General features: G+C 38.9%; 8 protein-coding genes and 6 non-coding genes across 16 annotated transcripts in view; 12 read left to right on the top strand and 2 right to left on the bottom strand.

Moving 5' to 3' along the window:
- Positions 1 to 7,110, top strand: part of LOC141909942 (RNA-binding protein 38-like) — a 38,283-nt gene extending 31,173 nt beyond the window's left edge. Inside the window, exon 5 of the mRNA XM_074800627.1 lies at positions 6,732 to 7,110. Coding sequence (XP_074656728.1) covers positions 6,732 to 7,110 — 379 coding nt within the window. The remainder of the gene's footprint in view (positions 1 to 6,731) is intronic.
- Positions 1 to 25,372, top strand: part of LOC141910134 (uncharacterized) — a 239,496-nt gene extending 214,124 nt beyond the window's left edge. Inside the window, exons 6-8 of the mRNA XM_074800854.1 lie at positions 23,172 to 23,315; positions 24,178 to 24,420; positions 25,265 to 25,372. Coding sequence (XP_074656955.1) covers positions 23,172 to 23,315; positions 24,178 to 24,420; positions 25,265 to 25,290 — 413 coding nt within the window. The 3' untranslated portion in view covers positions 25,291 to 25,372. The remainder of the gene's footprint in view (positions 1 to 23,171; positions 23,316 to 24,177; positions 24,421 to 25,264) is intronic.
- Positions 13,482 to 36,488, bottom strand: LOC141910131 (transmembrane 9 superfamily member 1-like). Its single transcript, XM_074800851.1, has 14 exons — positions 36,394 to 36,488; positions 35,375 to 35,464; positions 34,761 to 34,947; positions 34,468 to 34,586; positions 34,275 to 34,384; positions 33,808 to 33,871; positions 33,360 to 33,431; positions 31,342 to 31,489; positions 28,468 to 28,593; positions 28,178 to 28,270; positions 27,732 to 27,842; positions 27,101 to 27,263; positions 26,083 to 26,274; positions 13,482 to 15,088 (listed from the first exon to the last, which is right to left on the bottom strand). Exons 1-14 carry the CDS (start codon positions 36,484 to 36,486, stop codon positions 14,887 to 14,889), a joined length of 1,770 nt encoding a protein of 589 aa, XP_074656952.1. The 5' UTR covers positions 36,487 to 36,488; the 3' UTR covers positions 13,482 to 14,886.
- Positions 36,489 to 72,219: 35,731 nt separating this feature from the next.
- Positions 72,220 to 79,881, top strand: LOC141910132 (DDB1- and CUL4-associated factor 13-like). Its single transcript, XM_074800852.1, has 11 exons — positions 72,220 to 72,411; positions 72,970 to 73,169; positions 73,525 to 73,632; positions 74,043 to 74,135; positions 74,230 to 74,385; positions 75,252 to 75,412; positions 76,362 to 76,429; positions 77,104 to 77,200; positions 78,181 to 78,316; positions 78,826 to 78,989; positions 79,733 to 79,881. Exons 1-11 carry the CDS (start codon positions 72,333 to 72,335, stop codon positions 79,818 to 79,820), a joined length of 1,350 nt encoding a protein of 449 aa, XP_074656953.1. The 5' UTR covers positions 72,220 to 72,332; the 3' UTR covers positions 79,821 to 79,881.
- A 2,579-nt stretch (positions 79,882 to 82,460) lies between these two features.
- On the top strand, positions 82,461 to 83,403 carry LOC141910138 (calmodulin). The gene is made up of 3 exons (XM_074800858.1): positions 82,461 to 82,530; positions 82,926 to 83,168; positions 83,375 to 83,403. The coding sequence occupies exons 1-3, from the start codon at positions 82,461 to 82,463 to the stop codon at positions 83,401 to 83,403; spliced, it is 342 nt and encodes a 113-aa protein (XP_074656959.1).
- Positions 83,404 to 86,293: 2,890 nt separating this feature from the next.
- Positions 86,294 to 94,016, top strand: LOC141910137 (uncharacterized). 2 transcript variants are annotated; one of them, XM_074800856.1, is made up of 6 exons: positions 86,294 to 86,497; positions 88,816 to 88,846; positions 89,761 to 89,904; positions 90,665 to 90,777; positions 92,006 to 92,141; positions 93,372 to 94,016. In XM_074800856.1, exons 1-6 carry the CDS (start codon positions 86,363 to 86,365, stop codon positions 93,512 to 93,514), a joined length of 702 nt encoding a protein of 233 aa, XP_074656957.1. In that variant the 5' UTR covers positions 86,294 to 86,362; the 3' UTR covers positions 93,515 to 94,016. The 2 variants fall into 2 exon arrangements, with proteins under 2 accessions (XP_074656957.1, XP_074656958.1); XM_074800857.1 differs by lacking the exon at positions 86,294 to 86,497 and adding an exon at positions 87,915 to 88,004.
- On the top strand, positions 89,079 to 89,150 carry Trnac-gca (transfer RNA cysteine (anticodon GCA)). The gene has a single exon. It is a non-coding gene; the product is annotated as a tRNA-Cys (tRNA).
- Positions 93,014 to 93,206, top strand: LOC141910424 (U2 spliceosomal RNA). The gene has a single exon (XR_012619895.1). It is a non-coding gene; the product is annotated as a U2 spliceosomal RNA (small nuclear RNA).
- Positions 94,017 to 98,551: 4,535 nt separating the features above from the next.
- On the top strand, positions 98,552 to 104,549 carry LOC141909766 (uncharacterized). 2 transcript variants are annotated; one of them, XM_074800370.1, is made up of 8 exons: positions 98,552 to 98,663; positions 99,578 to 99,840; positions 100,790 to 100,907; positions 101,072 to 101,137; positions 101,304 to 101,360; positions 102,220 to 102,384; positions 102,973 to 103,457; positions 103,687 to 104,549. In XM_074800370.1, the coding sequence occupies exons 1-8, from the start codon at positions 98,594 to 98,596 to the stop codon at positions 103,858 to 103,860; spliced, it is 1,398 nt and encodes a 465-aa protein (XP_074656471.1). In that variant the 5' UTR covers positions 98,552 to 98,593; the 3' UTR covers positions 103,861 to 104,549. The 2 variants fall into 2 exon arrangements, with proteins under 2 accessions (XP_074656471.1, XP_074656472.1); XM_074800371.1 differs by lacking the exon at positions 101,304 to 101,360 and having other exon boundaries at positions 103,687 to 104,547.
- A 55-nt stretch (positions 104,550 to 104,604) lies between these two features.
- Positions 104,605 to 141,144, bottom strand: LOC141909765 (uncharacterized). Its single transcript, XM_074800369.1, has 4 exons — positions 141,035 to 141,144; positions 121,254 to 121,319; positions 108,232 to 109,465; positions 104,605 to 107,799 (listed from the first exon to the last, which is right to left on the bottom strand). Exons 3-4 carry the CDS (start codon positions 109,416 to 109,418, stop codon positions 106,842 to 106,844), a joined length of 2,145 nt encoding a protein of 714 aa, XP_074656470.1. The 5' UTR covers positions 109,419 to 109,465; positions 121,254 to 121,319; positions 141,035 to 141,144; the 3' UTR covers positions 104,605 to 106,841.
- Positions 113,253 to 113,326, top strand: Trnag-gcc (transfer RNA glycine (anticodon GCC)). Its single transcript has one exon. It is a non-coding gene; the product is annotated as a tRNA-Gly (tRNA).
- Positions 113,577 to 113,647, top strand: Trnag-gcc (transfer RNA glycine (anticodon GCC)). Its single transcript has one exon. It is a non-coding gene; the product is annotated as a tRNA-Gly (tRNA).
- Trnag-gcc (transfer RNA glycine (anticodon GCC)) lies at positions 119,919 to 119,988 on the top strand. Its single transcript has one exon. It is a non-coding gene; the product is annotated as a tRNA-Gly (tRNA).
- A 2,634-nt stretch (positions 141,145 to 143,778) lies between the features above and the next one.
- Positions 143,779 to 143,852, top strand: Trnam-cau (transfer RNA methionine (anticodon CAU)). The gene has a single exon. It is a non-coding gene; the product is annotated as a tRNA-Met (tRNA).
- The last annotated feature ends 327 nt before the right edge of the window (positions 143,853 to 144,179 follow it).

The raw sequence follows: 144,179 nt of genomic DNA, 5'->3' as shown, positions 1-144,179 counted from the left end.
CGGGGTAGAATTTTACCAGTCTCAACTTTACCGCAGTAAGAGACAGAGTCTACTGTATTTCACAAACTCTGACTCAGTATTTAACACCAACTCAGGGTAGAATTTTACCAGTCTCAACTTTACCCCAGTAAGAGACAGAGTCTACTGTATTTCACAAACTCTTACTCAGTATTTGACACCAACTCGGGGTAGAATTTTACCAGTCTCAACTTTACCCCAGTAAGAGACAGAGTCTACTGTATTTCACAAACTCTTACTCAGTATTTAACACCAACTCGGGGTAGAATTTTACCGGTCTCAACTTTACCCCAGTAAGAGACAGAGTCCACTGTATTTCACAAACTCTTACTCAGTATTTAACACCAACTCGGGGTAGAATTTTACCGGTCTCAACTTTACCGCAGTAACAGACAGAGTCTACTGTATTTCACAAACTCTTACTCAGTATTTGACACCAACTCGGGGTAGAATTTTACCAGTCTCAACTTTACCCCAGTAAGAGACAGAGTCTACTGTATTTCACAAACTCTTACTCAGTATTTAACACCAACTCGGGGTAGAATTTTACCAGTCTCAATTTTACCGCAGTAAGAGACAGAGTCTACTGTATTTCATTAACTCTTACTCCATATTTTGAACAAACTATTGTATTCCCTCCTGATAAAACCAGAGAAACCTCTGAAACAAGATCTCTTATTGTTTTTACGATGTTTTGTTTTCTTATATATTTCACCGTCGAAATTCAGAAACTTATCTCTCACAATGGAATGAATACAACTATTCACCGCCAAGGTCACACGTACACTCACTGTTTCATAAACCGTGAATTCGTTTTCGCCCAGCTCAAAGAGTCTTGATGAATTTGCGTTACAAAAAATCGTATCGCGTATATAGGTACTGTAATGGTTTATGAATTCGTTGCTAGTCTGGGTATGTTCCGTTATGTTTTGTCTTCTAATGATTACGCATTGTTTCTCTTCCCCACATCGTCTGTCGTGTCGTGGATGAAATTTTTTTTGGGGGGGGGGGATAATTGGGTAGTAGTTAATTTATCATATATCATATCACGGTCCGATCTAAGGATTGAAATCCACTTGCCCGAGGGACAAGCATATCTGAAATTTCGCTTGCCCCCTCCAAAATCTACTTGCCCTACACAGGCAGTCCGATTGGTGGTACTATCATCCGTTGTGTCGAGTGGGAAAAAAGCTTTGATACATGAAATTGCACTAGCCCGGGGGACAAGTGATAATGATAACCTACTTGCCCTGATGAGAATAAATTTGTCCCGTGCAATCGGACAAGTGTTTAGATCGGACCCTGCATATACACCTATCAGCATCGTCTGTCGTGTCTTGGATGAAATTGGGGAAGATTTTGTGGCCGACTGGACCGGTGGTAAAATCGGCTGGGCGGGAAACAGAGAGTCGATGTTATGTAATTCTGAGAATATTCTCACCGGCTCTGAAGTTGATTATGACTGATGGTTTAGATTGTACACACAACTGAATCTTATCAATTTGTTTAAGTCGTTCATCATCTCGATATCTTCTTATCCTTATCGTCGTAATATTTCTGTTATAACTTATACACTAATCGCAGACTCGCATGGAGCTTTCATAATACGGGTCTGCGATACCGGTGTGGGGGCGGAGTGAGGCGGGTTGTTCTACTAACCTGTGGAGTTATGACGGGCGATAGATTTGAGAAATTGATTTTTTTGTGATTCCAATACTGAGTCTCTCACGATTTCATCTGGTTCGAATCCCTACCGAGGGAGGAACGTGGCAGAGTCTCACGATGTCATCAGGTTCGAATCTCTGCCGAGGGAGGAATCTGGCAGAGTCTCACGATGTCATCAGGTTCGAATCTCTGCCGAGGGAGGAATCTGGCAGAGTCTCACGATGTCATCAGGTTCGAATCCCTGCCGAGGGAGGAGCGCGGCAGAGTCTCACGATGTCATCAAGTTCGAATCCCTGCTTTAAATGGAAAGTCTACCATCTTCTAGAAATCCCCACCGATCTAAGAGATATCGATGCTACTAAACATTGTAATCAATTTTAATTTACTAGTTAGAGTAATTATGACTAATGATACCCAATCGCTGCGAGAGATACTCGACGGTTTGTATGTAATCTAGACTCGACGATAAGAACTGTGCTTTTGGTTACTCAACACAAGAATGCGCGTGGTAAAGCGGGTGGATTTACAGCAACAGCAGCAGCAGCGGCAGCAGCAGCAGCAGCAGGAGAGTAAAGCACCGCGATCGACAGACGGATTCCTAGGTGTTTACTATCAATCGGAATTATATATGAACCATGAATTGAACTTTGATATACTAATGAACAGAGCTGACTGTCTCTAAGTAGTGTCCATTATCAGCCGTATTATTGCCTACACGAAACTATATCATTAATGTTAGTGTTATAGCCGTATAGCGGCTTCCTGTTCGAAGCCAAGCTATAGAAAGAGGGTTCATTATTACATTTATTTATATTTGGCTGACGTCTGCGCCGCTTTCTGTGACGTTCATTTACATTTTTGTGCATACGTCATAACGATGACGTCGCTCGTAAAAGTCCTCCTACCGAGACTGACTGGTTTGTAATCGAATTTTAGCATCGTTGTTTTACCAGAGAATTCTGACGGGTTTCAAGGGGTTTGGTTGATTGCCAGGGGTTCCTACAACCGACCAAGCCTTTAGACCATGCAAAGTAACAGATTTAAGATAAGTCTAAATCAACTTTAGTTCTATGACAAGTCTAACAACTTAAGACCAGTCTAAACTCATTTTATTTCTATAACCAATCTAACAACTTAAGTCCAGTCTAAGCTCATTTTAGTTCTATAGCCGATCTTACGACTTAAGGCCAGTCTGATCTAATATTGGGTCTATAACCCATCTAACAACTTAAGACCAGACTAAACTCATTTTAGTTCTATAACCCATCTAACAACTTAAGACAAGTCTAGACTCATTTACTAGTGAGCCACCATTTTCATTTTTCATTATGTGTGTACGAGTATATAGTAAGATAGATATCCGTGGATTAAAATCAATTGTTTCTCGGTAACAGATCTTAGAATTATCTCAGAAAGAAATCTATATCTTAACGGTCGGCTTAGGATTACAGTATCGATCGATACGACCAGGTAATAGACGTCTGCGTCACCGGATTCTAACCGAATCATGATTATATAATTCCGTATCGTCTGCACAATTCCCGTGACGATGTTGCTGAGTTATCGATCCCCTCCAAAAGCCCCCCCCCCATCTCCTCATCTCTTCCCGAAACTCTGGCAGAAACAGCGATGGCCTTGATTGTTAATGCGGATGGTGCAAAGGTCACCGATCTGTGACGGGTAGGAACATTTTTACTTTGGTCCAAAATGGTCTTAGACTGGCTGTAGAACGGAGATGGCCTCAGCTTGATCTTAAGTTGTAAGATCGGTTTTAGAAACGAAATGAGTTTAGACTGGTGTTAAGTTGATAGATTGGTTATAGAACTAGAATGAGCTTAGACTGGTCTTAAGTTATTAGATTGGTTATAGAACTAGAATGAACTGAGACTGGTCTTAAGTTGATAGATGGTTTTTAAGTTTTTATATTGGTTATAAAACGCTAAGAAAGCGCTAAGATTGGTCTTAAATGTAGTCTCTTACTATGCAGCCGGCAATTAGTATAGTGCCGAAGAGTTCCGACCGCGGGCTTCCACTTTTCAAAACATTCCTTGAACTGAATTCAAACCTGAACGGTTTATAGAGGCTATATTATCATATGTTTGTAATATGTGTATTTTATAACGTTTGGAATAAATGATTAATTTTACCGACGTGCATGATAATAAATAGCGTACCTTCACAATTCATCGAGAATTTACAAATATTGAGAATAAAAGTCAAATAAACACGCGGAACGGAGATGTTTATCCGAGTAGTGAAACTAGTTTCAGTTTACATCGTAAATTATTTAAAAGACACGCGAACAAATGCTTTACTTGTACCGTTACAGGGGGCGTAGGGGGAGCCACGTGTATCATAGCAGAAAATGGGTTTGACTTAAAAAACGTCTTTTTTTAAAATTGATAATGATAAAAAGTAGAATTGCGCCGATAAACGTTGAGAATAGATATTAAATTCTAGCTTAATCAACAACTATTCGAACACGGGTCAGGATTCATTCTCAATGTTTTTAGATAATTTTATATATTTATATGCTGCATTCTCTACGAGAGATAATTGTGTAGAAAATTGATATTTTTTTGAGACAAAAACCAGCGAATTATTGCTTATATTTTTTCATGTTGATGTCTCATATTTATTATCTGAACTACTTTGTGTGTCGGCGCAGGCGTGAGCTGCCTCCGGCGAGTGTGAATGCATAAATTACTCCACACACCAGATTTTTTTGAATGATTAGTTTTTAACGGCAGCCTTTCCTGCTCCCTCAACTTAATCCCTGTCAGTCTCGGGGCGAGCTGATAAATTTATGTATTTTCAGTACTCAACACTGTGAAGTATAGCCTGTTCGGTTTGATTGTTTCCTAGAAGTGCGATGATTTCAAAAACGTTTCGTTCTCGTTAACGATGGCGACTGTGTTTTGATTCAAAAAGAAACGTCAAATGTAAAAAAAATGATGAACTATTGTGCTCATTGATTTATGATTAAGATATAGTCCCGAGTTAAGATCTCGCGGGGCAAGTCATAACTATCTGCAGCCAATTGAGCAACGCATTTTTGAAAACGGGCACTCTGATTTGGTCCGTTCCAGGTACGGACCTATTAGGACCAGCCTGTGATAGTGTGAACGCTGCTAAGAGATATACTGCTTACGTCGTGATGATTTTTGCATTATATATATATAAATGTTTGAATTTAAAAATCAACGGGTAATTAACCGTCAAAACCGGTCACCAGTTGCGCCTTATTACGATAGGTCGGTCTGGGGGTCCAATTCGACCGGTATATAATTATTTTTTCGATAGCCAATCTAACAACTAAAGACTAGTCTAAAAAGAAATCCATCCAGAAAAATATCCATAAAACAAACGATGACGTCATAATGAATCGTATGCCTGCCATGCATATATATATATATATATATATATATATATATATATATATATATATATATATATATATATATATATATATATATATATATATATATATATATATATATATATATATATATATATATATATATATATATATATATATATATAATACTCGGTCAAGGTCAATTAGATAATCTAGAAGTGCTTCGTTACGGAGAGAGCGCTGCTCGAAAATGTCGACAGTCCATGAAATTCTTCTGCACAGTATAATAAACACACAACATTTCTACATTTCTACAGAGATCTGTGGCAAAACATATTTCAGCCTGGCGTACAAGTTTTACAAGCTCTATAGTCGACTTACGCAATCTGATAAACACACGTAGGGAAAACTGTTCAGTTATGATCGGGGTTTGTTTATTAATTAAACCGATATAAATCAGCCGGAACACGTGTTACGCAGACTCTACAGTACCCCAGTCATAACCAACAACCATCATATTCCGTTTCGACGGTTAATTAACCGTTTTTTGAATTAAAAAAAAAAAAATTATATAATAATCAGCTTTGTCTGGATCCAAATTCGTTGATCAAATTCCTCAGTTGAGTTAACTCTGAACTCAAGATCCAGTTCCACTGTTGTGAGTTAACTCTGAACTCAGGATCCAGTTCCACTGTTGTGAGTTAACTCTGAACTCAGGATCCAGTTCCACTGTTGTGAGTTAACCCTGAACTCAGGATCCAGTTCCACAGTTGTGAGTTAACTCTGAACTCAAGATCCAGTTCCACTGTTGTGAGTTAACTCTGAACTCAGGATCCAGTTCCACAGTTGTTGTGAGTTAGAGTTAACTCCGAACTCAGGATCCAGTTCCACAGTTGTGAGTTAACTCTGAACTCAGGATCCAGTTCCACAGTTGTTGTGAGTTAGAGTTAACTCCGAACTCAGGATCCAGTTCCACAGTTGTGAGTTAACTCCGAACTCAGGATCCAGTTCCCATTTTCAATTAGTTTGAAATGTTGAGTAAAATCTTAACTCGGAACTGTGGAACTAGCTCCTGGATATAGTTGTTGATAAGTCCAAAGACCGCGTTTTCTGACAATGACTAGTAGATCGACGACCTGCCATTCCGGGCTATATAGCTGCTTGGCGGCTATCTTTGTTACCGAATGTATATTATTTCTACGTGAACATGAGCACATGTGATAACAACAGATTTAGTGACTTGTTTTCTTCGCGGTGTGCTAATATTATTTGCTATTTTTATCAGTCTCTAGGTTGTTCCCCTATAGACTGTTCCACGCATGTGCCGGGTGTCTCGTTCGCAAATAATCACCGAGATGTTTGAAGGGGAAAATTTCATCTCAGGCTGAAATAATGAATATGAAATGATACCTTGTTTCTCCTAATCGGCGGGGGGTCATTTTTGTAAACTGCAAAAAAATTGTAATCAGTTCATTTCTATAACTGCCGGTTCTGCACCACGTGGGATTCGGGTTTAAACGGATTTTATGATAGCAACTTTAAACTCAAATCTCAAATCTCGGATTCTCTCGTTCCGAAACCACGTGGTTATGCGGTATGGCCGAATTATAAATTTTCGTCGTTAGATATGTATATGTATTATATGTTATTTGTATCTAACAAACTGTTTTAATTTTGTGTGTATTTACAGATATCCGATGTTAAGTCCGTATACGGCATTTTACTCGCCATTCATGAGCCTACCGCACCAGTCCGCCATTTCGCCGACTAGCGCCGCCACGCAGTATCTAGAATACAGTCCAACTTACGCCGCGACCGTACCCGAAAATACCTTTCAATACCCGTACTCGACAGCCTCGAACGGACTAGGCGCACACCACCATCACGCGACCGCACACCACCATCACGCGACCGCACACCATCATCACGCCGCCGCTGCGGCAGCCGCGCAGCTACCGATGTATACCTACGCCGCCGTCCAAGCTCCGATGACTGCCGCTGAGACGACCGCAGCGACACCTGTGTCGCATTTAGTACAACAGCAACAAATAGCCCCCGAACAGATGTAGAATGTATTAGTAGATGGTGAATCATCTTTTTGGTTTCCTTCCGTTCTTCTGCGAGTGAAACCAAACGAATGGACAAAACGTAACTTCATTAGTAACCGTTTTGAAAAAAACGATTTGTTTCATGAATGTGTTGTAACAATGACGACGGTTATCGATTAATCAGGAATTTATGTATACACGCGCGTCTACATTTTATGTAAATGAAGAAGAAGAACATGTGATCTGTGAGTCAAGGTCGAGGCGTAGTAATGTAACCTTGACCTTCAACGGACGTCTGAATGAAATTTGTGACAGTGCTCGAAAGAGGAGGGGACAATCTTGTGGAAAAGAAAACGGTTTACTCAACAAATCGTTAATTAATAATTAAGAAACCCACGTATTATGATTACCACTATTATTATTATTAGTATTATTATTATTATTATTATTATTATTATTATTATTATTATCATTATTATTATAATCAATATTATAACTATTCCGGTATTTAACCACGCGAATGTGATGAAAGTGCCGAGGGATTAAATTAAGGCGTACCCATTTTGCGAAGTCTTTTCGGGGTAACATTTTGCGCGGCAACAAAGCTTTTTTTATTCACCACGCAAGATAGCGCAAACATCAGAGGACGGATGAGTTAGGGAGGTTGAAGTATCTACCTCATCACCTCTGTGCAAGTCGATGAATTTCGTCCATTCAATATCAGTTCAGGGAGTATATGTGTGCGTGTGCGCGTAGAGTAAATGCTTATTTAAGGGGAATACCCAATTAGCTTTCTTTATAGAATAAATAACATAACTGTTGTTGTATCTTGGCACGCGCGCGCGAAACGATTTCTTTCTGTAGCGAATTAGTCTACTACGCGAAGAATGGCCGGGTAGAGTGGTACCAGATAGTGAGTACATCTACCGGTTTATCTTCAGGAATTGAATCGACGGAGGCTTAATACCAGCTGCTGTAGGGGGCGCTTTTATTCTTTAGAAATTGATATAACTAACTATGCATAATTCGGTGACGGGTCCAAGCTGAATCTATCTTATTTTTTAGAAAAATGAATAGATTTGTTATTTTTACCTATGCATAATTTTTGAAGCCGAGAAACTGTATCGGCCGGTGCGCATGCTCGTATACGTACGCCATTCTGCTTATTTCCGAATCGAGTGCCTTTTCTCGATAGAAAAAAAATCTCCCTCGTTTCTGGGATTCGAACCCGATCGCACCTGAAATATGGGTCAATCGCGTCTCCAATCTATTGGGTTCGAATCCCGCAGAGACGCTCGGGACAAAAAGCATATGCAACTTCTTCAAATCCAAAACTGTAAACCTAAAAATAGAATCTGCTTATCCCCATGACCGTTGCCATGACAATCACTATTTGATACCCGGAAGTCCTACCATCACGTTGACTGGCGCCCGGCCTATCCGGAACCAGTCCAATCAGTTTTCCAAATGAAAAACAAAGCAATAGATTAAAATGAAGATTTGAAATTATCCTTTTTATCCTTTATTATCATCGTTATTATCATCTTCATTACGATTATCATAAATGTATAATAATAACATAATACATAGTTAGCTTTAATATATCGGGTTTAATTATAGCCCTTTCAAAAAAAAAACAAAAACGCTGGTCATTCATTTTATCAATTGTATTTATTTATTTATTTATTTATTCAAATCATTATAATTATAATTATAATCAATCATCATAATAATAGTATAATTGAATTTCGTTGTATATAGAACCAAGTAAAATATGTTATTATTTAAAAGTGATTCATGAACATCAAAAAATTTTTTTTTCTAAATAAGCACTTCAGATTCATACGCAATAGGGGATATAGTATTTGCATAGAAATGGGATGATTATGCAATACAGTCCGGTAGAGGGCGTTTGTATTCAGGATGCGTGGGTTCATCGCTAGGGGTCACTCGGGTAGTTGTGAATTTTATAATGGGATTAATACCTGTTGTTGGAATGAAAACAAGCTAAGACTTGCCGTGGCAAGCGAGTGCCTTGATTTATGAGTGCGATGAACCCTCGTACCCTAACCTTGGTCACATGACCAGGTCGAAATAACCCCTCCATGACCTTGACCTCTCGTCGTTGACGTCTGTTTTACTCTATGCAACACTGGCCCGAGCGCCGCGATTCTGTACATTATTTGTCAGACTCCTTATATATGTCGACAAATATTTAAATGTTTAATTTATGTTAAGATATGTGCTAACCAAAAAATAGTAGTAACGTAAAAGTTCAAAAATGAGACAATTTTAGAAAATAACAGTAGAAATTTAGTCATAAAATATGGACAGATCGTCGGATCAGCTTTAAGCTTTACAGCATCAGCAGTCCACGCTACCGCGTATTCGATACCTTTTAACCGATTGTGAAAAAAGAATCTTCGGGGATTTTAAGATTAAGTCTTAAAGAAGAAATATGAATTTTAATGACATATTCGATGGGCATTTTGTCAAGTGAAAAAAGCTAAAACGTTTTTATTTATTGTCAATTTTTTCAGATTGGTTTTAAAAACATTGAAAATTCATTCTAGGAATTTATCTTAACGTGAAATTTTTGTGATAATGCTCGTTTATGTTGTATATGTACTTTATATTGTAATTCTCTCGAGGGGAGGGCGGGGGAGGGTGGTTGTGAGGGGAATTGAAAGGGAGCATAGTATTTAGGGATTTAGCAAACTCATCATCTAAGTCACCAATTGCCTTGCAAGGAAAATAGAAACTGCAATGATAGCTGTTTTGCATGTTACATGTATGTTATTTTCATTACGCACTACCCTTCTGGTTTGACCTTCACCGTGCGCAAGATACGGTCGCCAAGGCCATCACTGCTGCGAGCTTGGTGTTAAGGAAGGCCAGCAGGGGGCGCTACAGTAGTCGTAGTCACGCTAGTCGTCAAGAAACCACCATGCGGACCCAGTTACACAATCTTAACCGTGTAATCCAAGCTCGAACTTAACTTCTTCCATCTAATAACGTTAGGAACTTAAGCACGAGCTTAACTAGCTCAGTTTTGATTTTAAATTCGCTTTTCAGAAATGATCTATGGGTTGAGTAACTGGGTCCTGGTTCTCTATATTTAATTATATGAAATTACTATTAATTCCATGTCGTTATAATTACTTGCTATTAATATATTTATTGATATATTATATATTATATGATAAACCAACATAATGAATAATATATCGTACCCTTTTATTATTGATTATTTATATAGATTAATCATCGGGTCATCCACTCAGTTAATTATAATAATCATCATGATAATAATTTGATGATAAACAACGATATATTAAATTATCATTATGGTTATTATTACTATTTCATAGTATCATTGTTTATTTATTAAAAGTATTTGAGATATTTTTTACCAAACTACGTGGTACGTCAACGAAACGTCACGGAAATTTGCGTACTACGTCATCTGATCTTGTGTATGTTTCGATGTTACGTCTCAGCAGTATGGAGGACGCTACATACGCGTATTGACCATCAATTGTGACTTTTTTAATTCAGTTGACGGCCAATATTACGTCATCTGTATGTATTGACTACTGCTATTTGTAACTCGGTTCCGTTCCACAATTCGGGATCCAGTTCCCCAGTTATCGTTTGTAGAACTTAGTCGAGAACTGTTGATTCAGAACTGTGGAACTGGATCCACAACACTGTGGAAATCAATTCATACACGTTTATCAAATACAGTGTCAGCATCTTCGTCCTTAAATCATTCAACTTCATTATAATTATAATTATAATTCATTATCGATTATGATTATACTATCATTACTATGATTATAATATCATATGCTCAAAAACAAACAATAAGTCATGACGTCATCGTTCTTTGACGACACTGTTCTAGTGACGTCGTCGTATGTAATTGTCCTAAACTGTTATATTATTATTAATATTATTAATATTATTATTATATATTAAATGTAACTTGTAAAAATTACTCGTCATTATAATGTCATCATTATCCGGTATCAGATAATGAAAAATAAACCAAGTCCATATTACTCAAATCGTTCGCTTTAGTCGATGATATTTTTTTTCGTTGGCAAGAAGTCTAATCATCGGCGTTGCGCATGCGCACGTCCGTCCCTCACTGCTGAGTTTATCGAGCTTTACTTAACACCCAGAGATTTGGAGTATATGATACAGGTTCGTACCCGGGACACCCCTGTACATCCTCTATTCAGCATCAGGACCACTCTGAATCAGTGTCAGTAATTACTGGGTTCGAACCCGGGACACCCCTGTACATCCTCTATTCAGCATCAGGACCACTCTGAATCAGTATCAGTAATTACTTCGTTCGAACCCGGAACACCCCTGTACATCCTCTATTCAGCATCAGGACCACTCTGAATCAGTGTCAGTAATTACTGGGTTCGAACCCGGTACACCACTGTACATCCTCTATTCAGCATCAGGACTACTCTGAATAAGTGTCAGTAATTACTAGGTTTGAACCCGGGACACCCCTGTAATCCTCTATTCAGCATCAGCATCAGCATCACACTGAATCAGTATCAGTAATTACTGGGTTTGAACCCGGGACACGCCTGTACATCCTCTATTCAGCATCAGCATCACACTGAATCAGTATCAGTAATTACTGGATTCGAACCTGGGACATCCTCCTCTATTAAGCAGCCATCAGGACCACTCAGAATCAGGACACCCCTCGCTGTGAAGGAATAAAAACTTTTCTATACTGAAAAAGTTCGTTTATTTTCAATAACATTTTTACGTTTTATATATAATAATAGTATTGTACAAGTTTTCACAGATACAAAGAAATTCAACACGAACAAACGTCACTTGAATTTGACGCCATCCATTATTCAGCTGTACAGATCCATTGTCTCGAGACTTATGTATCAAATCTTAAAACCGATGTCTCGTAAGTCAACTACAGTAGCGTGCACAAGTATTCAGTATTGTGACGACCCATCTAAATGATGACTTCACAAATTACAAATCGGGACTTAAAAATAGAGATGACTTCAGCAATGTTATGACGAAGTGAGTTTGACTCCAGAGTCAATTATAACTAAAAACCGTGGAAACGACTCAAGGACTACAAGAATCAAATCAGTTGATTAGTTTTAATTGTTGTAGTTTAATTTCTATGGAGTCAAATCTCAACTCAACAGTCGTTGAACTAGGTACAAATTTATATAGCAATTTCCAGTTAGAGATTGTTCTACAGACAAAATACGTTTTTCAACATAATCTTTCTAATTTACGACACATAAAATCATTGCGAGGTCTCGGATCCAATCGGTCGGTAGCTGATAGAAGCGAATCATAGCGATAATTTAAACTGCATAGTTACTACGGTATCTATTCGATCGATTTGACTGTAATCAACTTTTGACCGAGCGCGTTCTGTAAATGATATAATAGTTGACCACATCTGACTCATAACTTACACGTTTTGAAACGAGAAAAAGATTTACACAAACACACACAAATATTAGATAACGAAATGTTAAGCCTTGAGTAAGATTAAGAGTCAAATCATTGATCCATAGTAAAACAGGAAAAAAATAAATAATTTATCGTACAGTAGACTGCGATCAAGTCAGATCCGTTTAATTGGGAGATAACTGTTTAAATCAGAGATAATTGTTTAACTCAAAGATAATTGTTTAAATCAAGGATAATATTGTTTAAATCAGAGATAACTGTTTAACTCAAAGATAATTGTTTAAATCAGAGATAATTGTTTAAATCAAGGATAATTGTTTAAATCAGAGATAACTGTTTAACTCAGAGATAACTGTTTAACTCAGAGATAACTGTTTAAATCAAGGGTAATGTTTTAAATCAGAGATAATTGTTTAAATCAGTGATAATTGTTTAAATCATGGATAATTGTTTAAATCAGAGATAATTGTTTAAATCACAGATAATTGTTTAAATCAGTGATAATTGTTTAAATCAAGGATAATTGTTTAAATCATGGATAATTGTTTAAATCAGAGATAATTGTTTAAATCAGAGATAATTGTTTAAATCAGTGATAATTGTTTAAATCAAGGATAATTGTTTAAATCAGAGATAATTGTTTAAATCAGAGATAACTGTTTAACTCAGAGATAACTGTTTAATCAAAAGTAATCTGTTTTAACTAAGAGATAACTGTTTATGTTTAAACAAATATTTTCTGAAGTGCCAAAAAGATCTGATTCAAGCGGAGTCTACTGTACCTAACTTTATATGAATATCATACACTAAACTATAAAGTACATACCATATATAACTAAGTTTGAGAAGTAATCAATAAACCCACCCCCCAATAAGCATCCCCCTCCCTGCATACCATCTCCCCCCAATACCATTCCAGTATACAATATGTTAGCAGGCTCCAGCGAGTGACAACCCACAACATTTCATACTTATACAATGTGAACTATCTATAGGCCTCAAACACTGAAAATGGAAACAGAAACATGTTTATGAGCGTTTCCCCATGTCCTGTGCGTTTCCCGAGAAATGAGAAACATGGTTTCAGGAAACAACGTTTCTGAGATTAAACATGTTTTAATCCTGGTTTCCCTGTTTCCCTGCATCGCGTGAAATGGGGTTAAGGAATTAGAATTCAAAGAATGCAACCACAAATTGTGTTTAAGCTGCACATTAAACATTAAAATAGACAAAACTATTGAATTAAAAAAACCGATAATTATGAAGAGAGACCAAGAGACATAAACTCAATTCTATGAGCCATTTTACAAATGTCTCATAGAATTGAGTCTAAACGTCACTACTCTCTTAGTTTCTGAAAATGTCTCATAGAATTGAGTCTAAACGTCACTACTCTCTTACTTTCTGAAAATGTCTCATAGAATTGAGTCTAAACGTCACTACTCTCTTAGTTTCTGAAAATGTCTCATAGAATCGAGTCTAAACGTCAATACTCTCTTAGTTTCTGAAAATATCTCATAGAATTGAGTTTAAACATCAAATACTCTCTTAGTTTTTCGTCATAATTATCACCATTTTTCTTTTATCCAACAGAAACTTGTTCATCATTTCTACAATAAAATTCTATATATTGAAACATTGATCATTACGCACGTGACAACTCGGTCAGTATCAACTGTTGTCACAACAATTCACATTTACGAGAAAAGGAAAGATAAATCGGGTATGATCACCTCATTCTGATCGTGGACGTATCAACTAAGATATCTAGTAACCTCTCCTTGATACATCCATGTTCAGGATACACTGTATCTATAAACTCATGAATATATATATATATAGATGCTCAAAACAAAATGGCCACCTTTGTAAAATTTAACTATGACGTAACATCTCATTGATGGCGGCCATCGTAAACATGATGGCCACCTATGACATTGTATTCTACACGTGGTCACCATTGTAAAATCCACCTATGACATCATATCCCACTGGTGGTCACCATTGTAACATCCACCTATGACATCATATCCCACTGGTGGTCACCATTGTAACATCCACCTATGACATCATATCTCACAGCGTATTTCGATATGTAGAGGCAGTGACGGCCATCTTTTTTTTGAAACGGCCGGTAGTTTTTATAGTTTGTTTAGTGATCCGACAACAATGACAAGAACGACATTTTCCACGTAACCGTGCAACACCGATTTTATATCATCACCTTTAATACGTCTTTTCGAAATATTCGCCGTTTTTCCGCGTCGCCGCGACGATGTCGACAACAATGATATTATCGAGTTGCCGGGCGACTCAGTCCATCTTGATGTTGACGTAGATGTAACGCACGAATTTCAACGACGCGAAGAATGAAACGGTCCCCAACATGAGAAAGAATACGTAACACACCAGCGCGGTATAGCCGAAAAACTCGACCGTCTGCAGAAACCCGGACATGTTCGATCGCTTGAAATAGTAGAATAATGAATAGAGGAACACAAACAGACCGGTCGACCTGAAATATATACAGAGACACAATACTGGTTAATGATACAACGGGTCATAGAGGAGAAGAGTAGGGAGGGAGGGAGGGAGGGAGGGAGGGAGGGAGGGAGGGGGAGGGGGGAGGGAGGGAGGGAGGGAGGGAGAGAGGGAGAGAGGGAGGGAGGGAGGGAGGGAGGGAGGGAGGGAGGGAGGGAGGGAGGGAGGGAGGGAGAGAGAGAGAGAGAGAGAGAGAGAGAGAGAGAGAGAGAGAGAGAGAGAGAGAGAGAGAGAGAGAGAGAGAGAGAGAGAGAGAGAGAGAGAGAGAGAGAGAGAGAGAGAGAGAGAGAGAGAGAGAGAGAGGGAGAAGGGGAGGGTAGGAGAGAGGGAGAGAGGGAGAGGGGGAGAGGGAGAGAGAAAACAAGGTATCAATTTTTTTAGCTTAATAACAGTTGATTTATAGAATAACAACTTGATTTGATAGTCGGCGATGCCTTTTTATAAACAAATTTCATTAAAACTCATCTAGGAAACTTTTGAAAGTTAAGGGCAGTTTATGATTGACTGCACGGTGTAGTTTCATTCTCTCACGGGAAGAGGGGAAGAGAACGCGATTCAGCAACTGAAAAAACCGTAAAACCGGCTTTAAAAGTCAGAACTTGATGCGGAAATCGGAGCGTTTAGATTCATCAGCGTCTGACGTTTAATACCGGTCGGGAGGTACGCGGTGAGGGATAAGGGTAAGTACACCGTAATTACTGATAAGTCGAACATAGCGATGAACAAAGTCCTTTCATTTAAATCAAAGTTTTATCATCCGTGTTAAAAAACTATAACAGAGGAATTGTGTGTACAGGGAACACTTGTTTAAATCTTATGTCTATTTACTACTTGTAGGAGGTAGGGAGGGGAGTGTGGGGAGGGGAGTGTGGGGAGGGGGAGTGTGGGGGAGGGGGTTACACGGTGTTTTGCGATTTAAACACAGGTTACTGGCAAGAACAGGCAAAGAAATTTTTCGAAAATAAAATAAAACGCCTTAAGTAATTTATCATTGTCATATCGTAATTAACCGTTTGATAAATCTTTAATTATTAATTAACAGCAACAAAACTCAACCAAAATACGATACGACCATTTACAAGAACTCGTTTCTCGACAAAAAAAAAGTATGGCCTCTACAGAGAACAATCCCATTGATCATTAAGAGATCTGGCAGTTGTGCAAAACATTATATATCTTTTTTCGAGGCCATCCATTAATCGTCAGTAAGTGAGAAGAGACTATGAGGATATAATGAAAGCTTTGATGAATGGATGGCCCGGTTTTAAGACAAAAACTTTTCCGACACAGTTTCGAGACGCGTTTAACACCTACAGGGGCGGATCGGGGTCGTGTCCAAAAACCTGCTTAGGTCTATAGTTGATTATTTTTCTGAACATCGACAGTGATTCTAAAAAACAACAGCCATAATAAAATGTTATCTTGGTAAAAAGTGAGGCCCCCAAAAATCCACCACTTCACGTAGGCAGGAATCTTTACAGGCAGTTTTAAATTCAAGCCAGAGCGACTTAAAAACGGAAGCCCAGTTTTACAAAAAAGTCTGAAAAAACATGAAGTAACCAATAGCATTTACACCAAAAGATTTTAGTTTAACTTTTCGCAAACCCTCATAACTCTGGGTCCAAATTCATGAAATAGTTCAAGCTTAAAAAAAAAGGTTTAATTTGAATTGTTTCGCCCTCCTTGAAAGTATGAAGATTTCAGCAATCAAACCATTTGTCACTATATCACATATATCCACTGGTTAACTTTAACCAATTTTTGGACAATAATATTTTCATCATAATAAGCTTTGCCAAATCAGTAATTAAAATTCTTTTTAATCGGGTAAATGAACCAAATCAGTAATTAAAGTTCTTTTTAATTGGGTAAATGAACAAAATCAGTAATTAAAGTTCTTTTTAATTGGGTAAATGAACAAAATCAGTAATTAAAGTTCTTTTTAATTGGGTAAATGAACAAAATCAGTAATTAAAGTTCTTTTTAATTGGGTAAATGAACCAAATCAGTAATTAAAGTTCTTTTTAATTGGGTAAATGAACCAAATCAGTAATTAAAGTTCTTTTTAATTGGGTAAATGAACAAAATCAGTAATTAAAGTTCTTTTTAATTGGGTAAATGAACCAAATCAGTAATTAAAGTTCTTTTTAATTGGGTAAATGAACCAAATCAGTAATTAAAGTTCTTTTTAATTGGGTAAATGAACCAAATCAGTAATTAAAGTTCTTTTTAATTGGGTAAATGAACCAAATCAGTAATTAAAGTTCTTTTTAATTGGGTAAATGAACAAAATCAGTAATTAAAGTTCTTTTTAATTGGGTAAATGAACCAAATCAGTAATTAAAGTTCTTTATCAATCGAGTAAATGAACCAAACCCCGTGACCTAAGAGTCTGCTGACAAAAAAACCTAATGGCATCCTTCCATTTTGGACGAACCTAAACATAACCAGTAATCATATGAAAACACAGCAAGAAAACATAGAAGATTGATCTGTTTCACAGCTGTTTAGTTCGGTTTGTATTGTATTATTGTTTTTTTCTCACCAGCTCTTCATAACTTATAATCAGCAGCTTTTAGTCATAAATTTCAAACAATCCTGCGTCATAGTTGTGTATTTATACAAACAATCGCTTTTTGCCAACTGATGTTTTGCTTCTTTGCCAATCGGTGAATCTCTTTTTAAACAAATGATACTCAAACCTTTTGAACTTTTCTTATTGAATATAGCTATACACAATGCACTGAGTGGCATTACGGGATTCCATAGCAATCGCAGTCTTCAACTATTAATGGCAAAGTTATTTTTCATCATCATGATTGCCACTTTTATCTATTTCATATCGTGTTGTATCTATCGTTTTCATGTCCAACATGAGACATTTTTTTGCCTATTTCGACGTTGAAATATTAGGTTGCCTATTCCATTTTCATTTGAATTAAGGAACTAACGAGCGAGGAGCGAAACCAGGGGTTCGATTTTGAAATCGGAAATCGAAGAACAGTTATAGTTGCGTGATCGCCAGAATTTATAGAAGTTTCTGTTTAGATAGCGGTAGTACATGAACTATCTAATATTTAATGTGTCTCCCACACATTTCGTATCATATCATTTCTATGCCTATTTTTAGGTTGAAAAAAACTAGGTGGCCAATTCGTTTTGATTTGGTATCCGTTACCAACCGGCAGTCACACCTACCCGGAACAAAATGGAGGGTTTGATGTTTTAAATCGAATGGATGTGTGTACAATTATTTAAAAAAAAATGTACCAAATGTCGATTATTGGGCGCCATGTGATGAGGTCTTATCGGAGGTGTTGAGAATATTGAAGATTTGCACTTTGCATTTGAATGATGTTTTCGTAAAGACCATGAAAACTTGCAGGTGGTCTGATAAGGTGGTCAGAAAAGAAAGGGTCAGTGAAGTACCCCCCCCCAAAAAAAACTATGATACCTTAGTTCTCCTAATCGGCCGGGGGTCGTGTTGTAAACTACGATGAAATTAGTAATCAGTTCATTTCTTTAACTGCTGGGTCTGTAGTTATTATTAGTCTGATCATTATTTTTAAAAAGTAATGTACAGAGGCTAGGTAGGAGGCCGGCCGCGTTGACTTTTAAACTCAGCAGAAAAGAAAAACAACTAATCAATTTTTTAGCCTAACGTATTCTCTGCACTGCTGGAAAACTTCGCAAAAAATGGTTTAAAAACGATTCAATTTCCGCTAAAAATAACCTAATATTTCAATTTCAAGGACACGAAAAGGAAAAAGGGCAACTCCATCACTCGGTCGGTGGTAAGACAGCATCGCCAAACAATGGAGTCATTCTTGACGTTCGCTGTTTGGAAAAATAGGTTTGAAATGATTAGATTTCAGCTGAAATATCACCAGAGTGCATCTTTGTGAGAAGGGCAAATATCAGCTGGTAAGAGAGGATCGCTGAGAATATTTCTAGATCTGGCCTAGATTTCAAAACGAATGAAAAAGTCGGAATTGTTCAAATTACTTTGAAGCTGGTCTTATAGAAATATGACCAGAACTTGACCTTACCCTTATACTCAGGGGCCGGGTCCATAGTCATGGCTTAGACTTAAGACCAGGCTAAGACCAACTTAGTTCTATAGCCAATCTAACAACTTAAGACCAGTCTTAAGATTTAAGACCACTTTTTGACTTAAGTCACGACTGTGAAACTGGCCCCTGGAAATAAAACCTCAAACCAGGCAATGAGGCTATACGCTGAAATACACTTTACGTCTATTTCCAAATTCCTCGAGTTCTCCCCCTGATTTTTCTTTGTGATTACGCAAAAATTCCCCGTGAGTGAATCAGAGAAATGTCAATCAAAATCTAACAATTCATTCATTTTTCATCGAATCACGTAATGATAAAGAAACACGCGGTCAATAAGCATTATTACCCGAGATTTCCGTGATTTTTTTCCTAGATTTTTCTGAATCCCTGAGTTTTCCAGGTTTTCCATGACTTTTTTACTAGATTTTTCTGAATCCCTGAGTTTTCCAGGTCAGTGACGCCACCCTGTAGATGATTGTTATAGAGACTTGTGAGGAGCTGCATATTTTCTATTTTAATCAGTACAAATTCACCCCAAACGCTGTCGGTGTCGGTACATGCGAAGGGGTTATAGTGGCCTGAAACTAGGTGCTTTATCATAAACAATCGTAATTTCGATGGCAAGACAACAGTTTTATAGTCTGTTAAGTGTTCGCCGTTAGACGCTGTAGTTGTAATCATATTGAAGGATAAGGTGCTATAACGCAACCTGTTCTTTGTTTTACAACTAATGTCTATTTCAACCTGACTTGAGAGCATTCCTGGTGGCTTAGCTCAGTCAGTTTTGGTAGTACATACCTGATAGAAGTCTTATTAGGACCAGAAAGGACTGGCAGTCGACCTAAATCATCATTTTTTAATCCATTTGAAACTGTATTGAAGGATATCCAAAAAGTCTTCATTGAGAGGGGTTAAATGAAGAGAAGTAACTCCATGCCAACGTATCAAATTTCAGTTGGTAGGCATGGAGACATATTGTTAAACTTTCAAATCATGGAGTCACTTCACTTCAATTAACCCCTTTCAATGAAGACTTTTTGGATATCCTTCAATACAGTTTCAAATGGATTAAAAAATGATGATTTAGGTTGACTGCCCGTCTTTTCTGGTCCTAATAAGACCTTTATCAGGTATGTACTATACCAAAAATGAGCGAGCTAGGCCACCTGATGTGCTCTCAAGTCAGGTTGAAATAGACATTACAAGCGAATACAAGCGGCAGCGCGCAGCATGGGCAGAACCTGTGAGACGTGAGCAGTATGGGCAGAACCTGCGAGACGGCGCGCAGCATGGGCTGTGTCCTGATCGCGCAGAATCTTCATGGGCTGTGTCCTGATCGCGCAGAATCTTCATGGGCTGTGTCCTGATCGCGCAGAATCTTCATGGGCAGAACCTGTGTCCTGATCGCGCAGAATCTTCATGGGCAGAACCTGCCGGTGAATTTGAGTATAATCCTAAAAATCATTGCTCAATTATCTTCCGCCGACGAAGCTCTTTAAAGGGAGGTTCGGGGTCCTCCTCAAGAAAAATTAGAAAAATTCCTCTCTTGCCTTGTATTTAAAGGCATTCTGGACCTATAGTTTAGGTACTTCTAGAAAATATGTCATTCACATTTTTCTGACTATATTCTGCAATCATGAGTGGAATCCGTCCCTGATCTTCACCAAGAACCTTAGTGTCTGATGTACAATCGTAGAGAGTGACAGTGATCACTGCCAGGTCTGGGTGAAGCAAAATAGAGGAATATTAGTAACTAATGATACATCGCACCGCGGTGTAGACGCACTATAGTGGTATGCTACTAAAAGGGGGTAGGGCAGTTAGTAGCGATTGTGAAATCCTCACTAGTTGATTTACAATCAATATTTGATGCAGTAGAACACTTCACACGATACATCGCACCGCGGTGTAGACGCACTAAAGCGGTATGCTACTGAAAGGGGGTAGGCAATTAGTAGTTCAGAAAGTTAAGAAATTTGAGTTTTCTGGACCCAGATACACGGTTTTTGGTGTAAAACTCAACTGCAGCTAAGAGGAGGTGGTGCAGATGAATTAGTTCTCAAGAGCTCATCTCATCATTCTACACACACAAGCACGAGAGCCTTACTAATGACCTTGAGAATAGTGACCCTCGTAATTCAGCCACGCGAGCGAATGGCAGACGTGTGTGTTACATATTCGTAACTCGCTATATTTCATGCCGGGTATATTTATATTAAAAAAGCATAAATATATCTAATCACTTTTAGCCACTCATCCCGGCGCGCGCACGCCTCGCAGAACGCACCTGGTCGGATGCCTCGTTTTTATAAACAGCCGTCAATCAGGCAAAAAATATTGTCAAGCGACAAGCGATATTTCATCTATATTCACCTCTTCTCCCGGCGCAGAGTTCAAGGTTAGCAGACGGGCAAAAAAACAGCGTAGTAACTCATTTTAACGGCTAGGGTTAGATGTAGAGCAAGAGAGCAGAATTTAGAGCAAGGACGTCAGATTCAGACCTGATTCTCTACGACGACGCGTTACGGTCAACATTTCTAGTGAAATGGCACAATTTCAATAAATTATATTCCGTCTATGCTATATATTGTAATTATGTACGCAATTGAATATTTATTGAGAAATAAAATTCATATTCAAATTCAATTTCCACACAGGGCCTCATCTACAGAGCAGTGTAATATCGGGCCCATGTCTCCTATGGCCTTCCTAAAAAGGACTTGATTACTACATTACTCCCCCACATTCTACTGCAGCTGAGGGTAAAACCCAATTAGGCAAAAAAAATTCTTATTTCTGATTCCAGCTGAGCTGAAAAAGTTGACCTGTCAGATGATGGCCTTTTATACTTGAAGTCGGCCTTTAAGTACCGCTAATAGCCGAAAGTCGTTGATTTATGTGAAATTTACATACAGCGCCACCCGTTGGTAGTAAAACTAACCCGAGCAATACGGGTGTTAAAGAGATACGCTAGCAAACCGGCATTCTCATTGGCATCTGATCAGTCCGCGGGATTAGAACCTGTATGGGTTCGAGTCTACCGCGAAACTTATCCTTCTAACAATCCAATCATGCAAAATACTGTACATACATATATATATATATATATATATATATATATATATATATATATATATATATATATATATATATATATATATATATGTTTATACACTAGCCAGTACAGGCCGAATCGAGGCTTTCTTTGCTGCATAATTAACAACAGAGTTTTGGTCTGTGCCTAAGAATAATTGACTGGTAGCATATAATGTACAGACAGGATATATATAGATAATGAATGTACTCAATAGAAGCGTGACCGGCCGGGTTTAACTTGTGGGTGCGACCGGCCGGGTCAACTTGTGGGCACAGATCGAGACGGATATTGTTAATAATGCAGCAAATAAAGCCTCGATTTGGCGTCTGCTGGTCAGCACTGGTGGATATAAGGCGTACACCTGACCTACACGACATAATCCTAACTAACGTTCGACACACGACAACCTATAGACACAGTTCAATCATGGTGAGTCATCGAGAAAAAAAAACTGTTTTTAAAATTTGTTGCGAATGTTTGGTTATAGCGGGGCCACGATCAGTTTCGGGCGAAACAGTTTTTAAACCCTTAAAACGATTCAATGACTTCATTATTCAGAAGATCTTGAAAACTTGATTGAACTTTTTTTTAAATTCGTTTTGGTGAAACTTAGCCTGTGGCTTATATTGCGATAAGCCACAAAACCTGGTCGACGTTCCAGTTTCAAGAAAAAGTTATTGAAATATAATCTATTTTATTTTTTCTAATTTCCTGACAGGCTGACAAATTTACCGAGGAACAAACAACACGTTCGTATCTCAAAGTTTTCATTTTTCCTACTTCAATTTCACATGCGACGCAAGCTAATCAAATTATGTACAAAATCATTATCAAATCGACAGATCGCTAAAACTCGACTTTTAAACACTTTGATAATATCCTTACAGAATTCAAAGAAGCGTTTTTGATGTTTGATAAAGATGGCAGTGGAACGATCACGACTAAAGAATTGGGAACCGTAATGAGGTCACTGGGTCAGAATCCAACTGAACCCGAATTACAGGACATGATTAAAGAAGTTGACACAGAGGGTAAGACAAACGTTATAGTTAACTGATCCATGAAAGTTTTCAAACCTAAAATATTCAATTTCAATAACAATTTATCTAAGTAGTCCTTATTTAATTTGAATTTTACCGGTCTCAACTTTACCGCAGTAAGAGACAGAGTCTACTGTATTTCACAAACTCTTACTCAGTATTTGACACCAACTCGGGGTAGAATTTTACCGGTCTCAACTTAACGCAGTAAGAGACAGAGTCTACTGTATTTCACAAACACTTACTCAGTATTTGACACAAACTCGGGGTAGAATTTTACCGGTCTCAACTTTACCGCAGTAAGAGACAGAGTCTACTGTATTTCACAAACTCTTACTCAGTATTTGACACCAACTCGGTGTAGAATTTTACCGGTCTCAACTTTACCGCAGTAAGAGACAGAGTCTACTGTATTTCGCAAACTCTTACTCAGTATTTGACATCAACTCGGGGTAGAATTTTACCGGTCTCAACTTTACCGCAGTAAGAGACAGAGTCTACAGTATTTCACAAACTCTTACTCAGTATTTGACACCAACTCGGGGTAGAATTTTACCGGTCTCAACTTTACCGCAGTAAGAGACAGAGTCTACTGTATTTCTCAAACTCTTACTCAGTATTTGACACCAACTCTGACATATTTTGGAAGGAATCAGTTTTGAAAACTGGCACATATTTGAGTCAAAAAGTTAAGATGTATATAACAACTGCACTTTTTCTTTATGCTTGTATTTAGAAAAAAAAATCCTTTTTTCCCTGAATCATATCATTTTAAATCGTTACAAAGATCGATGGGATTTTCTTTGGAAAAGAAAAGAAAAATTCTGACAACAGATTTCTTTCTCTAATCTAGGAAACGGTACAATTGATTTCCCCGAATTTTTAACGATGATGGCCCGTAAGATGAAGGACTCCGATAGCGAGGAAGAAATCCGAGAGGCTTTCAGAGTTTTCGACAAGGACGGCAACGGTTTTATCAGCGCCGCCGAATTGAGACATGTAATGACTGGTTTGCAAAGAAATATAACCGATGAAGAAATCAATGAAATGATTCGTGAAGCCGATATTGACGGAGACGGTAAAGTTAATTATGAAGGTAAGAGAGAAGCGCCATCTCCAGGCCCCAACCCTCACCGGGGCCCCAACCCACTGTGCCTCACCTTCACTGAGCCCCAACCCTCACCGGGGCCCCAACCCTCACCGGGGCCCCAACCCACTGGGCCTCACCCTCACCCTCACCGGGGCCCCAACCCTTACCGGGGCCCTAACCCTCACCGGGGCCCCAACCCTTACCGGGGCCCTAACCCTCACCGGGGCCCCAACCCACTGTGCCTCACCTTCACTGAGCCCCAACCCTCACCGGGGCCCCAACCCTCACCGGGGCCCCAACCCACTGGGCCTCACCCTCACCCTCACCGGGGCCCCAACCCTTACCGGGGCCCTAACCCTCACCGGGGCCCCAACCCTTACCGGGGCCCTAACCCTCACCGGGGCCCCAACCCACTGTGCCTCACCTTCACAGAGCCCAAACCTCACCTGGCCCCAACCCACTGGGCCTCACCCTCACCCTCACTGAGCCCCAACCCTCACCGGGGCCCTAACCCTCACCGGGGCCCCAACCCACTGTGCCTCACCTTCACAGAGCCCAAACCTCACCTGGCCCCAACCCACTGGGCCTCACCCTCACCCTCACTGAGCCCCAAACCTCACCGGAACCCAGCTTTACAAAATAGTTCAACCCATAGATTGGGCCCATTTTACTGGTACCCATCGTAGTAGAATCAAAGTTTGCCCATCAACCCAGCGAGCCCCACTCAAGAGTAAATGTATCGTTGATAGTTCCCAACCCAGCAAGCCCGACTCAGGGCATCATCGGGAATCTAATTACTAATGTCTAGTACAGAAATTTATGGATTTCTTTTTTTTATCTTTCATTTCAGAATTTTCGAAAAAGATTTTTGGATAGGCCTGCTGTCAACAAGGCGTCTAATTCGTTTTAACTCTGTTAACAATTTTTCATGTAACTATATTCGAGAATAAAAAATTTACAGACAAAAACCTGAATCGGAATATTGATATTTAAAGTTGCCTAGCACGCGCAACCCCTCCCCTCATAGTTCTAGGTCGTTTTACATAGAAGCCTCTGTTTGCCTCTCACTGGACGGGTCATTATCAAATAAATTTGACAATGGCAACTAGTAATATACATAGGGACAGGGAGACTCGGGGACTCTTTTATATCATCTTTACAACACAGACTCAGAGAGTGTTTCATCAATGGTTATAATGAGGACAACATCAGTATTCCTGAAGATGACTTATTAGGATATATATACAGAGTAGAGAGTTGAGGAGAGGAGAGAGTGGAGAGAGTGGAGGGCTGAGGAGAGTGGAGGGGAGAGAGTTGAGGGGGAGAGAGTGGAGAGTGGAGGAGAGTGGAGAAAAGTTGAGATGGAGAGAGTGGAGAGAGTTGAGGTGGAGAGAGTGGAGGATTGAGGAGAGGGGAGAGATGGGGGAGAGTTGAGGGGGAGAGAGTGGAGAGTGAATGGGAGAGTTGAGAGGGGAGAAAGTGGAGAGGGGAGAGAGTTGTGGAGAGAGTGGAGGATTGAGAGGGGAGAGATGGGGGTGAGTTGAGGGGGAGAGAGTGGAGAGTGAATGGGAGAGTGAATTGGAGAGTTGAGGGGGAAGTTGAAGGGAAAGAGTTGAGGGTGAGGAGTTGAGAGTTTAGTTTAGAGGGGGGGGGGATTTCGAGACTTACCCAGCACTGAATATCGATCTCCACCACCATCGATAATCCTCCGATGATAATTGAAAGTAGGTCAGCGCTATCGAGATACAACCGGTGACGCTGATCAGTATAATAAACACGATCAGTAGGATACCGTACAGAGTGTACTGTTCACGACCCCACAAAGTAGCAAATATATAGTATAACTCGACTGATATCGCGCTGAAATAGACAAATAGATACATATAACCGTTAAAACTAAATACGCCCGATAAGGGTACGAGTTGCTTCGACCGGGTGACCACTTAATCATCATCTACAATTTCGCTGAGTTTTCCCAGGTTTTTCCGTGAAATTTCAGAATGTTATCTGATAATCTTTTATTTATGCGTGAACTGATAAAGAAACATGTGGTCGATAGCATCATCTGAATTCACTGATTTTTTCCAGGTTTTTTTCGTAAAATTTGTCAAATTGCCCGAGTTTTCCTAGACTTTTTCTCGATTTTTCTGATATTCCCTGGGTGCGGTTTAATAGACGGGTATTACCTTTAACTCGGGGGGCTAACTCAATTCATTTTCAATAAAGTTAGTCCCCGGGCTAACCCCTTCAGTGCGTCTACACTGCAGTGCGGTGTACAAATCAGTGATGGATTTTGCTAGTACACCGCAGTGAGGTGTATTGATTTAATTAGTAATTACTAATTATCTCTCTTGAAAGATGGCAGCACCAGTCAAACATAGTGAGATATTGGTAACTAACGATACACCGCGCCGTGGTGTAGACGCACTATAGTGGTATTCCCGTTATTCAACACACTAGGGTGGAATTTTTCAGAATTTTCAAATTATCTTCAGCACTATAGGGTATTAATAAACAAGCAGTGAAAGGGTTAAAGGTAATACCGGTCAATAAAACCGGGCCCTGAGTTTTCCAGGTTTTTGGTAAACAAAATTTGTTAAAATTCCCGGATATTTCACTGATTTGTCAGAGTTTTCCCTGGTATCCCAGGTCAGTGGCGCCACCCTGTGTGAGGTTTATAACCTACCTGAATGGTAAAAATCCTCCGACGACGCAATGAGCCACGCCCGATTTAAACAGCGGAACAGACGGAATCTCGCGTGGAATATTCTTTGTACGACACGGAGAATCGAAACTACTCGCCCAATTCTTACCGAATATACCTCCGATAACGGTCAATGGGTAACCAACTAAAATATAAACAATCAACCATCACAGAGTCTCACGATGTCATCAGGAACGTGGCAGAGTCTCACGATGTCATCAGGAACGTGGCAGAGTCTCACGATGTCATCAGGTTCGAATCCCTGCCGAGGGAGGAACGTGGCCGAGTCTCACGATGTCATCAGGTTTGAATCCCTGTCGAGGGAGGAACGTGGCAGAGTCTCACGATGTTATCAGGTTCCAGTCCCTGCCGAGGGAGGAACGTGGCAGAGTCTCACGATGTCATCAGGAACGTGGCAGAGTCTCACGATGTCATCAGGTTCGAATCCCTGTCGAGGGAGGAATGTGGCAGAGTCTCACGATGTCATCAGGTTCGAATCCCTGTCGAGGGAGGAACGTGGCAGAGTCTCACGATGTCATCAGGTTCAAATCCCTGCGAGGGAGGAACGTGGCAGAGTCTCACGGTTCTACTTTCTGAGAGGTTTGATACTCACTAATTAACCATATACAGATGAGTAATATGATAGTAGTAACAGGTAGAGCTTGCGTGCTTCCATATGATAAAGCTACAGTATTCAACATCGCCCAGATTACAAAGAATGGCACTACAAAATATAACATACAATAATCAGCTAAAAGTTAAAGCCAGGATACAAATGTAGATCAGGGTTCTTAGAACTGTTGAACTGGAATCAGATCTGTGGAACTTGATCCACTGTGGAACTGGACTCAGTTATTACTGTGGAACTAGGTTCTGGAACTGTGGAACTGGCTTCAGTGATTACTGTGGAAGTAGGTTCTAGAACTGTGGAACTGGGTTCAGTAACTGTGGAACTGGGTTCATGTGGAACTAGGTTCTGGAACTGTGGAACTGGGTTCATGTGGAACTAGGTTCTGGAACTGTGGAACTGGGTTCAGTAACATGTAACATTAAACTTACATGCGAATAAACAGGAAGTTAAGTTGATGTTGATGACCCAGTTTTCACCTCCCATTTTCCGATACATGTTTGCAGCGACGTATCCCGATATACCTGTAATAATCATTAATCGTTTAATCATCGAGCCACCAGGTGGCGCCGATATACCTGTTTGAGCAAAACATACAATCATTAATCGTTTAATCATCGAGCCACCAGGTGGCGCCGATATACCTGTGTGAGCCAAACATACACTCATTAATCGTTTAATCACCGAGCCACCAGGTGGCGTCGGTTCAGTTACTACTTACACGATGTAAGAGCGTATAAAACAATGGCCGCCGTATTGATTCCTCCGTGGTGATGAACGTTAAACATACCGAGTAACGCCATTACAATAATACCGGTCGCTATGGCGATGAACTGACTACCGACACCTGAAATAAAGAAAATCAGTGAACGCCTCCGCAGGAGAGGGGAGTGGGGGGCTGGGGAGGGGGAGCGGGGGGCTGGATAACTAGCATTTCAGAGTTGACTTATTCTATTACCATCACGCGCTGCAGGACCCGGTTCAACAGTCGTGAGTTAGAGTTAACTCTGAGTTAAAGTTAGTTCATTTTCAATGAGTTAACTCAGAGTCAAATCTGAACTCAGAACTGTGGAACTGGACCCTGATGATTTGATAACTTCGGAAAACTCCAGGACCCAGTTCCACAGTTGTGAGTTAGAGTTAACTCTGAGTTAAAATCAGTTCATTTTCAGTGAGTCAACTCAGGGTCAAATCTGAACTCAGAGTTGTGGAACTGGACCCAGTTCAAAAGGATGTATAAATCTTCGACTTTAAAATATCTATTAGCTTTGCATAAATTCCGTTGGACATTGAATTAAAAAGTTCGATTCTTTCTCGTAGAAATTTCATAGATTTTTCATCGATATTTCTTTCAACGGCTCAAAACGTAGTCGATAATCAATACCGTTGCCCGGAGCTAGAATTGATTCCGAATTCGATCAATTTAATAATCCCTCTGTCGTCGGGGAGAAATTTTTCTTTTAAAAAACGATCGATTAGAATGAAAAAAAATAATTAACTAAAAAACTAAAAATAAATATTTCATTCTTTAATTATCGATGTACAAGACATAGATCTCGAAGCAGACGAATTCATTGACGATGTCGTCTGTTGCATCGCCGACGGTAACCGCTGCGGAGCAGACGGAGGACGCGTATTATTGGTACAATTATTGGGCGCGACTCGACGCCGTCGTAACACGATCGTCGTCGGCGCGCGCCGCCGCCAACGTCGCCGCCAAAACCGTTCGTTTAATGTTGCGTCCGATCGGCGGCCTCGTTTTCAACGTTTTCACGATCGCGATTCTGTTTCGATGTCGCAGTCGACGATCGGTCCGCGCGACCTTCGTTTACCTGTCGACGCTCGCCGTCTCCGATCAGATCGTCGTTCTCTGCGATCTACGCGACTACGCGTACCATGCGTTTAAATTCGTCGTCAACGACTTACGCTTTTACCGGCGCGATTGTCGCATGCGCCGAAATCCGTACCTCGGTCCGAAACCGGCCTGTCCGCTTTATAGTGTTTACTATTATCTATACATCGTTCCGGTTTTTAGGGTTCCGCCGTTGCATCAATATTTCGAACGTCCGGCTCGTTCGTTCTCGAACTGGATAATCATCGCCGTAGCGATCGAGAGGTTCGCGGCGATTCGCGCGCCATTTTGGCACCGACGGCGCTACACGGCGCGAGTACGCAACGCGATCGCCGGCGCCGCCCTGGTGGCGTCGTACGCCCAGAATTTCCAGAAAATCGTGACTTGGATCGGACGCCGAACGGAACGCGACGCGCCGACCAACGCCAGTTTAACGATCTGGTACGCGATGACCGTGTTCCACGATCGTGCCACCGTCTATTACGCCAACGTCGCGCGTTTAATCACGCAAGACGTAATACCGGTCGTCGCCGTGGTAATACTCTCCGCGCTGACGGCCGCCGCGAGCAGAAATCGAGCGCCGACAGGTGGCGCCGTCGTCGTAGACGCGAAACATTCTAAATCGGCGAGTAAAACCTTGACGTGCGTAGTGATTGTATTCGTAGCGCTGATCGCCCCGGAGACGGTCGCCTCCGCCTCAACACAACTCTCGAAAGCAGTTTTTCAAGCAAGATATCGATTCGATTATAAAAACTGGACGAAATCGTTCGCGTATATGATGTTACTGATGTACACTTATCCGACGGTGATTTTCAAATTCGCGACAATCATTCGACAATTCGTTTATTTCATTAATTTCTTCATCTATATTTACACGCTGCCCGTTTTTCGCGCGGAATTTCTTCACTTATTTCGACCCCGCTGTAGGCCTAGTTGTTGCCATGGTACCATACGATACCTCCGCGGCACGCCGCGATAAAAACTGAAGTCGAGAAATTTTTTGATTTTCTGTAAAACTTTTTCTGTTTTACGCAACGTATTCAAACTTAAAACCGTTTTGTAGTTGGAATTTAAACCCTGATCAATACCTGAACCTCGCCATGCGATGTATAATCCATCAACGTCTACCTCGCGGTGCGGCGTATCCGAGTAATTATCAATTAGTTAAATCATCTACTGAAAGATGGCAGCACGCACCTGTCTCCAACATTGTGATACATTCATAATAATAATACACCGCATGACAGGGTAACAATACATCGAACTGCCGCGTGCGGACGTTGTCCACACTTTAGAGGTATGCCGCCCATTAAACATTGCACTGTGTTAAAATCGTCCAAATTTCAAAAGACCTGTCCAAAGCCAACTTAGTTCTATAGCCAATCTAACAACTCAAGACCAGTCTAAACTCATTTTAGTTCTATAACCAATCTAACAACTTAAGATCAGTCTAAACTCATTTTAGTTCTATAACCAATCTAACAACTTAAGACCAGTCTAAGCTCATTTTGGTTCAATAGCCAATCAAACAACTTAAGACCAGTCTTGAATTTTAAGACCACTTTTGGACTTAAGTCACGACTGTGCATCCGGCCCCAGCATTTTAGGAAACTGTCAACACTGAAGGGTTAATGAAAAATGAAGCTACCAATAACAAAAAGTATAAAAAAACTTCAAACCGTTTTAATTGTTGCACTTTTTGAAAATATGAAGTATCCAATAGCAACGATTGAGGAAACTTACCGAGAATCGCGCAGAATAAACTTTTATACGGCGGGAACCGGAATACATCAGTGTGAATGATCTTCCAACCATTCTCTTCAGGGTCGATATCATCGCTATCCTCTTCATCAGTGTTATAACGCGCGAAATCATTCCTCAGTATTCGAGTCTACAAATAGTGACACCAGATGGCGTGTTTTATTAATACGACTATCAACAGACATTTATCTCATTTTCAATATTATAGATTTCATTTAGATTTTTATTGAATTAAACTGCAGGATTTTAATGGCTTATTCACCAGGTGTCGCTAGTGTGCAGTAGGACATCGACTACTGCGGAAATAGAGGATTACACTTTTGTGGCAAGTGAGGATCCACCAGGTGTCAGTAGTGTGCAACCGCCCAAGTGTGGAACTAAATTCAGATCGTTTGGGCAGAATTTCATTAAACCCGCACATATGCGTACCAGGTCCAGATTTTAAAACCACACAACTGCGGAATTGGATCCACAGTTAAATTTAACCCTAAAAACTGTGGAACTGGATCCACAGTTAAATCAAACCCATACAACTGTGGAACTGGATCCACAGTTAAATCAAACCCATACAACTGTGGAACTGGATCCAGAGTCAAATTGAACCCACACAACTGTGGAACTGGATCCAGAGTCAAATTGAACCCACACAACTGTGGAACTGGATCCACAGTTAAATTAAACCCACACAACTGTGGAACTGGATCCACAGTTAAATTAAACCCACACAACTGTGGAACTGGATCCACAGTCAAATTAAACCCACACAACTATAGAACTGGATCCAGATTAAATTAAACCCACACAACTGCGGAACTGGATCCACAGTTAAATTGAACCCACACAACTGTGGAACTGGATCCACAGTTAAATTGAACCCACACAACTGTGGAACTGGATCCACAGTTAAATTGAACCCACACAACTGTGGAACTGGATCCACAGTTAAATTGAACCCACACAACTGTGGAACTGGATCCACAGTTAAATTAAACCCACACAACTGTGGAACTGGATCCACAGTCAAATTAAACCCACACAACTATAGAACTGGATCCAGATTAAATTTAAGCCACACAACTGTGGAACTGGATCCACAGTTAATTTAAACACACACAACTGTGGAACTGGATACAGATTTAGTAAAGCAGATGACCAGCTGGTGCCGGATATATTGACATATGCTAGTACAAGATCTCATACTGTGACATTTGTGCACATACTCACAATCTGCGACTACTGACTGTGAATCAATATAATTTATATCTATACGAATCACAATTGATTGTTTTAATTATACACAATCGAATACTGACAATTCTGAAAATTGTGTTGCTTTTAACTACATATAAACTGCATACATAGAAAACACAGAATTCAATCTCAGATTGTGAAATACCTCGGTGTACTCAATGTACTTGTGAACAGGTCAGCGCAATATCAAACTTAACCCTGGTGATTAATTCTTAACCCGGGCCCGGCTTCTTTAGACCGGGTACCAAAGTTACCCCTGGTGTAAATCCTTTACCTGGGCCTGGTTTTATGGACTGGGTATCAAAGTTATCCCTAGGGATAAATCCTTTACCTGGGCCTGGTTTTATGGACCGGGTACCAAAGTTACCCCTGGTGTAAATCCTTTACCTGGGCCTGGTTTTATGGACCGGGTATCAAAGTTACCCCTGGTGTAAATCCTTTACCTGGGCCTGGTTTTATGGACCGGGTATCAAAGTTACCCCTGGTGTAAATCCTTTACCTGGGCCTGGTTTTATAGACCGGGTATCAAAGTTACCCCTGGTGTAAATCCTTTACCTGGGCCTGGTTTTATAGACCGGGTATCAAAGTTACCCCTGGTGTAAATCCTTTACCTGGGCCTGGTTTTATGGACCGGGTATCAAAGTTATCCCTAGGGGTAAATCGGTCTTATAGCAGCGACATTGTTGCGCAGAGAAAGCGCTAAATTCAAAAATCTAAAAATCAAATGTTTAAATATTTTCGCTACTTACCAAAATAATGACGACGAAACCGATGAGTAGAAAAACTAGAACCATCGAGTTAAATATCGACAACCAGTGAATCTGAAGTAACAAGGCAAACATATTAGAATCATTGAAACAAGGTTGTACCACTTTTATTTGACTTTCGGCTTTTCCCCTGACTATTCCCCGACATGCGCATTGTTTTCCCTGATTTGATCTGTTCAGAGTCCAATCCATGAACAAAGTCCCTCGAATACATAAACAGAAACTGTTTAATTTCACGCACGATCTCTCAAGACACTGACTCGTCCCAGATCTTAAGCTTTTTAAACGAAATTCCCCGACATCTGAGAGAGATGGTCTGGATATGGACTGCGATGGCCCCTATATGGAGCAAGGCATCCCGGATATGGACCGAGACGGCCTGTGTCCGAAGCGAGACAGCCCGGCCCGGATATGGACCAAGAAAACCTACCTCTAATGTTTTAGGGAAGAAACTGCTGTCTCTAATTCTCTTCCCTCGTTCTTCAAAAGCAACTCTGCAAAATTCATGCGCAAAAAAATCAATCATATTTTCTGCATTTGTTTGCGCTTAAATGTGCTAATTTGATGATGTCATAGGTCTAATTTGATGATGTCATCCTCCATAAATCCTTATGGAGGATTCTGTGAGAATCTTTAGATCAAATCATTATAAGTCGATGGCTTTGATGATGTCATAGGGGGATTTATGGTAGAAGTCATTTTTACTAGAAGTCTATTATAGATCAAATCACTAGTAGACAATTTGATGATGTCATAGGGGGATTAATGGTAGAAGACATCTTTGCTAGAAATCTATCGTAGATCAAATCACTACCGGTAGTAGACAATTTGATGATGTCATAGGGGGAATTCTTAACCCTGACCCCTTAAGGCGAGGCTGAATATGGACTCACTTACTTTGACGGAATCCATTTGACGCTGTACGAGAATATAACATCAAACGGAGTTTTAGCCGCGTCCAGATTCACCGGAGCCTGGTCTCGTGTTGATACATTCGCAAAAATAATCTGACAAATAAAAAATATCATCGAAAATAAAATCAGATCGAGGAATATAGGGGGCGCTGATGTACTACGACGATAACACGTACCTTGTCGCCGTTATATTCGATGTTGAAATGTAAATGAGCCCAAAGATGTATTTTATGTGTGTGCGGCAGGAATCCGCCCTCCTCTAAATGCCCGATGAACCCTCGCACCGGTATATCATCTGAAAAACAAAATCCCCCGATAGAAAATTGAATAAGATCATCATCGAAATTGTTGAGTCCAGTCTTACTGAGTTACTTGTTGAGACCAGAGCCCTTTTTGCAGCTAGACCCTCGTGATTTTGTAGAATTTATTTAAAGCAACGCGGGACGGGTAAATTTCACAGTAAACTTACCGACTACAAACTCAAAATAATAAAGTTCTTCGATTGCTTCGCGGATTTTTTTTAAATCCTGTTCGTTGTACGTGAATTTACAGAGTTCTTTACGCGGAATGTCTTCTTTATATTTCAAATCGTAAAGCGACAGAGCCATTCGATCGCCGTCCAAAACCTCGCCTAGTGTTAATATCTTCGCTTCAATCTATAAATTAAAAATCGAAGTTATCCTACATGTTTGAAAAAAAATTCATTCATTCTACCAGTAAAAAAAAATTTATTCTATATGTTAAAAAAACTTTATTCTACATGTTTATCAAAAATCAATTTATTCTACAAGTAAAAAAAATTTATTCTTTATGTTAAAAAAAAATTTTTTTCTACATGTTTAAAAAGTCAATTCATTCTACATGTCAAAAACTTTTTATTCTAAATGTAAAAAAGAATCAATTTATTCTTAAACGATTTTTCAAAGTCTACAATTGATGAGGGGTTAGAAATCGAGATGAAAGTTAGTCGAAATTGAACTAAATTTTGATCGACACGCCATCTAGTGGCGACTAACTGGAGACACCAACACCTCATTGAATATATCAAATGTTAGAGATATCATCAAATGAAATTGAAATTACCTTCTCCGGGCGACAAACCGGCAGCTGGTAATAGTGGTACGTTTCATGTGGGTTGAAATATGGTCCAACTTTATTCACGTAGACATTTACCTGAAACAGAACACAACAGCAGCAGATAATGAGTACAAGTTCTACAAGATCGTTATTCACCACAGCACGGTTCCATAAACAAGACCAAAAGTGGTCTTAAATCTTAAGTTGTTAGATAGATTAGTTATAGAACCAAAATGAGTTTAGACTGGTCTTAAGTTGTTAGATTGGCTATAGAACTAAAATGAGTTTAGACTGGTCTTAAGTTGTTAGATTGGTTATAGAACCAAAATGAGTTTAGACTGGTCTTAAGTTGTTAGATTGGTTATAAAACTAAAATGAGCTTAGACTGGTCTTAAGTTGTTAGATTGGCTATAGAACTAAAATGAGTTTAGACTGGTCTTAAGTTGTTAGATTGGTTATAAAACTAAAATGAGCTTAGACTGGTCTTAAGTTGTTAGATTGGCTATAGAACTAAAATGAGTTTAGACTGGTCTTAAGTTGTTAGATTGGTTATAGAACTAAAATGAGCTTAGACTGGTTTTAAGTTGTTAGATTGGTCATAGAACTAAAATGAGCTTAGACTGGTCTTAAGTTGTTAGATTGGTTATAGAACTAAAATGAGCTTAGGCTGATCTCAAGTTGTTAGATTGGTTATAGAAATAAAATGAGCTTAGACTGGTCTTAAGTTGTTAGAGATTGTTTATAGAACCAAAATGAGTTTAGACTGGTTATAAATAAGTTTAGACTGGTTTTAAATCTAAGCCATGACTATGGAACCGACTCAAGAACCATCTTTACAAAATTTTTAATCTTTATACATAAACAGCAATAGCTTTCGGTTTAATGTCACTCTTCTATTTTGACAGCACCTGTCACTACCTGCCCAGCAAAATATGTTGCCAGATTATTTGTCTCAGTCATTTGCCCGGGTTTCGAAGACTGCCCGATTAAATTCAGCTGTTGAAATACGAGTCAATATTGAATACCTTGTTGCCGTCTTTATAACTTGACGCAGATGAAACAGTTTTACTCGTAAACAGTAAAAATACCGCAGCAACGAACGCTAAAATCCTCCACATAGCCATAGCCGCCATCTTGAAACAAATCATTTACTTCCGCGTCCACGCGACCTTCGCCGAATAAAAGTACCAGATTCAACATTCACCATTTTATTACTAATGTTACTTCCATAGATCTAATCCTGGTACCGCAATGAGCGTGACATTCGAGACGCATTCAGTCTAATGAATAGTTCAAGTTGTATGAGACCGTATATTTTGTTGCAGCTGAACAGTAGCGAATAGTTTCGAACCCAGTAATTCTGAATACTGTTCGAATCCATATATATTTTAACCGTCAAGTGCTGCCCCTATACATATCGTAGACGGTGAATACATGAACTAACTCATTACTCGCGCGCCGCAGTAGGAAAATTGAACTATCAGTTAGTTCACAAATTTACCGCTAATGATACGCATAGGGGCAGCACCTAACAGTAAAAAAACCGACTGTATGTCAAGACTGAAAAGGAATTGAATAGATTCTTCATTAAGAGAGAGAGCCATCACAGGGTTCACTCACTCACACAACACGTTATTGATGTTTCAAATTACACCCTCTCATATTACATCCATCATCTGCAACATTTCTGTAGGGCCAAATTCCTGTTTTAAACATTGGTCACCAGTGGTGCTCTAATCTTTTTTCCTAAATTCATGATCCACTGAAATTACTTCATCTTCAAATCTATATCACCGAGTAGGCCAACCCCTTATCACAATCTGAAATATTAAAAAAAGAAACAGACTTGGGGCAAATAACCAAGTCTCGTAAAGTAAAAAACCGAGCGCTTGTGCTGGCAGGACTCGAAACTGTGGTCTCCGGTTTACCAGGCGGTCATTCTAACCACTAGACCATAGATCTGTGGCAATTACTAAGGGTGTTTCAGTTTGTCTCATATGTGATTTTGGAATTGTTCAGTTTGCTTAGAATCGATTTTCATTATGTAACTTTAACAGTTTGTCAAACGGATTAAGTTAAACAGTTACTGGGGTAAACTGAGGACACATCATGGTGAATATTAATTGAATTTGCGTGGATTCGAACTAAATGGAACTTTTTGTGGCGTTGATCAGGTTCGAATCCCATCAGAAAATGATTTTCCCATCTTGGCGGGAACGCTAGTACTTTTCATTGGTGAGGATCAATGACGTCACACTGTCAGTATAAAAACCCAGGTCACATGATCCCTCTTTCTTTCCAGTTCGGCCATTTTTCAGGTAAGCAAACATCATCCATTTTATTCACCTTCATTTCTTTCGATCGAATTCATTTATTAATATCTTACTAGTAAATTCTATATATAACCCTTAAGGTTTCGCATACGAACTATATTATATAGGTGTTTAATTATGACATTTCCCTTGTGACGTTCTTTTTGCTTAAAATTATCCAAACTGTGTTTTTAATATTTAGAAGTAAATTACAACATTTGATTTTCAATTTCGCTCTCGTAATAATGAAGACGTTATTGTGATTTTATTGTTGAAATTTTCGGAAGTATTTATCTGGTGTTCAAATCTTGGCTTCGCGCTAAAGCGGCTAGTTGACATGCCTAGGTGTAATACACAGACAGCTCAGTCTATTCAACCATGACTCGAATCCTTAGAAACTTTTCATTCGGGAAGCGTCGCCAACTGACTTTGAAATTGAGATTAACTCCGGTGGCTTCTTGAATATCGAATATTTTAATAATCGTGATAATTCTAATTCTGATTCATTAAATGATTTTTATTTCGATATTTTTGCTGGGTATCTATTGGTTAGGATATAAACAAGAGTTTGATGAAAATTCCTTAAAACTGGTAATTTTCGATTTTAATTCTTGATTTTCATATAATTTCTTTTTTTTACATTTCAGCAGCAGTAGCAGCAGTCATCTTCAGTTAGCAGTCAGCAGTCAGCAGTCATCTTCAGTTAGCAGTCAGCATTCAGCAGTCATCTTCAGTTAGCAGTCAGCATTCAGCAGTCAGCAGTCATCAGTCATCAGCCAGCAGTCAGTAGTCAGCAGTCAGCAGTCAGCAGTCATCAGTCAGCAGTCAGCAGTCGTCAGTCGGCAGTCAGCAGTCATCTGTCAGCATTCAGCAGTCAGCAGTCATTGGTCACCAGTCATCAGTCAGCAGTCAGCAGTCAGCAGTCAGCAGTCATCAGTCATCAGTCATCAGTCATCCGCCAGTAGTCAGCAGTCATCAGTCATCAGTCAGCAGTCAGCAGTCAGCAGTCATCGGTCATCGGTCATCGGTCATCGGTCAGCGGTCAGCGGTCAGCGGTCAGCGGTCAGCGGTCAGCGGTCAGCGGTCAGCGGTCAGCGGTCAGCAGTCAGCGGTCATCAGCCAGCAGTCAGCAGTCAGCAGTCAGCAGTCATCAGCCAGCAGTCAGCAGTCATCAGTCATCAGTCATCAGTCAGCAGTAGGAAAAATATAAAGAAAAACTAAAGATGTCAACTAAAACAGATTGTGGAAGCTGTGTGCACCGAGGTCCTGACCTTACTGCTTTGTGAATTAAGTAAGTTCAAACTCATGGCATTCTCAAATACTTCATATCATTTCTGTTTGATGACTCCTGGCCTTAATAAGGAAAGTTATCATAGAATATGTCTTTTATAGGTAAAAGTGCAGATCCGCACCTCTCCGCGTTAACGGTTCAATCAATTACATTAAATATCAATGTTTCAGATTCAAAATTCAGCAATTCAGTGGTTTGCCATTGGTTAATTTAAGATATTTTCACTGGAAACATTTTAGCCTGGATTTTATCATTCAGCAGATCGCGTCAATCACGAGAGGTGCGGATCTGCACTTTTACCCTATTATACTTTTTAAATTTTCTCGTTTTGAAGAACTTTTTTATTTCGATGAATTCTGCAATTTGCAATCGTTAGCTAAATAAAATAAAATTGAATTGAATTGAATAGTGGGTAAGAGGCTCTGATGGATGAGAAATAACTCGAGGAAGTAAATTCATATCCGGATTCGATATCACGTTTCCGTCATTCAGAGGTCTTTTATATTAAATGCTGTTTCAAGTAAATAGAGAGAAGGTTAGTTTAAAACTGTGTAGCCCTGCGTTGAATAATTCAACACTACAGAAAATTCACATTTTACTATTAATTTTGCAGCGCGCGTCAAAAGCAGAAGAAAAATCATGAATGTGCAAAGAAATTTTGATGATTGGCCAGCCGATAATAGAGCGGGACACTAGACCATGCACCGGGCTCACTGAAATCCAACCGTAAGTAACTACATCACTCAACCTTACCCTCACCCTATCCCTAGGGGTAAAACAGACCCTAAACCTCCCCCTCATCGTAATGAGATGCAAAACACCTAGATGTCGCCGGTGTCCCCTTGTCCGAGGAACAACAAAATGCACTCTATCCGCAGCCCAATTAATCGCGTGACCCGTGAAATTGTATACTGCATCGAATGCACCAAGTGCAACATGCTGTACGTCGGCCAAACCGGAATGTCTCTACGAGAACGCGTCACGCATCACGTCTCACGCATCAGAACGAAGAATTCGACTCCAGTCTCGGACCACTTCAACCAGGTCGACCACACCCGCGAACACTTTCGGGTGTACGGTCTCCAACACCTACCAGGCTCCACGAGACCGATCCGCGAAGCAGCCTAACAAGACTGGATACGACGACTCGACACGAACACGCCCCGAGGCATGAACGTCCCGTAGACCGCCTCACTACAACAATGGGATACCGGCAACACCAGATGGCGCAACAAAACACTGGGTTAAACTCGTGGTGAAAATCAGTTCATTTTCAATGAAATTTCAGCCTCCAAATGCGGAAATTATCAAACGAGTCATCGAATTGATATACGATTCCCATTCTCTCTCAGTATATGGTATTGATTTCACTGAAAATTGATTTACAAATCAGAAAATTTGACTCGAAGTTTATAGAAATGTAGAAGAAAATGAAGCGCGGTAACCCAGTGCCACTAGCGACACCTGGCGGATTATCGCTGAATCCTCGCTTCCCTCAGTAGCCTTGCTGGTATCCCATTAATTCATAATTTTCTTTACAGGGATAACCCGCTACCCATGCACTAGTGGGGTCTCCAAACCTTATCCTTACCCTCTGCACCCCCTAAGCCCTAACCCTATCGAAACCCTTACCCTAAACCCAATATAATGACTTAATCGTTACTTTTATTAGTTTGTATTATAATTTATAGCCGCATTGGTCAAATATCCACTATCTACACATAACAAGATTTTGGAATTTAGAGGCGTGTCATGGTTGCAGCCTCCAGCTTTGCTTTTTATAAGCCAAGTAGGTCTTACAGGACAGCGGTTTAGTCACAAGTTTAGTCAGTAACCGGACTGCGTGGTTTTAGCCAGTAACGGGACTTTGGTTAAGTCATTAACCAGACTGCAAGTTAAGTCAGTAGCCGGAACCCTGCTCTTTTAGTCAGTAACAGGAATTTGGTTTAGTTGGACTGTGGTTTTAGTCCAGTAACCAGATGGATCCAATATTCAAAATGTAAGTACTGACTATTTTGAAATATCTAATGAATAAAAAAAGGCCTATTTGAAAAATGACTAGATTTTAAATATAATACTTCATTGTTAAATGTTTAATGATATTCAGTTTCTATAAATAAAAACGTTTTTATTATTTATAGTAAAATGGTTATTACCCCTGGTGGTTGTTTCTGAAAGTACAGTAGCGGGCAGTGTCGTGTGAAATGGTTATTATCCCTGGTCAGAAAACAAACCCTCTTGGAATTCTGCTGATTGTTATTATTTTTCTCCCTTCCGAGACAGCAAACGTTTAAACAAATGTATATCCTCTCAGATTCGACTACTAACAGTTACAGGATGCATTAGACGTTGTTTCAGTGGTGCCACACATCATGTTCGAATCCCGTCAATCCAATAATTTTGTTTTATATAATTCCCTCAATCGTGATTAGCATGGCGAGGCTGATCAGAAAACCCGTTATCGCTGCCTTGTTGTTATTTATATTGTAAATAGTTAAGTAAATGAAATATACGTTTGTAAGAACATTTATAATATTTTAGTCAGTATTTTTGGTTTGAAATACAATTAAGGAAAATATTCTTAACATATATTGTATTTTTGTGGAAGATATGAGGAAAATTCTGGTTGATTATAACCTATTGTTTTGGTAGGTTTTTTCACAAAACATCCCCGCTCTGCACACAGATGAAAGTTCATAAAGCGTAATCTTGATTCGTTTCAATATCAAATTGACGCATAGTACCCGTCTACGGATGGATTTTCATCAGTGTATTGGATATAGTTATAAAAGTAAAGCCGAGGCTATTGCTGACTTAATGTGTATGTGCCTTTATTCAAGAGATTCTACAACCACCAATGAATTGCAAGAAATAATAGATTATCCGTGTATCACCTAAGCTTGAACTATATATATATATTACGTCATTCTGGAGTGCGGCCGCTGTGCGCCTATAGTCTGCTTTCATAGATTATGTACCACAAGATGTATAAAATAGTGTTTGGGTCCTATCGGATCTCGTTTGTTGCATCCTTGCACCCGCACTTCATTGTAAACATACGTTTGCGAATAAATTTATATACACAAAATCTACACTGAAAGATACCATTATCTGCCTCATTTATGATCTACTATACTGGTGACTGACAATACAGTTATTACAGATAATGAGAGTGGTATAGTTGTATTTACAACAGTGTTAGAGAGTTGCCACCATCTCGTGCAACCAGCGACATGACAAATATGGTTGTTTCCAAACATTCAACTGGCCCTTCGTTCCTTCTTTCCATCACATCACCTTCCATTACCTATCGATGAATATCGTCTCCTACATTATTTTATAGGTTACTTTTGACAGATATGATAATTGTATGCGTAATATTCATGATCCCTAACGTTTTGTTTTTTTCATTCCAGATTTGGATGTTTTATCTGCCATCACAAAAGACAAGTGTGAAGCAGCCCGCGAAGCTCGTATCATCTTCGGAGCCTTCGTTGACAGGTGCGTTGACTCCCGTCCCGGGCCTGAGGAGCGAGCTCCTCCTTATCATGTTATTGTGCCACCTTTTGAGCTTGCTATTCCGCAGGAGGTGGTCTCTGCTCCTGTACACGTGGAGCAGGAGGTCGCCCCTGCCGCTGTGGGGACCCGACAGAGGCCCCACCGCTTCAGACGCCTGCACTGCATCGGTCTCCCTGTCACAGAGAAGGAATAACATGGAGAAGGAACAGCTATGTTTCACATAGTGCGATTCCTTAGGAAACTACAGATTGTTCAATGTTCCATGTTGCCCCCTCCCACAAATACTATGACGTTTATACGTCAAGTGTAAAACCATTATATCGTTATTAACCTATTTTTGTTTTTATAATTACAGAATTAAAGATTAATGTGATATGGCGCGAATTGAAATCTAATGCTCAACAACGGGAGGAAGTCCTTCACATGTGATCGGAGGGATTGAAAATGGTTTACTCATAAGGAATAGAAATATAGATATATCATGTGAGATTGCGTCGGTAAAAAATTGCGCAAGAAAGGAAACCACAGCAAAGACTACGGTAATCAATTTCATTACATTTCTAAGGTGTGAAAGTTCACTGGATCAGTGATCAATCCATGAATTTATGAGTTCTTAATTGAACATGCAAAAATCTGCAAAAATGCAATGATACAGAATCTTGGATAAAAAAAGAATAGAATATCTTGGATTAGAGAATTAGTCGTAATCACTTAATTGATCAGGTTTTATTGATTGATGTTGATCTCTACTGATCCTAACGATCGCCAGGATGAAGATTTGAGTTTAAGACTCTTGTTAGAATAATCTGCATCTCTGGTTGAAATCAATAAGGCATATGAGAGAGGAGTTCTGAGATATGAGAGAGGCAGTTAGGGAGATAAGAGAGTTTATGGAGATATGATAGAGGAGTTTATGGAGATATAAATGATAGAGGATTTTATGGAGATATGAGAGAGGAATTTAAGGAGATATGATAGAGGAGTTTAAGGAGATATGATAGAGGAGTTTAATGAGATATGAGAGAGGAGTTTAAGGAGATGCACAAAACACACGTCAGATTAAGCCTGTTGAGAGTGAATTATCAATAGATTTAAGATATCGAGGATGAAGTTGTTTTCAAGAGGTCGATTATTCATATAGCAGTTAATCAGATCAGGTTCTCAGGTGCTTCCTTGGTCCCCAAAAACGACGTAAGTTGTATCAAAGTATGTGACATACCAGTAACCTACTAATTGATTACATGAAAAGAGGCTACTTGTAGTTTTTCAGCCACTTTGCAATTATTGTTGTTAAGAGGTCACAAAATCCTACCAACATCATTAATAGATTTCTACTGAACAGTTAGTGTTGTAATGTTTGTGGTTCCAGCTTTTTTTTTTCACTTTCCGAGATAGAACAAAATTCCTAAATTTTGAGTCCTTCAGCGCTTAAATTCCAATTTATAACAAATTGTAGGTTTCCTAATCTTAACTTTGCAAAAATTTGAACTCTTCCTATTCTATTTCTTCTCGAAGATTTCATTCCAGTTCTCAAAATTATTTGCGGTTTTTGAATGTCTGCGAAATATCCTTAATTATTTTCTTGGTTTTCGTTTTTACTATTGCCCAAAATCATATCTCATATGAATTATTATTACTATTATTGTATTCTTTCACCGATTGATTACAGGTCTTTTCGGGATTGGTTCGATATTATGATTGATCGAGGTGATCCATCTAAAACTATTTCATCTGTATGAATTTTGAAATATTCATATCTGAACAATTTCATTGATAATTCTAAACTAGTTATTCTAAAAAAATTCTAAAAACAATTTTACACGTATCTTAAGACTATTCTAGAAACGATTTTAGATTATTTCAATTTTAATGTAATTTTTTTTCTAAAACTATTTTATCTGAATTTTAATCAAGTATTTTATATCTGAATTTTAAAATACCTGCGATATCTAAAAAGCATTTTATCTGAATTTTAATCTATTAAAGAAACTATTTTATATCTGAATTTTAAAATACCTGTGACATCTAAAAACTATTTTATCTGAATATTATACTTACTATTCTTTTTTAAACAATTTAATTTGTATATATTTTAAAAACTATTTAATTTGATTATATTTTAAAACTATTTTATTTGTATATATTTTGAAAACTATTTCATTTGTTTATATTCATTTAGAACGATATTTTATTTGTATTTTAATACTAACTAAAAGATCAATTTGATGAAATATTTTATATTCGACTATCACTGTGTATATTCGAACCCCAGTGATTTCATGAGAATGGAATAACTGAAGGTCCAGGTTTTATCACCGAATACTCTTTGACACAATTACGTGGTCCACAACACAGATATAAATAGTGGTTATATAAAAGGCCCATGTTGTATATAGTGCACGCATAAAGAGCTTTTACTCGTAGTTGATATAGGCTTTGTAAATATGAAATGTGATTGAGAACTTTTTCTCATACTTTCTTTACTTTTTTTTCTTATAGTTTTTTTTTCAATTTTCTACCAACAACAGAAAATCCACTCATTTTCAGTCGGTGTTACACTTTCATGGAATGTGATAAATAAAGAAACAACAGTCCAAGTGTATTTTATCCAAGTGTATGATATTTTCAGTGTCCCGACTTATGACATTGACATTATTGAAGCATAGATTCAGAAAATCACTACTAGGTGGCGTGTCAGATTATTAGTTCAATGACATCAGATAGATATGATAATGAAATAACCACTTGTAGTACGAACTTTATTTTCCTGCACAAAATAGTTGTGAAGTCCAATACTATCTTTGAATTAGAACCTCCTCTAGCCTTAATGCTAGCAGTCATGTTATTATTTTTATTCGATGTCATCTCGGCTTTTTCAAAACTAGTCTTTGAACGAGAATTTGAATGATAATCTATAGTTTTTTTGAAAATGAAACAAATCAACACTTATTTGATGCCGTCATAACAAAATATGTCGCTGAAAACATCATATAAAAATACACTCAGATTTTTTTTTTTTAATATATTTCATTCCATACAAAACTGTACTCAGTTCCACAGTTTAATTTGGATACAAGAATTTAAATACATAAAATTGCACAACTGTTGAACTGGGATTTGTTAAATTGTGAGCATGACGTTTATCATTCATTAATCACTAGTGTGTTTCAAGTTAGCCTTAGTTTAGATTAGTCATTTTATTAATTTTCGCTGTTTTAAATTTAATTCCTTCCAATTGATTTAAGTCTAGTTTAAGTTTAAGTTGACTAAGTTGTAACTAATACTGTTAATTTAAGTAAAGTATAAACTTCTGATAAACTGAGGGTCAATTTACTTATGATAAGTTACACTCAGGTACATTAATCAATAATCCCGTTTAAGATCTCATTATTTTATGCAGTTCAGAGATTTTCACTGAATAAAATAGTAACATTTTAGAATGTGATGAACTGAGGGTAAATTCATCATTGTTGAAATTACTCTCAGGATCATCATTAATACAATGAATGAACTGAGGGTAGAGTCATCATTGTTGAAATTACTCTCGGGATCATCATTAAAACAATGAATGAACTGAGGGTAGATTCATCATTGTTGAAATTACTCTCAGGATAATCATTAAAACAATGAATGAACTGAGGGTAGATTCATCATTGTTGAAATTATTCTCAGGATCATCATTAAAACAATGGGGGAACTGAGGGTAAATTTATCATTGTTGAAATTATTCTCAGGATAATCATTAAAACAATGAATGAACTGAGGGTAGATTCATCATTGTTGAAATTATTCTCAGGATCATCATTAAAAACATGAATGAACTGAGGGTAAATTTATCATTGTTGAAATTATTCTCAGGATCATCATTAAAACAATGAATGAACTGAGGGTGAATTCATCATTGTTGAAATTACTCTCAGGATCATCATTAAAACAATGAATGAACTGAGGGTGAATTCATCATTGTTGAAATTACTCTCACTTCATTTAAAATACTTTGGCGTTAACAGCAGTTTTAATTAATCCACTGTTTTCTTGTTATTGATAGTTACATCACAAGTTATAGAATAGATGATTGGGTTTTTTATTGTTGGATAAACTTGCAGTTGATTAGATTAATTAGTAATAAAATTACTCTCAGGACATTGAAACATAATCTTTAATGTTATCTTAATTTTAAGGATCTAGAGTTTACTGAATTATAATTGAATGAAACAATAGAAATTCTAAATCAGTATATTTTACTTTTTCTTAGGTTTACTCTTTCTTAGGTTTACTGTTTACCCCTTGTTTTTATATTTTCTCACTGCTTTCAAGGTTCTCTTACACATTTCATGCAGCTTGTTCATTCAATATCAACATCATCCTCAGTTGCCAGGTTTTAATTGTCGTCTGCCGAAGCTCATGCCGACATAAACCCCGGCTGCCAACTCTTCTTTGGTCTACTAAATTGCTCAAGATTTCTTGGATAGACTGGTTACCACTGAGCGGCCACCAGTCTATGTATTAAGTCAATCAGATGCGTTGTTTTTCGCTGGTAGATTTGCTACGCATCTGATTGAGTAGATATAAAGATTGGTGGCCGCTTAGCAGCAACCTGTCGACCCGAGATATCTTGGACAATGTAGGACACCAATGAAGGGTTTGTAACCAGGGTTTGTGTAAGCGTGAGTGCCGGTGGGCGGCAATAAAACCCTGGTGATTGAGGATGTATCGATGTACATATCAACACACAAAAAGCCAAACATAATAGGCGGCATTATTATTGTGAGGTGCACCTGGCCTAATATACCGCGCGGTAAAAACCACTCTTTCTGTGGTTGTGTAGTACCAGTAATTGATGATCATCGAGTGAGTGATTTGCCTGGCCCAGTTATTCCATTCCGAAATCACTTGGGTTCCCATTATGATTGACATATATATGATATTTCATCAAAATGATCGACACATTTTATCTGTGCTAACACTATACTTACGAATTGTAAATTTTTGAATAGCTTTTTATTTGTATATATATAATATTTCTTTTTAGGTTTTTTTTTTGATTTTCAGTTCTATTTGTTTATATTTTTTAGATATCTTTCAAACTTTGGATTTTAATGATTATTTCAAATATAATCTTTTAAAAACCTTTTAAATTTTCTAAACTTCATAATATCTATACATTAAATCGAACTATTTTAGTGCAAATTTTGATATAGATTTAATTGATAATTAATATTTTTAATTATATCGAATAATTTTAATATTCAAAATAACATAATGAATGCATTCAATCTTAGTTTGATCCTGATATCACTTGCTGCATAAGTTAAGAGCATTGATTTTATTTCATTGCATTAGTTCTGCCTTATCACTTATGGTTGATTTCGGATTTACATCTCCTGATAAAATTAATAACATATAAGTAGTATAGCTAGTGTTCCTCTGTTTACAAGTTGTCCTGTAGTACAACGTTAAGCCGCCTCTTTGAAACAATACGTTTTATCTATACATTTTATCAGTGATTTTTATCTATTTGTCCTGAGGTATGACGTTAAACTGCCTCTTTTTAACCCCTTCTTTTTCTACCTCTATCCTTTCCCTTTCTACCTCTATCCTTTCCCTTTCTGTCTCTATCCTTTCCCTCTCTGTCTCTATCCTTTTCCTCTCTCTATCCTTTCCCTCTCTATGTTCTTTCCCTTTGTCTCTAACCCACTAACTCTCTTCCTCTTACTCTAACCCACTAACTCTCTCCCTCTTTCTCTAACCCACTAACTCTCTCTTCCTCTCTCTCTAACCCACTAACTCTCTCCTCTCCTTTCTTCCTCTCACCGCTCTCCTTCCTCCCTTCTCTCTCCCTTCTCTCTCTCTCTCCACACTCTCCTCTCTCTCTTTCTCTCTCCTCTCTCTCTCTTTTCTCTCTTTCTCTCTGTCTTGTAAATATTGTAAATTTGTAAATAGTAGTTTTTATTTCTCTTGTAAATATTGTAAATTTGTAAATAGTAGTTTTTATTTCTTTCTTGTAAATATTGTAAATTTGTAAATAGCAGTTTTTATTTTTCTTGTAAATATGTAAATAGTAGTTTTTATTTCTTTCTTGTAAATGTTGTAAATATGTAAATAGTAGTTTTTATTTTTCTTGTAGATATTGTAAATTTGTAAATAGTAATCCATTTTTTTTATTAGTGTATATATATATATATTTATGATTTTAATTTTTTCTGTATATATCATTCCGGAATATTTTCTTTTTAAACAATTATTTGTACATTTTAAAGAATACGTTTAAAATTTTCAAACTTAAAATATCTATTTTTTAATGAAACTATTTTAGAGGCGATTTTAATCATTTTTATCGGAACACACTTTATTCAATACAACAAAATGAATGCATTCAATCTTGGTTTAAAACTATTTCTTTTCACTTTTTACATATATCATATGATTGATACCAATACATTAGATTAGTCCCTCCTCCTTTTGATTTAATATTTGAAAGAAGATTCTAGTTAAGCATATATTACTAAGCATTCTACATCGAAAACATTTTGTCACAGGCTAAAGAGCATTTTATATTATATGTCAAGAAATAAGGATTGGATTGATGTTGCTTCCTGTGATCTCTGATCTGTTAGCTTGCAAGTGTATTAAACCATCACTTGTTTGTAAATGACTGTGCAAATTTTCCCCTCACTGGTCGCTGTTCACTTCATTGGTTGCAGCTATGAACAATCATCTCATCGATTGTGCATGCTTTCCCCTCACTGGTTTGCGATAAAATTCCCCCTCACTGGTTGCGGTTCACTCCATTGATTGCAGCTATGAACAATCATCTCATTGATTGTGCATACTTTCCCTTAGTGGTTGCACCTCACGCCATTGGTTGCAGCTATGCACAATCATCTCATTGATTGTGCATACTTTCTCCTGACTGGTTGCAGTTCATTCTATTGGTTGCAGCTATGAACAATCATCTCATTGATTGTGCATACTTTCCTCTCATTGGTTGTAGTTTTCAGCTTTGTTTTGATGATGATAAATGCTGGTTTTATCAACGGCTCTACACGAGCAGCTGTCAAAATGTTCGAAGTCTTTGCCAGACAACTTGTGGGTTCAATCTCAAGAAGCTTAAAGGGTTTCAATTGGAATACAGTTTGTTTACTCCAGCACCAGATGTTCAGATTCTAGAGAAGACTTGATATTTGCATATGACTCCTCGCTCTCCTCTCTCATAAGTAAGACACAAATCAGTTGTTGACTGCTGAATCAATATTGATAGCAGCGAAAGTTTAGTGTTCAGATACAATGAAAGTGTGTGAATTACTGCTAAATCAATTGGTGGTAATGAAAGTGAAGTGTTACAAAACACTGAAAGTGGGCGTCATGAAACATGTACTGAAACATTGATAGATGTATTGAAACATTGATTTTAATGATTATTTAAACATTTCAAATATAATCTTAAAACTTTTTAATTTTCTAAACTTCATAATATCTATTCATCAAATCTATTTTAGTTCAAATTTTGATATAGATTTAATTGATAATTAATATTTTTAATTCTATCAAATAATTTTAATATTCAAAACAACTGAATGAATGCATTCAATCTTAGTTTGATCCGGATATCACTTGTTGCATCTATTGTTTTAACAAGATTTTAACCTATAAGTTTGGAGCATTGATATTATTTCATTGCATTAGTCCCGCCTCCTCATTTATGGCTGATGGTTGATTTCAGATTTACAGCTCCTGATAACATTAATATTAATTCAATGCTACGTTATGTTTTGTTAGTTTATCTCATATAAACGTTTTCAAAGATGACTTGTAGAATTAAAATTGCAGAGGTTGAAATGATTATAGAATTTTATAGAATTGTCTAAAATACCTAGTAACATTTAAGTAGTATAGCTAGTGTTCCTCTGTTTACAAGTTGTCCTGTAGTACAACGTTAAACTGCCTCTTTTTAACAATACGTTTTATCTATACATTTTATCAGTGATTTTTATCTGTTTGTCCTGAGGTATGACGTTAAACTGCCTCTTTTTAACCCCTTCTTTTTCTACCTCTATCCTTTCCCTTTCTACCTCTATCCTTTCCCTTTCTACCTCTATCCTTTCCCTTTCTGTCTCTATCCTTTCCCTTTCTGTCTCTATCCTTTTCCTCTCTCTATCCTTTCCCTCTCTCTATCCTTTCCCTTTGTCTCTAACCCACTAACTCTCTTCCTCTTTCTCTAACCCACTAACTCTCTCCCTCTTTCTCTAACCCACTAACTCTCTCTTCCTCTTTCTCTAACCCACTAACTCTCTCCTCTCCTTTCTTCCTCTCACCGCTCTCCTTCCTCCCTTCTCTCTCCCTTCCTTCTCTCTCCACACTCTCCTCTCTCTCTCTTTCTCTCTCCTCTCTCTCTCTTTTCTCTCTTTCTCTCTGTCTTGTAAATATTGTAAATATGTAGATAGTAGTTTTTATTTCTCTTGTAAATATTGTAAATTTGTAAATAGTATTTTTTATTTCTCTCTTGTAAATATTGTAAATTTGTAAATAGTAGTTTTTATTTTTCTTGTAAATATGTAAATAATAGTTTTTTTTTCTCTTGTAAATATGTAAATAGTAGTTTTTATTTTTTTTGTAGATATTGTAAATTTGTAAATAGTAATCCATTTTTTTTTATTCGTGTATATATATATATATATATATATGATTTTAATTTTTTCTGTATATATCATTTTAATCATTTTCATCAGAACACACTTTATTCAATACAACAAAATGAATGCATTCAATCTTGCTTTCAAACTATTACTTTTCACATTTTACATACATTCGTAGCATTGATACCATTACATTAGATTAGTCCCTCCTCCTTTTGATTTAATATTTGAAAGTTCATTCCATTGGTTGCAGCTATGAACAATCATCTCATTGATTGTGCATACTTTCCCCTCACTGGTTGCAGTTCATTCCATTGGTTGCAGCTATTAACAATCATCTCATTGATTGTGCATACTTTCCCCTCACTGGTTGCAGTTCACTCCATTGGTGGCAGCTATGAACAATCATCTCATTGATTGTGCATACCTTCCTCTCACTGGTTGTAGTTTTCAGCTTTGTTTTGATGATGATAAATGCTGGTTTTATCAACGGCTCTACACGAGCAGCTGTCAAAATGTTCGAAGTCTTTGCCAGACAACTTGTGGGTTCAATCTCAAGAAGCTTAAAGGGTTTCAATTGGAATAAAGTTTGTCTCCTCCAGCAACTGATGTTCAAATTCTAGAAAAGACTTAAAGCTACATAAATATATCAATCTTCGGGTGGTTGTTTCATGTGTACAGATGCTGGCAAATTTTGATACTTAATCACGTTTGCTCAATTGCGGTTTTCCGTTTTAAACATGCTGTTTTGTGATAGCTGTGTAAATATGGTGATCTTCGGGTGGTGGTTCCATGGTTACAAGATGCTGGCAAATTGTGATACCTCATCACGTTTGCTTTATTGCGATTTTCCGTTTTAAACATGCTGTCTTCTGATAGCTACGTAAATATGTCGATCTTCGGGTTGTGGTTCCATGTGTACAGATGCTGGCAAATTGTGATACTTAATCACGATTGTTTAACTGCGGTTTTCCATTTTAACTGTATATAGTCAAAGATACCAATCTTCGGGTGGTGGTTTCATGGTCACAGATGCTGGCAAATTGTGATACCTCATCACGTTTGCTCAATTGCGCTTTTCCATTTTAACTGTATATAGTCAAAGATGCTTATCTTCGGGTGGTGGTTCCATGGTTACAGATGCTGGCAAATTGTGATACCTCATTACGTTTGCTTCATTGCGATTTTCCGTTTTAAACATGCTGTCATGTGACAGCTACGTAAATATGTCGATCTTCGGGTGGTGGTTCCATGGTTACAGATGCTGGCAAATTGTGATACTAAATCATGTTTGCTCAATTGCGATTTTCCATTTTAACTGTGTATAGTCAAAGATGCCAATCTTCGGGTGGTGGTTCCATGTGTACAGATGCTGGCAAATTGTGATACCAAATCATGTTTGCTCAATTGCGATTTTCCATTTTAACTGTATATAGTCAAAGATGCCAATCTTTGGGTGGTGGGTCCATGGTTATAGATGCTGGCAAATGTGATACCTCATCACGTTGGCTTTATTGCGATTTTCCGTTTTAAACATGCTGTCTTCTGATAGCTACGTAAATATGTCGATCTTCGGGTGGTGGTTCCATGGTTACAGATGCTGGCAAATTGTGATACTTAATCACGATTGCTTAACTGGGGTTTTCCATTTTAACTGTATATAGTCAAAGATGCCAATCTTTGGGTGGTGGTTCAATGGTTACAGATGCTGGCAAATTGTGATATTTAATCATTTTTGCTCAATTGCGATTTTCTATTTTAACTGTATATAGTCAAAGATGCCAATCTTTGGGTGGTGGTTCCATGGTTACAGATGCTGGCACATTGTGATACTTAATCATTTTTGCTCAATTGCGATTTTCCATTTTAACTGTATATAGTCAAAGATGCCAATCTTTGGGTGGTGGTTCAATGGTTATAGATGTTGGCAAATTGTGATACCTCATCACGTTTGCTTTATTGCGATTTTCCGTTTTAAACATGCTGTCTTCTGATAGCTACGTAAATATGTCTATCTTCGGGTGGTGGTTCCATGTGTACAGATGCTGGCAAATTGTGGTACCTCATCACGTTTGCTCAATTGCGATTTTCCATTTTAACTTTATATAGTCAAAGATGCCAATCTTCGGGTGGTGGTTCCATGGTTACAGATGCTGGCAAATTGTGATACCTCATTACGTTTGCTTCATTGCGATTTTCCGTTTTAAACATGCTGTCATGTGACAGCTACGTAAATATGTCGATCTTCGGGTGGTGGTTCCATGGTTACAGATACTGGCAAATTGTGATACTAAATCATGTTTGCTCAATTGCGATTTTCCATTTTAACTGTGTATAGTCAAAGATGCCAATCTTTGGGTGGTGGTTCCATGGTCACAGATGCTGGCAAATTGTGATACTAAATCACGTTTGCTCAATTGCGCTTTTCCATTTTAACTGTGTATAGTCAAAGATGCCAATCTTTGGGTGGTGGTTCCATGGTTACTGATGCTGGCAAATTGTGATACCTCATTACGTTTGCTTCATTGCGATTTTCCGTTTTAAACATGCTGTCATGTGACAGCTACGTAAATATGTCGATCTTCGGGTGGTGGTTCCATGGTTACAGATACTGGCAAATTGTGATACTAAATCATGTTTGCTCAATTGCGATTTTCCATTTTAACTGTGTATAGTCAAAGATGCCAATCTTTGGGTGGTGGTTCCATGGTTACTGATGCTGGCAAATTGTGATACCTCATTACTACGTAAATATGTCGATCTTCGGGTGGTGGTTCCATGGTTACAGATGCTGGCAAATTGTGATACTTAATCACGATTGCTTAACTGGGGTTTTCCATTTTAACTGTATATAGTCAAAGATGCCAATCTTTGGGTGGTGGTTCCATGGTTATAGATGTTGGCAAATTGTGATACCTCATCACGTTTGCTTTATTGCGATTTTCCGTTTTAAACATGCTGTCTTCTGATAGCTACGTAAATATGCCAATCTTCCGGTTGTGGTTCCATGGTTACAGATGCTGGCAAATTGTGATACTTAATCATGTTTGCTCAATTGCGATTTTCCATTTTAACTGTATATAGTCAAAGATGCCAATCTTCGGGTGGTGGTTTCATGGTCACAGATGCTGGCAAATTGTGATACCTCATCACGTTTGCTCAATTGCGCTTTTCCATTTTAACTGTATATAGTCAAAGATGCTTATCTTCGGGTGGTAGTTCCATGGTTACAGATGCTGGCAAATTGTGATACCTCATCACGTTTGCTTTATTGCGATTTTCCGTTTTAAACATGCCGTCTTCTGATAGCTACGTAAATATATCGATCTTCGGGTGGTGGTTCCATGGTTACAGATGCTGGCAAATTGTGATACTAAATCATGTTTGCTCAATTGCGGTTTTCCATTTTAACTGTGTATAGTCAAAGATGCCAATCTTTGGGTGGTGGTTCCATGGTTATAGATGTTGGCAAATTGTGATACCTCATCACGTTTGCTTTATTGCGATTTTCCGTTTTAAACATGCTGTCTTCTGATAGCTACGTAAATATGCCAATCTTCGGGTGGTGGTTCCATGGTTACAGATGCTGGCAAATTGTGATACTTAATCATGTTTGCTCAATTGCGGTTTTCCATTTTAACTGTATATAGTCAAAGATGCTTATCTTCGGGTGGTGGTTCCATGGTGACAGATGCTGGCAAATTGTGATACCTCATTACGTTTGCTTCATTGCGATTTTCCGTTTTAAACATGCTGTCATGTGATAGCTACGTAAATATGTCGATCTTTGGGTGGTGGTTCCATGCATACAGATACTGGCAAATTGTGATACTAAATCATGTTTGCTCAATTGCGATTTTCCATTCTAACTGTATATAGTCAAAGATGCCAATCTTTGGGTGGTGGTTCCATGGTCACAGATACTGGCAAATTGTGATACTTAATCATGTTTGCTCAATTGCGATTTTCCATTTTAACTGTATATAGTCAAAGATGCTAATCTTTGGGTGGTGGTTCCATGGTTATAGACACTGGCAAATTGTGATACCTCATCACGTTTGCTTTATTGCGATTTTCCGTTTTAAACATGCTGTCTTCTGATAGCTACGTAAATATGTCGATCTTCGGGTGATGGTTCCATGTGTACATATGCTGGCAAATTGTGATACTAAATCACGTTTGCTCAATTGCGTTTTTCCATTTTAACTGTATATAGTCAAAGATGCCAATCTTTGGGTGGTGGTTCCATGGTCACAGATACTGGCAAATTGTGATACTAAATCATGTTTGCTCAATTGCGATTTTCCATTTTAACTGTGTATAGTCAAAGATGCCAATCTTCGGGCGTTGGTTCCATGGTTACAGATGCTGGCAAATTGTGATACCTCATCACGTTTGCTTTATTGCGATTTTCCGTTTTAAACATGCTGTCTTCTGATAGCTACGAAAATATGTCGATCTTCGGGTGGTGGTTCCATGTGTACAGATGCTGGCAAATTGTGATACTAAATCATGTTTGCGCAATTACGATTTTCCATTTTAACTGTATATAGTCAAAGATGCCAATCTTCAGGTGGTGGTTCCATGGTTACAGATGCTGGCAAATTGTGATACTTAATCACGATTGCTTAACTGCAGTTTTCCATTTTAACTGTATATAGTCAAAGATGCCAATCTTTGGGTGGTGGTTCCATGGTTACAGATACTGGCAAATTGTGATACTAAATCATGTTTGCTCAATTGCGATTTTCGATGTTAACTGTATAGTCAAAGATGCCATTCTTCGGGTGGTGGTTTCATGGTCACAGATGCTGGCAAATTGTGATACCTCATCACATTTGCTCAATTGCGCTTTTCCATTTTAACTGTATATAGTCAAAGATGCTTATCTTCGGGTGGTGGTTCCATGGTTACAGATGCTGGCAAATTGTGATACCTCATTACGTTTGCTCAATTGCGCTTTTCCATTTTAACTGTATATAGTCAAAGATGCTTATCTTCGGGTGGTGGTTCCATGGTTACAGATGCTGGCAAATTGTGATACCTCATTACATTTGCTTCATTGCGATTTTCCGTTTTAAACATGCTGTCATGTGATAGCTACGTAAATATGTCGATCTTTGGGTGGTGGTTCCATGCATACAGATACTGGCAAATTGTGATACTTAATCATGTTTGCTCAATTGCGATTTTCCATTTTAACTGTATATAGTCAAAGATGCTAATCTTTGGGTGGTGGTTCCATGGTTATAGACACTGGCAAATTGTGATACCTCATCACGTTTGCTTTATTGCGATTTTCCGTTTTAAACATGCTGTCTTCTGATAGCTACGTAAATATGTCTATCTTCGGGTGGTGGTTCCATGGTTACAGATACTGGCAAATTGTGATACTAAATCATGTTTGCTCAATTGCGATTTTCCATTTTAACTGTGTATAGTCAAAGATGCCAATCTTCGGGCGGTGGTTCCATGGTTACAGATGCTGGCAAATTGTGATACCTCATCACGTTTGCTTTATTGCGATTTTCCGTTTTAAACATGCTGTCTTCTGATAGCTACGTAAATATGTCGATCTTCGGGTGGTGGTTCCATGTGTACAGATGCTGGCAAATTGTGATACTAAATCACGTTTGCTCAATTGCGTTTTTCCATTTTAACTGTATATAGTCAAAGATGCCAATCTTTGGGTGGTGGTTCCATGGTCACAGATACTGGCAAATTGTGATACTAAATCATGTTTGCGCAATTACGATTTTCCATTTTAACTGTATATAGTCAAAGATGCCAATCTTCAGGTGGTGGTTCCATGGTTACAGATGCTGGCAAATTGTGATACTTAATCACGATTGCTTAACTGCAGTTTTCCATTTTAACTGTATATAGTCAAAGATGCCAATCTTTGGGTGGTGGTTCCATGGTTACAGATGCTGGCAAATTGTGATACTTAATCACGATTGCTTAACTGCAGTTTTCCATTTTAACTGTATATAGTCAAAGATGCCAATCTTTGGGTGGTGGTTCCATGGTTACAGATGCTGGCAAATTGTGATACCTCATCACGTTTGCTTCATTGCGATTTTCCGTTTTAAACATGCTGTCATGTGACAGCTACGTAAATATGTCGATCTTCGGGTGGTGGTTCCATGGTTACAGATACTGGCAAATTGTGATACTAAATCATGTTTGCTCAATTGCGGTTTTCCATTTTAACTGTGTATAGTCAAAGATGCCAATCTTTGGGTGGTGGTTCCATGGTTATAGATGTTGGCAAATTGTGATACCTCATCACGTTTGCTTTATTGCGATTTTCCGTTTTAAACATGCTGTCTTCTGATAGCTACGTAAATATGTCGATCTTCGGGTTGTGGTTCCATGTGTACAGATGCTGGCAAATTGTGATACTTAATCATGTTTGCTCAATTGCGCTTTTCCATTTTAACTGTGTATAGTCAAAGATGCTTATCTTCGGGTGGTAGTTCCATGGTTACAGATGCTGGCAAATTGTGATACCTCATCACGTTTGCTTTATTGCGATTTTCCGTTTTAAACATGCTGTCTTCTGATAGCTACGTAAATATGCCAATCTTCGGGTGGTGGTTCCATGTGTACAGATGCTGGCAAATTGTGATACTAAATCATGTTTGCTCAATTGCGCTTTTCCATTTTAACTGTATATAGTCAAAGATGCTTATCTTCGGGTGGTGGTTCCATGGTTACAGATGCTGGCAAATTGTGATACCTCATCACGTTTGCTTTATTGCGATTTTCCGTTTTAAACATGCTGTCTTCTGATAGCTACGTAAATATGTCGATCTTCGGGTTGTGGTTCCATGTGTACAGATGCTGGCAAATTGTGATACTTAATCATGTTTGCTCAATTGCGCTTTTCCATTTTAACTGTGTATAGTCAAAGATGCTTATCTTCGGGTGGTAGTTCCATGGTTACAGATGCTGGCAAATTGTGATACCTCATCACGTTTGCTTTATTGCGATTTTCCGTTTTAAACATGCTGTCTTCTGATAGCTACGTAAATATGCCAATCTTCGGGTGGTGGTTCCATGTGTACAGATGCTGGCAAATTGTGATACTTAATCATGTTTGCTCAATTGCGGTTTTCCATTTTAACTGTATATAGTCAAAGATGCTTATCTTCGGGTGGTGGTTCCATGGTTACAGATGCTGGCAAATTGTGATACCTCATTACGTTTGCTTCATTGCGATTTTACATTTTAAACATGCTGTCATCTGACAGCTACGTAAATATGTCGATCTTCGGGTGGTGGTTCCATGTGTACAGATGCTTGCAAATTGTGATACTAAATCATGTTTGCTCAATTGCGATTTTCCATTTTAACTGTGTATAGTCAAAGATGCCAATCTTTGGGTGGTGGTTCCATGGTTACAGATGCTGGCAAATTGTGATACCTCATTACGTTTGCTTCATTGCGATTTTCCATTTTAAACATGCTGTCATGTGACAGCTACGTAAATATGTCGATCTTCGGGTGGTGGTTCCATGGTTACAGATGCTTGCAAATTGTGATACTAAATCATGTTTGCTCAATTGCGATTTTCCATTTTAACTGTGTATAGTCAAAGATGCCAATCTTTGGGTGGTGGTTCCATGGTTATAGATGCTGGCAAATTGTGATACCTCATCACGTTTGCTTTATTGCGATTTTCCGTTTTAAACATGCTGTCTTCTGATAGCTACGTAAATATGCCAATCTTCGGGTTGTGGTTCCATGGTTACAGATGCTGGCAAATTGTGATACCTCATCACGTTTGCTCAATTGCGATTTTCGATGTTAACTGTATAGTCAAAGATGCCAATCTTTGGGTGGTGGTTCCATGGTTACAGATACTGGCAAATTGTGATACTAAATCATGTTTGCTCAATTGCGATTTTCCATTTTAACTGTATATAGTCAAAGATGTCAATCTTTGGGTGGTGGTTCCATGGTTATAGATGCTGGCAAATTGTGATACCTCATCACGTTGGCTTTATTGCGATTTTCCGTTTTAAACATGCTGTCTTCTGATAGCTACGTAAATATGTCGATCTTCGGGTGGTGGTTCCATGGTTACAGATGCTGGCAAATTGTGATACTTAATCACAATTGCTTAACTGGGGTTTTCCATTTTAACTGTGTATAGTCAAAGATGCCAATCTTTGGGTGGTGGTTCCATGCATACAGATGCTGGCAAATTGTGATACCTCATCATGTTTGCTCAATTGCAATTTTCCATTTTAACTGTATATAGTCAAAGATGCCAATCTTTGGGTGGTGGTTCCATGGTTACAGATGCTGGCACATTGTGATACTTAATCATTTTTGCTCAATTGCGATTTTCCATTTTAACTGTATATAGTCAAAGATGCCAATCTTTGGGTGGTGGTTCAATGGTTATAGATGTTGGCAAATTGTGATACTAAATCACGTTTGCTTTATTGCGATTTTCCGTTTTAAACATGCTGTCTTCTCATAGCTACGTAAATATGTCTATCTTCGGGTGGTGGTTCCATGTGTACAGATGCTGGCAAATTGTGATACCTCATCACGTTTGCTCAATTGCGATTTTCCATTTTAACTGTATATAGTCAAAGATGCTAATCTTTGGGTGGTGGTTCCATGGTTACATATGCTGGCAAATTGTGATACCTCATCACGTTTGCTTTATTGCGATTTTCCGTTTTAAACATGCTGTCTTCTGATAGCTACGTAAATATGTCTATCTTTGGGTGGTGGTTCCATGGTTACAGATGCTGCCAAATCGTGATACTAAATCACGTTTGCTCAATTGCGATTTTCCATTTTAACTGTATATAGTCAAAGATGCCAATCTTCGGGTGGTGGTTCCATGGTTACAGATGCTGGCAAATTGTGATACTAAATCACGTTTGCTCAATTGCGATTTTCCATTTTAACTGTATATAGTCAAAGATGCCAATCTTCGGGTGGTGGTTCCATGGTTATAGATGCTGGCAAATTGTGATACCTCATTACGTTTGCTTCATTGCGATTTTCCGTTTTAAACATGCTGTCATGTGACAGCTACGTAAATATGTCGATCTTCGGGTGGTGGTTCCATGGTTACAGATACTGGCAAATTGTGATACTAAATCATGTTTGCTCAATTGCGATTTTCCATTTTAACTGTGTATAGTCAAAGATGCCAATCTTCGGGTGTTGGTTCCATGGTTACTGATGCTGGCAAATTGTGATACCTCATTACGTTTGCTTCATTGCGATTTTCCGTTTTAAACATGCTGTCTTCTGATAGCTACGTAAATATGTCGATCTTTGGGTGGTGGTTCCATGGTTACAGATGCTGGCAAATTGTGATACTAAATCATGTTTGCTCAATTGCGGTTTTCCATTTTAATTGTATATAGTCAAAGATGCCAATCTTCGGGTGGTGGTTCCATGGTTACAGATGCTGGCAAATTGTGATACCTCATCACGTTTGCTTCATTGCGATTTTCCGTTTTAAACATGCTGTCTTCTGATAGCTACGTAAATATGTCGATCTTTGGGTGGTGGTTCCATGGTTACAGATGCTGGCAAATTGTGATACTTAATCACGATTGCTTAACTGGGGTTTTCCATTTTAACTGTATATAGTCAAAGATGCCAATCTTTGGGTGGTGGTTCCATGGTTATAGATGTTGGCAAATTGTGATACCTCATCACGTTTGCTTTATTGCGATTTTCCGTTTTAAACATGCTGTCTTCTGATAGCTACGTAAATATGCCAATCTTCGGGTTGTGGTTCCATGGTTACAGATGCTGGCAAATTGTGATACTTAATCATGTTTGCTCAATTGCGATTTTCCATTTTAACTGTATATAGTCAAAGATGCCAATCTTTGGGTGGTGGTTCAATGGTTATAGATGTTGGCAAATTGTGATACTAAATCACGTTTGCTTTATTGCGATTTTCCGTTTTAAACATGCTGTCTTCTCATAGCTACGTAAATATGTCTATCTTCGGGTGGTGGTTCCATGTGTACAGATGCTGGCAAATTGTGATACCTCATCACGTTTGCTCAATTGCGATTTTCCATTTTAACTGTATATAGTCAAAGATGCTAATCTTTGGGTGGTGGTTCCATGGTTACATATGCTGGCAAATTGTGATACCTCATCACGTTTGCTTTATTGCGATTTTCCGTTTTAAACATGCTGTCTTCTGATAGCTACGTAAATATGTCTATCTTTGGGTGGTGGTTCCATGGTTACAGATGCTGCCAAATCGTGATACTAAATCACGTTTGCTCAATTGCGATTTTCCATTTTAACTGTATATAGTCAAAGATGCCAATCTTCGGGTGGTGGTTCCATGGTTACAGATGCTGGCAAATTGTGATACTAAATCACGTTTGCTCAATTGCGGTTTTCCATTTTAACTGTGTATAGTCAAAGATGCCAATCTTTGGGTGGTGGTTCCATGGTTATAGATGTTGGCAAATTGTGATACCTCATCACGTTTGCTTTATTGTGATTTTCCGTTTTAAACATGCTGTCTTCTGATAGCTACGTAAATATGCCAATCTTCGGGTTGTGGTTCCATGGTTACAGATGCTGGCAAATTGTGATACTTAATCATGTTTGCTCAATTGCGATTTTCCATTTTAACTGTGTATAGTCAAAGATGCTTATCTTCGGGTGGTAGTTCCATGGTTACAGATGCTGGCAAATTGTGATACCTCATCACGTTTGCTTTATTGCGATTTTCCGTTTTAAACATGCTGTCTTCTGATAGCTACGTAAATATGTCGATCTTTGGGTGGTGGTTCCATGGTTATAGATGTTGGCAAATTGTGATACCTTATCACGTTTGCTTTATTGCGATTTTCCGTTTTAAACATGCTGTCTTCTGATAGCTACGTAAATATGCCAATCTTCGGGTGGTGGTTCCATGGTTACAGATGCTGGCAAATTGTGATACTTAATCATGTTTGCTCAATTGCGGTTTTCCATTTTAACTGTATATAGTCAAAGATGCTTATCTTCGGGTGGTGGTTCCATGTGTACAGATGCTGGCAAATTGTGATACTTAATCATGTTTGCTCAATTGCGGTTTTCCATTTTAACTGTATATAGTCAAAGATGCTTATCTTCGGGTGGTGGTTCCATGTGTACAGATGCTGGCAAATTGTGATACTTAATCATGTTTGCTCAATTGCGGTTTTCCATTTTAACTGTGTATAGTCAAAGATGCTTATCTTCGGGTGGTGGTTCCATGGTTACAGATGCTGGCAAATTGTGATACCTCATTACGTTTGCTTCATTGCGATTTTCCATTTTAAACATGCTGTCATGTGACAGCTACGTAAATATGTCGATCTTCGGGTGGTGGTTCCATGTGTACAGATGCTTGCAAATTGTGATACTAAATCATGTTTGCTCAATTGCGATTTTCCATTTTAACTGTGTATAGTCAAAGATGCCAATCTTTGGGTGGTGGTTCCATGGTTATAGATGCTGGCAAATTGTGATACCTCATCACGTTTGCTTGATTGCGATTTTCCGTTTTAAACATGCTGTCTTCTGATAGCTACGTAAATATGCCAATCTTCGGGTTGTGGTTCCATGGTTACAGATGCTGGCAAATTGTGATACCTCATCACGTTTGCTCAATTGCGATTTTCGATGTTAACTGTATAGTCAAAGATGCCAATCTTTGGGTGGTGGTTCCATGGTTACAGAAACTGGCAAATTGTGATACTAAATCATGTTTGCTCAATTGCGATTTTCCATTTTAACTGTGTATAGTCAAAGACGTCAATCTTTGGGTGGTGGTTCCATGGTTATAGATGCTGGCAAATTGTGATACCTCATCACGTTGGCTTTATTGCGATTTTCCGTTTTAAACATGCTGTCTTCTGATAGCTACGTAAATATGTCGATCTTCGGGTGGTGGTTCCATGGTTACAGATGCTGGCAAATTGTGATACTTAATCACGATTGCTTAACTGGGGTTTTCCATTTTAACTGTATATAGTCAAAGATGCCAATCTTTGGGTGGTGGTTTCATGGTCACAGATGCTGGCAAATTGTGATACCTCATCACGTTTGCGCAATTGCGATTTTCCATTTTAACTGTATATAGTCAAAGATGCCAATCTTCGGGTGGTGGTTCCATGGTTACAGATGCTGGCAAATTGAGATACCTCATCACGTTTGCGCAATTGCGATTTTCCATTTTAACTGTATATAGTCAAAGATGCCAATCTTCGGGTGGTGGTTCCATGGTTACAGATGCTGGCAAATTGTGATACCTCATCATGTTTGCTCAATTGCGATTTTCCATTTTAACTGTATATAGTCAAAGATGCCAATCTTTGGGTGGTGGTTCCATGGTTACAGATGCTGGCACATTGTGATACTTAATCATTATGCTCAATTGCGATTTTCCATTTTAACTGTATATAGTCAAAGATGCCAATCTTTGGGTGGTGGTTCAATGGTTATAGATGTTGGCAAATTGTGATACCTCATCACGTTTGCTTTATTGCGATTTTCCGTTTTAAACATGCTGTCTTCTCATAGCTACGTAAATATGTCTATCTTCGGGTGGTGGTTCCATGTGTACAGATGCTGGCAAATTGTGATACCTCATCACGTTTGCTCAATTGCGATTTTCCATTTTGTATATAGTCAAAGATGCTAATCTTTGGGTGGTGGTTCCATGTGTACAGATGCTGGCAAATTGTGATACCTCATCACGTTTGCTCAATTGCGATTTTCCATTTTAACTGTATATAGTCAAAGATGCTAATCTTTGGGTGGTGGTTCCATGGTTACATATGCTCGCAAATTGTGATACCTCATCACGTTTGCTTTATTGCGATTTTCCGTTTTAAACATGCTGTCTTCTGATAGCTACGTAAATATGTCTATCTTTGGGTGGTGGTTCCATGGTTACAGATGCTGCCAAATCGTGATACTAAATCACGTTTGCTCAATTGCGATTTTCCATTTTAACTGTATATAGTCAAATATGCCAATCTTCGGGTGGTGGTTCCATGGTTACAGATACTGGCAAATTGTGATACTAAATCATGTTTGCTCAATTGCGGTTTTCCATTTTAACTGTATATAGTCAAAGATGCCAATCTTCGGGTGGTGGTTCCATGGTTACAGATGCTGGCAAATTGTGATACCTCATCACGTTTGCTTCATTGCGATTTTCCGTTTTAAACATGCTGTCATGTGACAGCTACATAAATATGTCGATCTTCGGGTGGTGGTTCCATGTGTACAGATGCTGGCAAATTGTGATACTAAATCATGTTTGCTCAATTGTGGTTTTCCATTTTAACTGTGTATAGTCAAAGATGCCAATCTTTGGGTGGTGGTTCCATGGTTACAGATGCTGGCAAATTGTGATACCTCATCACGTTTGCTTCATTGCGATTTTCCGTTTTAAACATGCTGTCATGTGATAGCTACGTAAATATGTCGATCTTCGGGTGGTGGTTCCATGGTTACAGATACTGGCAAATTGTGATACTAAATCATGTTTGCTCAATTGCGGTTTTCCATTTTAACTGTGTATAGTCAAAGATGCCAATCTTTGGGTGGTGGTTCCATGGTTATAGATGTTGGCAAATTGTGATACCTTATCACGTTTGCTTTATTGCGATTTTCCGTTTTAAACATGATGTCTTCTGATAGCTACGTAAATATGCCAATCTTCGGGTTGTGGTTCCATGGTTACAGATGCTGGCAAATTGTGATACTTAATCATGTTTGCTCAATTGCGGTTTTCCATTTTAACTGTGTATAGTCAAAGATGCCAATCTTTGGGTGGTGGTTCCATGCATACAGATACTGGCAAATTGTGATACTAAATCATGTTTGCTCAATTGCGATTTTCCATTCTAACTGTATATAGTCAAAGATGCCAATCTTTGGGTGGTGGTTCCATGTGTACAGATACTGGCAAATTGTGATACTAAATCATGTTTGCTCAATTGCGATTTTCCATTCTAACTGTATATAGTCAAAGATGCCAATCTTTGGGTGGTGGTTCCATGGTTATAGATGTTGGCAAATTGTGATACCTCATCACGTTTGCTTGATTGCGATTTTCCGTTTTAAACATGCTGTCTTCTGATAGCTACGTAAATATGCCAATCTTCGGGTGGTGGTTCCATGGTTACAGATGCTGGCAAATTGTGATACCTCATCACGTTTGCTTGATTGCGATTTTCCGTTTTAAACATGCTGTCTTCTGATAGCTACGTAAATATGCCAATCTTTGGGTGGTGGTTCCATGGTTACAGATGCTGGCAAATTGTGATACTTAATCATGTTTGCTCAATTGCGATTTTCCATTTTAACTGTATATAGTCAAAGATGCTTATCTTTGGGTGGTAGTTCCATGGTTACAGATGCTGGCAAATTGTGATACCTCATCACGTTTGCTTTATTGCGATTTTCCGTTTTAAACATGCTGTCTTCTGATAGCTACGTAAATATGCCAATCTTCGGGTGGTGGTTCCATGTGTACAGATGCTGGCAAATTGTGATACTTAATCATGTTTGCTCAATTGTGATTTTCCATTTTAACTGTATATAGTCAAAGATGCTTATCTTTGGGTGGTAGTTCCATGGTTACAGATGCTGGCAAATTGTGATACCTCATCACGTTTGCTTTATTGCGATTTTCCGTTTTAAACATGCTGTCTTCTGATAGCTACGTAAATATGTCGATCTTCGGGTGGTGGTTCCATGGTTACAGATGCTGGCAAATTGTGATACTAAATCATGTTTGCTCAATTGCGGTTTTCCATTTTAACTGTGTATAGTCAAAGATGCCAATCTTTGGGTGGTGGTTCCATGGTTATAGATGTTGGCAAATTGTGATACCTCATCACGTTTGCTTTATTGCGATTTTCCGTTTTAAACATGCTGTCTTCTGATAGCTACGTAAATATGCCAATCTTCGGGTTGTGGTTCCATGGTCACAGATACTGGCAAATTGTGATTCTAAATCATGTTTGCTCAATTGCGATTTTCCATTTTAACTGTGTATAGTCAAAGATGCCAATCTTTGGGTGGTGGTTCCATGCATACAGATACTGGCAAATTGTGATACTAAATCATGTTTGCTCAATTGCGATTTTCCATTTTAACTGTGTATAGTCAAAGATGCCAATCTTCGGGTGGTGGTTCCATGCATACAGATACTGGCAAATTGTGATACTAAATCATGTTTGCTCAATTGCGATTTTCCATTTTAACTGTATATAGTCAAAGATGCCAATCTTTGGGTGGTGGTTCCATGGTTACAGATGCTGGCAAATTGTGATACTAAATCACGTTTGCTCAATTGCGATTTTAACTGTATTTAGTCAAACATGCTGTCCTGTAATAGCTGTTCAAATATGTCGATCTTCGGGTGGTGGTTCCATGTATAAGTGTGATGAAAGTTAAGTGTTAGAAAACACTGTGGGTGAATTACTGTTAAATCAAAAGTTGGTGATGAAAGTTAAGTGTTACAAAACACTGTGGGTTGATTACTGCTGAATCAAAAGTTGGTGATGAAAGTTAAGTGTTGCAAAACACTGTGGGTGGATTACTGTTTAATCGAAAGTTGGTGATGAAAGTTAAGTGTTACAAAACACTGTGGGTGAATTACTGTTTAATCAAAAGTTGGTGATGAAAGTTAAGTGTTACAAAACACTGTGGGTGGATTACTGCTGAATCAAAAGTTGGTGATGAAAGTTAAGTGTTACAAAACACTGTGGGTGGATTACTGCTAAATCAAAAGTTGGTGATGAAAGTTAAGTGTTACAAAACACTGTGGGTGAATTACTGTTTAATCAAAAGTTGGTGATGAAAGTTAAGTGTTACAAAACACTGTGGGTGAATTACTGTTTAATCAAAAGTTGGTGATGAAAGTTAAGTAAAACAAAACGCTGTGGTTGAATTACTGCTAAATCAAAAGTTGGTGATGAAAGTTAAGTGTTACAAAACACTGTGGGTGAATTACTGTTTAATCAAAAGTTGGTGATGAAAGTTAAGTGTTACAAAACACTGTGGGTGAATTACTGTTTAATCAAAAGTTGGTGATGAAAGTTAAGTGTTACAAAACACTGTGGGTGGATTACTGCTAAATCAAAAGTTGGTGATGAAAGTTAAGTGTTACAAAACACTGTGGGTGAATTACTGTTTAATCAAAAGTTGGTGATGAAAGTTAAGTGTTACAAAACACTGTGGGTGAATTACTGTTTAATCGAAAGTTGGTGATGAAAGTTAAGTGTTACAAAACACTGTGGGTGAATTACTGTTTAATCGAAAGTTGGTGATGAAAGTTAAGTGTTACAAAACACTGTGGGTGAATTACTGTTTAATCGAAAGTTGGTGATGAAAGTTAAGTGTTACAAAACACTGTGGGTGAATTACTGCTAAATCAAAAGTTGGTGATGAAAGTTAAGTGTTACAAAACACTGTGGGTGGATTACTGCTAAATCAAAAGTTGGTGATGAAATTTAAGTGTTACAAAACACTGTGGGTGAATTACTGTTTAATCAAAAGTTGGTGATGAAAGTTAAGTGTTACAAAACACTGTGGGTGAATTACTGTTTAATCAAAAGTTGGTGATGAAAGTTAAGTGTTACAAAACACTGTGGGTGAATTACTGTTTAATCAAAAGTTGGTGATGAAAGTTAAGTGTTACAAAACACTGTGGGTGAATTACTGCTAAATCAAAAGTTGGTGATGAAAGTTAAGTGTTACAAAACACTGTGTGTGGATTACTGTTTAATCATAAGTTGGTGATGAAAGTTAAGTGTTACAAAACACTGTGGGCAGATTACTGTTAAATCAAAAGTTGGTGATGAATGTTAAGTGTTACAAAACACTGTGGGTGAATTACTGTTTAATCAAAAGTTGGTGATGAAAGTTAAGTGTTACAAAACACTGTGGGTGAATTACTGCAAAACAATCATTAGTGATAAAGGTTAAGTAAAACAAAACGCTGTGGTTGAATTAGTTAGAAGTTTAGTGTTAAAATTTAAGTTTAATGCCTTCTCCTTCCCTTCTTGAATTGACAAGTAAATTCTGACATTAACTGAATTCTCAGTGACTTGTACTCCACCTATGGAGTGATAAAATTGTCAGCGTCTAAACTCTGATGATGAGGTAAACCAGTTTCTTAGTCTGTGAGCTGACAGTGTAAAAAAACTGTTAGAATTCAAATTGTTTTAAACATCTTCAGAAAGATGGTTGATCAATGAAAACACTGGTGAAAACAATTGACGTCTCACTTTGCACTTAGCATCTCACTTTGCACTTGACGTCTCACTTTGCACTTGACGTCCCACTTTGCACTTGACGTCTCACTTTGCACTTGACGTCTCACTTTGCACTTGACGTCCCATTTTGCACTTGACGTCCCACTTTGCACTTGACGTCCAACTTTGCACTTGCACCGATGCATCGCTTGCACTAAACAGCACTGGCACACCCGCGGGTCCATGCGCATAGTAAACAAATTGATCAGCATGCAGCATGCCATCTTTGTGTGTGGAAAGAATTTACAAACAGCTGTTAGATTAAAATTAAAGAACGTTAAGAAACGTATTAGTTGTATAATTCCTTGTACAATCTCAAATAACGATGATGTAAAGTAAAAATGTAATATTAATTTTATGATGATAAAAATATCAAAATGTCAAATTGTTAAATATCAATTTGTAAAACGAGAGGAGAGAGAAAGTTGAAAGTACCAGAAAGAGAAGTGTTGGATTGGTGTCTGTTGTCAGCAGAAATCTGAGGTACTCTGCTGAGGAATCTCCACGCCCCAAACAGAAAGTTCAAGATGATACTGAAAGTTCCTGATGTTCTGAGAAATTTCACTAAGTCAAGACTATAAATCAGGTATAGTATAAATTGCTATAAATTTCTTTGTAGATAAGAATGTTCTCAACTAGGACGGTAGGTTAGTATTACGTGTATTTCATATTTCCCTGTTGTAGCGTGTATTGATTTGGTCATCAAGTACAAAATACCAAACGATCGACAGGAAACATTCAGGATTGTTCCAGTTGTCGTTGAGAAATATTTAAGGTGTCACGAGTGTGAATCAACTATAATTCAGGTATATGTGTACTTGATATAAATTTCTTTGCAGGAACAGTCAACTCAAAGAAGATTGTTACGTTTATTTTATGTATTTGTGTTGTAGCCAGTGGACTGTTGTTGTTAGAGACGCTCAAAACCAGAGGAAAGGAAACATCAGAGTTCAGGAAGTGTTGATCAAATTCCTCAAGGTCCGAGTCATGAGTCTGAATTGACTATAAATCAGGTATAATTGAAATTAGATGAATTTTGTTTTTATGAAGAGTCATGAATGAAAATCATTGTTTATATTTAGTACATTGTTTTTGTAGTTAGTATTGAGTTATTCGTCACACAATACCAGATATCAAGATGGAAACGATACCGATGATGCAGATCAATTTCTTCAAGAAAAACCTAAGAGTCATGTGTCTGAATCGACTAAAAATCAGGTATAATTGAAATCTATTTTCAAGAAGAGCCTCAAAAATGATATCATTATTCATATTTTGTGTTGTGTAATTGTAGTTTTGAGCTTGTGGTTGGCTGTAGAATATCAGCTGACAGGAAAAGATCAAATCAGAGATGCCGACCAATATCTCCATCAATTCGGGACTTTCAGTTATCGTAGATCCAGAGATGCCGACCAATTTCTCCGTCAAATCGGAACTTGCAGCGTTTGTTACCGCGAGTTATCGTAGTTCCAGAGATGCCAACCAATTTCTCCGTCAAATCGGAACTTGCAGCGTTTGTTACCGCGAGTTATCGTAGTTCCAGAGATGCCGACCAATTTCTCCGTCAAATCGGAACTTTCAGTGTTTGTTACCGCGAGTTATCGTAGTTCCAGAGATGCCAACCAATTTCTCCGTCAAATCGGGACTTTCAGTGATTGTTACCGCGAGTTATCGTAGTTCCAGAGATGCCGACCAATTTCTCCGTCAAATCGGAACTTTCAGTGTTTGTTACCGTGAGTTAGCGTAGTTCCAGAGATGCCGACCAATTTCTCCATCAAAATATAGAGATATTTCACTGTTGATGAATTCTCTGTGTTAATAATCATGACTTGTCGTTTTAAGTTTATTTGTCATAAGAGCTGATTGATAGCTTCAGTATAGGTTGAATGTAAATACACATTGTACATCTATTGAAAAATAAATATGAATTGATGGTTTGATTGGCTGGTTTGTTGTTGAATCTGATTGTGGGTTATTAATTACTGATTTGCTACGACTTTGCGTTTTAAATGCATACATTTCAAGGACCTTCTCGTGTTTTTGTTGTGTTGGTTAAATAATTTTGTAAATGATAATTGAGGACGTCAAACTTTGGTTTAGAGTTTTGTTACAGTGATTAATGTGAGCACTGTGAGATTATGTACTTGTGACTTTGCGTTTGTTTTTGTAAATACATTTATTTCTTTAAAATGATTGTTTTTGTGTTGCATCTCATTCTGACGATGTTAAACTCTTAACTCAAGATACACAGTTTGCTCTTGACTTGTTTGATTATTATATTGATGAATACATTGATTTTATGGTGTTTGATTATCTGTTGAACTATTGTTTATAAATACCAATTGAACTACGAACCGCAAGTTGTTTTATCATCAGTATCACTAGTGGTCAGTGGTTCGCTACAAATTGTATGTGTTATTTTTTCTTTATATAATGGACGGTGGACTCTCTTTCTAGAATCATTTCTAGTCTTGTTACTTTTATCCTAGAGTTATTCTCCAAGCTTACACCAACTCGGACTAAACACATTGAAATATTTCATTGAAATTCTTTAATCTGCAGGTGACAATTATCACCTTGTCTTAATTGATTTGAGTTAGTCAAAGTCTATTGTGCACTTTTTCTCTGGAAGTGAATTGAATGAAATGAGACGACAGTTGAACCTCATTGAACCCTCGATTCTGTTCAAGACAAAACCTGTTTATTACGATCAGATTTCCAGCATGCCCCGGCTAATCGATCCTTATTTGGATAATACAACAATTTCACTTCGCCCATAATATTTGTATTTAACTAAGGATCCACTGTAAAATGAGGACTTCAAACCATTCTCACTGTTGTAGAGACTTTCTTTATTAAAGTTATCAGTCTGATTACTCCTAGATTATATGAATGCATGTATCAACCTGCAGCAGCTTGGCACTCTGAGGATACTCCAGTGCCCATCCATAGGGCGGACTCTCATTTAGACTTGTCGCCTTCTAAATAATCTGAAGTGAACTTCAAACACAGCTTGAACCCTCCACCTCCTCAGATAGAATGTCTGGGGTCCAGGCAACAGACCGACACCTTTCACTGCGACTCAGCTAGGAGTTATCAGACCGATCTTGTCCGATTATTCTAAGGTCTCGGAGACTTTCATGTATTTGACTATTTATGCAGCTATCAACCTGCATTTAGGACTCGACCATTAATGGAATAATAATTAATTTGTCTGTTTTCTCAAGTACATTCTGTACTACACTGAAAAATAAAAACTCCACTGATAGTTACTCTAGCTATTTCTGATCGGCCCTGATGCTAAATGGAGGATATACAGGGGTGTCCCGGGTTCGAACCCAGTAATTACTGACACTTATTCAGAGTGGTCTTGGTGCTGAATAGAGGATGTACAGGGTGTCCCGGGATCGAACACAGTAATTACTGACATTGATTCAGAGTGGTGCTGATGCTGAATAGAGGATGTACAGGGTAGTCCGGGTTAGAACCCAGTAATTACTGACACTTATTCAGAGTGGTCCTGGTGGAGGCCGGTGTCCCAAGATTTCCTTATGATTCCTTTAAGAGTAAATACAACAATGTAGTTGTTAAAAGATAACGACAGTTGTAACGGGTTGAATATTAGTTTTTTTCTGAAATTAGAATTATTAAGACACGATTTGAATTGCTGATGTCACGGGTCGCAGACGCCGGATCATCGTGGCGTTATCACCAAACTTCTTTATTCAATATAGTATATTTGTATTGAATTTGAATCCACCGTGCTGCCACCGTTTCTAAAATCCAAAATGGCTGCGCCCATGAACCTGCGAAAAAATAAGCATGGCGAAAGCAGTTAATTGATTAATTCGATGTTTTAATGAACTTAAATTGAGGAATCCAGTGAACAAAATGTCTAAATTAAAAGTGAAAATGTTAAGTAGGAACCCGGATGAATATATTCGTGAAACTAAACGAGATATATTCAAAAGTAAGTGTTACGTGATTCAATACAAATATACTATATTGAACATCTCGGTCAATTGTATTTTCGATCCACATACCACCATGGCAATCGAATAGAATTATCATATTTTATATAGAACAATAAGTCCCCTCCCTACCCTCCCTCTCTCCTCTGAATCTCCCTTCTCCCTCTCACTCAATCTCTCCTCTCCATCTCTCCTCTCTCTCTCTTTTCTCCCTCCCTTCCCCTCCTCACTCTCCCTTTCAATCTCTCTTCTCCATCTCTCCCTCCATCTCGATCTCATTCTCCATGTTGATTCTCTCCTCCCTCTCCATCTCTCCCTCTTTCGTCTCTCTCCTCTCAATCTCCCTTCCCTCTAATTCTCCCTCTCACTCAATCTCTCCTCTCCATCTCTCTCCCTCCCTTCCTCTCCCTCTCTCCTTCCTCTCGATCTCATTCTCCCTCTCTCTCTCTCTCTCTCTCTCCCTTCCTCTCCCTCTCACTCAATCTCTCCTCTCCCTCCCTCTCGATCTCATTCTCCCTCTCTCTCCCTTCCTCTATTCATATGTCTATCTATTTCAGTGCCGAGGAACTACGACCCGAATCTGCACCCGTTAGAGTTACCTCGTGAGTACACGCGAGCGCTGAACGCTACTAAACTAGAACGAGTATTCGCGAAACCGTTTCTCGGTTCTCTCGACGGTCACGGCGACGGTATCAACTGTCTGGCGAAACATCCGAAATCGCTCTCCACGCTGATGTCAGGTGCTTGCGACGGAGAGGTAACCAAAAATATTCAACAACTTTCAAATTGATATGGATTTATTTTCAAGTCGAATTTTTACAAAATTAACGAATAAGAAAATACATTAAAAATGTAATAATATCAAATGAAGTACTGCTTTGAAGCAACGGTTAGATATATATATATATAAATATATATATATATATATATATATATATATATATATATATATATATATATACAAATTAGATTCATTTTCAAAATGAACTCACTCATTCTAGTAAAGTGAATTTTAAGCTATATTTGTCGATTGCTTATTTGAATAAACGCTTCTCATATTTATTTCTAAACTGTATCCTCTAAAATGTAGAATGTGTTTCGTTTCATTTCAGATCCGATTGTGGAACCTGGCGACCCGCGAATGTGTTCGTACGATCACCGCACACGACGGATTCGTGCGTGGAATTTCCGCTCATCCGAGTGGAAAATACTTCTTCTCTGTAAGTCTTTTATTCCACATTCCACTCGTGTTATAGATCCAGTTCCACAGTTGTGAGTTAGAGTGAACTCTGAACTCAGCATCCAGTTCCACAGTTGTGTGAGTTAGAGTTAACTCTGAACTCTGAATCCAGTTCCACAGTTGTGTGAGTTAGAGTTAACTGTGAACTCAGGATCCAGTTCCACAGTTGTGTGAGTTAGAGTTAACTCTGAACTCAGGATCCAAGCCCACAGTTGTGAGTTAGAGTTAGCTCTGAACTCACGATCCAGGGTGAAAGGGTTAACTCTGAGTTAAAACTAGTCCATTTTCAATATTTCAACTCTAATTCTTATCCGTAGAACTGTAGAACTGGGCTTGGACAAATCAAGTAGTTACTGAAACCAGATTCACGATTTCTTTTCATTTCGAAAGTGCGGTGATGACCAAACTATAAAACAATGGAGTCTCGATACAGAGGAGACAAGTGCCTCAAACACAGAACCGATGAATACCATATTAGGAAAGGTAACAAACGTTTATTTTAATATCGTTGTGTGTCTTTACGTTCTCCCCGAGAGATTCAGTTTTATATCATTGTTTCTGTATATTTCTACGACAGCACGGTTTCTATGGTATCGATCACCACCAGAAAAAAGATCTGTTCGTCACGTGCGGAGAAAGCGTGGACGTCTGGGACGAAACACGGTCGCAGCCGATGAGAACGTTTAAATGGGGCGTCGACAGCGTAACTAACGCTAGATTCAATCCTATCGAGGTTCGTTGACGAGAACTAAACACAGATCATGATGTGACAAAGTTCTTTCGCGTCGGAGAATTCCTGATATTTCTCTGACCCTTGACCAGAATTTGCTCGAACCATGGAGCCAGTTGCACAGTCCAAAATTGGTCTTAAATCTTAAGACTTGTCTTGAGTGGCTAACTAAGTTGGTCTTAGACTGGTCTTAAGTCTAAGCTCGTGACTATGCAACCGGCACCTGATTTTTAGGCTGAAAATTAAAGAATCCCAGACGATATTTCTCTGACCCTTGACCAGAATTTCCCCGATCAACCAGAGCTGCCAAACTGTTACTGATTTTCAGTATTCGTAATGAGAAATACTGATTAGATTTTTTTGATGCGTATGTGAAATCTGAAAGATGTTACTGAACGTTTTGAACATTTCCTTTCATATTTCAATGAAATGTTACTGAAAAACATTCAATTTGTTACTGATAGCACTTTTGGGAGGTTGGCAGCCCTGATCTACTGGAACCCTGGCTTTTCGGTTGAAAATTAATACGATTAGAAATTGTCTCTAGAAAACATAGAAAATGAACTAATTTGAGCCCTAAAGCAGCGCTGTTGGTCAGTAGAAAAATAGCGTTTAATCAACTTGGGTAAATTTTGATTAAAAAAAGTTAGAAAGTTTAGATTTTATCCAATTAATAATTGTTTGATTTTGTGTTTTGTAGACGTATTTTCTGAGACCAAGTTGTTGCACAATTTTAACCGTGTAATCTAAGCCTGAACTTTACTTTTACTATGAGATCAAGTTAGAAACTTAAGCACGAGCTTAAACGAGCTCAGTACCGATTTAAAAGTTGCTTTTTAAAAAAACCATTATGTGTTTGTATTCTGTAGACGTATTTGCTTGGCGCTACAGCATCGGATCGTAGCGTGTTGCTGTATGATATGAGAGGCGCCACCCCGCTGCGTAAAGTCGTACTAAGTCTCCGTTCGAATACGATCGCCTGGAATCCGATGGAAGCGTTTATATTTACGGTCGCTAACGAGGATTACAAGTAAGTCAATCGTAATCAAATCTACATAGGAAGGTTTCGATTGAACCTATTCCGGTTTAGGAATCTCGATTCCTGATTACAAACTCTATACCGGTCGCTTCTATCAGGTTTACAGATTACAAACTCTCTACCGGCCGCTTCTATCAGGTTTACAGATTACAAACTCTCTACCGGCCGCTTCTATCAGGTTTACAGATCACAAACTCTCTACCGGTCGCTTCTATCAGGTTTACAGATTACAAACTCTCTACCGGCCGCTTCTATCAGGTTTACAGATTACAAACTCTCTACCGGCCGCTTCTATCGAGTTTACAGATTACAAACTCTCTACCGGCCGCTTCTATCGGGTTTACAGATTACAAACTCTCTACCGGTCGCTTCTATCAGGTTTACAGATTACAAACTCTCTACCGGCCGCTTCTATCGGGTTTACAGATTACAAACTCTCTACCGGCCGCTTCTATCGGGTTTACAGATTACAAACTCTCTACCAGCCGCTTCTATCAGGTTTACAGATTACAAACTCTCTACCGGCCGCTTCTATCAGGTTTACAGATTACAAACTCTCTACCGGCCGCTTCTATCAGGTTTACAGATTACAAACTCTCTACCGGCCGCTTCTTTCAGGTTTACAGATTACAAACTCTCTACCGGCCGCTTCTTTCAGGTTTACAGATTACAAACTCTCTACCGGCCGCTTCTATCAGGTTTACAGATTACAAACTCTCTACCAGGGCCGCTTCTATCAGGTTTACAGATTACAAACTGACCAATTGCAACCAGTCACTACTATCAGGTTCATTGTATTCCGGAATTGGTAGAGAGTATTCTCGTAGAAACGAATGCGCCAGAAGAGAATCCCAGAATCGGTATCGAGACCAATCTTACCTAATTCAAGACCCATCTAGTTTGAATTATTGACTATTACGTTATCGTTTGTTGTTTTCAGTTTATACACGTTTGACATGAGACGTTTGAATTCACCTATTTGTATTCATATGGACCACACATCAGCAGGTAACGTACTATAAGAAATCTACCGACACACTGAACCTGTTTCTGCTGCTTCAGTCATATTTAGTCATCATCGTCATAAAAGTAAAATTACTAAAATCGCCCATATATCTTAGTCCAAATTTAAATTATTTCCAATTCATTTTACGATGCATAAGTCATCATTTGGATAAGCAGTTACATTACTGAAGTCATCTCTATTTTTGAGTCTCAATTTCTATTTCTAATTCAATTTACTGTATAAGTCATCATTTGGATAAGCAGTTACATTACTGAAGTCATCTCTATTTTTGAGTCCCAATTTTGTATTTCTAATTCAATTTACTAAGTGTAAGTCATCATTTGGATAAGTCGTCACATTACTGAAGTCATCTCTATTTTTGAGTCTCAATTTATATTTCCAATTCAATTTATGGAGTGTAAGTCGTCATTTGGATGAATAAGTCGTCACATAAATGAAGTCATCTCTACTTTTTACTCATAATTTGTATTTCTAATTCAATGTATTAATTGTAATTCATCATTTGGAAAAGAGATTAGATATTTTGTCTCTATTTTAAGAGTCAAAAATTTCTATTTACTAAGTTTAAGTTTTAATTTGAAAAAGTCATGAACATAATGATCATCTTGAACAATAATGTGATTAATGTGAATGACCTATTTTTCTCTGTTGATAGTTTTAGATGTTGATTATTCTCCGACTGGTAAAGAATTTGTCAGCGGAAGTTATGATAAAACTATTCGTATATTCCCCGTAGATAAAGGTCACAGTCGGTAAGTGTTAGGACTCCAGAATCACACGGGGAAAACTCCGGGAGATCGAATCGGAGAAATTTGTCTGGATTACGATTTCCGTGATTCAGTAGCCTGGGCCCAGTTTCACGAAAAAGTTTAAGCCTAAAACGGTTTGAATTGTTGTCCTCATTGAAGAAATGAAGTAACCAATAGCAATAATTACACAAAAAATTGGAGTTAAACTGGACCCTGACCTTGTTAAAACGAACTTTGAGATAACGATTTATTGGGTTATTACAGACTTAGAGAATTTCATCTCAAATAGGACTTAAATATTATCATACTGAATATGATGATATCATACTGGATATGGTAGAACGATGACCACACTCAAACGTGGTGAACGGATAATAAGATAAAATCCCACTATTTACAGATTAAAAGAATTTAAAAACCAGAATTTATTTATTCAATCAAAAATATTTAAAAGACACAACGTTTCGATCTCACCCTAGAGATCATCGTCAGGTGTAAATCATACCTGACGATGATCTCTAGGGAGAGATCGAAACGTCGTGTCTTTTAAATATTTTAGATTTAATAATTAAATTCTGGTTTTTAAATTCTTTTAATCTGTAAATAGTGGGATTTTATCTTATTGGATATGGTAATATCACACTGGATATGATAATATCATACTGGATATAACACAGAACTATGAGTTACTTATTTTTTTGGGGCCAGTTGCACAGTCATGACTTAGGTCCAAAAGTGGTCTTAAATCTAAAGACTGGTATTAAGTTGTAGTTAGATCGGCTATAGAAATAAGTTGGTTTTAGACAGGTCTTAAGTCTAAGCCATGACTATGTAACCGGCCTCTGTTGCCCTGAAGTTCGTTGTAACAAGATTCCAAACCATTGTACGTAGAACTATCGGTTACAACTAACAGATTTTTAGGTTTTAACCAAATTTTCAGCAACTGCAGCTCCTGAATTTGATTTGATATTATTATTTTACAGTGAAGTATATCATACAAAACGCATGCAGCGCGTAATGAACGTAAAATGGTCACTAGACGATAAATACATCATGTCCGCCTCGGACGAGATGAACATTCGAGTTTGGAAAGCGCGAGCTTCGGAAAAACTCGGAATTGTAAGTTTAAAACTTGTTCATGAAACGATTTCTGCATGAACAAAAAAACGGTCTCTACGACTCATTGACGAAACGGAAAATGCTTTTAAAGCTGCTTGAAACTCCTATGATTTGAACAAAATGCCCGAAATCCCTTTTAAAAAAGTTTTTTTTAGTTTGTTGTAAATCGGTACAGTTTTACTCGGAGGAGTCTATAGCAATGGAAGAAAGGGATTCCTATTAAATTTAGAATAAGATAAAGTTTAGTGATTGATAGAAAAATATATCTGATAAATAACTGAATTGTAGATTCTTGTCAATTCTAGAATTTGACAATAGACAAAAAGGTACTTGATAATTGCTTAATTGTATGATTTTGATGATTGTTAGTTGTTAGATTTTTGGAGTCATTGGATTTTGGAGTCATTGGATTTTTTTTTCTCGAAGAACATTCGATGAAATACAAATCGACTCTTAATCAACTGATTATGAATTTATTTGTAAACTTTTTTCATCGTCTTTTAAAACAGTTGAAAATTCGCGAAAAAACGGCGTTTAACTACGGCGAAAAGTTGAAAGAGAAATTCAGTCATCATCCGCAAATAAAACGAATCAATCGACATCGTCACGTGCCGAAATCAATCTACGCCGCGCAGAAAGAACATCGTATTATCAAAGACTCCAAACGACGAAAGTACGTGAAAATTATATTATATCTGGAACCAGCTGTTTAAAGCAACTTGCTCCGGGAGTTGCTCGAAACTTGCCCGGGGAAGCCCAAACTATCACGTGACGGATAAATCAGACGCCTCCTGGTGATCCCTGGGTATACCAAGGCTTACTCGGAGAAGTCAGGGAATAGTTGGGGAATTTTCATTTTGTGAAAACAAAGCTAAAAATCATAGAAATGTAAATTTGTTAAGATTGCTAGATCAAGCGTAAAATCAAACTGTTTCTGTCTAGGGGTCATTCATTTATTATGTACGCATTAGGGGAAGGGGGAGGGGTCGGTGCAATTGCGTACTGTAATGCTTAATGTATATGAGAAAATGGCCGATTTTGCGTACAGAGGGGGAGGGGGGGTTGAAAAATTCAAATTTTATGCATACGTAATAAATGAATGATCCCCTATGTTGTGTGTTATTTGGTTGGATTCTCTAAAGCAGGTAAAGTCAGGGAAAATAATGTGCATGTTGAGCAATAGTCAGGGAAGAGGCAGTCGAAATGAAAGTGGCGACCCAGTTTTGAGTTGCTTGAAAGCATAATACTGACGTCTCTTATCAGAAAAATTTGTGTCAGGCGAATTAGTATTTCATTGATTGGAAGGGGGATGGGACGTTGACTGTAATCTGTCTCTGGGACCCCCTACGCCTATTCTGATAATTGCCGATAGAAATTGAATTAATTTTTCTTAATTTCCTTTTTCTTCTTTGCCAGAGAGCAAAACGTTCGAGCTCACAGCAAACCGGGTACAGTGCCGTTCGTATCGGCGAAAAAGAAAACCATCGTCGAAGAAAAGGAATGAGAATTGTTCTGGTCTTTCACGAATTATAAATTGTACTGTATTTTATTCACGAAAAAAAAAAATCTAGAAACAAGAATTTCGTTTTTGTTTGTCATTTATGTTTGCATTACTTGGATAGTATTTTGTATCTGGGCTCTAGTTCGTTGAATTGTCGTATGATGGCGTGTCGATTGAAAAGAAATTTTCGTCCAATCCCGCGCGTTCGATCTGGTCCAGCGCGCCTGGCGTCCACGAGCCGCAAAATTAGCATATGCAAATGAGCGTCTCGGAGTTCTAACCTCGAGTGCCAGGGTAAGTTCGGAGCGTTATAACGGACGTCACCGCTCCAGAATTGGATTGCACAAGTAACCGTGACGTCACAGTGCACCACTAAAGCGCAATGACCATTGCAATGCAGCTATGGATGGCTGCATTCACACTCAGTGAGAAGTGGGTTCGAGTCCTGCTGGCGCTGCTTACAATGTGCGGGCAACACTTCAAAGGCTGAGGTCTCGTCGTGAGGTTAAATAAACAATCCAATTATAGCGGATTCAGTCATTGGGAACCAAGATCCAACGATTTCAATTAAGATACGTTAAGAAGTCGTCAAGTAACTGATGAGTGCCTACAGTTCTAATTGAGTAAACGAAAGTCATATCACTGAAGTCATTTTGAGTCTCAATTTGTATTTCTAATTCAATTTACTAAGTGTAAGTCATCATTTGGATAAGTCGTCACATTACCGAATTCCCTCTATTTTTGAGTCCCAATTTTGTAAATCAATTTACTAATTTAAAGTCGTTGACACGACGGATGATCATCTCGACTAGGGCGATATACGTGGCGACTTGTGTACACCGCACATGCTTTTAACAACTATTCCAACTTGACAACTTCTCTGGATCGCTAGTGTTTAGTGTTAGTATTTAAATATTTTGATAAACAGTAACGAAGCATTGTGTCGTAGTAACTATAACCACTCCACGTGTTAACAACAACATTCCTCGATCACAGTGCGCGTCATTACCATACCACGTGACAAGAGTACTGCCATATACAATAAGACAGTATGTACGATCATCTGACGTCATTCTGGGCGCTGACCGAAACGGTCATTGTTAATAATGCAGCGAAAATAGCCTCGTTTTGGCCTGTATTACACGTACAGTACTGTCCAGGCTTGTTTGAATACAATACCTGCAATTAATAAGTACTGGTGGAGATTACTGTAAACAGACCTACGCCGCATAACCAAACTTACAGTCGACCAGTACGCAACTACCTAGTCGCAGTTTAATCATGGTAAGTCATCGAAAAACAAAATAGTTTTTTCTTAAATCAGCTGCTTCATTATTTGTGTTATAGGGTCATCAACTAGTTTTTTTTGCAAAAAAGTTTTTAAACCTAAACGAATCGATTTTGAAAGTTGATTTTGGTATGAAATAATCGGTTTTGGTGAAACTAGGTCCAATGTTGACCACTAAACCCGAATCCAGTGGTGACAATTCGACTTTTTCTAGGAAAATGAATTACGATTGAAGCTCGTCTTCAGATATAATGAGATTTATCGGATATAACGAATATAGAATTTCGTTCCAAATGAGGAAGATTTCGATAATTTCATACTGGATATTACGAGTTCCGATCGGTTATAACGAACGGATTTTCTGGTGCCCTTAAATTCGTAGCAACGAGGTTACACTGTACAATGTTCAACTCTAAATTATATCGAGTCAAATTTGATCTTGAAATATGACGAATGGAATTATCGATCTCATTGATTTAATTTTAAGATAATATTTCGCATCCCTTACAGACCGGTCGCACCTGCCTGGGAGCGAAACAGGGGGTTTGATTTTGAAATCGGTAATCGAAGTACTGATTTAGTTAGCCCTGGTCGGTGAAACCTACTGAAACTTGGAACTATGAAACAGTTTTCTAATCTCAACAATCCATTTTCTTATTTCACTCCCAACAGGCTGACCAACTAAACGAAGATCAAATCGCAGGTTCGTAAATAGAATAGTTTTTTTTTCATATTAGAATCTTACACGAGGCCCTACATCCTGTCATATACTGGATATCTGTACCTGACTATGATAACAGAGGTCTCACTCCAGATGTTACCAAGTCGATCCCGACAACACCGAGGATTCTTCTTTGCCGTGGAATCAATTTGAGGGGAACGTGTGAATAAATGATTTATTTACTTATAATATGTACAAGATTATAAACAATATTTCTTTGGATATAATTTCATAGATAAATAGGTACATATATAAAAAAGGACAACCCCGCGCCCTAGGGGCTGGCCCTGATAGGGGGATTGCCCTGGGAAAAAAGTATTTTATTTAAAAAAAGTGGATCTGTTATGAAGAAGTCTCCACCCAACCTTACTCCCATATCTTGGCCCTTACAACCGAACTTATACATGTAAACGTTGACAATTATACAAAACCACCATAAGATTACCATAAATTATCATAAATTATCATTATAAATTGTTATTAGTTCTGAGCTCAGTTCGTTGCAATGTAACGTAAAACTCTACTAACTTTTACCAACTTACTTGAAAATCTCCTTACAGAATTTAAAGAAGCGTTTTCCCTGTTCGATAAAGATGGCGACGGTACGATCACGACTAAAGAATTAGGAACCGTAATGAGGTCACTGGGTCAGAATCCAACAGAAGCCGAATTACAGGACATGATTAATGAGGTCGACGCAGACGGTTAGAATTTAATCATTTGGGTACAGTCACTCACCACTTGGCATGGTCCAAAGTTGGGCCACCTTCGGTTTTCTGAGTTAGTCGACTATAGTCGAAATAAACGAAACCGAATGTCCGTTAGTCGGAACTGTAGTCCGGAAATAGTTCGAAAATTAAGCGCATTCGGTTATTATAGTTCCGGCCATTAGTCGACTAGATACGAAAACCGAATTTGACCGAGTGGGCCCTGTGACTGCACCCTCACTTATCGCTGTTAACTCCGCATTTATTTGATCATTTCATTATCATTAAGTGAAAAATAAATTATATCATTTTAAATCGTTACAAAGATCCATGGGATTTTCTTTGGAAAAGAAAAGAAAAATTCTGACAACAGATTTCTTTCTCTAATCTAGGAAACGGTACAATTGATTTCCCCGAATTTTTAACGATGATGGCCCGTAAGATGAAGGACTCCGATAGCGAGGAAGAAATCCGAGAGGCTTTCAGAGTTTTTGACAAGGACGGCAACGGTTTTATCAGCGCTGCCGAATTGAGACATGTAATGACGAATCTAGGAGAAAAATTAACCGACGAAGAAGTCGATGAAATGATTCGTGAAGCCGATATTGACGGAGACGGTCAAGTTAATTATGAAGGTAAGAGCCCTCCCCGGGCCACCACTACCAGGGCCCAGTTCCACAAAAAAAGAATTAAGGCCTAAATTGATTTAAGATAAACTGAATTAATGAAGAAATTAAATCGATTTAAGAGTTAAATATTTTTGTGAAACTGGGCCCAGGATTCGAACCCATAAACCCTCCGATATGGATATGGATTGGATTTCTCTATTTCTTCATTTCAGAATTTTCGAAAATGATGATGAGCAAGTGAATCATCCGTTGAATGTTGAATATTTTTTTTATCTGATTAATTTTTCATATTTATATCTAAAATAAATTGTATTTATTTAACGGTAAAATATCCGAAGCGTTTTAGTTGTCGTCTGGCAATCTGAGTCATCGCTCCACACTCCCAAAAGTTCTAGGTCTTTTTCGCGTGTCTCGGATCTTGTGGGACCAAGAAATTCTCTTAGAGTCTGCTAAATATCGTCGGGCAGGGCACGTGACAATCCGAGGCGATCGTGACATTCAAAACATGAAGTAACAGAAATTACACCAACAATTTTAGTTTTACTTTTTCTTGAAACAATCCCAGACAATCGTGGTAAACTGAGTCCGGGGCACTGGATAATTAGCTCCGCGGTAAACAGAGTCCGGGGCACAATCCCAGGTAATCGACTCTGGGGTAAAATATGATTTGTTGAATGTGGGTGAAATCGATCCCTTACGAGTCGGTTACAAACGAGTTACTCACAAAAAATCACGAAATGCGTTTCATTGATTTGCTGTTTCTCGCTCGGCATCAGATGATCTAATTTAGCTAATTAACACAAACACAGTTCCCCCGTGATTCCGGTACCTTAATTAGCTGCTGATTACAACGTTGTGAGATGGGGAGAGGAAAGAAGAGAGAGATGAGAGAGAGGAAAGAGTAGAGAGAGTATACAGGGAATAGAGACACACCTTCGCAGAGACAGACACGCAACCCAGCAGTGCTGCTGCTGCTGTTGTTGTTGTTGCTTGTTTGTTTGCGACGATGCCAGCTCATGATCACGTGTCTGTATTATACGTATATATATAGTTCACAAACCGGAGATTTAAACAAATAAACCGTTAATATTCAAATTAACCGTTTAACAACAGACGACTCCGAGCCCCGGTTTATACGTAAGGAATTCAGGATTAGATAAATTGGTAATTCAGTATGGTGAGTATTTGATTGGATTTCTATGTGGAGTTGAATGTTTTCTGGGCCGCGATTTATCTTTCTGTCGGGATTTTTCTAGGGCCGTGGGCACAGGGTTTATACTTAATGTTTAGACGTATCTCTTAAATGAAGCCGAACATACCAAATGAGTTCTGTTGAATATTAAATCGCACTTGCGGAAGACTGACTTCACACTAGCTCCACCTAGTGGATACTCAATTGCCACAGCAGCATTAGCAGCTTTTCATTGACCCACTGATTTCACCTAGCGGATCCTCGGTTCCCCCAGTAGCATTACTGGTGAGTATGAGATATTGATTCCACACTAGCGCCACCTAGCGGATCCTCGATCGCCGCAGTTGCATCGGCAGTTATTCATTAACCGACTAATTAGCCCCACCTAGCGAAGGCTTGATTGCCACAGTAACAGATGGTAGTTCATCAATAAATACAATATATGGATCTATGCTGTTACCTATGCAACCGTAAGTGCAGGTTAACAGCTGAAGGTTAGGGCGTGTTGTACACATCATTCCGGTTCTACATCAATATTTACACTCTAGGCAAACAGATAATAAATAACATTATAAAAAAAACTTCTATGTTCATTTTGGAAAGTGATACTTGGTATTAATATGGTGAACAACCCCAGTATCGGTTCATTAACTGATTTGACCCGCAGAATACAAGTGGTTAATCGACTTGACCAGTTTTAGTTAAACGTAATTGACCGATGTGACGGGTTGACCGATTTTGCCTCTGAAAACTTTCTTTGAAAATAAATACATTAATTATTCAAAAGCGATGACGGGCAGCCTACAGCGGATATTCACTGTCATTATAGAATACACGGGTTAATCAATAAATGTATCACGTTAATAATGAAAGCCGTTAACTAAATTCAATCAGGATACGAACTGTACATATCATTATTAGTATGATTGATCGACCTTGACGTCATCGTTGCTTGGAAACGGAAATAAATGGCGAATTTACGTGAAATAGAAAGTCGTCAAAAGCGGATTATTGTCTCCGTAATTATACGCATTGCAACAGAAGTGTCTCTAATGAGGATGTATTGATGATATCGGCGTCGGCAAACTGTTGGGTTCGAATCCCGCATTTATTGCTAATAAGAACGATAGTTACTTTTCTGTTTAATCATCCATCAGGACTGGAAATAAAAAAAGTCCGAGGCGCGGTGGTTTTTCTTCCGAATTATGGTTTTACTTTTCATCTAAAATAGGAAATCTTCAACGAGATGCTAAAAAAACCTTCGATAACCGATCCTCCTTCGCCATCGCTCCTGAACTCTGGAACCATATGAACACACTGTTTTCTGAGATATCGAACCAACGTATTCTGTTTTTTCTTATCGCGTGTTGCGGTACTAATCAGTCTCCAACTGCTCCCCCTCCCGCTCCCTCCCTCCCCCGGTAAATCACAGCATGCCAGGGACACCTTCCAATCCCAATCTCCCAGGAAATTATATTATTATCACATCTTAATTGGACGCGAAATCCTGGCCGTTAATGCGCTACTATGTATAGCACCTCCAATTATCACCAGAGAGTGGACATTCTTCGCAGCAGTAGCAGCAGCAGCAGCAGCAGCAGCAGCAGCAGCAGCAGCAGCAGCAGCAGCAGCAGCAGCAGCAGCAGCAGCAGCAGCAGCAGCAGCAGCAGCAGCAGCAGCAGCAGCAGCAGCAGCAGCAGCAGCAGATACTAACACATTGTCTGATATATACCTTGTTATATATATAGGCCTATTTATTCACTGTCAGCTTCTAAAGAGGATATCATCATTGGTTGTCGAAACTTCCCGTGTCCGGTCACGTGGATCCGGTTGTTTTTGAGATTTGTATTCGAGCGTTCGAGTCTGAATCCTGTTATCAGTGACTTCACTTTGACTCTGGATCCGGTTCCACAGTTGTGCGGGTTTAATCTAATCCAGATTCACGGTTGGGTTTAATTCGAATCTGACTTTATTTAGATCGGACATAATTTGAGACTTATCGGGCGTCATGTTTAAAGGCGGTTTTAAAACACGTTCCTCGCCGAAACCAAAGCAATCGACTTTCAGCATCGACGACGTTAGAGTTAAACGACATCTTTCAGATCTAGGTGCTCGGATTACGCGCATGCGCATGCCTGTTACGGTCAGTGAAAACTAACTTAATGCATATCTTAACCCAGTTTATCAGTAGTTTTGAGTTCAATATCATTTCAGTAAACTAAAATGAAAATGGACACTTTGACATTGGATCTAATAACATCTGTTAAACCAGGGGTCGAATTTACACGTCTCGTTAGATATTACAATCTGCTAGAATTTAGGGCTCGTCTCTGTTAATCGAATTATATCATAATATCATAAGTTTCAGTTATGACTATTAATATATACAGGGCCGGTTCCTCAGTTGAGACTTAAGTCCAAAAATGGTCTTAGATTTTAAGACTGGTCTTAAGTTGTTAGATTGGTTATAGAACTAAGTTGGTCTTAGACTGGTCTTAGGTCTAAGCCATGACATAAGCAACCGAAGAAGATAGGATCAAGTCAAAAAGTCGAACAGTTAAGGAAACATTTCTGACTTCTGATTTTTAATTTTCACTGTGTGACTTTATATCGTATCTTTATATCATGAAACGACGCCGACGTGCAAACTGTAAGGCCACCGTTATCAAACTGTGACACAGCTAACAGACATGTTTATACAGTTGACTTCGTTCGAGTCAGATCTTTTGGGATTGTAAAAATCTGTCCGACGTGATATCCGAGTATTTCATAAATTATGGTATAATATGATTTATTTTCTCCACGAAAATTTTCATAATTAACGAAATATATAAAATAGTCCATTGACAATATAGAGAGGGACACCCAGCAACAGCATTGTACACCAGCTACAAGTGCTGAGGCGAGGAGCCCCAGTGTGTTATTGTATTATAAAATAGTTTTACAAAACATCTGTTATCCGAGTTGGGCGTTGGGCGGTATCTACTGTATTTTGATATGCGTATTTTATAGACAGCACATTATCAGATGAATCAATTGAAGATCACAATATCCGTGATAAAACGATATGAATAAAATCCCACGATTGATTAATTAATGATAACATGTTTATTTTAAAAACATGGGAAATATTTCGGGCGGTTCCTACCACCCTATTTCAGTCTAAAAGAATTTTTTTCAGACTGAAGTAGGGTGGTAGGTACCACCCGAAATATTTCTCATATGTTTAAAAAAAAAACCATTTTATCATTAATTAATCAATCGTGGGATTTTATTCATAACACATTATCAGAGTTGAACAGTTATCCGGGTCGACTCTGCGCATTATGATTAAAGTCAATCTAATTAAAACCTGGCGTCTGTCGGGACTTGTAGGAGTAATATAGGCTGTCCTATAGTGAGCTGTAGGTATTCATACATTGTGTGGTATATTGATCTAACGACACCTCGTAAACATAAGGACTATTACCTACTTAAATAAAGGTTCCATATATTTGTGTTTGAACCTGATTCGTCCTATTTTAAATCTTGCACCGGTTTTTCCTGATATCCCGTCGAGTTATATGTGGACTTACATCGAACGACATCTGTACATATCATCTATATATAGTGTTTAACGGATTAGGTTTTTGGATCTTACAATCGAAATGGTAGGAAAACTAGTTTTATTTTTCGAATATTTTTCCCTTATTTCGGCGCCACGCGTTAACTCAGTACTTTTGTGAAACATTTGGGAACCAATTATTTTGTTTATTTGACGCCGTAAATATTTCACAAAGTTGAAAATCAGGAAACTCAGTGGCCGCGTTTTGGGACTTTTGCAAATATTTCACTGAGTTTAGAATCGCGAAACTCGGTAGCGTGTTGGGACTGATTGGTGGAGAGGGGTGATCAAGGGGGAGGCTAGTCTAGCGTATACAATGTACATTAAAAAAATAAATTTCTTGTTTTTAATTCGGTTTCTTTATCAAAACAAGAAATTCATTTCTCCAGAATTCTCCAAAAATCATCAAATAAAAAAAGATGATTTTTCAGTCCCTCTTTCGTATTTTCATCACAATTTCTGAATTTGTCAACTTTTCAATATTGATTTTTGATCTACTCATATCGAATCGATGTTCTTCAATCTTGTAACTTGTAAATGTTTTTTGTTCATCTCGATTTTCAGTCGCAGTTGGTTTATTTTCATTTCACCCATCATTTGAATCAAATCCATTATTTTCACTCCATTTTTATTTTTTGCGCAGTCCTTCTGAGGTGTGCGAAAAAATGCTCCGGATTTTTCCGGTTTCGTTTTATTTCAAAGAAAAAACTGTTTTTTCCTTCGCCCTTCGACTTTCTGCTCTATACAACCCGTGCTCCAAGTAATATATAAAGGCCTGTTGTCAATAAAGGAGTCTAATTAACCACCCCTTTGCCTGAAAATTAAATTCTCAAAATCTTTTACTCTTTTTTTACCAGGTGGAAAAATTGACGGCCAAAGATCTGGCGGGTGAGTTCCTTGTTGATTTATAATTAAGAATGTAATCTATATCTGTGCGTTGTAATCGTGGCCCATGTAATCTCTATCTGTGTGTAATCGTGGCCCATGAAGACAAGCAAACGTGACCAGAAAACGTAATCTGTGTCTAGCATAGGAAGCGATCAGGTTTGCGGTGACGTCGACAGTGTCACAGCTGTGCTTTATTTTATAGCGTGCATTATCAGCGCAACAGCATGTGAATGGGGGTATAGCTCAGTGGTAGAGCATTCGACTGCAGATCGAGAGGTCCCTGGTTCAAGTCCGGGTGCCCCCTTCAATTTTATTTTCCTTTTTCCTGAACTCAGCATCCAGTTCCAAAGTGTTGTTGTGAGTTAAATGAATTATGTTGGTTCATTTTCAATGAGTTAACTCTGAGGAAAATCTTAACCTGCAAAATATGACACGGCTGGCTCTTAACTCGCTGTGAGTTCAATTTAACACTGTTAATGTGGCGTTGAACCTCACTCGTACTGTGAGATGGAACTCGATCTTAATTGGTCCGATGATGATAACAAATAAAAACCCACAGTCGGAAAGTTTATTTTCTAACAGGTCTCTAACATTTCTAACATACATTTTAGTTTCTTTGATGATCGGGTCTAGAAGTCCCCGAAACTGTGAGAAAATGTCTATATATCTACTGTGGGATAAAAACCCAGGTGTAACGATGACGCTGATCTCTAGTGTGAGATCGAAACGTCATGTTTTTACATTTTAGAAAATAAATTATCGATTTCAAATTATTTTAATCTGTAGATAGTGTGTTCCACCACGTTTGAGTGTGGTTATCGTACTATCTACTGTGGGTTTTTATTTGTTAACTCCGCATAGATATTAATATCAGTTTACTGTAGTCACGGTCGGTCGATCTGTTCTTATTTCAGAAATCCGTGAAAATTTCAGCCTGTTCGATAAGAATAGCGACGGTACAATCACAGCTCACGAGATCGGTACAGTGCTCAGATCTCTGAACATGCATCCCACAGAGAAAGACATCAAAAATATGATACGCGAGGTCGACAAAGACGGTTTGTATTTACTAATATAGGTGGCGCTCGGGTGGATCCAGGGGTCCCATGACGGGCGTTTGACTTCAGTAGTGGCTTCGTAGCTCAGTGAGATTAGGCGTGATGCTGTTGCATACACTTTCAGGGTTCGGGCCCTGCTGTACAAAGCTGAGTGACAAGCGGGTTCGAGTCCTGCTGGCTGCTTACAGTGCTGAGGTTCAGTCGTGAGGTTAAATGAATGATCAAATAGGGTTAGGGTTAGTCTTGGGAAACTGAGATCCAGGCGACGTAAAGCCAAACTGAAACTAAAAACAAAAGGGATCTAGTTTTCACACCCCAAAACGGCACTATTAGGTCATGAACTGCTGGTAAAGAGTAAATCATAATCAACCGCCCCTCCACCACCCACCCTCCTTCAAGCTGTTCTACGGTGATAATTTTGTCTCAGTTCAACAGCACCTCACAAAGGACACCCCCAGTCTATGATGCCATTTTCACTTATAACACGAGCTCAAACTGGGAAACCCCCCACCCCCACCCACCCCCACCCACCCCCAGGTTTTATGGTGATATTATTTCTATCACTTGTAACCTGAACGTGTCCCACATCCAAAAAGTACACTTTGAAAAGGCAATATTAAGCGTATTATGTGTTCTGCGTCGAGATCAATCGTTTGTTTGTGTCCGGGTTTAGGAGAACCAGCATAAATCCCACAGTGCATGCGTACAATCGGGTTGATTGGTGAAAAATACGTTTGTTTGTTTGGTTTTTTTTCTCCAGGAAACGGATCAATAGAGTTCCCAGAATTTCTAGAAATGATGGCAAAACAAAAACAGAATGATATGGGTTTAAACGAGGAAGATATCGTTACTGCTTTCCGCATGTTCGACAAGGTACAGTGAAGCCGGTTCCATTCATGGCTTAGATTTAAAACCAGTCTAAGCTCATGTTAGTTCTATAACCAATCTAACAACTTAAGACCAGTCTAAGCTCATTTTAGTTCTATAACCAATCTAACAATTTAAGACCAGTTTAAGCTCATTCTGGTTCTATAAGCAATCTTACAACTTGAGCCTAGTCTAAGCTCATTCTGGTTCTATAACCAATCTAACAACTTAAGACCAGTCTAAACTCATTTTAGTTCTATAACCAATCTAACAACTTAAGACCAGTCTAAGCTCAATTTAGTTCTATAACCAATCTAACAATTTAAGACCAGTTTAAGCTCATTCTGGTTCTATAACCAATCTAACAACTTAAGGCCAGTCTAAGCTCATTCTGGTTCTATAACCAATCTAACAACTTAAGACCAGTCTAAACTCATGTTAGTTCTATAACCAATCTAACAACTTAGGACCATTCTAAACTCATTCTAGTTCTATAACCAATCTAACAACTTAAGACCATTCTAAACTCATTCTAGTTCTATAACCAATCTAACAATTTAAGACCAGTCTAAGCTCGTTTTGGTTGTATAACCCATCTAACAACTTGAGACCAGTCTAAACTCATTCTAGTTCTATAACCAATCTAACCATTTAAGACCAGTTTAAGCTCATTCTGGTTCTATAACCAATCTAACAACTTAAGGCCAGTCTAAGCTCATTCTGGTTCTATAACCAATCTAACAACTTAAGACCAGTCTAAACTCATGTTAGTTCTATAACCAATCTAACAACTTAGGACCATTCTAAACTCATTCTAGTTCTATAACCAATCTAACAACTTAAGACCATTCTAAACTCATTCTAGTTCTATAACCAATCTAACAATTTAAGACCAGTCTAAGCTCGTTTTGGTTGTATAACCCATCTAACAACTTGAGACCAGTCTAAACTCATTCTAGTTCTATAACCAATCTAACCATTTAAGACCAGTTTAAGCTCATTCTGGTTCTATAACCAATATAACAACTTAAGCCTAGTCTTAGTACTTAAGAGATGTTTTGTAATTAAAGTCTCGACAATAGAACCCTGGGGCCAGTTTAAGCTGGTATCATTTCTAATCTGGGGGTTAACTCAATCGAAAATGAATTGAGTTAATATCAGTCTATAAAAATGAGTTTAGAAATTGTCTTTATCCCAGAAAACCGTAAATTCAATTGCATTGTTTTTTCTTCAGGACAACAACGGTAAAATAAGCGCGCAAGAACTGCGAGAGATAATGTCGAATTTAGGGGAAGCTTTGTCTCAGACGGAGTTGGAAGCGATGCTTCACGAAGCTGATATTAACGGTGACGGTGAAATAGACTATAAAGGTATAAAAAACAGTTGCGAATTCCTCCCTCGGCAGGGATTCGAACCTGATGACATCGTGAGACTCTGCCACGTTCCTCCCTCGGCAGGGATTCGAACCTGATGACATAGTGAGACTCTGCCAGGTTCCTCCCTCGGCAGGGATTCGAACCTGATGACATCATGAGACTCTGCCACGTTCCTCCCTCGGCAAGGATTCGAACCTGATGACATCGTGAGACTCTGTCACGTTCCTCCCTCGAAAGGGATACGGATTTATGGAGTCATCTCTATTTTCAAAATGAGAATTATTCTTAAGGTGTGGCTGCCGACAAGAGGCTACCGACACCAGAATGCTATTCCCGAAAAAAATAAGAATTCGGCCTCATAATAATTGACAATCATTGGAATAGGGGTTTTTGTGATAGAGACAGCAGCTGATCTGATGGACAGCGAGGAGAAACTAGTTACATTGTGTTACACTGTGTGCGTACACCACACATTGTAATAGCTCTCGCCTGCCGCGGCGCTCTGTGTAAAGCGCACTTTGTGATCGTTTGGCCTCAATCGATCGATTATTGTATTCATTCATAACGCATTTATGAATAGCTCGAACACAATGCAATATTTGAATAATGCCAAATTATGCATTTGTCGTTTAGAGAATTTAGACGAAAGGATTAAAAACCCAATTTTCAATACATTCGCTGATTTCGAAAGCGGTAAAAATACCTCAAATATTTCAGGGAATTTTTTGCATTTTAAGACGAATATTTTTACGAAATTAAACACCGCGGATAAAGATATTTAATGTCAGTTTTTATGCGTTAAAGTCGGCACCTAGCCCCACAGAGATCGGGTTTTCGTATATAAGAAATCGCGAAGTCTGAACGGTATCGCTTCTCGGCCTATTGGCTAAGATCAAAGTGTAGTATCTGTTCTTATCAGCTTAATATCTGATACGCTCCCCATCGGGGAGCTTCGATATTAAACTGATTTTTGGCACTAGGTGAAGAGTCAGGGGCTTGCTCCGCCTTCGCCACGAGTTGGCCTGGTATTGCAGTACCTCCAGGATCGGCTCACTCCCACTAGGGGGTTATCATGAAAGTAAAATTCGATAAGATTAATTCCGTCAACGCAGACCAGGTCTCGGACGCGCACTGCGTTAGGCGCCTTAGTTAAGAGTTGAAATTTGAGCATGAAATAAGAGGAACTTATTTTCGTTTGTATCATATTTTTCATGATATTTACAGAATTCACGAAAATAATGTGTTCTCAAATTGGACTGTCTCGACCTGTCAGTAAATCTACCCAGCAGCAAGTAACCCGTCAGACGACAGGAGCGACAGCAGCTATCACCGTGGCAACAGTCAACCAATCGAATAGTAACATTTAAATTCGAAAACTGATTCGTTGATAAAAACGATTTGAATCAAATAAACGCCACCAGGTGGCGTTGAAGTCTAAAGCTCGAGGATAGAATGGGAATACCGGATATGACGTGTATATTGGGAAATCTATGACGTCATCCAGTGGGTAATGACAGACGGATTACGGCTGTGAAGAACAGTTAACGATTAATTGAATTGTTGTTGAATTTGACTCTGAACCCAGTTGTGTGGGTTCAATATATATCTGAATCCGGTTCCATAGTTGTGTGGGTTTAATTTGACTCTGAACCCAGTTCCACAGTTGTGTGGGTTCAATCTATATCTGGACCCAGTTCCACAGTTTTGTGGGTTTAATTTGACTCTGAACCCAGTTCCACAGTTGTGTGGGTTCAATATCGCGTGAAACTGGATCCGGAATCAAATTAAACCTGCACAACTGTGGAACTGGATCCAAATTTCAATGTTACCGTCCTTGTATATAACACCGTATCACTTGTATTGTATAGAGTTCCGTGTCTTGATGTTGCAATAAAGTCAAATAACAATAAAACCTATATTGATCTTTAAAGTTTGTATATTCTATTGTAACAACGCGATTTTGGATTCCTATTCGCGAAGTATGGTCGACATCGGAAACTCCAGAACAGAGGGAAAGAGTAACGATTCAACTAGCAGCTGGAGGAATACCAATATACCAAATACCATAGAGTTCTATGCAAATACCAAATACCAAATACCAAAACACCAAAAATACCAAAACTGGAATGTCTTTATTTTTACACATAACAATTAATGTAGGTACAGTAACAACAAGAAAATTAACTTTAATAAATTATTTGACGCCTGCGAAAAAATGTAGAATTTTTGGGATAAGTTTTAAGAAATTTGGGAAATGATGAGATTTGGCGATTGGGTAGATGATACAGGTCTTCGACTGTACTGATTGGTGGTTTAATTTTTTTATTGAAAAATTGTCAATGCAACTTCATTGCCTCCATGATTGAAGAAAGAGCTCTTCTGATGTCTGCTTCATCGTGACTTTGAGCATATCGTGTGGTCCACCAGCCAGCCGGCCCGTGTCGGCGCTGTTTGGCTGTCACTCGATATCCTATCTTGAGTCTGGGTTGAAGTAGACATCGTCATTAGGCGTCAAAAAACTGCGGAGACATGAAAAATGTTGTAAAACAAAGGTGGCGAATAGGCGTGATACGACGGCGAGACAAACAACAATCAACACATAACGACGCAGAGAAAATTTCTCAGAGAGGGACAAAGATTGGGTTGAAGAACGGATAATAAGATTAAAAAAAAACCCACAGTGTACAAATCAAAAGATTTTTAAAATTTTATATGAATTTTCTATGTTTTTGGTCATAATCTCTTTCACACCTGATGATCTTACATTTGATGAGAAAAGCGTAGCTCATTGTTATTGGTTCTAACACATAAGTGATATAAACATTACCACCCTAAAATTGTATATCATCCAGGGGGCGCTGCTGTTGCTCAAAAGTTTCTTTCTCTCAAAATGCGATATACAATTTGAAATTTACTCTCGTCAGCAAATTGAACAGTGATAATTTATATACGTATGATTAAAAATTTATTATTACTATTGTTATTAACTCTTTATTAGTCATGGAGACAAATAAAGTTATCTTATCTTATCTTGCTAGAGTTAACCAGTTAGTTATCATTTATCCGGCGCCAGTTATCTTCAACCAACTTTTCAGCAACTGCAGCGCCCCCTGGAAGTTCAATTTCTTAGCTGTTTATTTACGAGTATTTAATCTTAAACTGATCCTTAAAGATGATCACATGGTCATCAGTCACGTGTTGCCATTGATCGTCTGCGATCAGATCGGTATTGTATAAACGACATTTTACTGCGTTGTGTTGTTGTCGCTTGATAGCAAACAGATCGCATCCTCGATTCACGAGGCACTTGAAGCTACAGCTGATATCAGATGTTGTTGTTGCGACCGGTTCTAGCGGTTCTATGTCGGATGATGGGAGCAATTTCGAGTCGACGCCCGCGAAATCTAAATCGGTATTGAAAAAGAATAATTTCATGAAAAGAATCTTGAAATTTTAGACACAGAAATATGCACACGTCGCTATATAACTTTGCGACAAAAAATTTGAAAAAAATATATGTAATTAATTTACACTCGTCGCTTATTGATTCGAGTTCTGAAAATGACAACTTTGCCAAAATAAAAAAGTGTTGTGTCGGGCTTGGATTGCAGTAAGCAAGCTTAATCTTCAGCAAATTGAAAAACTGGATCCAGTTCTACAGTGCTATTTCACAGCTATGATTAGAGTTAACTCTGACCTCAGGATCCAGTTCCACAGTTGAGAGTTAGAGTTAACTGTGAACTCAGGATCCAGTTCCACAGTTGTGAGTTAGAGTTAACCCTGAACTCAGGATCAAGTTCCACAGTTTTGAATTAGAGTTAACTCTGAACTCAGGATCAAGTTCCACAGTTGAGAGTTAGAGTTAACTCTGAACTCAGGATCCAGTTCCACAGTTGAGAGTTAGAGTTAACTGTGAACTCAGGATCCAGTTCCACAGTTGTGAGTTAGAGTTAACCCTGAACTCAGGATCAAGTTCCACAGTTTTGAATTAGAGTTAACTCTGAACTCAGGATCAAGTTCCACAGTTGAGAGTTAGAGTTAACTCTGAACTCAGGATCCAGTTCCACAGTTGTGTGAGTTCAAAGTTGATTCCGAGTTGAAATCAATTAATTTTCGATGAGATCGCAGTTACCATCTCATCGAAAATTAATTGATTTCAACTCGGAATCAACTTTGAACTCACAACTGTGGAACTGGATCCTGAGTACGAAGGTTGGCTTTTGAAAACCTACCCAACGATTTCGCTAGTTCACAAGTCCAGTCGATCATTTCATATTCTGACGAGTTACGGAAATTACCGGGTTTAGTGAACCTGCTGTCTGGTTGCATGCGGCACTTTCTAGCTATTGTATAGTACTCGACAGATCGACACAGAAATTCGGTGTAACTTGCGCACATTTTGATACACTGCGGTATTGTTAAATTCTCGTGCAGCGGTGTGGTGTAAGTCGAAACAACGCCTTTAATGACGTTCCATCGAAGTCGCTCCCTCGGTCCGCACCAATCTGGAAATATATGTATCCAAAAATTCATAAAGACGCTCAGGGCTGCAGTTGCTGAAAAGTTGGTTAAAGATAAATACAGTGACAATGAAGTTTTAATTGTTACTATGTCAACTATCCACTGGTTAACTCTAACCAAATTTGACTCTGAACCCAGTTCCGCAGTTGTATGGGTTTGAATCTATTTCTGAATCCAGTTCAACAGATGTGTGAATTTAATTTGTCTCTGCTGGATCCAGTTTTCTCAGTTGCATGAGTTCAATCTAATCTATTTCCAGTTCCACAGTTGTGTGGATTCAATTTAAATCTTGACTCAGTTCCACAGTTGTGTGGGTTTAATTTAACTCAAATTTTCAGCAACTGGTCCTCAGTAGACTTTACGAATTGTTGATGAATCGCATGGTTAAATCTGAAATCTTAACCCCTTCGGAATATTGTCAAAATAATGAAATTGATTTCTTTTGTCTTATTTTGAAATACGGATGATCGTCGATTTTATTCATCTGGTGATTTGATTTGAATTGAATTGATTCGATGGTTAATTGGTGCCAACACGGTGACAGAGTTTTATAGACTGGGTATCAAAGTTATCCCTAGGGGTAAATCCTTAACCTGGGACCGGTTATATAGGCTGAGTATCAAAGTTATCCCTAGGGGTAAATCCTTAACCTGGGACCGGTTATATAGGCTGAGTATCAAAGTTATCCCTAGGGGTAAATCCTCTTTCCGGGTGACAACCATCATAAGTAATAACGAGAAACCATGGTAATAACTGACAAATTTTAAAAAATACTCCCAGGCCTATCACATATCTATGAAAATCAGTTCTGTATTCTAAAAAAGTACATAATTAATGGTAATAAATACAGGTATAAACAGGATAGAGGTGTAACCCTGAATCGATCGCCTGTTAGAATCATACGTCGATAATTGTAGAAATGATTTCGCAAAATAAAGAAATTGTCGTCTCTTACCGATCGGGAAACTGGTTGCGCTTAGCAAACTGCTGTTCGAAAACAACAGAACGACGCAGAAAGCCAACATCAGCCATCTCTCCAAACACATTCCCACACTCATGAACGATCGCTTATATTTTTTACAGAATATTTTTTCGAAAACGTTTACGTGGGAAATATCGAATCCACACCCAGTGATATCATCACAATAATATCACAATGATATTCGTTACACCTGAAGGCGCTGAGTGTTTTCGGCAATAACCTACCAGACCCGATCACTCTATATTCCAAACGGCTCCCATTTTCATTGTGGTTTTTATGACGTACAATTATGATTGCATGTACTCGTAATTTCGGTTCATCACTTATTTATCGTAACAATGAGATGAATCAGTGTTAGACATAGAGAGTAAAAATAGAAAACATCACAATACTGAGAATCTGAGACGGTTTCTTAGTCGGGATTTGAGTACCAAATAGTGTTAAATCTTAAAACTGGTCTTAAGTTGTTAGATTGGTTATAAAACCAAAATGAGTTAGACTGGTCTTAAGTTGTTAGATTGTCTATAGAACCGAAATGAGTTTAGACTGGTCTTAAGTTGTTAGATTGTTTATAGAACTAGAATGAGCTTAGACTGGTCTTAAGGTGTTGAATTATCTATAAAGGACTTCTGTAGTTTAATGTATAGATATTTGTACATAATGCTATAAATAATTCAGTACGAAAAATTTAATGTTCTGAAAAGAAAATTCTGATCAAATTCAAACGATTCTGTTCAATCGAACAATTGTTCGAACAAAAAACCTTTCGTTTGGACAAAAAAAAGTTTGTTCATCCAGGGAAATCGTTCACAATGCGTGGGCTTTACTGATAAACGTGTTTTGAATGTGTGATGAATTACAAGGAAGTAAAATATCGTGAAAAAGCAAACATCAGTTGCAGGTCGTTATGTGTACGTTATTATAACTGGTCGTCTGTGTAGGAATGGATAGGAAGGTTTACGCGGGCCTGCTGATTTGGCTCGTATGTGTTTCAGCTTGTCGAAGTGAACCCGGTAAGTGTTTGTGACGAGTTATGAGACCGAGAGACAAACGTTTTTGAAATTAGTCACTGGTGTCAATGTTGATTTGATATAGGTCCAGCACAGTTTCCGAGCGTTCACTCAGTCCCGGAAGTAGTTGTATCTACGCTGATCTCCGTCACTCTACGATCCTAGTGAACCCAACTCTGGTACATCAGACACTGAGGTTCTTGATGAACCCCTTCAGTTCACCCAGTCCTGGAAGTGTTTGTCTCCACACTGATCTCCGTCACTCTACGATCCTAGTGAACCCAACTCTGGTACATCAGACACTGAGGTTCTTGATGAACCCCTTTAGTTCAGTCAGTCCCGGAAGTGGTTGTATCTACCGTGATCTCCGTCACTCTACGATCCTAGTAACGAATCCACCCACTCAGAGACTAAGGTTCCTGGTGAACGGTTGGCCTAGCTCAGTCAGTTTTAGAACCCGATACAGGTCTCATTAGTACCAGAAAGAATCGGCAGTTGACATGAAACATTGATTTTTAATCCATTATTTACTGTATTGAAGAATTAGCGAAAGGTCTTAATTGAATACTTCAATTAATGCAGTATGAAATGGATATCGATGTTTTCAGAAATCAAATCGAGAAATTCAGAAACAGAATCAGGCTTTTTATCTCGATCTACTATTTAATTAAAGGGAGCTAAAAATAAAATCCTGCCCCCATCACTTTTCCAAAAAGGCTGATGAGAAACAAGGGTATTCTTTACGTGGCCTAACTTTTTCAATTCAACAACAATAGGTTGATTGTTAATTGATTTTCCTAATGAAATAACTAGCCGTAATTGTGCTTACATAAATGATTATTTTTCAGTGAACTGGTTGTTTATTGATTTTCCTTATAACTAACTGTAATTTATGCGTACAACTGATTTTCTTTCAGTAAACTGGACACTGGATGTGTACACTGGAGACTGGAATTTTGCCAGTTTTACTGGCAGTGTTTCTATAAAGATATACGGCAGAAATAAAGAAGACAGAACGATTTACTCTGAACCATTTCGTTTCAAGAGTCATGTCACATTCAAAAGGAACAAATATAACACGGGGTTAATAAGCAACACGAACATACTAAATCCTGAGCGGGTCGTAATAAAAGTCTTATCTTACAACTCTATTTTTGATAAAGCCTGGGCACCGAAAAAGGTAGGGCGCTTCTACTAATTCTTCCTTATCTATTCAAAAGCCTATATCATAGATATGTTAATTAGGGTTTTCTGATCAATCGGCAGAAAACCCTATTATTATTCATTCATTATTAAACAACGAACAGTGTTTTAATGGCAAATATTTGTAAACATTTCCTCAGATCGTTACGAGCCTGGACGGTGGTGAATAGAATACAACGTTGCTGAGATATAATAATAAGATTATATCAAGATTTCTATTTTACGTAATAAGTATAAGATGTATGTATAATACCCATGCGCGGACCAGTGAAGATTAAGAGAAACCATAGATATAAATCAGGGGGCGCTGCAGTTGCTCAAAGGTTGGTTAGAGTTAACCAGTGGATAGTTGACACAGTGACAATTAAAAGTTCATTGTAAAGATGGTATTTATGCGCCAGTAAATTGGAAGAGAAATGAGCCACAAACGCTACGGCCGCGATATAAACTTTCAGTAGCAGGGGCGCTGCAGTTGCTCAGAAGTTGGTTAAAGTAGTTTAATTAACTATGTAACTTAAATCTACCATTTAGTAACTACAGCTATGTACCTTATCTTATATTGTCTCAAAAACCACATTCACATGTAGTTGCTTAAAAGTTGGTTAGAGAAACCACAGTCGATAAACTTGATTTCATCAGTAACCGACCCGGTTTAATTTCCTAATGCCCAGGGGCACCAGCTCAAAAGTACGTTTGAGCTGGGAAGTGTAATTAGTCATTACACTTCCCTGATGACATAGTAACGATTAAAAGTTCATTGTTACTATGGTATTCATCCGCCGGTTCAACCAACCTTTGAGTAACTGCAGCCCTGAATGTGGAATTTGAAACAAAATATTCTTTTAATATTGCAATTGATTAGATTTGAAGAGACGCCAGCTTTTAGCTTATTCATAACCTGTTATATATTTCCCCTTTTCCGATAGGTTGAATTGATGCGAATAGTGAACGGAACCGAGGTCACTTATACATTCAATTGTTATAAAAAATGGATGTACCGCGGTGATGAGCAACCACTATATAATCCGACTATCACGACCCTTGGTAAGTATTTAACATTGAGGCAACCATTTTTGGGTCTCGTGTCATTTGGAATCGCTAGGCAATCCTTGCATATTGCGTCATTCAAGATGGCCGCCTGATCATGAATTATTACTAGAAATACACATTTCAATTGATTCATTTTTACTTTTTACTTATTAACGTAGTTTTAGCCAAACGCGAAGAGGGCAGCACCGTACAGCCGACAGAGAACGCTACTTTATCGACAGATGGTAATATGTTAAATTCGTTTAAAGATCGTCCATTAACTCAACGCTTTCTCCTCTCTTTTCTCCTTTCCTTCTTCTCTTCCTCTTGATCTCCTTTCATCCTTCACTTCTATCCTCGTCAGCATGACCTTCATTATTTCCCTCTTCTTTTTGAATACATCGATTTCAGCGACATCTAGTGTCAGTATGACCAAACAGAGCGTGGTTACTGCATTTAAAATTCCAGGTAGGTGGTGGTAATTAACATATTTAAATTAAACCACGCCCTCTTTTTGATACGCTTGAATAAAAACCACGCCTCTTAAGATCAATAACAGTTTTATAAATCGTAAATCAAACCCTATTAGTTACAATTGCTGGATGAAAGTTAAACCAAATTTTTCGGTTTATTTGCTTTAATGGTTACCTCGAATTGGTTTTTAAAATAATTCAAACCTAGCCGTTAGAACCGTTATAAGTTAATGAAATTATGATATTATTATATTAATTATGATATTAATTGCGAAGAATCATTAATTCATGTTATGAGGACAACAATTCGAACTTCAATTCAAACCGTTTTAAGCTTAAACCTTTCTTTTTGAAGATGCTGTAATACCGGTAACCTACTCGACCAGTAGGGTCTCACAAACGCTATATAGTTTTCGATGAAATCAGACAATTTGGATATCGATGGGATACGACATAACTTTGCCACGTCACGAATCCCACAAATAACTATCACGACGATCAATACATGTATTTAGACATAAGTTCGTAAATTCCATTTTCGCCGAAAAGCCCGCGACAAATGAGTCAGTTTATTTTACGCCGTGGATCTAACAAATAAAACCATTATCTGCTTATATTTATATACATAAACTATCATTCAGTTTAACTTGAAATAAAATAGAAATTACATTTTTCAATTACGAATCGTTTCTATTGTTCGCAGACTTTATTATCCTTTTTATTGTCAGCCAAAAAGAGATTTTTAGTTTCATTACATTCAAAGTATTTTTCCATTATATATTTCAGATGATATGTGCGCATTGTATGTATCGCTATTCCTCGCTTCATTTTTTCCTGGTTGAAATATTTTACAGCTTCGTCCGGTTCTGGCGTTCAGTCGAAACCAAATGGCGCCACCGTCTTCGATATGCCGATGCAGATAATTATACCGATAGGTGGCGTACTGGTCGTGTTGTTGATTATCATTGTTGTCGTATGTTTGGTGTTCCGTCATCGCAGACGAACTCAGCAGACGACAAGTACGTATCGAAAACCTCGATAGGGGAGAAGTTCTTGTAGTGAACTCTTTGTAAGCCAGGTGGCGTTGGTAACAGTTCGGTTAATTACCTCGCTCTATTCCGGAAACGCTACTATGGCATGCGAGGATCGTCCGCCAGGTGGAGCTTGTACAGAAATCAGTCTTTCACGTGCGGGATTTGACGAAACTAGTGTGATAATCGAGAAATCCGCTAGGTGGAGCTAGATTGAAGTCAGTCTTCCACGTCTTGGGGAAATAATCATGCCTAATGTGGCAATCAATGATCCGCTAGGTAGCGTTAGTGTGCAGCCGTGATCTACAAGGTGGTGCTACAATGAACTAAGGATTCAAGAATGAAACGCCTACTGTGGCAATCAAGGTTCAGCTAGGTGGCGCTTGCTTGACAACAAAATGTATTTGTATTTGTATTCGGATGTTGAGAAATATTGAATGAAAATGAACAAATTCTCCTCGCGCAAAACCTACTGTTAGTTACGCCATCTGGCGGGGTCACAATTAGTTAACACAACAAATCGTCGATCATCTTATTTTATTTAGTCATTATTCGTTTTTTGTTTTTAAAATTCAGAGCGAGTGAATCTCAATGACTCACCGACTCCCGTCACGTCTATGACGTCAGCAACACCGGAAATAGCCGTCTACAGCGAGGTTGTCAACGACGCTCAAGTCACGTGTTACGACGTCAACAATGAAGATTATGCCGACAACGTTATCTACGTTAACGACGTTAGCATCGTGGCTCCCCCTACCGGTAGCAGTTGCGTCTTCGTGAACGACATCTACGAACCCAGTGGCCTTGAACCCGAAGAAAGCGATGGCGTCTTTGTGAACGACATCTACGAACCCAGTGGCCTTGAACCCGAACAAAGCGATAGCGTCTTCGTGAACACCATCTACGAACCCAGTGGCCTTGAACCCGAAGAAAGCGATAGCGTCTTCGTGAACACCATCTACGAACCCGGTGGCCTTGACCCAGGTGACGTTGAACCAAGTGGCCTTGACCCAAGTGGCCTTGAACCTGACGATATGACAATCGACAACTCAAGTAAAGGGGTAAGGACACCTCAATACCCAGATTTACTTTGAGTCAAGACTTTGACTTAAGACCAGTCGAAGCCAATTTCGATTCAATCGTCGATCTAAAAACTTCAGCCCAGTCTAGACTCAAGACCAGTGTTAAGTTTTTGGGCAATCGATCCACTGTAACTGGGCAGAAGGGCGGATGTTTCAGGATCCTCGGGGTTAAATATCGTTTCAGCAACTTTCATTTCATATTTTACAGTTGATCGGCGCAGACGGAACGGTTTACGCTGATTTCGGTGAATTTCCGCTAGATGGCGTGACTGCATCAGCTGGTCGACGAGAGTTGTCGCTGGTAGGTGAAGCAGACGACGGTCGTATGGACGAGTACGCCGAGCTCGACTTGAACAGGCCGGCGGCGATCAAATTAAACTGACCTTGACATTAAGTCGTCATCGTTCACTTCCGGGAAAGCATTTAGGTTGAAATATCAAATATATTGCCAAGTGGAGGGGTTAGTATGAGGAAAGGGGAGGGGTAGTGGCCGATAGGGGGCGATGTTTATGTAGAAATATCTCGAATTAACGTCAAGGTGTTGAAAATGATGAAGGGGTCAATAACAACAATCATTACTCGAGTTAATAAATCGTCACGAGTTTTAAGACTTTACTTGAAAATAATGTGTAAATACAAACCGCGTAAAACATGCATTTAGTTTACATGCCGTAAGTACGCAGACGGCTGGATGCTTGGAAAGACGACAAAGGCTGTCTCATAGAGAGACTGAAGCGCTCAGAGATAAATAGAACTATCAGATTAACTTGAGAATTAGATAGATAGATGGAAGGCTGCGTTTAGGCTTTTACTTGGAGCACCACGGATCCGCTTCACGAAATTCTGTAATAATCATCAAATGAAAAAGAAATTCTTTTTTAAATCCTCCTTCGTGTTTACGTTACACATATTTAATAAAATAAAAATGTTTAAAATCTTTTGATATTTCCATCTTGACTTTCAATCCTGTAACTTGTAAAAGTCTATTAGTTTTCAAAATTTTTCCAAAGATTGGCAAAAATTTAGATATTTTTCATTTTTCCCCTTTTTAAATTTCATTTTCTGCCTTTGCCTTTCAATTTTTCTAGAAAAAAAAAATTTGAAAAAATATCGATCAAACCAACGACAATCGCAGTTTGTTTATGTGTATAATTAGTACAGTGTACTTGGAAATTTATTCGTGACAGAAATGAAACATAAAATACATTCATAATAATCATCGTAATAATTATAACATATACAATAATAAATATTACATCATAATCGATACAAGAATCGATATCTCAATATTTTCTTTAATTTAGTTATCAGGTTTTCAGAAAGAGGGAGCCACTATCGAAAGTAAGACGCATATCACAATTTTGAATTATTTACAATGAAGAAGTAGAGTGAGAGAGAAAAAAAAACGGTCGCCATTATTGCGGATTATTCAACATGGATATATTCTATACGACAAATGGATAATGTTACCTAGAAGCTAATCGAGTCTAGGTACCTGTTGGATGAGGCTAAAGCGAAAGTGCAACTTCTTATTACAATCCATAAGAAGTCAGTAAAGCCAACGGATTCGATGTCAAGTTTTGAGAAGATATAACTTGTTTTCTCAACAAGGTTTCGCGAAAAAGTTTGAATTGTTGTCCTCATTGAAAACATGAAGTTACCAATGACAATTACAACAAAAGAGATTTTAGCCTATTTTTGTCAGACTGAGCCCAGAATTGTACCGTCTTTAGCTTAAACTTTGCGTAAAGTCTAAATTCTATGAAGAAAATACGAAACAAATCGAAAGAAGAAGTTCTAAAACTTCTAAACTACGAACTCCACGTGCGCTGTAGACGTATTGAAGAAAAATCGTCACCATTTCTGGGATTCGAACCCGATGGCGATATAAACAACCCCTGCATCTCTTCCCATTACTTTCATTTCAAGGATTGTTGAACTCTGAATCCCAGCATGGGGATGATTATATGTTAATTCTTTTTTTTTAATGAATATTCATTTGAAAAGCCAAGATTTAGGTTGGTTAACATATATTATACACTCTTAGGGCTATTATGAGAAGCCTGAAAACAGAGTGGTGCAGAAAAAAACGAGTGCGCTACAAAATATCAAAACTAAACGGTTTTTTTTTCAACACAACAAAATTGAGCAAATTATTTTCAAATTCAATGAATTTCATTTCAGAACATCAAGTTGTGGTTTTTAAATCGATTGCTTTTCGCGAATATTCTCAACGAACGAACGGATAAACAAATATACGTAACAAACCCTAAAATAGACGGCGGGTTTTCCCCGGTCCAAATACGCGCACGTTGCACTGGTCACGCCTACATACATATATTCAAATTACGTACGTTAATTTACATGTAATTTGCATATAAGTAACATGCAATTTGCATACATTTACCCTGTATATTGTTTTAGAAAGTGAACATCGTTTGGTAATATGATGAAGTGTTTTGAGATTATATTTGCACACGAAAAGCACATCGATATAAATGCATACTTAATTCAGGGATCCGAACCGATATTTTTGAACCTAACGGTCTTCCGTCACCGTTCGATGGGTTCGAATCCCGAATTTCGAAAGATTTCAGCGCGCATAAAGCAACAATACACTGAACGTATACATTATTTTCTATAATATGTAGATGACCTTATCATAAAACCGTCGATTGATAGAAATTACATATACATATATTTGAACTTCCGAATTCGAATTAACATCAACGATACGCGTATCTTAGAAACACCTGCAAACGGTGCGCATTATTGGAAGTGCGGAAATCGGGCTTTATTTTCAAATGCGCACTCTATCGGACTAGATAACGACTAGAACAGCGTAAATACGACACAATCATGCAAAAATACGAAATTTTTCCTCGCGACAAAAACTAGTTACTACACATTCTTTCCGACGGCTCCCGAACAATCCCGAATATCTCCGACGGCTCACGAATGTTTCCCCAATACTTCCGATGCCTTCTGAACCATCCCGAATACTTCCAACGGCTACCGGACCGCCTTGTAATGTTTCAGAAGACGCCCGAACCATCCCGAATACTTCCGACGGCTACCGGGCCGCCTTATCATATTTCCGAAGACGCCCGAACCATCCCGAATACTTTCGATCTCACAGTATATACAAAATTCATCATCAAAGAAATTGTACATCTTACTTTCGACCCCAGGTTTACAACCTTATTGACTAGAGAACAAACGGACTAAAACGGACTAGTATTCGCACACGACTAGCACTAAGCTGACTGTTTAAAGCTCAGGCTGAACGATTATTATGAAATTGTTATGAAATAGAATAAGACACAGACTGAAGTTCACAGTAAGCTGACTCGACGAGTTGATTTAAAATGGCGCCTCTCTCAGTTTCGCCGCTTGTCGAAGTTTCGCCGGGCGAATCACGTTCTTCTGGACGCTCAACACCGAACTATAACTCGTCTGTAACCTTGAACATTGACCTTCCAGTCGTCTGCGCAGATCGGATAGTGTTCGCATGAGGACCTGTTTACGATGGCTGGTCACCTGCCGCTGGAACTGAGCGGTCACCTGTCTGCGCATATCCTGTTCCTCTTTCGCTTGTTTCAGTTTCGCTTCGACGATCAGTTTCTCCTGGCGTAACTTTAAAACTTTATCCTGCAAGCTCTCCTGTATTTCTCCTATCGACCGCCGTGGCGCCACCTGCGCGACGATTCGCTGCTCGTGACGACGCCCTCTGACGGGAGTGGCGATACTAGATCGACGTTCGTCCACGACTTCCGCTGCGTCATCGATGACGCAATACATATTATTGTCTTCTATACTGTGTTCCAGATCGGGAACCACGTGATCATCTTCCGATACAGGCGCGTCAAAATCGATACGAGCGCCCTCTACTTCCGTTTCGAGATATTCCTCCAACCAACTAACGCCGCGTACGTCGCCGTCATAATCGATGACGTCATTTGCGCTTTTACGCTCCAATTCGACGTCGTCGTCCGTATAGGTGTCAACGTCGTCTAGGTAATAATGAAGTTCATCTTCCGACTCGGAATCGGGCTCGAAATCGCGCTCTATGACGTCACTATCGACGCTAGTATTCATTTTAGTTTCGTGTTCGACGTCCGATGACGTATGACGTATGTCGCGCGCACGTATGTCGGATGACGAAGTCAGTTTGTTGCCGTTATCGGCGTTCAGGAACCAATCGGTCGTGAAAACGCAAGAATTTCCAGCGTTAACGTCAACTACGGCTGTATTGAGTATTTTACCGTCGATTACGTAGGTCTGACGGTTCGAGTTGCGTCGTCGAATCGGTGTCGATCGTCTGCAATGGATTAAAAAAGAATTTATTTACACTTCTAACAATTTTTAAAAAAACGTTGTTATTCATGAACTATGTAAAATACCCAGAAAAAGTATCAAAGTTATTTTTTGTTTTTTTTACAAACTCCTATAAATCTAACTATTTCTTAAGTTTGGTTTTCTAATACCTCAAATAATCGTAATAATGATAAGAATAAAAAAAACTATAAGAATAAAAAATCTATAAGAATAAGAAAAACAATAAGAATAGGAAAAATAATAAGAATAAGAAAAACAATAAGAATAGGAAAAATAATAAGAATAAGAAAAACAATAAGAATAGGAAAAACAATAAGAATAGGAAAAATAATAAGAATAGGAAAAATAATAAGAATAAGAATTAAAGTAAGAATAGTAATGATTGTCATAATTATCATAATTTAATCACTCTCACCTGCTGTCGACAGCTAGCTCCACCTGGAGGCGTTGTAAGGAGAAACAGGAACCACACTCTCCCTGCGCGGTCATCTTTCCCAAATGAGGACTGTCGACGTTTTCGATCAACGATTCGAACTCTGTTTCATAATCGATAAACTCTTCGTCGTCGCGGGGGAGGTGATGGTGGTGGTCACGTGCTCCGAGCGTGTTAACCGTGACGTCATCGAGCGATTCGGAAAACCCGAATCCGGCGTCGCTGAAGGTAGACGAAACGCTGGCGGCGCTGCCGTCTGACGTCAGAGACAGGTGTTTCAGCGCACGCGCGGACCGAGAGTCTAACGTACTTCCGGTCGCTTCCGAACCTAAATCAGACGTACTAGACGCGGTATCGTCGACGCATGCGCACAAAGCGGCCGTTAACTGCTCTTTGTTCAACGAAGCGGAACGCGACCGCGAAAGCGATGACGTAGGCGATGAATTCGATGACGTATTACACGAATTCGCCTCAGACGAATTGGGCGATATTTTCGGACTGGGAATCCACGGGTTGGTTTTAATGCGCGTGCGTATTTTCGGCGTGACGCAATTATTCAAATCTTCCAGATCGGAATCGATGCTGAATTTCGGGTTAGTTTTTGGCACCACGGTCGTCGAATTAGCGGCAGTTATATTGTGCGCATTTTGTTCGGCGACAAGATCGTTGAAGAAACACTTTTCGTTCTCGACGCCGCCGTCAGGTGGCAGCACTGATATGTGTTTGTAGCACGAACATTTAAACTGTTTCGGATCGTTCAAGTTGTTCGTAAGAATGAAGTCGGTTTTCAAAATCGTATTTCCGGTTTCGTCAAGTTCCTGTTTATATAATTGTCGCGTGACGCGTTGGTTTTTGCGCGCTACGTCATACAATTCGGCTAGGTCACGTGTTTCATCGTCGTCTTCGTCGTCCGTCTGCTTCCGGTCGTCGTCGTTGTCGTCGACGACGTCGTTTAAATCGTTGTTGACTAGACACAAATCGTCGACGTCATTGCGAACGATTTTGGCTACGCATAAATCGGTGACGTCATTAGTATTGGCGTTGTCGTCGAGTTGTTTGTGTTTCAAGGTCACCGTACGTTGTTGTTGTTGTTGTTGTTGAGACCTCAATTTTCGATTTTTCGTCCAACTTCGCGGGAGAGAATTCACCATTAACTCTTTCCATCTCATCTTGACTGAAATATGCTGTCGGCCGGTGGCGACCTCAAGCGTTCATTCTGCAAAATACACAAAACAAAACGAAATTTGATTAATGGATTTTTCGAATAATAGTTCCTTTTCAGGATGCCAGTCTTTGCTTCATTCTTGCATGATTTAGTTTTAATTACGCACTAGTTAATTAATGAATGGAATAATTAAGTATATAATTAATAAACAACCAATAATCGGCAGCATTTAAGTCCCTAATACATTAATTATGTAATTGTAATCTGAGTAATTTGATGCGTTCCACCCAGGGTTCCGACACTATATATATACTGCCCCTCTTAATGACCACAATCCCGAGTACGTCTAACCAAAGCTCTGATAACATATACATTAACCGCTGATTGCAGTTAAAGTGAGAAAGTACTATGAAAATTTAACAACATCAATAATGATTGAAAAACTTTCTAATAAACGAATATTGAATAACTTTTTAATAAACGAAAATTGAATAACTTTCTAATAAACGAATATTGAATAACTTTTTAACAAACTAAAATTGAATAACCTTTTAATAAACGAATATTGAATAACTTTTTGATAAACGAAAATTGAATAACTTTCTAATAAACGAATATTGAATAACTTTTTAATAAACGAAAATTGAATAACTTTCTAATAAACGAATATTGAATAACTTTTTAATAAACGAAAATTGAATAACTTTTTAATAAACGAAAATTGAATAACTTTTCTAAATCTCAATATCGAACGACATTTTTTTCCATAAAATTGAATAACCACATTTTCAGATGAAAATTGAATAACTTTTACCTCCATTTTCTATGTATTCAGTTGAAAGACGTATGAAACGCGAATCATGTAGGAATGACCCGTGTATTGTGAACTCCAATGAATGAACGAAACCCGTCGCCTACACAATCTATAGTAAAACTTCCTAACAGAAACGGCCGGTTTATCCGGATTAACTCAACGCGTATCCTTATCTTAATCCCGAGTTGAATAACAACGGATAACGAAATATACTTTGAACAACGTAACCAAGACGATTATAAAGTTTGTCCGTTCAGATACGGTTTGTCGGTACACAAGAGCTGCTATCGCGCTGTCGTCTGCTGCGCACCGCGGTCAAAATCATGAATGAAACTCGTTAAAAACATCGACATCGTAAATAACAATATCAAACGTGATTTCGATTGAACCGGACGAGGCGCCGAGTACCTTTTACGAACATAATAAACCTATTGTGCATTGAGGTTGCCCAGATTTTTAACAAGGCCCAATCATAGAAGGTACTATTGTACACTGATTGTTTAAGCGCCTATCCTGTAGTGGTCAGTTGTTTAGACGCTGGACAATGGTCACTACAGTGGTCACTTCAGTATTCTCGAAGATGGCCATTACGATATAGTGGAATTCTACTTTAACTCAAAGAAAACTTTTCGGAATCTTTTTTCTCCGTTTCGTATTGTTGGGTTTTTACCGTATTGTTGATACGGCGGTCAATCAGTGACGCTGACCCCGCACCATTATTGACCAATCCCGCTAGCGTTCATTCATACATCGCAGCGGTCAACAATGCGTCGAACGGTTTCCAATGACACTCGCGCAACAATCGGGGGCCGAAAAAATATGAATGAATTTCATGAATGAACAAAATATCGTAGAAATTCGTAGAATAGTTTTTTTTGTGTGTTTCGTACGCGGTGGACAGAAATGAATTCGCCCGAATATTGTAATTCAACAATTTCCGGTGAAATCTTTGTTTTCGATTTGAGCGACATGAAATCGATTTTGTTCGTTCGAACACAAAGAACGACCTCGCGTTTTATTCATTTGTCCGCTAACATAATCATAGGTAAGAAAGAAACGTCGTCTCTTCGTGAGTAGTGAGTACCTTTACGGGTAAACTGGGATTCTAGAGCGAGAAATCGTAGCGACTCCGCCCCAAACCCGACACGTACGGACTTTGATCGAATGAAGGGGATTTTACGAGGAAAAAAACGATATCTTTGTATCGGCAGAATCAGTGGTTTTCTGTCATAAGCAGCCGGGCCAGTTGCCAAAAATTGGTTAAAGATAACCAGTGGATAGATACCATAGTAACAACGAACTTTCAACTGTCACTATGTCAACTATCCACTGGTTAACTATAACCAACTTTTGAGCAACTGGCCCCAGAAATTTCGAGTATTTTAGAGAATGGAGCTGCCATGATATATCATCATAATCATCATCATCATCACTCTATGACGTCACTAATTACGGTGGCATGTTACGAATGGTGGAAGGAGAATTTAATGTTTTATTTTTTTCTAATCATGCTGGAATTCTCACGCTATTATCGGTGTCTCAGGCGGCAGCTAGTTGACATTCAACAGACCTGCAGGTGTCATATACGTGCAAGGGTTGTCGACAGTTAACAGACTCGCAGGTGTCCTAATTGGTCCATTGCGCCGAGAACAAAACACCAGTAAAATAGCCGATCACACGTGGGCATGGGCGGCACGTGCTAATTAGTGACGTCATAGGGTGAATGGTTAGTGGTGTATTTATCGCGCTTTACAGGAAGTGTCAAAGTCGCATCAGTTCACGAAATCAAACTCACTTAGAAAGAAATCAAACTCACCTATCTATAAATTTGATTAGATATGTTCAACAGTGAATTGTCAAAACTGAAAATGTTCAAAATGTGCGCTTGATTGATTAATTGATTATAAACGGTTGAGATTTGTATCGATTTTTCCAGGGGGCCCTGTCGCCCAGGAGTAGAAATAATACATTTGGAAACCTCGAGAAACTTTGAGAAACGTTTCATATGACTCTATAAACTTTTTCGAGAAGCCGATTCTATGAAAAATATCGTCGATCTTTCTTAGATATTTTGGTCTCTTTCGCGAATATTTGTGAAAAAGAAAATTATTTGTCCTGTCATAATTTATTGGAAAGTTACAGGGCCCAGGAGTTGCTCAGAAGAGTAGAAACTCTCCTTTGACTCACGAACTTTTCGAGAAGCCGAATCTATTAAAAATATCGTCGATCTTTCTTAGATATTACGTTCCTTTCGCGAATATTTGTGAAATAGAAAATTATTTTTCCTGTCATGTTTATCAGAGGAAAGTAACAAAATTATCTTATCTTATCTTGACTTTATTATCTTAACAAACGGACGAGTAAAAAATCCTTTCACGTTTTTCATCGGTTTGTTCTCCTTATTTGCATATATGCAAATCGGTATGAAAATCGAGTCACGTGATAGCAGTGTTTGCAGCAGCAGACGTGCGTGGTAGCGCGGTTGCGATACGACTGATGTCGATACGATTTGTTCACGGTTAAGCAAACACAACGGATGAGACAAATTCCGACAGCCGACTTCTCGTTGTCGTCGTTTCGCGTGTACCGCCGCCGTCAATTCGAAATTAGCAACTTCGATAGACCGTGCGTAATTAGGAGGACAACACCGGCGGCGACGACAAAAACAGTGACGCATTCGATGAAACGACGATTGAATAAATATAGAAACACAAGACGAAACGTCGAAGCGAATTTTTAATTGAATTCCAGTCGCTCATCTCACAAACAGAGACAGAGAGGGATGAAGAATTGGGTTTTATCGTAATTTCATCGTCTTCGCTACAAATTACGTGCTTTGAATGAATGCAACACGCGTAACCATCCCACGGTCTGGTCTGATCATAATTTCATAAATATCTTGAATTTATCCGGATTCAAAAACTGATTGAATAGAATAGAATATAATGGTTTATTTCTCTCCTACCAGACATTTTTTCACTGAACTGATCGGTCAATGATCGGTCAACTGATCGGTCAATGTGTGCATCGGTGGTTCAATGGTAGAATTCTCGCCTGCCACGCGGGGGGCCCGGGTTCGATTCCCGGCCGATTAGGCTTAATTTTTTTTCGTGAATCATTTTTGACTCGTTTTAAAGCATTTTACATATCAGGAATTCGTTTTTTTTCCGTGAGATTCTACATTTGTAACTGGTCTGCACCATCGGAAATGAAGCCCAGCTTTATACAATGTTTTTTTGATATTGTGCTAAAGGTAAAGTATATATCATCAAATGTCAAACACACCTGCACGTTTTCAAAGTGTCCTGGATCGGAATTTTTCACTTCAGATTGTAGCTCAGTCACCAAGCATCGGTGGTTCAGTGGTAGAATTCTCGCCTGCCACGCGGGGGGCCCGGGTTCGATTCCCGGCCGATGCAATCATGTTTTTGAACCGACTTCAAGCGAATTTATTTTTTTAAATATGATATCTATTGTACCATGATTTCCAGTCTTTTAATCATCAGCCAGCCAGCCAGCCAGCCAGCCAGCCAGCAGCAGCAGCAGGTCGGCCGTGGATAAATAGATTACACAGTCGAACATCAAAGACTCATTAACGCCTTCGCATTTATTATCGTCGAGCCAAGGAACAGACGACACACCACGTGACTGAGTTAACAGATCGGGAGTTGAAACAGTGAACTGGAACTAAATCAATCTCCCATCAAAGAAGTCAGATCCCGCCGAAGACAGTCGGTGGTCCCTCTAGACTTTTAGAATCGACTGTCTGTTATAAGACGAATTAGTGGAATTCGCAATATGCGCGCGCGTGACCTGAAAACTGATGATTCAATCGAATCCGCTCGAAAGAGGGCGCTCTCAATTTCATGCCTTCGTCTAACGACATCGAGGATCTGTCACTAGGCGGCGCTAGTGTAAAGTGAGTCTTGCGCAACGAGTCAACAACGACCAGGAATTCTAAAAGAAATCCAGTCCAGACAATCTACAGTATCTTTTCGATTTTCCGTCGAATATCAGAAATTCTTTTCAGTTATGAAAAATATGGCTAACGGCGGACGATTAGCTCTTCCGCGACCCGGTATCGATCGTCTTCAGAATATCCTAACGCGATCACCGAACCTCTCACGCGCACCGGAAGAAATCCACCACACGCTCAAGGGGGAAGAGAAAACCGGCTAATCACACTTCTCCGAGTCTTTATATAAATCCGTTAGAGATTTTGCTGACGGGAACGTGCTTCTCGCTGCTGCTATGTGGATGGGTTTACGGAAAGCTTTACATCCTATTATCTCTCTCCAGTTCTCGTACTATCTCGCGAGTTAGGACGAGAATCTCGTCGGCGTCGAATTCCGCACATACAAACCGATCCTTATAATTCCGCTAACGAACATAAAAATATTCGCCTAAAATCCTTACGACATTTCTCTTTTTTGGAGCTCGACGATGCACAAAATGTCGGTAGTTCTTCGTCTCAGCGCCAGGAGGCGGGGCGGAGACGAGAGTTGAATTCCAGACTATATAATATTCTCTACGGACCCAAGGTACAGCCGGTTGTACCATTTTTGGGAAAAAGATTTAAAGCCGAAAGTAAGGTAAATGACTCGCGACCCTGCAGATATTTATAGAACCATACGTACAGCTACTATACGATATAACATTTAGTGACGTTATAGGCGGACTCTATTAGAGACAGTTATTAGTTTAAAGTTGAAGCTTCATTAGAAGAAACGACTGTGGAACTAGGTTCTGAAAAACTCGATCTTACTGCAAAGAGTTAACAATTCAACCAGTTCAACCAGGATAGACACTTGTCGCTATCATGCCCTACACTGATGATAATGTGTATAATTTCACGCGGGCGTGACGACACAACCATCAATAACAGCAGTCTCTGTAACTCACTGGTGTCACATACAGTGTTTACAGGTAGCGGGTTGACACCTCTCCTGTTCCTGCTGCTGCTGCTGCTGCATCGACCACCAGAAATCATCAATCATTAGATTGTCAACGTTTCGGAGAAGTGTTCAGGGCTTTACGTCAAGGTTAATTTGCTACCACGATGTCATCATCTTCTAGGGAGGATGTGTCAACTAGTGCCACGGAGAGGCTCCTCGACGGGGATTCGAACCTGTTCCTGTGAGGATGTGTCCTGTGAGGGGTTTGCACTGTGACAAAGTCTCATGATGCCATCATGTTTGAATCCCTGTTGAGGGAGGATGTGTCTACTAGGGCAGGGGTTTGTACTGTGACAGAGTCTCATGATGGTTTGTACTGTGACACTGAGTCTCACCATGGACGTAGTTTATACGTCCATGGTCTCACGATGTCACCAGGTCCAAATCCCCGCGAGGCGTTAGTCTACTCATGGACGTATAAACTAGATCATCTAGTTTATACGTCCATGGTCTACTGGAGCAGGGGTTTGTGATGGGTGTCTACATGGCAGGGAGTCTCACCTCTTCGAGTAAGATACCTTACATCCAGACAACCAGAATCAGAGATATAACCTGACATTAATGTCACTGTATGAAACGCAGGCCAGACGAATTTCTCCGAAAACTCGATTACCGACCGACTATCAGTAATTCAGTTCTTGCACGTATAATAGTAGCGCAGTCTCTTTTGACGTATGACCGCGTGAGGCGGTATATCTGCGAAAGGCGCGTTCTATCGGCTGCTCGCTTCAGGGATTAGTGAAGGACAACAGTCTCTGGTTCTTTAGTCGGACTGAGAAACATTGATTGGATTTTTATTGGTGATACAATTTACCCCCTGGCCGTTCCCTCTCCGTGTCTCTCTCTTTCTCTGTGAAGCGTGATTACCGAATTGATGTTGTCACTTGTCACAACACTGCCACAAATTGATCCATATTTTTGACTCATTATCAGATAAGTTAGTTGTGGGAGTGAGGGAGAGAGATAGAGAGAGAAGAGAGTGTGAGAGAGAGGGGGGGGGAGTAAGAGTGACTCACTCATTCAAGCGCTGTCTCTAATGTCAAATGATGTTATTTTAGAATAAGATATAATTCGAGGGAGAGAGGGACAGGAGGAACAGGGATAAGGACAAGGACAGGGAGGGAGATGGAGAGAGATAGAGAGAGGGAGATGGAGAGAGATATAGAGGGAGAGGGAGAGGGAGAGGGAGAGGGAGAGGGAGAGGGAGAGGGAGAGGGAGAGAGGGAGGGAGAGGGAGATGGAGAGGGAGAGAGATGGAGAGGGAGAGGGAGAGGGAGAGGGAGAGGGAGAGGGAGAGGGGGAGAGAGAGAGGGAGAGGGAGAGGGAGAGGGAGAGGGGGAGGGGGAGGGGGAGAGGGGAGAGGGAGAGGGAGAGGGAGAGGGAGAGGGAGAGGGAGATGGAGAGGGAGAGGGGAGAGGCAGAGGGAGAGGGAGAGGGAGAGGGAGAGGCAGAGGGGGAGGGGGAGGGGGGAGGGGGAGGGGGAGAGGGAGAGGGAGAGGGAGAGGGGGATGGGGGAGGGGGAGAGGGAGAGGGAGAGGGAGAGGGAGAGGGAGAGGGAGAGGCAGAAGGGAGAGGGAGAGGGAGAGGCAGAGGCAGAGGCAGAGGCAGAGGGAGAGGGAGAGGGAGAGGGAGAGGGAGAGGGAGAGGGAGAGGGAGAGGGAGAGGGAGAGGGAGAGGGAGAGGGAGAGGCAGAGGCAGAGGCAGAGGCAGAGGCAGAGGCAGAGGCAGAGGGAGAGGGAGAGGGAGAGGGAGAGGACAGGAAATATAATTCGATTGAATGTAACTTTTTGATGTACGATCAAAGCTACGACCACTATAGCAATCACACACACTCGTGCACCAGTCTGTACTGACTCAATTTGTCTCTATATCATGCTGATGGTTGTGTCGCAGACGACTTTGTTTTACTTTCTGTATCTGCTGCCGCTGGTGAATAGAGAGAAATGTCGATAGTAATTCGATCAGTAACAGAAGAAATCGATTTCTGTTTCTTTCGGTGTTAGAAAGAATGACACAGACAGAGAGAATCTTCGATCATGTCGCAGAGGATGAATTAACTGAACATGTCACGTGTCCGCAGGCAATACCGATGACGTCATTTCCTGCCTTCCCGCACCGCTCATTATTTTGAGAAACTGTCGTCAGCCGATATAAATTCTAACCTCTATCCTTCTGGCCGACCAGCATGTGACACCTAGCGGATCCTCGAGTGCCACAGCCGACGTTACAAGGTATATACCGTTATACGGATAGACAAGACTGATTAGACACTAGCGCCACCTAGTGTAACCTCGATTCCCACACGTAACTTCACACTAGCGCCACCTAACATATCCTCGATTGCCACAGTAGGCGTTACGAGGTATTCCGTTATTAAGATAAACGAGTGGAAAACTGATTAAACATAAGCGCCACCTAACGGATCCTCGATTGCCACCGTTGCATTTGTGGCGAAACAATAGCTGTTTCACGCTTGCTCCATCTAGCGGATCCCTGATTGCCGCAGTAGGTTTATGGCGTCACTTTGAGAACGAATCCACACTGGCGCCATCTAGTGGATCCCTGATTGCTACCACAATACCGTCAGCGTAATAACGACAGACTATGCTTGCTATCTATATCTTAAGCCCCCAATCCTTCCCCCTCCCCGAACCCCAAGTTAAATATCTTTACTCGAATGAGACATCAACGCTACGCGCTATACGTTTCGAACGCCGTTTATAAGATTTTAAACGTTGATTACGTCAAATTTAACGTTCAAAACTCATTTCGGAATCGACGAAACGGCTTGAACTAATTACGTTTCGGTGACGCGAACGTTTTGCGAGATTATCGCGAGATATTACGAGAACTGCCAATAAAGATTGAGAGTTAAGAATTGATACATTTTCCACTCGAAGATTATTGTTCTAAAGCTCCAGAAACGAAAAATCAAGATGGCTGACTTGTAATTATATTCGTACTCAAAATCGAGATGGCTGACTTGCGGCTATGTTGGCAGCCAAAAATCAAGATGACTGACTTGCGCTATATTAGTTGTCAAATCAATTTGTATGGCCTGGGCGGCGATTTTGACGGCCTAATTAATTAGATGGCTGATGAGTGACCATTTATTAATCAAATCAAGTTAGCTGACTTGAGGTATTTTGTTACCCAAACTCAAAATGGCTGCCATTGACCTTTACCACTGGGGTAGGTATTAATTCCAGTCACATAGAGACACAAATGAATAATTCAACAATCGGATAAACGTAACAAATACATTGTCTATACGTTCTGTACGTTCATTACGTATTTACAATACGTTGAACAACGTTGACGTTATCGTGTATATACCACCGTCTGATAGACGTGAACACTTGCAGATACAACGTAAACGTTTAATTATTTACGTCAAACAGTCGATTTATTTCTAACGTCGGCAGCGTAAACTAACGTTAAATCGACGCATGTAAGCGCTGATATTGTTTGTTGTTGTTTCTATGAGAGTACGTTTAGGCGTTGATTATCCTTTACGTGAACGAGTTTCTTAGTCCAGGTCATCGCAAGACGACATTAATCTACATTCATCTTTTTCGAAAACATTTCTGGAAAATTTTTTTATTTCTTATCAAAGTTTTCTCGTCTTCTTAATTGTCGTTATTCATCTCCGTTCTATTTTCTTTAATAAAGTGTTTTTTTATCTATCGCCGAAAAATGGAGGACGAATCGATTAATGCGCGCGTGAAAATAGATCCGTTTATACAGCGAGTGAAATGGTTTTGTGCATCCGCGTAAATAAGATCGCGTTAAAAACGCCGGGTCGAATAGGTCACGACAGTCTCGTTTTATACGACACCGGCCGCTCTGAAGCCCGGGGGTCACTTTCTTTATTTTTCACCAGCGTCAGGTTTCAAATCAGTCGATGACAACAATCTCGATATTCGGCCTCCTCACGAGTTCGTTTTAGCTGAGTTGTGAACTCGCCTCAGAAAATGAATTCGCGTTAGTTAAATTTCGGAATCTATGTGAATATTTCACTGTAAAACTGATCGGTTGAGTCGGGCACGAGGTGGGCGCACTTGGCGGGCATGAGGTGGATGCAAGGTGGGCACAAAATGGGCGTAAGGCCATGGTCGCCTGATGATTACATCCGGTCTTCGCTTTTTGCCAATTACAACAAATAATCATATATTCATAGCTGAAACTAATCGAAAGTCGAATGTCGCGTCGACTTAAATCGATCGATCGATGGATCGAGTCAATCGGGTCACCGAATTTTAAAATTCATGACAATCAACGCCGTTAGCCGCGTATCCGGAGCAACAGCTAATCAACAATCGCGACGGTTGACGTTGTGTCTTGTACACCGCCGCTAATTACATAACTCAACGGGCATTACCGGTAATAACTGGTAATAGGGATAAGACGACAGACCGGGTCTAATTAGCCCGTACAGTACAGTCCCTCGGGCCTGACCGCATCGTCCCACGGGTACTCGGGCAGACGATCGACTCTCATCACAATTCCCTCGATGTCAACGGTTTATTCGAGACCAATTACAGCCATTGATTGTATAATCATAGTTCACCATTTGTGCAGACGAGACACGTGCGCGCAAGAATACACCAGACGATCAAAGTGACAGATTGTAGAAGAAAGCTTAAAAATGATGTATAAACTATTGTAATGCCACAAGCTGTAGTCACCTGGCTTGATTTGACTTGAACACTAACTATTGTCGGGCATCTAACAAGCATCGGTGGTTCAGTGGTAGAATTCTCGCCTGCCACGCGGGGGCCCGGGTTCGATTCCCGGCCGATGCAAAGTTCTTTTACGAAATTTATTTTTGCCACGTTTAAAGCGCATTGTGGATATAAGAATCTTTTTTTCTGTGAGATTTTACATTTGTAACTGGTCTTCACTGATCGGCAATGAGGGTCAGCTTATACAATGTGTTTTAATACTGCACAAGCTTAAGTGTATAAAGGGCCCGGGTTCGATTCCAAGCCGATGCAAATTTTTTCTAAATTTTGGTGAATCCCGCTTGAAGTTGATTTTGGATTTTGGATTTCAATTTTTGGTTCCTTAACCAATCTAACAACTTCAGACCAGTCTAAACTCATTTTGGTTCTATAGCAATCTGACAACTTAAGACCAGTCTAAGCTCATTTTGGTTATATAACCAATCTGACAACTTAAAACTAGTCCTACTGTTGGAGTTAGTCTAAGTTCTGTACCGGGCCCAGAGGTATCGATATAAAAGCGTAGAAATGGTCGATGTATGCATCACTATTCATAGTTTAAAAACAGTGTGAAATTTTAGAGCCATACATTATTCAATGCATATTAACTGTTACACACACATCATAAACACACGGCGGGTAAAGTCTCCTCTTGATAAAAATATTCACGGCTTGTTCTGTACATACAGACACACACACAGCGCAGTTCGCACAGACTACGCTGATGATGATGATGCGCAATGTCTGATACGAATACAATATCCAATCCATCAAATTCAATTACCCTCATTTGCATAGTTTTCTTTTTGTTTATAGGACGGCGCGTTAGTCGTCGTTAAAGTTCGACGGTCTGGCTTAAAAATTAGTTCACTACCGACGTTTCATCGACAAAACTGAGCTATATATTAAAAATAACAAACTTACAAACAATTTTTTTTTCGGACGAAAAACCTATAATAAGACACCCGAACAGATAAGCTTAAAAACTAAACAAAATAAGTTGCCTAGCAGTTAACCTGAGAGAATAAAGGTTGAAAATATCGATTTAAAATTATATCGTTTCATTGAATAGGGTACCGGTACTCACCAGATGGCGCCACAAAACACTGGGACATTCGCAGCGAAAATCAGTTCATTTTCGATGAATTTTTAAATATATTTTTCCGAAAAATCCGAAAATCCGAAAAATTATCAAACGTGTCTCAAATAGACATTCAATTGAAGGAATTAAAGCTCGATGAAATAGTTCCACTGGCGACACCTGGCGGATACTCGCTTGCCACAGTATAGCGTTACCATTGTCTTAAACTTTAAAGTCGTTTTAAACATAATGAATTCATATTTACCCCTGCCTTCGGATAGATTAGTGCTTCGTATAACCGTGAGATGGCGCGTCGGTCCAACTTCCGTATCTGAAATGAGAAACCGGCGAAAATGAGGTCACGAAAAACTAAAAACAAACCGGATGCATTTTTAAACGAGTAAACACCGTCCGACCCTCGATTAAGCAAACATAAGGCATAACCAATCATAGAAATCTACATCGAAATAACGCAACAAGTGGTCGTCCAGAGAGCGACTGCTGCAGTCTCATCCTCGACATCCGTCCCATCTGCAGTCTCCCTCCGATATCCTATACATACTGTACACACACTCACATATTTATATACACGATAATCATACCAGCCAAATTGTGATGTACTTATATCAGCATCGAGAACGGCGCTGGTAGCTTATAGTGAGATTACCATATATACTGTGAAATTAGTGAACCTAGAGTCAGACTGTGAGGGGAGTGGGTTCATCGAGAACGGCGCTGGAAGCTTATAGTGAGATTACCATATATACTGTGAAATTAGTGAACCTAGAGTCAGACTGTGAGGGGAGTGGGTTCATCGAGAACGGCGCTGGTAGCTTATAGTGAGATTACCATATATACTGTGAAATTATCAGTGTTATTAGTGAACCTAGAGTCAGACTGTGAGGGGAGTGGGTTCATCGAGAACGGCGCTGGTAGCTTATAGTGAGATTACCATATATACTGTGAAATTATCAGTGTTATTAGTGAACCTAGAGTCAGACTGTGAGGGGAGTGGGTTCATCGAGAACCTATTGCGACTGTTCTACTCGCTACTCTCCCGCTACAGCTGTGAGGGGAGAGGGTTCACCGAGAACCTATTGTGACTGTTCTACTCACTGCTCTCCCACTACAGCTGTGAGGGGAGGGGGTTCACTGAGAACATAGTGTGAACCCCCTCACCCACCACAGCTGTGGGGGGTGAGGGGGTTCACTGAGAACCTATCGCGACCGCTCCACTCCCGCTACAGCTGTGAGGGGAGGGGGTTCACTGAGAACCTATCGCGACCGCTCCACTCCCGCCACAGCTGTGAACGGTGTAACTGTATAGTCAGACAGACGTGAGAGTTACAAGTCAACTTATTTCAGAACAGTCTATGAGAGCTGGCCACGACTAATATCTACATTTCCCCTAACGATGAATACTTCAATCATTCCAGTCAATACAACGGTCGTAATTCAATTCGTTCTTAAATCGACACAATTCAATTTGGTGTCTTTGTGTAGCGACTATTCCTAAGACAATTGTCAGCGTCTTAAGGGAATTTCGCTGAAGCTGTTGCTCGTCTCAAGGTGCAGGTCACCACATAGAATATTGATTAGTCGGTTGAGATACGACTGCCCCCTCCCCGCCCATGGCCGAGTCCAAGTTGATTTTAGTCAGTCTTAAAATATGCTACGTATGATTTTAAAGCCGACATTTTTCCTGTAATGGATTCTACGCGATGCCCTTCTCTTTTAAAAATTCCGACTTCCGATCGGGATTCGAACCCTCAAACTCTCTTTATCGGCACCGAGATAAGTGACGTAATCGTGGCGCTCGCGTATTGCATTGAGCATAGTCGTGACGTTTTAAGCCAGTCTCTATTTTTGACACTAGTTCAATGGAACATTAAGTGTGCTTATCGTACTAACATCTCTAACGGAACCGACAGTCGCAGTTCGGATCTATCTAAGCACCATCGTTGTTTTGTTCCAGCCAATTAGCATTCGTAATTAGAGACAACACTCGCGTCGGTTTTTCCGTTTTTCTTTTGTTTCCATGGCGACGAGTGTCTCCGCTTTAAAAGACAACAAAAGATCGCGCAGTTTGAAAACTTTTAAAAACTGAACATTTCTCAATTTTCTTACTTCTTCCCACAATGCCTAAGACACGAAAGAACCGGATATGATGTAATTAACGCCCATTTCGCATATCATTGGACACGTGCCAATTTTCAGATAGTTCCGAGTATAGTAATTCTTATTTTCACCCAGCACGATATTTGATATGAGCAATCATGATATTTTCGCTAGACTCGAAAATGCGTTTCGTTTCCCAACGTTCAGGTTCTGTTTCCTGAATTATTGACGGACTGTTCCGTCCATCGTCGAAACCAAACGTGCAGACGCAATATGGCCGCTAGGAAATGGTTGGAGTGTAAGTCTTGTCGGCTGCTAACAGCTACGATGTTTTACGTCGTTCGGATCTTTTTCCAAAAACTGAACCCCCTATTGGAGGATTGTTTACTTTGAATTGTTGCCCGCACACTGTAAGTGCAACCAGCAGGATTCGAACCCACTTGCCACTCAGCACTCAGATTGGGAATACAATAGCATCGCTCTTTATTTTCCATTGCCAACTGCGACTAACATATTTAGGGTCACGTAGGATAATTGGGCGCTATAGCTCTTTCAAGTCGGATATGTTTACAGAACTCGGGCTGGACATCACAGAGACGATTGGCGTCGCTTCAAAGCATGTCGCTACTGCAGACGAACAGACGACCGTTCGGGTTTTTTACAGCCTGTATCGGGAAAAGCTCTCTTTGTAATACGGGTTATTGGAACGAACTTGACACAAAACAAAAACCTCTCAATAAACTGCGTGAAATACGATAATAACGGGATAGAGTAGACTACTAATTATCTATACATACTCCAGCCCCCCTCTTCCTCTCCCCTCTCCCTCTCCCTCACCCTCTCCCTCTCCCTCTCTCTCTCTCTCTCTCTCCCCACCCTCTCCCTCTCTCCCTCTCCCTCTCCCTCCCCTCACCCTCTCCCTCTCTCTCTCCCTCTCCCTCACCCTTTCCCCTCTCCCTCTCTCTCTCTCTCTCTCTCTCTCTCCCTCTCCCTCTCCCTCTCCCTCTCCCTCTCCCTCTCCCTCTCTCTCTCTTCTCTCTCTCTCTCTCTCTCTCTCTCTCTCTCCTCTCTCTCTCTCTCTCTTCTCTCCTCTCTCTCTCTCTCTCTCTCTCTCTCTCTCTCTCTCTCTCTCTCTCCCTCCCCTCTCCCCTCTCTCTCTCCCCCTCTCTCCGCATTCATCGACAGCAAATAAATTAATTATTTTATTGATATATCATTTTCGGATCCACGATGCTGTTTGCCATCCGTATCGGCAGCCGACTGAGTTAGGGAGGCGGATCGATAATTACGGCGTTACATAATTTCTAATCATCAAAGACCAAACATACATAATCATCGTTGTGATCATCGTTCGGTTAAGTCGTCACAAACCTGATAACGTGAAAAATAATTCTTAATTCTGTTGACGCCTTCGAAAAATTAACACGAGTATTTACCTAAGTTAATGTCGACAACTAATAAAGACCTATTTGAGGTATGCACACCCAAAGTTAAGCGAAATTTCCCAAAAAGATCGTGGACAATCAAAAATAAATAGACTGTAGTAATGTCGACAACTAATAACGATAAAAAAAACATTATCAAGTGTCAATAAAGTTATTTTGAATTTGAATTTATCGACTATTGATTTGAATTGACCGGCAACCAGTCTAGCCAACACACTGATTGATGACGTAGTGCACATCCTGTCAAAACTAATTATCGAAAAGATGAAGAAAATTATAAAACGGGAAAAAGGAAAAATAACCGATGTTTTGTCATAGATTAAACGCCAAAATTCACAACAACAAATTTGAAACAGCTGTTTTGAGTTTGGGTTCGATGTACGTCAATTCAAGGTAACTTTTATTGAATAGTCTCATGACGCCTGCTAATAGCGATTTTTTGTAGAGCCTTATTGTGATATAATACACCAGTTTTATCAGGTTCAAAACGCCGAAGATAAACTATATTCATTTTTTTCATTTCTATAGTTACCAAAATTTTTGCATATTAATGATGCATTAGGCAGAAAACCCGTTAGTGCTGCTTTGCAGCTATATTTGCAACGGTTTTTACGGCGTCAGAAAATTAATTCAAACAGTGTAGAAACATTAGACATTAATAAAAGAATAATAATCATCTTTTTGTTAGGCCCTATGAGAACGGTTAAATCGATTTCACTTCCGGTAAGTGCCCTCCTTAGGTTTTCTGCCCTATATAGGTGCAGTCCTGAGCACAATTTCATGAAAAAGTTTATGCCTAAAACGGTTAAGTTTGAACTGTTGTCCTCATTGAAAACACGAAGTAACCAATGGCGATTACACCAAAAATTTGAGTTTAATTTTTTTTTGAAATAAGCACATCCGATTATAAAAGCATGCCATCCAGAAAAAGGAAGCTTACTAGGGATATTCCAGTTCAGGATTTTAAATTCTAGGGTCTGGAATATATCTTTAACGCTGGGCCCAGTTTCACGAAAAAAGTGTAAGGCTAAAACGGTTAAGTTTGAATTGTTGTCCTCAACGAAAACATGAACTAACTTATAGCAATTACACCGAAAAATTTGACCCATTTAACAAAGTAGAATAGAGGATTACAGCGCGTGATAATCTATTAATCTATCTACACTTGACACGTGTTTAAGGGTGTTTTATTCCAATAAACAGTCACGGAAACACGAGCATCAGCGCGTCGACGCCGCCGCCTGCTTCCTACTCGTCGTAAACACGTGATTAATGGGTTGACACTAAAAACGAAAACAGACACGTCGACGTACACGAAACGACGATCGGATGATTAATGGTCGATGCTAAAATGCGAATGCAAACGACCGAAACGACGAGTACGTATGATATAACGCGATGTGTTGTTCTTGTTCTTATGGATAGTGAATGGAATGGAGGCAATAAGCTTTTAAGGAGATTAAGCTTCCATTGGCAGACGACTTTGTGTAAAAGCATTGAATCCCATCCACAAAGCTAATACCTACGACGCAATGTAATGTTATTTAGATAAAACTCATATTCGGATACGGTTTTATAGCGAGTGATATATCAAATTATGATATATCAATTTTTATGTTATTATGCGATAGTGCAATATATCAAATCGCCGAGATGTATAATGGCAGCTAATCGTGGCGAATTAGTGTTCATTTATGAAGAATTGTGGCTTTTTGAAACACAAGGGGCTTCATTGACAGTCACAAGGTCAAGGGCTTGGTTAGAGTCAACCAGTGGATAGTTCACTGTTTGTTATCTATCTGCTGGTTATCTTTACCAAAAACTTTTTATGGTGTTTCCCTTGTGACTACCACGATGCGAGTTAGGTTCGAACTCTGAGAAATATTCATATCTTGTCCAGAAGAATTCATTACATTTTGTCTAAAACATGATTGTATTTTGTCTATAATGTATCATAACAGTTTGTGTATAAAATATCATAATATTTTTCTATAAAATATCATAATATTTTGTCTATAAAATATCATATTATTTTGTCTATAAAATATCATAATATTTTGTCTATAGAATATCATAATATTTTTCTATAAAATATCATAATATTTTGTCTATAAAATATCATATTATTTTGTCTATAAAATATCATAATATTTTGTCTATAGAATATCATAATATTTTGTCTATAAAATATCATAATATTTTGTCTAAAAAATATCATCATATTTTGTCTAAAAATATCATAACAGTTTGTCTATGAAATATCATCATATTTTGTCTATAAAATATCATAACAGTTTGTCTATGAAATATCATAATATTTTTTTTCTATAAAATATCATAATATTTTGTCTATAAAATATCATCATATTTTGTCTATAAAATATCATCATATTTTTTTCTATAAAATATCATCATATTTTGTCTATAAAATATCATAATATTTTTTTCTATAAAATATCATAATGTTTTGTCTGTAAATCATCATTTTGTATATAATGTATTATTTGAATTGATAGAGATTTTTTTTCAACTCCAGGCAATGGATCCTACTGATTACAAAAGGACTCATAAAGTACCGAGTCATTCAAGTCATATAATTCCTTCATTCGTTATTGATTCAAAAACTAACACACTAATTCGCGGATCCGAATCGCGGACTACGAAAAACGCGCACCCGAGTCGTAAAGGTGTCGTCTGCGAACACTCGCCTGCCAGTGATTTGTGAAGGGCTGACGATGAAGTGTCGTTCTCTCGGCTTCACGCATTCCTGGACATAAAAATGTCACCAGCGACCGACGACGATTTGTTGACGATTTATTTTCTAGGAGCAGACGATAGATCAACGTCGCGATTGAGTCACTGTTTTGTTCGACTACTCATAATTACATGACGTCACAGAGTTTAGATGATGGTGCCCCATCCCTCCCACGTGACGCAACAAATCATCGTGTATACTTTAAACATTTTAGTCATCGTTTCTGTTCGCTAGTTAGCGTTTTATGTTCACCGCTTCGGATCGTCGTTTCGTACTAAGCGACGAGCGCTTCACCGTTTTATGACGAGCAGTGCGTCAGAGTTGATGAAGCGGAGAGAACACGTCATCGACCAAACGACATCCTAGTGACCTACTGGTCGCTTAGGCAAATATATCATCATATCTAACGGTTTTCTCTGTGACGACGTATATTATATTCAAATTTCGTAATTTTTAACAGCTCTATTTCTTGCTTTTTTCGTACAGTCGAATTTTCAAATTGACGATAAATTTTGTTTCCCCTACGAAATAAAATTCAAATTTTCAACGGATATATTTCAATCATGCTTTCTCTGTGACTTTCAAATTTTTAAATTCTAACCGCTAACTTTCTTAATTTTTCATTCAAAATTTTAAATTTTCAAACATGACGCGGCTCTCTTTTTTGCTTTCGATCCGCGAAATAATATTCAAATTTCAATTTTTTACGGTTATATTTCATGCTTTCCCTGTAAAAGTATATAAGTTTCTCAAACTCATTTTCTTACTTTCTTGGTGATGTTTTACTCAAATTTGTATCAGCTCAAGGTGAAGTATCATTCAAAATTCTAAAATGTTTAACGGCTCTTTCTATTGCTTTCTCGTCAATGACGTATGATTCAAATTCTTAACGGTTTTCGTGAGTCATGCGCGTATCAGCGGCTAAGTGAATTGCCAAAGATAAGGAACTCTTTACACTGCGATACAAAATATACAAAAGTCAGGGTATTAAGATAAAAACCCACTTTTTAAAAAATTAAAAGAATTCTAAAATCGAAAATTTATTTATTGAAACAATCTAAAATATAAAGAACACGACGTTTCGATCTCACCGGAGATCATCGTCAGGTACACCTTTATTTTATCATCTGTTCACACCACGTTTGAGTGTGGTTAGCGTACTAAAAGTACTACTATTTTCATGTGACCAAAGGTACTCAATAAGAGAATTTACTCAGATCACTAATCTATATTAAGAAAATATACAGTTTCTCGTTTTAAACTGGAATCACTCCATGTACCCTGCAAGACATTTACCAAACCTACATAGAACCAACAGCATTATCGAATCTCAACATGGGCCGAAACGCAACGAATATCACATTTGAAACTAGCAAAATATGAATGAGAAAATATTCATGTATAGTTTTAAAAATAATGAGCTTTCATATTCCATACAGTTCTCGAGTGGAGCTCCATAACTATAGAATAGGCCTTTATACCTCGGGGTGTGACGAAATATACCAGCGCCTTACAGTCGTCTGCCAAATTACTACCTGCTACTGAAAATGGGTGTGTACTGACGCCGGGAAGTTTAGGTGGTTGATATTTCAGAGAGTCGAGTTGAGTTGGGCGTGAGAGAAGCCGCTAGACGAATGATGAGCTATTCAAACATTACTACTGTTCTGTCAACTACTACGAAACGAGTTTATCATGGATTTTGCGATTGGGCTCAGGGTGAAATGCATATCCGTGTAGATTACCAAATCAGCGTTTATATGTACATTTTCTTTTTCGGACCCGTCACTATATTGGGCATCACTTTGAATGTCATAACGATTTTAGTCTTGAAACATATGAACAAAGATGTTTACTATTTACTCAAAGTTCTCGCTATTTTCGACATATGTTATTCATCGAGTGTGTTCGTCATGTACCCTCTACGCGCAATTCACCTCTATATACATTTAGGGGATACAATTTTGCGTATAGATGACTGGATGTTTGGCTGGGAATTTATACAAGTTGCGTTAGGACCGTATCATATGTTTCAACAGACCAGAAACTGGTGCGTTATTCTTATCAGTTTAGAAAGACTCGTTATTACAATATTGCCGTTAAAATCGAGATTGGTCTGGACACGAAAATTGGTGAATTGTATCATAATACTGATAAATATTTATGGTATATGTTTTTACCTGCCATTGTTTTTGCCGCAACGAGCTCTTGACCCTTTGCGTTGTTTTGACAGACATTCTACCTTTTGGCGAGGCCGGCATTTTGGATACTACTACCCTCTTCTCGATCGATGGAAGGTTTTTGCAGAAAACTGGCAGGGAACTGTATCGAGTATCATCGCTCCTATGTGTGCCCTAATCACTTTAAACGTCATTTTAATTTTGGCTTTGATTGTGATCAGATTTTCACGAATTGGTAAAAGTCGTTCAGCAATAAAGAATCAAACTTCCAACACGTTAGAGTTACGCGCGTTGAGAATGTCGTTTGCTCTTGTTGCTGTTTTCATCACGTTCGAATCGTTGATATTTTTGGAGAAATTTCAGTATGCGGGTTTTCCGGGTATCCGAATAGTATTTTTAGGTAATTTCAATGCTTTTGACACGCTTATGTTTCAGCGAAAACTAGCTATCGGTTTAACTGTGGTAGATTCATGTATGAACTTTTTAGTCTATTGTTTGTCTAACAGTAAATTCAGAGTCGCTGTTGTTCAAGTAGGGACGCAGAAATGTAAACCTTGTCGCGTTCGGAAATGAATGATAAACCACCAGATAAAAACCGAGTTTTTGACGGGAAGCTTCGAGGGGGAGCTACTGGCATACACGGGTCGGTCGTTCCAAGAGCACCGCTAGAGGGCATTGAAACTCTTCTGCGTAATAAAAACTTCGTTTCGTCATACACCAGAACGTACAAGAAAAAAAACAAATTTTACCGCGCAAAAACCAATAATTCGTTTTTGCGCGGTAAAATTTGTTTTCGTGGACGATGAAAAATAAAAAGCTGATATGCCTCGAATCAGCTACCATCAATGAGAGTGAAGATTAGTCTAATTTTCACCGTTATTTTTGGAATATAGTTACAGATATATCATCTCTCTCTATCTAGCGAACGGTCGAGATCGAAATGACGTAAGTCTTTTTTGATAAAATAAATTCTCGATTTTAAAATTCTAACGGCTACTTTCAAAACTTTCAAAGCCTCTTTCAATTTTTTTCGTCGTCGATGACGTATTTCTCGAATACCTAACGTTTCAGAATCAGAAGTAAATTAAGAAACTCTTTACACTGCGTTTCAAAATTTACAAATTTAAGGGGGCGTTACTCAAAAGTTATTATCATTATTATTATCACTATTATCATTCTTATTATTATTATAATTATTATTATAATTATTATTATAATAATTATTATTATTATTATTATTATTATTATTATTATTATTATTATTATTATTATTATTATTATTATTATTATTATTATTATTATTATTATTATTATTATTATTATTATTATTATTATTATTATTATTATTATTATTATTATTATTATTATTATTATTATTATTATTATTATTATCATTCTTATTATTATTATAATTATTATTATAATTATTATTATAATAATTATTATTATTATTATTATTATTATTATTATTATTATTATTATTATTATTATTATTATTATTATTATTATTATTATTATTATTATTATTATTATTATTATTATTATTATTATTATTATTATTATTATTATTATTATTATTATTATTATTATTATTATTATTATTATTATTATTATTATTATTATTATTATTATTATTATTATTATTATTATTATTATTATTATTATTATTATTATTATTATTATTATTATTATTATTATCATTATAAATACCATAGGAACGATGAATTTTTTGATTGTCACTATGTCAACTATCTCCCGGTTAACTTTAACCAACTTTTGAATGAAATGACCCCCCAACAAGTTTCTACTTTCATGAAATATAGTTGTTTGAGTTGTTTTGAATCGCAATTAGGGGATTAAGTCATATCGCAAAATCTTAATTCAGAAAATATCGGATATGCTTTCGTTTTGAACTGGAAGCAGCATGCGCCTAAACTGAGTCCATTTCAATCGAAAATACTTAACGGTTTTCGGGAATTATACAAAATCGCAGTAACTACACCAATGATAGGAAACTTTACTACTTTCAAAATATAAAAAATCGTCATAGCGTTTTTTTAACGAAATGATAAGCGTTTTGAATCGTGAAAAAAGACGTGGAATGAAATGATTTAATCAGATCACTAAATGTGTAATTAACAAAATATAATCGTCATTCTTTTTGAACTGGATTCACTATTTAACATAATATACGGACTTATGGGATTCAACATATAGACCATCCTATAAACCAAGAGTTGAAACTAGCTAAAGCTGAAATAGAAAATATTCATACAAAGTTTTAAAAATACCGAAATAGCGAGCTTTCAGATACAGTTCCCGAGCGGTGAACCTTTATACCTCAGGGTGTGACGAAATATACCAGCGCCTTACAGTCGTCTGCCAAATTACTACCTGCTACTGAAAATGGGTGTGTACTGACGCCGGGAAGTTTAGGTGGTTGATATTTCAGAGAGTCGAGTTGAAACGGGCGTGAGAGAAGCCGCTAGACGAATGATGAGCTATTCAAACATTACTACTGTTCTGTCAACTACTACGAAACGATATTATCATGGACTTTGCGATTGGGCCAAGGCTGAACTTCCGATTCGCGTGGAATACCAAATCAGCGTTTATATGTACATTTTCTTTTACGGGCCCGTCACTATATTGGGCATCACTTTGAATGTCATAACGATTTTAGTCTTGAAAAAGATGAACAAAGATGTTTATTATTTACTCAAAGTTCTCGCTATTTTCGACATATGTTATTCATCGAGTGTGTTCGTCATGTACCCTCTACGCGCAATTCACATCTATGTACATTTAGGGGATACCGTTTTGCGTAGGGATGATTGGATGTTTGGCTGGGAATTTATAATTGTCGCGTTAGGACCGTATCATATGTTTCAACAGACCAGAAACTGGTGCGTAATTCTTATCAGTTTAGAAAGACTCGTTATAACAATTTTGCCGTTAAGATCGAGATTGTTCTGGACACGAAAAGTAGTGAATTGTATAATAATATTGATTAATATTTATGGTATATGTTTTTACCTTCCAATGTTTTTGCCGGATCGAGTTCTTGAACCTATGCGTTGTTTTCATAGACATACTACTCTTTGGCAACGCGGGGATTTTGCCTACTTCTCTCTTCTTCTACGTCAATGGAAGGGTTTTGCAGGAGAATGGCAGGGCACTACATCGAGTATCATTACTCCTATGATCGCAATTCTCACTTTAAACGTCATTTTGATTTTGGCTTTGATTGTGATCAGATTTTCAGGAATCGGTAAAAGTCGTTCAGCAATAAAGAATCAAACTTCCAACACGTTAGAGTTACGCGCGTTGAGAATGTCGTTTGCTCTTGTTGCTGTTTTTGTCGGGTGCGAAACATTGATATTTTTGGAAAAATTTCAGTATGCGGGTTTTCCGGGTATCCCACCCACTCTTATAGGTAATTTAAACCGATTGGATTCGCTGATGGTTCTGCGAAAACTAGCTATCGGTTTAACCGTAGTTGATTCATGTATGAACTTTTTAGTCTATTGTTTGTCTAACAGTAAATTCAGAGTCGCTGTTGTTCAACTGATGACGCAGAAATGTAAACCTTGTTGCGCTCGGAAATGAATGATAAACCACCAGATAAAAACCGAATTTTTGACGGGAAGCTTCGAGGGGGAGCTACTGGCATACACGGGTCGGTCGTTCCAAGACCACCGCTAGAGGGCATTGAAACTCTTCTGCGTATTAAAAACTTCATTTTGTCATACACCAGAGCGGACAAGCAGAAACAAATTCTAACAAAAAACAAATAATTTGTTTTCGCGGGGTCGGATTTTGAAAAATAAAAGCTGATATTTCTCGAATCAGCCACCATCAATGACAGTGAAGTTTAATTTAATATTCGCCGGAATTTTTTGGAATAAAGCTCCAGAAATAGCATCACTATAACTAGCGAACGGCTGTCGCGTGGTTTTGCCCGAAGAACCAATTAACGCAATTATCATCTGACTCGTTGATCGAGGACAGAATAATTGGCCTAATTGACCTGAATTTTCTGGTAAAAACAGCAGCAATACTTTCTATGCTGTCTGTGTATAAATACAGATATAGAGTGTTTGATTAGTCAAACGAGGACACGGAGCGAACAGTAGCAAAATATTTTTATTTACGATACAAAAATGTTTCTGCAATTTTCCTATACACAAACACGTGATGGCGCGGAAACAATGTTTACCCAAAAGTTGGTGAAAGCGAAGTTGAACAGAGAAAATCTCTGAGCAGCCATTTCGTGAGTCATGCGCGTATCAGCGGCTAAGTGAATTGCCAAAGATAAGGAACTCTTTAAACTGCGATACAAAATATACAAAAGTCAGGGTATTAAGATAAAAACCCACTTTTTAAAAAATTAAAAGAATTCTAAAATCGAAAATTTATTTATTGAAACAATCTAAAATATAAAGAACACGATGTTTCGATCTCACCGGAGATCATCGTCAGGTACACCTTTATTTTATCATCTGTTCACACCACGTTTAAGTGTGGTTAGCGTACTAAAAGTACTACTATTTTCATTTAAACTGGAATCACTCCATGTACCCTGCAAGACATTTACCAAACCTACATAGAACCAACAGCATTATCGAATCTCAACATGGGCCGAAACGCAACGAATATCACATTTGAAACTAGCAAAATATGAATGAGAAAATATTCATAGCTTGAAAAATAATGAGCTTTCATATTTAATACAGTCCCCAAGCGGAGTACCTAAACTTAGAATAGGCCTTTATACCTCGGGGTGTGACGAAATATACCAGCACCTTACAGTCGTCTGCCAAATTACTACCTGCTACTGAAAATGGGTGTGTACTGACGCCGGGAAGTTTAGGCGGTTGATATTTCAGAGAGTCGAGTTGAATCGGGCGTGAGAGAAGCCGTTAGACGAATGATGAGCTATTCAAACATTTCTACTCTTCTGTCAACTACTACGAAACGAGTTTATCATGATATTTGCGATTTTGCTCAGGGTGAACTTCCAATCCGTGTAGATTACCAAATCAGCGTTTATATGTACATTTTCTTTTACGGACCCGTCACTATATTGGGCATCACTTTGAATGTTATAACGATTTTAGTCTTGAAACATATGAACAAAGATGTTTACTATTTACTCAAAGTTCTCGCTATTTTCGACATATGTTATTCAACGAGTGTGTTCATCATGTACCCTCTACGCACAATTCACCTCTATATACATTTACGGGATGTCATTTTGCGTTATGATGACTGGCTGTTTGGCTGGGAATTTATAAGAATTGCGTTAGGACCGTATCACATGTTTCAACAGACCAGAAACTGGTGCGTAATTCTTATCAGTTTAGAAAGACTTGTAATTACAATCTTGCCGTTAAGATCGAGATTGTTCTGGACACGAAAAGTGGTGAATTGTATAATATTACTGATTAATGTTTATGGTATATGTTTTTACCTTCCAATATTTTTACCGGATCGAGTTCTTGAACCTATGCGTTGTTTTCATAGACATACTACTATTTGGCAACGCGGGGATTTTGCCTACTTCTCTCCTCTTCTCCGCGAATGGATGCGTTTGGTATCAAACTGGGAGGGCACTACATCGAGTATCATTACTCCTATGATCGCAATTCTCACTTTAAACGTCATTTTAATTTTGGCTTTGATTGTGATCAGATTTTCAGGAATTGGTAAAAGTCGTTCAGCAATAAAGAATCAAACTTCCAACACGTTAGAGTTACGCGCGTTGAGAATGTCGTTTGCTCTTGTTGCTGTTTTTGTCGGGTGCGAAACATTGATATTTTTGGAAAAATTTCAGTATGCGGGTTTTCCGGGTATCCCACCCACTCTTATAGGTAATTTAAACCGATTGGATTCGCTGATGGTTCTGCGAAAACTAGCTATCGGTTTAACCGTAGTTGATTCATGTATGAACTTTTTAGTCTATTGTTTGTCTAACAGTAAATTCAGAGTCGCTGTTGTTCAACTGATGACGCAGAAATGTAAACCTTGTTGCGCTCGGAAATGAATGATAAACCACCAGATAAAAACCGAATTTTTGACGGGAAGCTTCGAGGGGGAGCTACTGGCATACACGGGTCGGTCGTTCCAAGACCACCGCTAGAGGGCATTGAAACTCTTCTGCGTATTAAAAACTTCATTTTGTCATACACCAGAGCGGACAAGCAGAAACAAATTCTAACAAAAAACAAATAATTTGTTTTCGCGGGGTCGGATTTTGAAAAATAAAAGCTGATATGTCTCGAATCAGCCACCATCAATGACAGTGAAGTTTAATTTAATATTCGCCGGAATTTTTTGGAATAAAGCTCCAGAAATAGCATCACTATAACTAGCGAACGGCTGTCGCGTGGTTTTGCCCGAAGAACCAATTAACGCAATTATCATCTGACTCGTTGATCGAGGACAGAATAATTGGCCTAATTGACCTGAATTTTCTGGTAAAAACAGCAGCAATACTTTCTATGCTGTCTGTGTATAAATACAGATATAGAGTGTTTGATTAGTCAAACGAGGACACGGAGCGAACAGTAGCAAAATATTTTTATTTACGATACAAAAATGTTTCTGCAATTTTCCTATACACAAACACGTGATGGCGCGGAAACAATGTTTACTCAAAAGTTGGTGAAAGTTAAGTTGAAGAGAAAAAAAACTCGGAACAGCCATTAAACCACACAGCAACAAACACTCAAAAGTTGGTTAAAGTAAGATTGAAGGGAATTTAAAGGCTTCAATATCTGGGCCAGTTGGTCAAAGGTTGGTTAAAGATATTGTCACCATAATGAACTATCCACTGGATAACTCTAACCAACCTTTGAGCAACCGGCCCCAGGATCGTCACTTTCCCTCCAATTACAATAGCTTTTGAAAACGACGTTCTAGAAATTAATTACAGCAAAAAAAGTGAGCAGCGGATGAAAAGAAACGAACCCGAATTAAAGTCGTCGAGACAAGCGACGTAGATGGAGAAAAATCGATATTTATTAATTCCGATAAAACGTTATTCATACGCGATAATGTTATTAGTATTTTTCCGCCGTATTAATTAACAGCAGCGTTGGACGTAACGTAACAAACGTAACGTAAGCGTTCTTTCGTTCGTTCGTACGCTGCTTTTAACGATAATTACGTTTCCTTGTACAAAAAATGTTGACGTTGACGTTAACGCTCGGTGACAAACGTTATTACGCAGCGTTTTAGGTTTCAACGTATACGTTATTCGATTGGATTTAGCGTGAAATATATGTTTTGTTGTAACAACTGGTCAGAAATGGATAGAAAAAAATGGATTAGTTTCGTGCGCGACGCTGAATGCAAAACTTCAGAAAAACCGCTAGGCGGCGTTGATTGAAAAATTTCAAAAATTTCGCTAGGCGGCGCTGAATGAAAAAATTACAGCAGTTACTATGGCTAAGTGGCGCTAGTGTTAACTAAGCATTCCACGTTTTTCAGAATGAAACACCCACTATGGCGATCGAGGATCCGCTAGGTGCGCTGAAGTCAGCCTTCGACCTGTAATATAAATACGACGCCTATAATCACCTCGTGTGACGTCATTGATATTTATATTTTCGGTGTAAACCGCAGACTGAAGTTAATCACAATGTGACGGCCAACTGACGTCCAATATGACGCGTCTCTGTGAAAAACACGTGTGACGTCGTTGCAGATTGCTGAAACCGAGGTAGGCACCCCGATAATGCTCGCTTATGCGAAATGGTTGTTTTAATTTGAACAATGCCTTTTCCTATCTTCCGGACCCTGGTTTTCTGTGGATCGGGGCCTGATTTGGTACTGGTTCGGTATTAGAGGACTATCGTCTGGTTATGAGATAAGGATTTAGTTATAATGTGAGTAATGTATGAGAGGATTATCCGGTAATATATAACTGTGTATTTATGTAACTAACAGTGACAGACGGCTCGTTGTTGTAACCTGATATCGACTGCTGATAAATACGTCTATACATAAATCAACTGAACTCGTGCAGACGATATACTGTTAAGGAATCTGTCATATCCACCCCGGTCATGTGGCCAAAACGTAGAGTTACTCCATTCTCATGCGACTGCAGATTAATACATGAAACTACTTCCTACATCAGCTCAGATGAACAGACGACCTACTGTAAGGAATCTGTCATATCCACTCGCCCGTCATGTGGGCAGCTTAGACCGTATCAACAAACAAAACACGATGTAGGGTATCTGCAATATCCATCTCACGCTATGTGGGCAAGACAAAGGTTCAATAAGCCAAACATAACATTTGAGATGTCATCCTCCTAGCCTAAATACAGCCATTGAAGCAAAAACGAATTCCCTTCTCTTTTAATAGCACGGTGAAAAGCTGTGCAGAAAACCCGTTATCGCTGCTTTGCAGCTATATTTGTTATTATTTTTCTCTTTTTTATTCATTTATTTTACCATTATTTTTCGTAATTATTGTTGGATTCTCTTACTAGACCCACGCAACAATACTCCAGGGACCGTGGTATAAAAACAAAAGCTATATTGCTCCACATCAGTCATACGTAATAGTCATGAGGACCATTTAATGATATTATATTGTGGTTTAAACTGTGTAAAGGTAATTATTGTAAACAATATTTTATTGCTGCCCCCGCGTTAGCAGGTTTACTGCTTATCGATGACTATAGAGCTTGAATTCCGCATTATGGAATAATAGCTAGTTCTGCACACAAACTACTGTTGGAAAAAATTTGACTCAACATGAAACGCACGTAGAAATGGATGTCATATCACAATATTACTCTACGCGGTTTCAACGTAAGACCAGTAACAACTTAAGACCAGTCTAAGCTCATTTTGGTTCTATAGCCAATCTAACAACTTAAGACCAGTCTAAACTCATTGTGGTTCTATAGCCAATCTAACAACTTAAGACCAGTCTAAACTCATTGTGGTTCTATAGCCAATCTAACAACTTAAGACCAGTCTAAACTCATTTTAGTTCTATAGCCAATCTAACAACTTAATACCAGTCTAAGTCCTCGGCCTACTTCTAGTTCTAAAGCCGATCTAGCAATGTAAGATGGACTTAAGTCCAATCACTGAGCCCATCCGTTTGGTAATCAGAACTTACCCCAATTGGCAACCATTCGTTCACATAATATGAAGCCATCAACATCGATTTACATCCAAAAACCTGACGGGTTTTGTGAAAACTGCTGGTCGCCTGGGAAGACGCCGAACGTATAACTATAACCGTTAGATAACCGTTACATTTAAAAGTTCATATCGTATCAAAAACAAATCTCAATTATGGACACGAACTTTGGGAATTTTTGAAACATCAGCCGACTGTTGTCTACTTGTTGTCAGTCTTATCTTTACAACCAATGGCATATATAGTAATCAACGAAAGCATCGTGATCGCGAGAATCTTACCCCGACACGCGAGGGTTCAACGAAAGTTGACAAAGAGACCTCAGATACAGGATAGTAAAACACTTAAAACGTCGGACATTGATTGGCACTTAACCGTCTTAACTGTTGACGGCTACTTTCAAATATCTGCGATAAACAGTTGTAACACAAGTAGATAATGAAATCGTTTCAAATCGATATTGCAGCGGTCATGTGCTTTTATCACGTGGCCGACGCCATACTGGTTATGGTATGAAAATAGAATACGTGATTTATATGAAAAAACCTCTCCTGATTGTGGATTTTCCTGTTGCATATTTTAGATGACAATCCCAGCACTGTTTGGCAAACAAACTATGATAAAGCTTCCAACAATTTTGCTTTAGACAATTTTCGCCATGTCTGGGACGGGGTGTAACTGTGAGGGAGGAAGGGTGGGAGCTAGGTAGGGATTAAGGTCGAGAGGGAGGTCGAGAGGGAGGTTGGGTGGCGGGAAAAGATGGTGGGGAGGGGTAGGGGGTAAGTAGGTAGGGAGGGAGTCTAGGAGGGAGCGATTGCTTCGTGTTTCGTATTTTTTTCGGACTCGCTAGCACTAACAAGGGCCCATGTTGTAGGTGATCGAATTCTGCGATAAAAAAACCGTTAAATGTCACATGTCACCAAACGGAAGTCTGTTGTTGTAGGAGTCACAAAAATCAATAACACAACCCGCCGTATCGATTATACCACTGTGTGTAATATATCATAGAATCAGATAGATGGGTGCTCTTTCGATATCATCTCCTCCTCTCTCTACGGATGGTTCAGGGCCTTCTGTTAACCGCTATTTCCAAGTATATGAACTTCGATTTATACAAAAAGCGCTGTAAATTCGACCAAAACTCAATCTGTACTTCGATTTTCAATATCAAACTCCTAAAACCATATCTTTCAATCCGATCCAACTATCCAACTATTCCCTCTTGTCCCCTATTTCTCACTTCTTTCGTGTCAAACCCGTCTCCTCCCCCTCCCCCCCTCTCTCTCTCTCTCTCTCTCTCTCTCTCTCTCTCTCTCTCTCTCTCTCTCTCTCTCTCTCTCTCTCTCTCTCTCTCTCTCTCTCTCTCTCTCTCTCTCTCTCTCTCTCTCTCTCTCTCTCTCTCTCTCTCTCTCTCTCTCTCTCTCTCTCTCTCTCTCTCTCTCTCTCTCTCTCTCTCTCTCTCTTCCTGTCTATCCGTTGTCGAGTCACACAATGTCGCGTGTCTAACAAACTCCAGTCGAGTTAAATCGACTTCTGAATCGATTTCTACCAGAAAAAACCATCCGATATGAAAGTTCTCGCGCATGCCCAGCTGGGCTATTAACACCACAACAATACGCGTCCATCAAATCTCCTTCTGTGTGTAACTTAAGATCAGTCTAAAGCTCATTTCTGTTCTATAAACAATCTAACAACTTAAGACCAGTCTAAACCGATTTTGGTTCTATAACCAATTTAACAACTTGAGACCAGTCTAAACTCATTTTAGTTCTATAACCAATCTAAAAACTTAAGACCAGTCTAAGCTCATTTGGTTCTATAACCAATCTATCAACTTAAGACCAGTCTAAGCTCATTTTAGTTCTATAACCGATCTAAAAACTTAAGACCAGTCTAAGCTCATTTGGTTCTATAACCAATCTATCAACTTAAGACCAGTCTAAGCTCATTTTAGTTCTATAACCAATCTAACAACTTAAGACCAGTCTAAGCTCATTTTAGTTCTATAACCAATCTAACAACTTAAGACCAGTCTAAACCCATTTTGGTTCTATAACCAATTTGACAACTTAAGACTAGTCTAAACTCATTTTAGTTCTATAACCAATCTAACAACTTAAGACCAGTCTAAGTTCAATTTGGATCTATAACCAATCTAACAACTTATAAGAAAAGTCATGGTTTGTTTTGGTTCTACAACCATTTGGACCCGTTGGTGTTGAAACGAGAAGTAATCACGAATTGCAAAATTCGGTTACGAAATTTTTTTTATAGAATCGTGGAACTAAATTCCATCGGATGAAGCAATACTTTAAACTCGTTCAATGATAAATCTAGCCGATAAACTGCCGTCTGTGTCTCTGAGATTCACTAGGCTTACCTTATACTGAGATAGAGAGATATCGACGAGTCTGTATTAGTATCCGTATACACAACACAGCACGCATCCAGAGGTAAACCGTAAAATCCAACCCAACCAACTGTTACTGCTAAACGCGAGAAACAAGTGGTAATACCAGCAGCGAAACGCGCTCGGCGGCAGCGGAACATGTTACGTCACTACGAGCAACAGCCAATAACCGCTCGAGTATATGAGTCAGTCGGGATGCGTAGAGCGGTATTCAGCATCACTTCAGGATAACTAAGATGATGAAGATAAATGCATCTTATTGATGTTTGCATGTTGTATGTCGTCTGAAGAATGTGTAATTGTCGTCGTGTATCAGTTCACAACAACCACCACCACCACCACGGCATTAGCGGCAGCAGCAGCATCCCCCACCACAAGTTGCAGCAGTGATGGACAGGGACAGGGACAGGGACAGGGACAGAGAGAGAGAGAGGGACAGGGACAGGGACAGAGAGAGAGAGGGATAGGGACAGGGACAGAGAGAGAGAGAGGGACAGGGACAGGGACAGGGATAGGGACAGGGACAGAGAGAGAGAGAGGGACAGGGACAGGGACAGAGAGAGAGGGACTGGGACAGGGACAGGGACAGGGACAGGGACAGGGACAGGGACAGGGACAGGGACAGGGGAGTGAAAACGAGGACAGGGAGAGAAGTAGAGATAGGGAGATGAAGAGGTGCCCAGAGAGGGAGAGGGAGTGAGGAGGAGCGATGTGATGATGATGGGAATGTGAACACGTGTTTATATCTATCACGTGGTGTAACAAACTGATTCTGAATGAAGTGTTATCTGCGTAATCCGGTAAAAATATCTCGAAACAAACTTCAGTGATAAAACCGAGGAATAGATCTTCTAAACCTAATCAAAAAATCTACTTCATAAAATATTGATTAAAATTGAATATATTTTGTGATCGTTACGATGACGGCGCGTGCACGTAACTGTGTATGTGTCAAACCGTAAAATGATTGTGAATCATTGAACAAACGTCTGCTGTACGCACAATGACGTCATCACCCGTTACTATTTTGTTCCAGCCGTTATTGTGCATCTTATGAATTGCTAATTTTGTGTCTTAATTCAATTTCGTGCAAGCTATGAAAAATTCATTTGTAAGTCTATATGGGTTTCGCTGCTGCTGCTGCTGCTGCTGCTGCTGCTGCTGCTGCTGCTGCTGCTGCTGCTGCTGCTGCTGCTGCTGCTCTTCTCAAAACGGATCTGGACCAAGTTTCATCGATTCTGTAGCAAGATGATAATCGGGTTTATCCCTGTAGGGTAACTTTGATACCCAACGGCCAGTATAAGCGCAATCGTGACCATTAACAAAAGTGGTCTTTCAGCGAAGAGTGGGCGTTTTGTTCGAGATTATGCTATACACTAAGAACGATCGTAGACTCGCCTAAAAACCATGGAACCGGCCCCATGGGCAGGCATGATTCCAAAAGTTGACTCCAAATTGAGACTGTAGTCACTAAGCTGTTAGATTACCTATAACTACAGTAAGTCGGTGTTAGACTGGTCTCAACTCAGATTTCAGATTTGTTCGACAACTTCTATCTGGACGGGAGCGAGAAAAGTCCAAAAGTTATATCTTGTGATTTTTACGTTTGGTCGCTTCTACGCGATACCTTTGTCTGATTGCGCCATTTTGTTCATACGCAAGAATATGCCGGTCATTCTCAAGCTATAGGACGTCAACTGCAACGGGTATTATATGCCGTCACGGACATGTATCCGTTCTAAAATGTATCGATTCTGAAGTGTGAATTCTGGGATTCGAACCCAAAATCTATAATAGAACGAAATATCATATAATCATAATTTTTAAAATCCAATTTCAGGCGTATGTCAGTTTTGCCGCCAACCCGCGCGCCGTTCATTCAGTTTCAGATTTCCCGGTTCCCTAGTTTACTAGAACCCCCGACGGGTAACACAATAAACGATGACCGAAAGTAATTTAGTTTTTCTACAGAAATTAGCGCCAAGTCGGATGACGATCAATCCGGCGGTAAAATGTCAGTTGCGATTAATCCGCCAGTGATGCGGATACAATTAATGCGAGAGCGCGCGATGACTGTAACTTTACGCCGGAGAATGAGTCACCAGATCGCGAGCAGACGACACCCGAGGACGAATCCGGGGACCCGAACAGCAGACGGATCAAACTTATATTTTCCCCTGAGTCATCGCCCTTCTCTCTCTTCTCTCCCTTGGAAAAATACCGATGCACAAATACAACGTTGTACAAAGAGAGAATCGAGGATTACCGTAATCATTCTGATAATAATAACTCAACCGACCCCCAAATCGTAATCACTCTAATAATGATAGTAACTGCGAACTGCTGAGTCATTCTGATAGACGGAAGTTCGTTTTTAATGAACAAATATTCAGTCCAATATAATATTACTGATTTGGACCTTGTTGCTATGATACGATATATTGTTCAGAAGAGGGATAGTTGGATTTTTGTTCAACAATATCGTATCATAGCAACAAGAATATTTTCGGGTTTTGCCGTTTTCTATAGGTTTGCCGACGTCTTGACCATGGGCAAACTTTCACTCCTAAGCGTCGCCGGTTTAAAGCGTTCAGTTAATGTCTGACCTGTTCTTGTGAGGTCAATCATTTCCTGTCGCACGCCGTCGCGACAGTCCGCGTGCATTGTTGTCCCGCATAGCGGTCACAACGACAGGGCCTAGCAATCGATCAGCCGCCTCGTTGGCGCAGTTGGTTAGCGCGTCAGTCTCATAATCTGAAGGTCGTGAGTTCGAGCCTCACACGGGGCAATTCAGCCCACGGCGGTGGATATTTTTCGTTTTTGAAAATATCAACAATCAACAGTAAAATGTGAAGCGGGCAATCCGATTTATTTTGAGGTTATGTTAATCAGGGCCAGTGCACGGCAGCCCAAATTGTCCACGGATCATGAATACTTTTGTAAATAAGCAATACCCAATCTAAACGCTGTCAGAATTTTTGAAAACAATTTTTATTCCTACTTCATTCGATTTTTTGAAGTTCCAGTTTCTAAAGCCTGCACTTCAATAGATGCTAGATTTGAAAACGATTAAACAAATCCGTTCTGCTCTGGAATAGATTGCCGGTCGAATTAG

This window comes from Tubulanus polymorphus, chromosome 8, assembly GCF_964204645.1.
Source record: "Tubulanus polymorphus chromosome 8, tnTubPoly1.2, whole genome shotgun sequence".
Taxonomy (NCBI): Eukaryota; Metazoa; Nemertea; class Palaeonemertea; order Tubulaniformes; family Tubulanidae; genus Tubulanus; species Tubulanus polymorphus.
The sequence above is the reverse complement of the archived record's forward strand: the minus strand, read 5'-3'. Positions and strand labels throughout refer to the sequence as shown.

Coding starts and splice junctions, on each gene's coding strand:
- LOC141910131 (XM_074800851.1), bottom strand. CDS start 36,486: ATGTGGAGGATTTTAGCGTTCGTTGCTGCGGTATTTTTACTGTTTACG. Junction 34,587..34,760: donor TTATTTTGAGTTTGTAGTCG/GTAAGTTTACTG, acceptor TTTGTTTTTCAG/ATGATATACCGGTGCGAGGG. Junction 34,385..34,467: donor TCGAATATAACGGCGACAAG/GTACGTGTTATC, acceptor TTTATTTGTCAG/ATTATTTTTGCGAATGTATC.
- LOC141910132 (XM_074800852.1), top strand. CDS start 72,333: ATGTCTAAATTAAAAGTGAAAATGTTAAGTAGGAACCCGGATGAATAT. Junction 74,136..74,229: donor TGAATACCATATTAGGAAAG/GTAACAAACGTT, acceptor TTTCTACGACAG/CACGGTTTCTATGGTATCGA. Junction 76,430..77,103: donor TATGGACCACACATCAGCAG/GTAACGTACTAT, acceptor CTCTGTTGATAG/TTTTAGATGTTGATTATTCT.
- LOC141910138 (XM_074800858.1), top strand. CDS start 82,461: ATGAGGTCACTGGGTCAGAATCCAACAGAAGCCGAATTACAGGACATG. Junction 82,531..82,925: donor TAATGAGGTCGACGCAGACG/GTTAGAATTTAA, acceptor TCTCTAATCTAG/GAAACGGTACAATTGATTTC. Junction 83,169..83,374: donor CGGTCAAGTTAATTATGAAG/GTAAGAGCCCTC, acceptor TCTTCATTTCAG/AATTTTCGAAAATGATGATG.
- LOC141910137 (XM_074800856.1), top strand. CDS start 86,363: ATGTTTAAAGGCGGTTTTAAAACACGTTCCTCGCCGAAACCAAAGCAA. Junction 89,905..90,664: donor ACGCGAGGTCGACAAAGACG/GTTTGTATTTAC, acceptor TTTTTTCTCCAG/GAAACGGATCAATAGAGTTC. Junction 90,778..92,005: donor CTTTCCGCATGTTCGACAAG/GTACAGTGAAGC, acceptor TTTTTTCTTCAG/GACAACAACGGTAAAATAAG.
- LOC141909766 (XM_074800370.1), top strand. CDS start 98,594: ATGGATAGGAAGGTTTACGCGGGCCTGCTGATTTGGCTCGTATGTGTT. Junction 101,361..102,219: donor TACTGCATTTAAAATTCCAG/GTAGGTGGTGGT, acceptor AATATTTTACAG/CTTCGTCCGGTTCTGGCGTT. Junction 102,385..102,972: donor ACGAACTCAGCAGACGACAA/GTACGTATCGAA, acceptor TTTAAAATTCAG/AGCGAGTGAATCTCAATGAC.
- LOC141909765 (XM_074800369.1), bottom strand. CDS start 109,418: ATGAGATGGAAAGAGTTAATGGTGAATTCTCTCCCGCGAAGTTGGACG. Junction 107,800..108,231: donor GAGCTAGCTGTCGACAGCAG/GTGAGAGTGATT, acceptor AATCCATTGCAG/ACGATCGACACCGATTCGAC.